The following is a 140,921-nucleotide window of genomic DNA, read 5'->3' as shown; positions in this document are numbered from 1 at the left end:
ATGGTACTGAAGGCTTGCAGATGACACAAATCCATATTCCCAGCCATGCCTGTAGTCAGAACTGTAAACAATACTGGCATCTAGTGTCAATCCTAATGTGAAAGCTATACAACATTTATTAATTATTTCCCAATTATGGCACTTTGAAGCATATTTCTCATGCAGAAAAACAACATGATGAACAAAAACTTGTGTCATGTGCCTTTGTTTTATTGCATAAGACTAAACGGTGATAGCACAACTAAAAGGGCAGGGGGGTGTCACTTTGCCTTTTATTATGAAAGTACAAATAACCAGATTTATTGCAACACAGGATAAACTGGGATACAAAAACACAAGAACATAAACAGAGATGCAGACTGGAGACAAGGCAGGATACTGGATACGCAGAGTGACAGGCTGAACAAGGTTTGATTATTATGAGGCAGTATTCTCAATAGATCAAGGTAACACGTAGAATTTCAAGAAACTCAGTGTAAGACTTTGCAAAGCAACTGTGAAAAAAGCAGTGGTATTTATACTAACTAAAGACCAGAATGGTGAAGGGACTGAACGCGAAAAGGAGGCAGTGACTAAACAATGAAATCAAGACAATAACTGGCCACTAGAGGGGGAGAGTGAGAATCTGGGGTGTTGCGCTACGACAGCCACTACCACAGTACACATATACCATTGCAACGATCAGTCTTACAAGAGATGTCTATCAATACATCAAAAACAATGACAGGTTTTTTTTTGTTTGTTTGTTTTAAAGAACCTGATAATGCATTTGTTTTAGCACAAATGAGTACTATCTCAGAGTAAATGCCAGATAAAAAGCTTTTCTTACATCTATGACAAAGCTGTGAGCATGTTTTATCAACTGGCAAGAAAGCTATTTGTATTGAGCATATTGAGCTTGTTGTACTTACCTGCCCAATTTTAGTGACATTGGCAGCAATGACCATCTTGAAACTCTGCCCTGAAAAGTACCTATCCAGAAAATATACATCATTTTATCTTCAGCTCCCCACACCTGTCTCTCTGATGGTGATTACAGTACTTCAGGTTAAATCTTTTTTATTGATCTTTAATAAAATTTCACCTCAAAGAGGAAAGAAGAACTTTTGAGCACTGATACACTTTGAACAGTGTATATCTGAGAAAATGCTTTTGTTGTTGTTGTTGTTGTTGTTGCTGCTGCTGTATTGTTTGTTTTTGTTTTTGTAAGGGTTTTTTTCCTAGGTTGCCTTTAATTTAAACATCCCATGAAAAAAAGGAATCTACTGACTTTTAAGGTCTTTTAGTTGTCAAAACTGTTTCAGGACAGTGAAACAAACAAAACATTGACAACTTTATCAGTAGGGCACCCAGCTTTCCACACAACATTAGCCATCACTGATTTTAACAGTCAGTCGGGTATTCCAGAAAGCAGGTTTAGTGAAAACTCAGAGTTAGTTAACTCAGAACAAGTAGTACACCTCCTAACAGAAGAGCTCTCTGGCTTTGTTTTACTAGGGGAAGGAAGCCTCAGGGCTCTTCTATTAGGAGGTTTACTACTTGTTCTGAGTTAACAAACTCTGAGTTTTCATTAAACCTCCTTTCTGGAATACCCCCCAGAAACCAAACCCAACTAAGTGACACATTTAAAGACTAATTGTGTCGTTCGCCAAACTGGCCGTTAGGGGGAGTCAGAGGACAACGCCAGACCAACATACTCCAGTTCATCCGTTTAACAGTTAAATGCCCAATTAAAGCAAGATCCAGCTGCATTTATGAATACCGCGCTATATAAATGTATTACAAATACCACTCTGTATTACATGTATGACAAATATAACTTTCATAGTCCTTATTATTTCGCTAATGTCACACCTCCGTCGCTATTTCCCTATCCTCTGGCCAATCACAGTCAAGTTTGTCTGTCTAATTAATCATGTCGTGATCTAATTATTGTTTGCACCTGTCCTCTGTTTGTTTCTCCCATTGTGTCTTTGTGTATATATATACCACAGTGTTTTCTTATGTAGTTGGTAAAGCTTCTCATTAGCTGATTGTGAGCTGTGCAGTCCTGGTCCTTGTTTAGCCTAGTTCTTGTTCCTTTAGATTGAGTTTAGCCTGTTACCTGACATTGGATTTCGCCTAGCTCCAGTGGCCTGTTTTGTGTATTGGACCCTGCCTGTTTTTTGACTTCGTGTTTGGATTACAGCTTATTAAAACTTTTGCCTGCACTTTTACCCAGTCTCACCCAATATGTCACAGGTTTGTTTTTTCTTTTTCTCTTCTTTTTTTTTTTTTTAGGAATATCCTTTCTGAGAGGTTTTGAGCTCCTTTTAAATGGAATTCCTTTAAAGCTTGTGTCATCAAGTTCAAGATACAAAATGTATGTAATGTAGGTGTTCAAGAAGCTGATGACTTCTTTGAAATTTTTATTTACACAAATGCTAGTACTAATTCACTCATTCCTAGACCAACAATTACCCAACGTTTAAGCCAGTTTGTCACAGGTGAGAGTTATGGTGTTAGGCATCATTCAAGAGTGCACAATTAATCAGTTAGGTCAGATCAGTGTACCAGGTAATTGCTCACTCAATAAACTGATGACTACAAAGAAAAAAACTACTTTGGCGTAAGCTTGAAAACAAACTCTATAAAGATGCAGTATCAAAAAGAGCACACATCATTTACAGGCTATTGCAATATATTGGAACTCTGCAATGACAATTTTCAGAATCAAGTATCCCTACTTGTAAAACCTTATTTTATGTATTGCAACATTACTGTAGATCAGTGCATATAGTTATTCTTAATGAGATGTTTAAATTGAGGGTGATTTCATAATAAGTGTTCATAGACAGGGTAAAGGAAAGTATGTTGCTTGAATTATTGATGTTGGGAGTAAGCTTACATAATTGAAAGTTGGTTGACAAGGGTTATATGAAAGTCCTTGTCTGATAAATGGGAAGGTAAATAATTAACTGAATGATTCACTGTCCAATAAATCCCGATTTCATTCTCACTCATTGTTTGGTAGAAAACTATAGGCCAATCATACACTGCTAAATCAGTTTGCATTTGGGGAAACATTAGTGTATGTATGCTTTCATCTGTGGGCAAGCTGGTTATGGTTTCGCAGCTCTTAATAGACTGACTGCATGACATCAAACCCTGTGGGCTTAGATTTATAACAGTGCAATTTTCGCTCCTATCACGCTCCTGTATTGCCAAAGAAAGAGATATTATGAAATATATTCATACTCAGGTGAATTAAAATAAACTAATAGCTTTGGAAAGTGCTGTAATTATGTTGATTAAACACACAAAGGAACAGTTTTAAGCTCAAATGTAAATTCTCTGAATTTTGATTAAAAGTCAGCTGTTTGTAAGGTTCATATTAAAATGGCCAATGAGGTGCCAGTCAAGAATAAAAAAATATATATATTTAGAGAAAGTTTAGAGCACAATGCTGTATGGTGTCTGAGCAATGCTGCAACTGCATTTCTGAAGTTTACAATGTGAAAGCATTTATTGTGGGTGCCATATTTCAGAATGCTCTGGTGTTGAGAACATCATGGAGCATCAGCTGAGCAATGTTGGACCTTAAAAGAACTCCGTCAAAAGTCAAAACTTATCAGTGGTAGTACAGTTTGTTATGTCCCTAACTTTATTATGGCGATCACTTCAAAGAGATTTTAATCAATTGATGACTGAGTATTGAAACAGCTTGCTCTGTTCACAGTGAGTACTCAAAGATACAAATTGTTTTGTCTCCTGATGGCATGTTAAGTTTGGTGATTCTTTAAGGGTTATGCTTTAAGTGAAGACTGCTTCATCCTTGTACTTGAAAATTATTGTCAGTTTACTCGTCCAAAACTGAAATTCTAATTGGGTGTCAGAGAATCACCATACTAGGGAGCAGACTCGGAATCACAACTTGGCAAGAATACACATAGTGTAGACTTTGGGAGAGACAAGTGAAACAGCAAGGAATACAAAGGGGAGTAAATGAGACAACAACATGAAAAACAGGTGAGGGCCTGAATGATGAGGCAGACAATTAGTAGACTGCTGAATGGCTGAAGCTGGCGTGGGAAGGGACGAGGTCGTTACATCAGTATACAAGGATATCACGAGATTTAAAAAAAAACCACTTTACACCGCAGTGGGTAGCGCTGTTGCCTCACAGCAAGAAGGTTTCGGGTTCGGTTCCCGGCCGTGTCCTTTCTGTGTGGAGTTTGCATGTTCTCCCCGTGTCTGCGTGGGTTTCCTCCAGGAGCTCTGGTTTCCTCCCACAGTCCAAAGACATGCAGGTTAGGTGAATTGGAGACACTAAAATTGCCCTTAGGTATGAATGTGAGTGTGTTTGTCTGTGTGTCTGCCCTGCGATGGACTGGTGACCTGTCCAGGGTGTTTCCCTGCCTTTCACCCTATGTGCGCTGGGATAGGCTCCAGCACCCCCGCGACCCTAATCAGGACAAGCGGTTTAGATAATGAATGAATGAATGAACACTTTACACCAAATAATGTACATAAGTGTGGTAGGACTGCACATATAGGAAAACCAAGGGAAGTGACACATTACAAGGATCTTTGGCCTCTGTAACAGGTCATCCATATTTTGAATTGGATTCTGCTGTTCCTTTACTGGCCAGGCAGTGTGCCTGCATCTTGAAAATCATAGTTGTTGGCCTGACAGTGACCATTAATGAAGCTCTATTTTGCAGTTGTGTCAAGGTAAAATTATAATCTTATTTTACCACAGGTTTTAAGATTATGGGAAATCAAATTAATCGATTCATTAATGGAAGATGAGATCCCTTATATATCTTGGGTGTCTAGCTGTAAGTGACTATGTTTGCTTATTACCTTTTGGTAGTTCATGGCAAATTCATCATTGCATTAAGATAGGATGAACAAATAGGCGTAAGGAAAAAGCAGTGCACTCACTTTCAATTTCTTTTGGCCTGACGTAAACGGATTCAGGTGTATACTATAAATAGTGCAGTTAATATTCTCTCAAAAGGTTTTTGTTACTGAGATGCATTTTTCATTCAGTTTTGCATTTTTGACTTGTTACAATTTTTATTCAAATCAACACAATACACACACAACTAGAAATTTACTTTCCTCAGGTTTTAATTTGTGTTTCATTTCTCAGAAATGCAGTTGCTGTGGCTTACGCTTCCATCTATCTATCTATCTATATGTGGACTTTTACAAAAGCACTCACCTTATACAAAAACACTAATTGAAATTTTTTTCAGAACCATTAAATGCCAAATTTGAAGAAGTTTAGGTAATCGTGGACATATCATCTAGATGATTTTCATCATGAGTACACTGCCTGTCAACAATCAATAATGCTGAATAATGGACAGATTGTTCTTGTTTTTTCAACTTTTGCTGTTTGCATTTTTGGTAGTGTGTTGGATGGTGTTGTTACGACACTTGAATTTCCCTCAGGTTTAATTAAGTATTTCGTATTCGTATTTAGATTCGTATAAAGAGATGAGAGTTTCGTTTGTTCGTCTGTCTATCAGCCTATTGTGTATGTCTGTCTGTCTATCTGTCTGTCCATCAGCCTGCTTGTTTTTATTTTGTTTATTTGTTCACCAGGGATATATAAGTAGTGTGAGGGTAAAAGGTAAGGGTTAGGGAAGTATTTAGGCAAAGGATTCAGAGCAACAGGGAGTTTTTGATGTGACCATTGAAAAGGAGCAATGCATGTTTAAATCTGTGCGGTTTGAACTGCTTGGGATTTAAGTTCCATCTTCAAAAGGCTCAGCCAAAAGAGTTCCTTTACAATGAAACTGCTGTGCATAAAATGAGGCATGCTGTGAAGCTGAATGTGTTGGATGTTTTTTCATGGATTGCCAGTGTTTTAAATTATGTCCAAATTGTCTTGTCTTTCCAAAAAAAAAAAACCCTTGAGTTGGAAATTGAAATCAGAATCAGAACTAACCTCAACAGGTAGCCCTTAGTAGTAAGTGTTGACGTTTAAAGCACATTCCAACAATTCAGTATTTACTTTAATTTGGCTGCCTCTGGAAAGTCTTGGCCTGGTGTTGTTTTTCTTTATACCATATTTATAAATTTACTGCCAGTGACAAAGTTGAATAGATCTTATTTATGACAGAGATTTATGAGTTTATGATACAGTATGCTGATACTGAGCACTAGTTAATCATATCTTGAGATTGGGAATTTTCCATGGAACAATGTATTTTCCTATCAGGGCTGGACTTGGCTGCTGGACTATTTGACATTGACTGACTAAGTGACCACCAGCAGTAGGTGACGGTCTCACTTTGTGATAGCACTACGATTATGTTATCTTATAATTGACTTAATTATCCTCATAACATGGCACACAGACTACCTCCCTGTGAGTCCCTGTTAATCATGAAGTTACTCCATGCTTACCACTTCAACTACACTCTCCTCCTGCTCCTGCTCACTCTGTCCCTCCTTGGCTTCCCACGTCTGCTCCTCTGCCTGCTCCTCTGCCTGGCAGTGGCCATGGCCAGCCACCTCTCCTCCTTCAAGTTCCACCTGTTGCTGCACAAGGTCGGGTACTGAAGATGCTGAAGCTGCTGCAACCCTGCAGCAAACATGTCTGTTGTTTTTGCACATTTGGCAGAATTCAATTTCAAGATTTTAAATTTTTTGGCCCGCAACTTCTCCACGCACCCCTTGCGTTTTTGTTTATCCATATGGACACCCTCATCCACCCACAAATTTTTGGCTCTGGGCCACGGCATCTGACACGAGAAACAGAGAGGACAGAGAGGGAGGAGTGGGGCCTAGAAAGAGATGTGATTGGGCCAGACCAGGGTCAGTGTGGAAAATTAAACAATGGGCCGCTGTCCCTGCTTTATAGGCCAGTCGTTGGCCATTTTTTTAATTAAAAATTATAAATATAATTATATCGGCCCCAAGGTGCATCGGCCAACCAGGAAAATGCCAGCTTACCAGTCCACCTCTGTCTCGTATACATACATGGATAACAGCTGAAGCAAAGAGGACTGGGTTAAGCTTGCTGAACTTGACTATGAGGATGATCAATCTAAAGATGTGAAACACAATCAGGAAAAATGAGCTGAGAAAATTTAGCATTTGATTAATTCAGTATAACAACAAAAGATGTTATGTGAATCCCGGGTCCATGTAAATGCTCCGTGTTAGGGGAAGGTTCATCATGCTTTACATATTCATTGTTTTGATTTTGATACATTTTTGTTTTAAACTTTATCTGTAATTATTTATTAATTTCATTATTACCATTGCGCATTAGAACAATCTCTCAGAAATAACATTCAAATTGACCTTGAAAAAATGTAACAGATGCAAAGTGAGACACTGTCAGTTTATAAATTGAAAAAAAATGTGGTCACATACAAATTAATTTGAAAGAAAGCAAATTAAAACATCAGAAACAAACAGCAAAAAACAGCGAAAATCAGATTTTAGAGGTCACTTTTATTTTGGAGGACAAAGTTCTTTTGGTCAGCTCATCTTTTAACTGGCGACGATGTTATAGCTCTGCTCATGCTGATTTCTTGGAACAGTCTGTCTGGCATTTTCAGAGTGCTCATACCCACACTGCCATGCTAAGATGCGATTCTCCCCTAAATCTGGCCTCATGTTGAGAGGTCATTGACATCTGGCCATACTTTGTTGAATTTATTGCTGTATATTTTTAAAAGGTATTATCAAAATTGCTAAAATAAGTCAGATCACTCAGCCCAGAAAAATGTGAGTGATCTCTAACCAATCAAAAAATGATACGTATTGAGATAAGTTGTGGTCTGATTCCAGCGAAAGGTTGAGGTCTTCTACATTACCTTGAACTAGAAATCAGTTGTTGTTATCAGTGTTATGGATACTGCAATCACTATGTTCTGAAGGATGATGCTGTGCAAAAGAATAAGAGTAAAAATTAATCTTGAGAAAAAAGTTCAATATCTGATGCAGGGATAATTAACTGACCTTTATATTTAACTAGGATTGGTATATATAACATCAGGGAAGCAGAGGTTTTCATTGGTCTTCTTATCTCACCATAAAATACCAGAAACCATAAATAGAAATCTTTATCAAAAAATAACCATAAACGTTATCAAGAGCTACTGAGCTGACCCGAGATGAAAGGCAGAAATTTCCAAAGGGCTGAAGGTAATGTCTGCCACTACCAATTTTACTACCGTTTTTCCCTTTTAAACAAATTTACAGATTTTATGCATTGTGCCAGTAGTGATAGCTGAGTTATGATATTCTAAAATTATGCAAATTATAAAAAAAATGGCATCACATTTAGCTTAAGTCAGCGTGAGGAGACAGCTGTCTTGAAATTAAGGTTTATGGCCCATAACACTTCAGAAGCTATAAGACTTGGTCTATTCGGTCTTTTTGAGCCTTACTGACGAGTTAACTGTTTTTCATTTTAATCGTCTACTTTCTAAACCAAACAATTCCATTTCTGTTTGAACACATTAAAAGAGATAAAATATTTTTAAAGTTTGAGTATTGAACTGGAGATTCATAATTTATTGAACTGGATAGCCATAATTTATTGTCTGAAAAGATCTTTCAGATCTTAAATCTTTCAGATCTTTTCAGGCAACGAACATGCTGTACTGATTTTTTAAAACATGTGAACAATGAAAAAACAGCATAATTGCATAATCAAAAATCATAACCATATAATAGAACACAGTTTCTGTCTATACATTAACCAGGGACTTTATTGATCTTCTATTCAATGATCATCCTGCATGTGGTTTAGTCAATAATTACCTTTTATTCTTCATCTCTGGTCTTATAGGGGAGCCTGAGGACCGTTCAATCAGTCCCACAGATGCAGAACAACAGACAGGACCAGCAGGCAAGTTCACATACACCAACTTAAATCATTTGCAGAGCTTTTCGTATCTTTTCATTTAATTGTCTTCTAATATTATTTTGGTCTCTACTTGCTTACCTCTCACAGATTTGAACAGTTTTTGACCATCGAGCATGTCATCCTGACAGAGAATGGAGGATGCTGATACAGACATTGCCATTATTGGTATAGGATGCAATTTCCCTGGAGGTAAAAGATCTCTGGTGGATAAGTAACTAAATGTTTTATTTCTGCTACTTAATATGAAAATGTATCTTGAATATTTGCATGTCACAAAGCATTATGGATTATAACATCATAACTTTAAGATGTGCAAACTTTGAGTGACATGTGTTTTTCTAAATTTAAATAATGATATGTATTATACTGTATGATATATTTCAGGCGAGGGAGTTGACAGTTTCTGGAGGGTGCTACTTCAGGGTAAAAACTGTGCTGTGCAGATACCAGATGAGCGATTTAATCTTTCCCATTGGTATGACCCAGATGATAATAAGCCAGGAAAGTCTCGCACAGCAAAAGCTGCTCTCCTTGATGGGTAAGCTTCATCATCCTCTGTAAATCACACAAATGCACAAATCATTCATAAAGCTTTCTTTTGTGTAATTTGTTATGTAATTTTGAATTAGATATACACATCATAATGCATAATCTCATTATGCGCAGACCGACACACTTTCATGTAAATACAAAATTCACCTGTAACTAAAGCTGTTAAAGGGCCTTTGGAGAGGAGGGACAGTTTTTGTCCTCATAAAACATTTTAAATATCACGCAAATATCAAACAATTTTGTATTGTGTATTGTGTCTTCTCACAGATTTAATGCGTTTGATCACAAGTTCTTTGGCATCACTGATGCTGAGGTGGACCAAATGGACCCTCAACATAAACTTCTGTTGCAGTGTACCTACAGAGCACTGGAGGATGCTGGGATACCAATGGAGAAAGCAAGTGGAACCAAAACAGGGGTGTTTCTAGGTAATACTGAAGTAATGCTGCTCAAGACCAAAGCTTTATCAATATAAGTGATGACAAGACAAATAGAAGACATTGGTCAGTTTCTGTGGTTGTAAATTGTTTTTATAATCTGAATGACAACCTAAATCACTTCACAAAATTTTGTATTACTCTTTCAGGTCTAATGAACAGAGATTATGAGCTCTCCACAATAAATGTACATCCAAATATCATTAACCACTGCACTGGCACTGGTATAGCCATGAGCATTGCAGCTAATCGTATTTCATACACCTACAACTTTACTGGACCCTCATTGTCCATTGACTGTGCCTGTTCCTCTTCACTTGTGGCACTCCACTTTGCATGCCAAGCTATCAGACAAGGTAAGCACTACAGTTACAAATAATATTATTTTATTTCTGTTTCAATTTTGAAAGCAATTGCAAATTAACATCATACATATGTGCCGTATGTGCTGCTATATAAATACTGTGTTTAATGTGTTTATCAGGAGACTGTGAAATGGCTGTATGTGGGGGTGTTAACTGCATCATAGAGCCAAGAGTTTTTGTGGCTCTCAGCAAAGCTAAGATGATTTCCCCTGATGGCACTAGCAAGTCATTTTCTAGCACAGCTGATGGCTATGGCAGAGGAGAGGGCTGTGGAATTGTTCTACTGAAGCCTCTGAAAAAAGTATGAAATTGAATTAAACTACTTTCTCACAAGTTATGTGCACAGCTCATTCTAAAATGTTCAAAAATTTTTTTTAAATGGTTGTGATGTCACACAGGCACTTCAAGATTTTAATCCAATATGGGGCATCATAAGCAAAACTGCTGTAAACCAGGATGGTCACACTGTCACTCCAATCACAAAGCCATCCATGGTACAGCAAGAGGAGCTACTCAGCAGAATTTATTCTACAGAAAACGACCTTGCAAATGTCCAGTATATAGAGGCTCATGGAACTGGGACTCCCATAGGAGATCCAATCGAGGCACAAAGTATCTCTACAGTCATTGCCAAAGCCAGACCTCCAGGATCAGGACCGCTCTACGTTGGCTCTGTCAAGGCTAACATTGGACACACGGAATCTGCAGCAGGAGTTGCAGGACTGATTAAGGTACTGTTGATGATGAAACATGAAACAATTGTCCCTTCAGTTTTCTATTCAGAGGACAATTCCAGTATAGATGCCAAAGCTCTGAATCTGAAAATTCCAACAAAGGCAGAGAAATGGGAAATCAAAGATAGTGCTGGGAGAGTTGCAGGGATCAATAACTTTGGGTTTGGAGGAACAAATGCACATGCAGTTGTAAAACAGCACAAATACACTAACATTCCAAGAACTGAAGTCAGAAAATCACAATATTTTGTACTCTCAGCAGCCTCAGAAAAATCCATTACAATGATGATTGAAGACACAGCAGCACAGATTATTTCAGGCAGCATAGCAGACCTACAATCCCTTGCATATACATCAGCATGTAGGAGAAGCCACTTCAAACACAGATACAGGAAAGCATTCCTAACATCATCTCTGACAGATTTAAAAGAGAAGTTAACTTCTACCCAGAGCAAAAAAATAGTAGCATCTAAGCCAGACCCCAAGTTAGTTTTTGTGTTTTGTGGAAATGGTGTTACCTACAGAGGCATGTGCAGACAGCTTCTGAAGAAGGAGCCTCTTTTCAGAGATAAAGTGAAAGAGATTGAGGCTCTTTTTCAGAACTACAAAAGCACAAACCTACTTGAAAAACTAGAAACTGATTCTGATGAGAGTGATGACTTTTCAAAACCAGAGGTTATCCAACCTCTCCTCTTCACCATTCAGGTTGCTATTACCAGCCTTCTGAATCACTGGGGTGTCAGGCCAGATGCCATTCTCGGGCATTCTGTGGGTGAGGTTGCAGCTGCTCATTGTTCTGGTCTGTTGTCTCTTGAGGATGCAGTAAAAGTGATCTATCACAGGAGTCTTCTGCAGAGCAAGGTCACAGGGGGAAAGATGTTAGTTGTTAGTAACATGGCTGTGTCTGAGGTCTTGAAACTCCTCCCCTCTTACTCAGGAAAGGTCTGCTTAGCTGCTTACAACAGTCCTCAGTCCTGTACCCTTTCAGGAGACGCAGATGCTATTTCTAGTCTGCACAAAAATCTGAGCAACTCAGTCAATAGCCAAAAGCTGTTCCTCCATGTCTTGGATGTTCCTGCAGCCTATCACAGCCATATGATGGATCCCATCCTGTTGAATGTAGAGGAGAGCATAGGCAGCCTACAAGAGAACAATCTGGTAACAGATTTGTTTTCAACCGTCACAGGAAAGAGGTTCTGCCCTCCAGATTTTACTAATGGCAAATATTGGGCAAAAAATATCAGAGATCCAGTTGCATTTGAACAGGCAGTGAAATCAGCAGCTGATGACAAGAAGAATGTGGTTTTTGTAGAGATAGGCCCAAGGAGGGCACTTCAGAGAAACATCATAGAAACACTGGGAAATGGTACGACAGTACTGTGCTCAGTCCAGCCTGATAAAGATTATGAGACAATACTCACACTTATATTGCAGCTATTTGAGTTGGGTGTCAGTGTAGATTGGAACTACCTCTATAAAGGTTGTGAAACTCTGCCAACACCATTACCAAAGTATATGTTTGACAATGTGAAGAAAGATGTCATTATTGCTGCGAAAAACTCTGGCACCACCACTAGCCACCCAGTGATTACACAGACGGGTAAAGATAATTCAACTTTTAGCTGTGATCTTTCCTCTCCGTCACTCTTATACCTACAAGATCACAAGCACAATGGTGTTGCCATCATCCCTGGAGCCTTTTATGTTGAACTTGGCTTAGCAGCTGTTATGGCAAATGCAAAACCCAAGGTACCGCTCAGCACACTGCAGCTAAGCATCAGTTTCCAGAGTCCATTTGTTTTCACCCAAAATGCACCAGACATGAAAGTACAATTAGATCCAATGGAAAATGTGATAAATTTTCAAGTACATTCTCCCTCAGCAACATATGCCTGTGGCACAGTAAAATCAAGCAAAGAGAGATTACCTGAAGTACACTGCATTTCACTGGACTGCATCTACAAGAGATGTAAGTCAGTTGTGAGCTCTGAAGAATTCTATAAGTACCTGTGTCTAGGTGGGTTTCAATACGGCTCTGTTTTCAAACACAAAGGAGATGTTTACTATGGAGAGGAACTCAGAGAGGCCTTTTCAGTCATAACTATTCCAGAGGAATTACTGTCACATTTACATGACTATTGCATTCATCCTGTTGTCTTAGATTACCTAATGCAACTTGTTCCTGTAACAGTGGCACATGGTTTCTTGGCAAGACCAGGTTTTCCTTCACAAATAGGAAGCTTTACCATTTTTGGACCACTGCAGAAGGAAATGGCTGTCTATTTGAGAGCCATATATGTGGGAGTTGATGACTTTGAAGTCTGTGGTTGCTTCGCTGACAAAGAGGGCAGAGTTTTGGTTGAACTCAAGCATGTGATGGTCAAATACCTGGGGAGTCGTTTGCGTGTGGTTGAGGAGTACTTTTACCACAATAGTTACAGCGTCATCTCAGAGAACATCGGCTTGAAGTCACCACCAACAGCACTAGTTTTTGCTGATCAGTTAGGACTCTCTAGAGCTTTGCAGCCACACTTGAGCCCCACATCTAGATACATATCCTTCTCACATGCTGAGTTATTACTCAAACATGGATTTGCAGCTTTGTTGTCTGAACTGAATATCTCAAACATTAAGAAAAATTTTCAGGAAGTTCTGTTCATGTGGGGCACTGACGACTTAACTTCTCAAAACACAGATAATGTCTTGGAAAGTCTGTCAAGTTGCTGTGAGATACTCCGTCAAATAGTTGCAGAGCTGAAGGCAATTAATTTCTTGAACCCTATTAGGACAATAACCTACCGGTCTACAGAAAGCACAGCAGACCACATCAGTCCTGGCTTTGCATTGTCAGGCATGACAAGAGCTTGTGCTGCAGAGCTGTCAGAAATGTCTTTTCAACTGATAGATATCAGCTCTGTTTCTGTAGAGAATATCAAAGCACTGACTGAAGTGCTCAGCTCATACCCCTGCAGCAAATACCCTGAACTGGTGGTGAAAGATGGTCAGGTCCTTAAACCTTACATCATTCACACACCATATCTTTCCATGGACACTTGTAAGAACAGTGTCCATTTTTCAAAGAGTGAAAACTTTATCTTGCAAACTTCTGACCCATACAAAATGACACAGGTTTCAGCCATCCCATCAGACAATTTGGTTGACCACATTCAAGAAAAAAGTGTTGAAGTTCAGCTAAATAAAATTTGTGTTCACAGCTCAGACTACTTTCCAGTCAGTGTCACAGACCTGACATTTGGTTCAACAGTATACTGGAACAATCACACAACTCAGAACCACAAGCTTCTGGCTCTTGACTTCAGCGGCACTGTAACAGCAGTAGGAAAAGCTGTACACAAACTGAGAGTAGGTGATCAGATCATCTCTTGCTATCCTGTTGCTGCTTCTTCCAAGGTTGTTGTTCCAGAGGCTGTTTGCTATAAGACAAAGAGACTCCCATGTTTGGGGGCTGTACCATGTGTCTCATACATCATACTTGCTTGGGAGCTTTTAAACTCTGTGTTGCCTAAAGCAAAACAGCAGAGAAAGTTGGGCATTTTGTCCTGTGTGCCTGATTCAGGTTTGCTCAGGGTCCTCACCGTTACAACAAACAATTCGGGATGGAAGACCAAGGTGGTGACAAATGCTAATCAATTATCCCAGTGTTTTCATGGATTTGAGGCAATACTCCTCTTGCCTCCTTTTGATGATTCCCTCATCTCTGACATTTATTGTATTTCTGGTGTCAGAGACATTGTGCTTGTCAGTGGAACCCCCCTAGATTCTTCTGTGACTCAAAGCATTTTCAGAGGGGAAAATGATGAGATCCACATGCACATTCTCCTCATGTCTAACATTATGCAGAAGTGGTCACTCAAAGCACACATGCCACATATCTACCGGTGGCTGAAGTCCTTACATTTGGACAGAAACTCATTGGCTTTTGAGACAACTGTCTTTCAGAGAATGAAAACCAAAGATATTGATTTGCTGCCAGTAGAGACATCTGGATCATATTTCAGCTGCCAAACCATGCCTGTTGTTCTTCTGAAAAATGGTAACAAAGAACAGCTCTCTAACATTTCACTTTTGCCAACATCTAAAAAGCTTTTCCAGAAGAATTCGGTATATATTGTTACAGGTGGACTGTCTGGGCTTGGTTTTGAGACTGTTAAGTTCGTTTCCCAGAGAGGGGCAGGGAATGTTGTCATTTTTTCAAGAACTAATCCTAACCCTAAAATGAAAGAAGAGATCAGTAATGTACAGAATCAGTGTGGCTCTTTTATTACTACACTGGAATGTGATGTTTCCATCTCTGAACAAGTAAATCAAGCAGTTGCTGAGATTGAGAGAAGGTTTCCCTCTTGCCCTATCAAGGGGGTATTCCATAGTGCTGTTGTCCTTCATGATGGACTAATTGAAAGCCTGAACAAATCTCTCTATGAGAAGGTCATGCGTCCAAAGGTGAATGGAGTGTTGAATCTGCACTATGCCACTCGGCACTGCAAGCTGGATTACTTTGTGTGCTACTCTTCCATTTCGTCTTTCCTTGGCAATGCATCTCAGACAAACTATGCCTCTGCCAATTCATTTATGGACACCTTCTGTCAGTATCGCAGGAATATTGGACTTGTTGGTCAGTCGATAAATTGGGGTGCCCTCAATCTTGGTCTCTTATTGAACAAAGACCATTTTAAAAGATTTCTGGAGGCAAAAGGTATGATGGTGTTAGAAGTAACAGAAATCCATGAGAGCCTTGAGCAATGTCTACTGTTAAATAAACCTCAACAGGCTATATGCAGGTTCAACTTTAGAAACATCAGGTACAATGTCTTGTCTCAAAACACGTCTTTGACTATGCGATTGTCTGCATTAGTAGAGGAGGGACTCAGAAAGGCCAAAATGATAGATTCACACCTTGAGCAAAATACATCAGTCTGCTCACCAAATGAGTATATCAGATCTGTAATCAGTGAAACAGTTGGTGTTGAACAAAATGAGCTGAATGATGAAACCACTTTGTGTGATTTGGGCATAGACTCCATGCTAGCTATGACTCTGCAGAACCTCATTTTCCAAGAAAAAGGAATAAGTGTTCCCCTTGTGAAATTATTGGACCCAAACAGCACTCTATCAACTTTAGTGAAAGTTTTGATGGAAAACACTGAGGAGGAGTTCCTGGATATCAGGGATCAGACCACAGTCCCATTACATGGTACGGATGAATCAACAAGATTGTAGGCTATGAATTTCAATATTATTCTGAGAGATCTAACAGTGAGAGGAATGTAACGGAATGTAACGCTTTGGCTAAAAGCGTCTGCCAAATGCTAAATTGTAAATTGTAATTGTAAATTGTAGCAGAGACAGTACACATGAACTGTCTCTGCAATCTGTTGTCTTATATACTCCTATGTGATATGAATGAAGAACTATGTGTTTTCGCATTTCCTATATGTAGACTTTCAATTCATTTCAAAAGATCAATGTTGGCTTTGAGTGAGACATGTAGAGGCTACTGTTTGTAATATTGTTGTAATAACAATTGGTGTAATCAAACTATGTCTTCATTCTTATATGCTCTGTAATAATAATATTGTCATGTTTGATAACTGCTGTAATATTCCACTGTAACTCACAGGGGTATGGGCATGTGTTAACAGCAGAGGTGGGAAGTAACGAAGAACAAATACTCGGTATCTGTACTTTACTTGAGTATGTATTTTTCTGACAGCTTTTTACTTTTACACCCTACATTTTAACTCAAATATGTGTACTTTCATCTTCTTACATTTTCAAACCAAGCTCATCGCTTTAGTTTTAATGCATCTGAGGGGAATTATCGATTATTTTTATTTTGCATCAAGGACATGGATGAACATTGCCAACGGAGCAGCAAGACGGTCCCCATCCATGGCCTTATTTAAGAGAAATGTTTGAAGTTGTCGGCTCTAAGAATGATTCTTGGCAAATGTGTTGTGTCTTGTGCCAAGAATTCTCCATCAAATTATTGAAAACTGATTTGCACATTGGAGCGAAGTTAATGTTCATTATTTTCATTATATTGTTTTTTATTTTATTTGAAGTTAGAATGGTTTAATAATTATATTAGTATGACGTGAGGTTCATTTAGCTTTGCACAGAAACGGCTGGTAGAATGTCCTTCAAAGGGCTACTTTTTGCTTTTATACTTTGATTTCAGAGCCTGTACTTTTTCACTTTTACTTGAGTAAAGAACTTGAAGTAGTACTTCTACTTTTAGCAGAGTCTTTTTTTGCACAAGTATCTGTATTTCTACTGGAGTAAAGAATGTGTGTACTTTTGCCATGTGATAATGTGGTAATGTTTACAGATAAACCAATTAACTTCTATCACATTACTCTGGCCTAGGCTCACTTGTTTCTATATAGCCCCTACAGGTTTGCCATAGGAGGGTTAAAACACACAGACCAGTGATTGAAATGGAGAAAAGGAAGACACAGCCAGTATTTATTAAAATGATTAATAATACACAAAGGAGAATTGAATATTGAGTCGTAATAACATCAATACAGACAGACAGGCATTAACTCTCTAGTATGAATTCTCAAATATGTGGTGGGTAAATACACTAAGTATGCCTCATAATATAAATATTCAAGGATAAAAGTCAATGAATGACTGAATGAATGACAGAATCAATCAACCAACTGACAAACATGTCTCTTTCATCCAAAAAGGGTTTTGTTTCTCTTTTAGGTTGCAACCATTTCTATTGTTTTCCATTTTGGTCAGAATTAATTTAGCTTTCCTCAATTTGCCACTCCCCAGAAAGCAGATGTAGCGAAATCTCTGAGTTAGGTGATTCATAACAAGTAGTAAACCTTCTAATAGAAGAGCCATAGGGTTTTGTTTTGCTTGGAGAATGAAGCCATAGGGCACTTTTATTAGGAGGTTTACTACTTACTCTGAGTTAACTAACTCTGAGTGTTAACTAAACCCGCTTTCCGGAACACCCCCCAGGTAGACTTAGTTTCAGTTCAATTCTAAGTTCTTACCCAGTAGGCGATTTGTAGGGGGGATGAGGGGGGGTGTCATGCCCCTTGTTAGCAAAATCACCAAAATGCATCCCCCCTTGTTAACCTGCCATCCCCCTATATACTCTATAGAGTAGTGTCAGTGACCATTGGGCCATAGCCCCTGATGGCCACTGGGCCATCCCCCCTGTTAAAAAATGACAAATCACCTGCTGTTCTTACCCCTACCGATGATCTGTAACATTGATATAAACGTCGTGGAGACAACGTAGTCAACCTCGCACAGGGTGCTGGGACGTGTAGTTTTCACTTGGGATTCGTCATCCTAAATTCGGAAGATCTGGAGATCAACAGCGTCTCACACTTACACACGCGCGCGCAGGCACGCACGCACACGCACGCACGCACGCACGCACGCACACACGCACATATTAAGAGAGAGAGAAATGGAATCGGCGGGTAGCAGCGAACCTTAGCCTGTATCGACCAATGGGGCAGTACAATCTATCGCAAACGGAAAACAGCAGAAAAAGTAGCGAGTAGTGAGTAGCGAGAGCAACTCAAAAAACATGCGCACCAAATCCAGTGCCGTCTCCCTGCTTATAAATGATTCAGTGAACGAATGGATATAACGATAAAAAAAAAAGTTATATGACTACTTTGTACAACCGGTTGTTGCTGTCGTTCAGGCTATATTAGATCTGAATTCTAATAGTGAGATACACTTGAACATCCAGAATCTACATTTGTAACCTCTCTTAAACCGTTGCAATGCAAGTTGCTGAATGCTTGTAATTTGTGGATGTAAATCTAACCCAAACAAAAAGTAAACTACCAAGCGTATTGAGTCTGTAGATATTATTCACGTCACTCAATCAACTGTACAATACATTTTGAATCAGTCAGTCATGATCGTGTTGGGTTACAGACATTCCCTAACTATCAAAACCCACTATTTTTAAAATTGAAAATAGTGAGGACAAAAACAGCCATTACATATTTATTGCACTGAGTGTAGTCTGCTGGAAAATAAAGACATTTCTCAACTGAATGTTCAGTTCTCAGCTATATTTTATCAGTCTGCACTTTACTGGATGTAGGCTATATTGAGAGTGAGCAACTGGTATTTAAACAGGGTTCTTGCAGCCTCTACACAATGTTTATCCTAATGTTTTCAGCTGTATTGCATTTTTCTTCATAAGGAATGTTGTTTTTGAAGTCCCAGGAAAGGAGATCCTGTAGATAACATCCTGTAGGTACTAGGAAATATATGACACCTTTTATGACACTGAATGGCAAAAATAACTACTGACTTTAATCTGCCCGGGATGAAGGGGATAGGATAGAATAGGGTCAATTCTGCAGATAGTAATAAATTGACTTTATCAGAATCACTGAATATAATCTTGGGGAATTCATTTTCAGATATGTACCATTTTGTGCACTGACACATTGCGTCCACATTCAGCGGAGTGTTGATTCTGTTTGGGGGACCATTTCAGCCATAAACTCTGATTGTTAGTTGTAATTAAATCACATACTTTGTTGTCATGAATAAAGCACTCGGCTCATTAGTGCTCCAGCATGTCATTCACTGGTCCCATAACTCTAGGTACTGATGGAGCAAAGAGGCCCCAAAACGCATCGTAAGTATACTGTTCCGATCAAGAACTTTTTTTAGTTTGACATCTATGTTAAAAAGTAGCCTACATTGATATTTCGTGTCCACAGTAATGTCTTCCAATGTAAATAAGTGATTTAACAGTGATTTATGAAACATTTATTTTTAGTTATGTTTACAAAATGGAACGTACTTGATACTAGGTATTTATAATAAGCATTCACCATATGATTGGACCCTCTGATAATAATTTCCTGTTCAGTTTAAGATAGTTACGGTCAGTCAGAGCCACTCTCTTTTCAGATTAAAAGGGATGTCGTGTGATATAAAATCTGCATCTAAATTCATCTATAAAATGTTCTAACTTTATGAGGCATAGAATGAATTTTACGACTTTCAGAAGTTTCCGTCAGTGGTCGCTCTAGGTCTCAGTGTAATTATACGCAAGTGCGTCAGGATATGGAAATAACCCGTATGCAATATGTATGCGGAGCTCAACTGTAATCAACTTAAGTCCTTAAATTGAAGGTTTTTTGTAAACAACAATAAACATAGACAGGGCCTTTGTTGACGATTTAGACAGTTTTACAATAGACATTCGCTAAATTTACTCTTTTTTGCTTGTTTTCATTCTCTTGAAAATGCCGGTGAACATGGCTGGGTGCAACACAGATTGTGTTGAAAAGCCGATCTCCATCGGCTTTCAGAAGTTTGGACGACTCGTGGGAACAAACCCATGGTGGTTTTTTGTTGGTCCTCTGTTCATCTCCGCAGTGCTTGGGAGTGGATTTTATTTCTTAGAGGACCGCGAAGCCAATGACATCGAGGACCAGTTTACACCTGTCAACGGTCCTGCGAAACTGGAGAGGCAATTCGTTCAGCAAAACTTCCCACAGAACGATTCTTTATTTTCCAATCAAAGACTTTACACTGACGGAGTGTATGCGTCCTTCATAGCGGTCTCAAGATCACCTAACATTCTAACCGATGCAGCATTCAGAGAAATATTAAGTCTTGATCGAAAAGTAAGAGAGATAAATGTATCCACGGGGAATGAGGTGCTAACTTTTGAAGCTCTTTGTGCGAGAAGGTACAATAAATGTATTCCAAATAAGATACTTGACATTGTAAATTATTACGGTAAAAGGTTTGAAAGGACAGAACTTACTTTTCCTTTCTTCCGTTTTGGATTTTCTCACATTTTTCTGGGATATTCAGTTGGAGGAGTTAATCTTAACTCAACTGTTATTAAAAGTGCAAAGGCAGTAAGACTCTTTTATTTTCTCAAAGAGGGTAACCGTTCCCGAACAGATCTGTGGCTAAACGAATTCCTTAAAGTTTTCCCCTCCAACCTGACACTGAAATTCATTAAGGTACGTATGTGCTTTGTCGCAAGCAACCGTCGAATGTGTTCTTACAAATCGTTGCATTTTTATCATTGTTGTTGTTGTTGTGTTATTATTGATGCTGCTGTTTTTGTTGTTGTTGTGATCAGGCTCTCATTTTGAAGTAGCCTAGGCCTAATAGCAACTATGTTTGACGTGGACATTTGAGCTGTACGTAAATGAGGCCCTGTATTCAGGTTAACCTTAGTTAATACTTGCCACTACCTCTCATTTTACGTTGGTGCACGTGAGCCTCCTGGTATGTTTCATTCGTTACTTTGGACAGACCAAATTTTGCCACAGCTCATCAGCATCATTATCTTAACTACTTTTTATACAGCAATGTTGGGCCCGTGATAGTTCAGTAGTGTGGAGAAATAGTTTTGGATTGCTATGTGCATTGTATAATCCTTGAAAAAAATCTGTGTGATAACTCAAGCACATTCAGAAATTTTGCAATGCAGCACAATGTGAAAATGTCTACTATTTGTTTTGTTTGGTGTTTTATTTTTTCAATTTCAGCAGGATAAGTAAAAAAATAAGGCTCATTGTTGTCATTTTGCATTCTTAGGTTACCCATTCAACATCGCTGTCAAGGCAGGTGGAGTTTGAAGCAAATACAAAGGATGTTATCCCCCTATTTTCTATTACATATGTTATTGCCATAGCATTTTCCATCCTCTCTTGTTTAAGGTATGTACAGTTCAGCCCTTCACACATATGAAAACTGTTGGTATTGGGAAACTTAAAAGACTCACTCGGTCTATATGATTTGTTCACTGAACAGTTATACCCCATGAACCTGTGATATACACTCAGTTTCACTGTTTCAGAATAAATATTAAAATTTTATCAATGATGATTTTAATCGCCAAAATTGCTACTGATACCCCATTAAACTTACATAGCTGTGGTGTGGTGTCCTCAAAAATACATGATATAGTATTTCTGGTTTCTGCTGGTTGCTGTGTCTGTGTCTGCTTTGCATGCTTTTGCCCTATGTGCCATATCACTTATTACAAAGGTTTTATAATCCACACCTTCCACCTTTTTCATTATTTCAGTTGCAGTTTGTTTGTTCATTTGTTTTTTAACTAAATCCTGCTCAAAAGGATGTCATTAAATGTCATTTTTGTGTATGATTTGACAGGTTTGACTGTGTAAGGAACAAAGTGTGGGTAGCTACTTTTGGGGTCCTGTCAGCTGGTCTTGCTGTGCTCTCTTCATTTGGGATGATGCTACACATTGGAGTTCCCTTTGTCATGACAGTGGCTAACTCTCCATTCTTGATTTTGGGTATTTATATTCTAAAAATGCTTTTGCTTAAGTAGAGGATGCAGGAAGACCAATGTGCACTGTGCTGATATCGTTCAGTGACTTCATATACTGATGTAATTTAAAATGGTATAATCTATATGTGATTCAACCTTGTGTTTTTATGCTTTAGGGATTGGTGTGGATGATATGTTCATCCTCATATCCTGTTGGCAACAGACTAATGTCCATGACAAGGTTGAGAACCGCCTCGCAGATACATACAAAGAGGCTGCAATCTCCATCACCATTACCACGCTTACAGATGTGTTGGCTTTCTACATTGGATTGATGACACCTTTCCGCTCAGTGCGGTCCTTCTGTCTGTACACTAGCACATCCATCTTGTTCTGCTACATCTACAGCATTACATTCTTTGGAGCATTCCTGGTACTGAATGGGAGGAGGGAGAACAGCAACAGGCACTGGCTGACATGCAAAGAGGTGCCAGAAGAGTGCCCTGTAGGTCAGACAAAATGGTATGATCTGTGTTGTGTGGGAGGGGCTTATGACCCCCACACAGGCACAGAGGAGATACAGCCCATGAATCACTTCTTCAAAAAATACTACGGTCCCTTCCTGACCAAATCAGGAACTAAACTCTTTGTTATTCTCCTCTACACAATCTACTTGACCATCAGCATTTACGGATGTTTCCAGATACAAGAGGGCATTGATTTGCGCAATTTGGCCGCTGATGATTCCTATGTGGTAAAATATTATGACGATGAAAAAGCATACTTTTCTGTGTATGGTCCAAATATAATGGTCATTATTCAAGGTGAATTTCCATATTGGGATGAAAAAAATATGTCAGACCTGGATGGTTGTGTTGAAGACTTCAAAAATCTGTCTTTCATTGAGAAGGACATATTTACCTCTTGGATAAAATCCTATAAATACTATGGTTATCATACAAATCTGAATCTGAGTGCTGAGAGTGTTTTCAAGGAAAATTTAGGAAAATTTCTGAGATTTTACGCTGATTTCAAGCAAGATGTTAACTTTACAAATAATTCAATCCATGCTTCTCGATTTTTCATACAGACTGTGAATATATCCACTGCTTTAGATGAGATGAATATGTTAAACAAGCTGCGTGATACTGCACGGAGATGTCCAGTGCCTTTACTGGTTTATCACCCCGCGTTTATATATCATGACCAATATGCTGTGATTGTCAGCAATACCATCCAGAATATTGCAGTTACTACAGCAGTAATGTTGCTGATCTCCCTCCTGTTGATCCCAAATCCTCTCTGTTCTCTGTGGGTGACATTTTCCATAGCCTCTGTTATTGTGGGAGTCACTGGGTTCATGGCCTTATGGGATGTTAATTTAGACACCATATCCATGATCATCCTTGTTGTCTGCATTGGCTTTTCAGTTGACTTCTCTGCCCATATCTCCTATGCCTTTGTGTCAAACAAGAAGCCAAGTGCTAATGAAAAGGCTGTGGAGGCACTCTTCAATCTAGGATATCCAATTTTGCAAGGAGCTGTGTCCACTATTCTTGGTGTTGTGGTGCTCTCCGCCTCTAAAAATTATATCTTCAGAACCTTCTTTAAGATCATGTTCCTGGTCATCTTTTTTGGTCTCTTTCATGGAATCACATTCATCCCTGTCTTTCTTACGTTCTTCGACATGTGCAGTGGCAGTCCAGAAAAATCAAATAACCAAGAAAAGCAGGCAGTGGAAGGCCAAACAATGGGAAATTGCCATTCAAACAACAAACACGGCCCCTCAACAGATGACGAGTCTAAAGAGAAACAAATCTATGACAACCACACGTTCCTGCCAGACACCCACCAGACATGTCAGCTTCAGCAACATTGCTCATCCATCTGGACTGTAACTGGTAATAATCAGCAGACCCAAGATAACCAGGTGTGCTTAGCAAGTACTATCCCAATGTTCACTGTGGACAGTGAGACATATGATGTTCACATGTATACAGCCTCAAATCATACGATGTGCGGTGCCTGCTGTGACTCAAACCAGGAGTGTGATGGCAAGAATTGTGTTCTTGGAAATAGTCACCCTCTACCAGGTGGTAACATTCCATCTCTCATTTGCTCTGATGCTGCTGGTCCATGAAATTTTTGGTTTCTGTTATGTATGCATTTGCTAAAGTTGGTAATATTGTTTCTTATGTCACAGAATTGTGGAAATCACACATTTTAGCTGTTTTAAGGTTCATTTATTGTAATGTAGTATTGAGAGTATTGGGCCATTTACTATGAGCGTAAATGAAGACCATCATGTAACACATGTCTGCTGCACATCAGCATGTTATGGTAACATTTATATTTTTTGCCATCAATGAAGTGTAGGTAAAACTGAAGCTGTACAATGCTCTGTATAATCTTTTATGAAAAAGAAATTGTACATTTGTTTAAATTGTACATTTATTTACATATATGTTTGGCCTTACATGCATGCGTGCACACACACACTCACACACACACATTCAATATATGTCTCCAAAAGAAATAACTTTAACTGCTCTTATTATAATATTATTTCTTTATTTTTTTTATTACACTATTTTGATTTTACCTTTAGACTTGTTTTTAGCATAATTATAGGAAAACGCTTAGTAAAATTGAGTGTAAATACAAACCTACATAGCACAACTTCATGAAACACAATAAGACATACTTGTAAAGCTCACCCATTCAGTAGAGTTAGTCTGTATTTAAATGACTGTAGGCTTGAGTCCAGATTTGTACAATACCACTGGAGGGCACTGTGCCTACATTCAGTCTTTAGAAAGCCTAAAATCTTATGTCCCTTTGACTTAAATTCTCAGGCTTGTCTTAACAAGTGTTCACATAGTGGACAGTCAGGTTAATGCCTAAGAATTCATCACTGAATAGCATATTCTTTATTCTTTTCGATAGAAAATTTTCTGAAGAAGGATTAATTGACAACTATGTCGGCGCATTCTAAACATTTTTACACTTTGTGTTGTGCAGTAGTGAATAAAGTTGTCAGTCATCAACAATGACAGCAGACTTCTGTCTTCTATGAGTATTGTGTATTCCTCTGTGTGATTATACTGACCTGCCTCCTGCTTTGCATTCTTTGCATATTTGCCTAAGTAACTCAGGAGGATTTGTGTATTTGGCGCAGTCATACTGAGAAATAAAGAATACTTTGACCTGAGAAAAAAATACACTCTCCAAACATTGAAAGGTCATGGTATTGTACAAAAAAAGGGGAAAAAAACATAAAATTACCATAGGCAGATATTTTATTTTAAAGTTATACATATATGCATATTTTTGGAACAAGTTGCACGAAGAACTACTCAGATATTGGTTTGTTACTTGAGTAACTGAATGATCCTTTGTAACTGTTGAGCAATCACACTCTTTTGGTTCATGAGATTAGAGATCATACAGACAAAGAACGCTACTGAAATATAAATATTAACAAATATGTCAAAGATTTTTCAGTCGTGTCAATATGTACTTGAGAGTAACTCCTTGTATCAGTTATGGATAAAAGGTTTAATGAATCATAAAAATAAATAAGGATGAATGGTTGATACAAAGAATTACAGGATATTTCTATGACATTCCTCAGTATGTTTAAGAATCACTACCAAAGTAGATATGGTGCACTCTGGGTCCAGTAATTTTACCAGGGGAATATTCACACCCCTGTCCTGAAATATTCGGTTCTGTATTGTCATCGCTAACATTGAATCTATCCCCACTGCACTGAGGACAACATCATCACTGAGCTCATCAATGTCCATATCACTAAATTCAGCCAACAAACTGCGCACATATTCATGTGCGGAGGACTGTAGATTAGTTGCAGATATGGTCACATTTGTGTTTTCAAGTTCTCTCTCTACCAGAGCTGAAAGACGTACCTTCAGAGATGTATTCTGGGAGAGCACATGATTTTTCAAGTTTATGAAATTAAACTTGCACACAACCTGTTGTGGGTTGTTTGCCAACAAACAATGATCAAGAGCCTCATGAATTTCTGGCACATTCATAATCATCAGTCCTTTGGCCTCCAAAAATCGTTGGAAGTTTTGCTTATTCCACAGAAGGCCAAGATTTAGAGGTCCCCAGTTGATTGCTTGTCCAGTAAGTCCAAGATTACGCCTATAGTGACAAAAGGTGTCTAGAAACGAGTTGGCTGCTGCGTAATTAGCCTGTGAGGTATTACCAATAAAAGAAGAGATGGATGAGTAGCACACAAAGTAATCCATTTTACTGTTCAGTGTGGCATAGTGGAGATTTAGAGCACCACTTACTTTTGGTCTTAGCACTTTTTCAAAGAGTGATCTGTCAAGTGTCTCAATCAATCCATCATGTAGCACAGCAGCACTGTGGAAAACTCCTTTAATGGAATAAGATGGAAAGTGTTTTCCAATGGTAGAAATAGCTTCTACCACTTGCTCAGACGCAGAAACATCACACTGGAGACTAAAAATTGTCACCTCATATCTCTTTTGAAGGATGTTCATCTCCAGTTGCATCTCCTCTGATGGACCACTCCTTGAGAGTGTTACAATGCCCCCTCCACCCTTGTGAGCTATGTACCTCACTGTTTCAAGTCCCAAACCAGACAGGCCTCCTGACACTATGTACACACCATTCTTTATAAAGAGTGGCTTTGGTTTTGACAGCAAACTGACATCAGAAATGTTGACTTTTAAACCATCATCACTGAGCCCAATTAAAGATATAGTTTTGGCAGTGAAGTAAGACTCAGAATGCTCTACAGAGTCAGCAACCATGGTTTCACCTGGTGTTCTGATTTGAATGATTCTGCTTGGTATGGTTATGGATCTCACATTGAGATACATCGCACTCAGCCATTTGTGTACCTCAGCTCTCTGTGACTTGAGGTAAGCTCTCTGGAGAACTTTAGATATGTGAATAGTATGGAAGCACACATTCTCATTCTCATGCTGAAGCATATTTGAAGCGAAGGGAAATGACTCCTTGTTGTCACAGACAACAATAATGTGCTTAGCAGTGGCACTGGAGCCAAGTCTGCTCACCATGGATTGGTTGTAAGGAGGTAACAAAACAAAGACAGAGCACTGGTGTGTATTTTGGAATAATACATTGGAGTCTGTCTCCACATGAACACACCATCCTGATTTTTTTGCCATGAGTGTCAATACCCTAAGCAGAACGGAGTGAGGAATGGAGGAGAAAATATGCAACTCCCTCAGTATTTTCATTCGGGGTAGCACACGACATAAAATCTCCCAAGCTAGCATAACAAAAGATAAACAGGGAACTTCCTTCAAAAACGGAGCAGTCTCTGATTTGTAGCAAACATCCTCTGGAATGACAACCTTGGTGGAGGCAGCTATGGGGTAACAAGAGATGATATGATCACCAACTGTTAGTTTTCTCACATCCTTCCCTACAGCTGTGACAGTACCACTGAAGTCAAACATCAGAAGCTTATGGTTAAAATTTGTGTGTTTGTTCCAATACACTGTCCTGCCAAACTTAATATCTGTGATACTGACAGGATAGTAGTCTGAAGAATGAACTCCAATTTTATGGAGTTGAATTTCAACAGTTTTCCCATCAAGTGAGTTGGTGGAAACTTCAGAGGGAACAGCTGACAAGCGTGACATTGTATAGGGGTCAGCTGTCTGAAGGGTGAAGCACTGAGGTTTTAAAGAATTCTTACATCGCTCTAGTTGGTCAGTGTTTTTAATAGGAGTGCGTGTTATCACCACTGAATGAGCCCGTCCTTTGCTAATAATGACCTCTGGATATGCATTGCTCTGATATGAGCAAATCACATGAACCAGTATCTCAATGTCCTCATTTGATACAGATGCAAGGTCTATCAGCTGAAAGGAAATACTTGATATCTCTGCTGCACAGGCCCTTGTCATGCCAGATAACACTAAACCAGGACTAATGTAATCAACAGTCATCTCAGATGATCTGTAGGTTATAACACGAAATGTGCATGAGCCCATGTCCTTCCTCAAGGACATAACAACTTGGCGGTACAGCTCACAACTTTCAACCAAACGTTCAAGAACAGTCTCAGTTTTAAGCTTGCCAATATTCTGAATGCCACAAATGAACAGAATCTCTGTCAGATCAGAAATGGCATCAGAAGCACTCTCATGGCACTGCAGCAGCAGATCTGGAACCATGGTTGACCAGTTCGTTAAGTCAGTTAAAGAGACAAAAATTGATTCTGGGTGCAAGTATGGTTTCAACGCTTTGGCCACACCCAGTGTGTCTTCAAAGACCAAAGCCCTGGGTTTGGAGGAGACCCTGAAAGTACTGATGATGGGGAGCAGCTCATTATAAAAGAAGCAAGAATCAGCAATATTCCAGTGTCCTCCCACGAAAGTAATCCTCACATGCTTCAGCTCAATTAACACACATCCCTCTAAATCTGCAAAACAACCACACACCTCAAAATAGTCTGGTGTCTCCTTGGTTATCCTCAGGTACATGACCATTTCCTCACGTAATGGAGCAGATACCACTACACTACTGATTGAAGAAGGGAATCCAGGTCTAATTGTGCTGGTACTAAAGGCCGCAATACACGTCATCTGCAGAAAATAGTCCAGAACCACTGGATGTAGACAGTACTCATGAAGTTGTTTTAGCAACCCATCTGGGATCCTGACCGTGGTCACTGCCTCTTTAAATTCATGACCATAGTTGACATCATTTAGCTGTCTGAAGATTGGCCCATACTCAAATCCTCCCTGGGAAAGGAAGGTATAAACTTGTTCCCTTTTCAGAACCAACTGACATCGTTTCAATACAGCATCCAAGACAATGGATGGTTCTTCAACCTTAACCTGTCCACGATTATAGTCAATGGTGCCAGATGCATGCACTGTTGTGGATGAAAGTATTTGAAAAGTGGTTTTGCCCTCATATGGCTCAAGTACCACTCTAAGTGGAGGAGAATTCTCAGCAATGATGAAAAAGCTCTGAAAGTTAATGCTTAGTTGGAGTGCAGAAAGAGGCCTTTTTGGAATAACACTTGCCATGACAGAGGCCAAACCCAGTTCAACATACAAAGCACCTGGAGCAATAACTAAACCACTGATTTTGTGTTCCCAAATGTATGATATGCAACATGATGAAAGATTGCATTTATATACTTTGTTGTCATGTTGATTTGAACTTATCAGTGGGTGAGAAGACTGACCTAGCAACTCATTACCCCGTCTGACTTCTTCAAAATATACCTTCCTGTTGAGACATTCAAACTGATACCTTGGGAAGGGAGCAAGAGGTGCTTCAAAACCTCTGTAGAACTTATCCCAGTCTACATTAACTCCTAGTTCAAATAGTTTAGCTGCAACTGAAAGCATTGTGGCATGATCTTTATCTGGCTGCACAGATGACAACACTGTTGTGTCATTTCCAAGTGTCTCTATGATGTTCCTCTTAAGAGCACCTCTTGGACCTATCTCAATAAAGAGCACATTTTTCATATTGTTGGCTGCTGCTTTCACTGCTTGTTCAAATGCAACCAGTTTGCGAATATTTCTTGCCCAGTAATCACCAGTTGTAAAATCCCCAGGACAGTATATTTTTCCTGTCACAGTTGAAAAAAGTTCACAGATCATGTCATGCTCACTTAAACACCCTATGTAGTCCTTGACTGGGCCCAGTATAGGATCCATCATGTGACTATGATAGGCAGCAGGGACATCCAGGACATGCAGGAAAAGATTCTTACTTTTGAAGGAAGTGTTTAACTGTTCACGCACACTGTCAATTGCATCACCATCGCCTGACAGTACACAAGACAGAGGGCTGTTTAAAGCTGCTAGACAAACTTTTCCTGCATATGCAGGGAGGATTTTCAAAATATCTGTTACAACGGCATTACCGACAACCAGCATCTTTCCTCCAGTGACCTGGCTCTGTAGGATACTTCGGTAATAAATCACTTTCACTGCATCCTCAAGTGACAACAAACCAGAGCAATGGGCAGCAGCAACTTCACCTACAGAATGTCCAAGGATGGCATCAGGTCTAATTCCCCAGTGATTCAAAAGGCTGGCAATAGCAACCTGAATAGCAAAGATGAGGGGTTGGACAACCTCTGGTTTTGAGTTATCATTGCTATCATAAGTGTTGGCTATTCTCTGCACAATGCTTATGGCAGTGTAATTCTGGAAGAGGCTTTCCACTTCTCTGATTTTTTCTCTGAAAACAGGCTCTTCTTTCAAGAGTTTCTTGCACATACCTCTGTAGGTAACTCCATTACCACAGAACACAAAAACTAACCTCAGGTCAGACTTACATGGCATGAAGATTTTGTTCAAACAAGATTTAAGTTGTGTCCCTAGATCAGAGACAGATGATGTAAGAAAGACTTTCCTGTATTTGTGTCTTATGTGGGTCCTTCTACACGCTGATGTGTACAGCAGAGACTTTAGGTCAACAGGATTCTCCGTGCTAATCTTTTGATATGTGTCAGCAATGCACATTCCAAGGGATTTATTTGTGGCTGCAGACAATACAAACAATCTTTTTGAATCCAGAGTGGCTAATTTAGAAACAGGAGTTTGAATATACTCCTTGATAATTGCATGTGCATTGGTTCCACCAAACCCAAAATTATTTAATCCTGCCACTCTTCTACTTGAAGCTGTACGTTGCCATTTTTCTACTTCTGTTGGAATTTTCAGATTTAGAGCTTCAGTATCTATACTAGAGCTCTCCTCTGAGTAGAAGACTGTGGGGACAAAGGTTTCATGTTTCATCATCAACAGTACCTTAATCAGTCCTGCAATTCCTGCTGCAGATTCTGTGTGTCCAATGTTAGCCTTGACAGAACCAATGTAGAGAGGCCCTGATCCTGGAGGTCTGGATTTGGCAATGACTCGAGAGATACTGCTTGCTTCAACTGGATCTCCGACAGCCGTTCCAGTTCCATGGGCCTCAATATACTGGACATTTGTGCGTTCAGTTTCTGTAAGGTAAACTCTGGTGAGTAGCTCCTCCTGCTGGGTTCTGGATGGCTTTGTGATTGGTGTGACAGTGCGACCATCTTGGTTTACAGCTGTTTTGCTGATGGTTCCCCAAACATGGTCAAAATCCTGTAAAGCCTGAATGAAGAGCAACCATTAAAATCATTAATATCATTAACACTAATCCTTAAAATCTCCCCAAAAAAATGAAAAGGAAAAGAAATCACTCTCAGACATCTCACACCTTACTGGTACACATACTTTTTGGAGAGGTTTCAGTATAACAATTCCACAGCCTTCTCCTCTGCCATAGCCATCTGCTCTGTTGGAGAATGGTTTGCTGGTACCTTCATGTGAAATCATTTTTGCCTTGCTGAGAGCAACAAAGACTCGAGGCTCAAGAATACAGCTGACACCTCCACAAATAGCCATTTCACAGTCTCCTGATACAAAGAGATATGAACGAAGGCAAAAAGTATTGCTTAATTCAATTCTGCTACACTGAAGGGATGGAAAATGTATAAAACAAAAGTATTTGAATGGGCACAGAAATTTACGTTTCAGTCATTTCAGTTTATCTGTCCAAGAGGCATATTTAATGCAAAGATATAGGCCTACATTTATGAAACTTAGAGGATCGGTTCAGCTAGTATATGGTACCTGTGAATTAAGGGTTTTACTGTTTGGTTTGTATGTTTCTGCTTCAGTATTCTAGCTTTAGTGGTGAACTCCAAGCTGTAAAAGTCCTTCTGCACTCATGGTTTTATTAACTACAAACAATTATGAGACAATTTGTGCCTTATGTGAAAATATTTAGGAGGAAACACCCATGCGATTCCATGGGTGTTTCCTCCATTTTCTTAATGCCTCAGATTGAACTTTAAGAGGCCTCCTGTGTAGGTAGGTTTATTGATGCAAAAATGACATTAAACTATGGAAATCCATATTCTAAATTATAAATAGCAATTTAACAACTTACCTTTTACTTTAGGTAGAAGAAAGAAAGAGTAAAATATAATGAATAAAACATGAGCAGTTAAAAGCAAAATGGCTCCTTTACAAATCTCCTCTTTAAAGAACTTTTTTATATATGTCTTTTCATGTATGAGTAATGATTTTTCCAAGGGATTTTTTCATCATGAGAAAAAAATTAAAACAAAATAAAACAATCCAAAACATAAAACAAAAAAGATACCATGGAAATGTTTGAACAGTTTTAACATGGGATAACAGACAAGTGCGGAGTTGTTTTTTTTAAAGCTACGAAACAAGTCACTGTTAAGTCTCATTTACCTTGTCTAATTGCCTGACAGGCCAAGTGGAGAGCCACTAAAGAGGAGGAACAGGCACTGTCAATTGCAAATGAGGGCCCAGTGAGGTTGAAGGTGTAGGATATCCTGTTGGCTGCTAAACTCATGGCTGTCCCTGTGCCATTGTAGTGGGTTATAGTGCTGGGACTGTTGTTTAAAAGCGTCTCATAATCTCTATTCATGAGGCCTATAAATAAATATAAGCAACAGAGCAAAACCAAATCACTGAGAATGCCTAAATAACAAATGAATGAGAAAATTAGAATGTCTATAAAAAATGAAGAGACTTCAGATTAAGAGGAAAAAGTCAAATGACTACCTATGTACACCCCGGTTCTAGTTCCACTTGCTTTCTCCATGGGCATTCCTGCATCCTCTAGTGCCCTGTAGGTACAGTGTAGCAAGAGCTTCTGCTGAGGGTCCATGTAGTTTGCCTCAGTCTCAGTAATGCCAAAGAACTTGTGGTCAAACTCATTGAATCTGAATGAGACCATCAGTTTTAGGTTAACAGATAGTTAGAGGAAAGTGTCTCCTTTTATCAGTCAGATACATTCATAGTTTTAATCATGGATAACTTAAAAACTGATAGCTAAATACTACTGGATATAGAAAGACTAAGTTAAACTCACATTTACGGTTTAGAAAGTAATAATGAAGGATATATGTTTATATCAACGTGTATCTGTTAAAAAAGCTCAGGATTTACCACAAAGTAGATATGGAAAATAAGGTTTATAGTGAAAAATCATTCTTTATTTTCCAGTCTCTTACCCCTCTATCAGAGTAGCTTTAGTAACTTGTGTTTTCCCTGGTTTGCTTTCATCAGAATCATACCAGAATGTTGAGTCAAATCTTTCATCTGGAATCTCCACAGTACAGTTCCTTCCCTCAACTAGAACTTTCCAATAATTTTCGAGACCTTCACCTGAAAGAAAAATTTTATATATATAAAAATAAATAAGTTTGCATTCCATGAACAAATTGCTTTTAACGGTCTTACCTCCAGGAAAGTTGCAGCCAATGCCAACCACAGCAATATCGTCATCAAAATCCATCATATTTGCTTGCCCATGTGCATCATCGCAAGTGGACAAGTAATATCTATACCACAAGCTTTTTTGCACACTTTAGAATACACACAACCTATCCAGCAAACCACTTGTTTAAATGTCATCTACCTATGACAAAAATTAATTTAAAAAAAAAATTGATCATTCAAGGTGACAAAAGCAAGATGACCCTGCTTTAGTCATCCTGGACACTGAAACTTTCATGACCTTCCCTTATGTGGATCTGTGAACTGAATACTACTTCCACATCTCTTTATAAAGCCAGTTGGCAGAAGCCAATGAGAACAGAAACAACAGTCTCATTCAGGAGATTGACTTGGGAGAACCTTTAATTTTTTTGAGAGCTCACAATTTCAGTAATTTGTAACAAAAAACCACAGCAGAGCAAGGAAGCATGGAGGAGTACCTCCTGGAAAAAAAAGAAAAGCAATGAAAACAATGGAACCATTTTCCCTTCTTCTTGTTGACATGGAGCTTGTTCTACCATTAGTGTAGTCAAATTTAGAGGGAATGAAGGAGACAATTCAGAGTAGAGTAATCAAGGACAATTTTCTCATTATTTTGAGTGGGACGATGAAGCAATTGCTCATTATTGTCATCTTTTAAGTAAAAAGTGTTGAACAACCATGCATTGTTTATTTCCAATGCAATTTAAGTATGGTTTGTTGAAAAAGCAAATAATACTCATGGTATTGCTCCTGTAAAATTGTTTAATTTTCAGTAGCTGACAAGCTGCAAATGTAACCCAAGAAGGCCATGATAGATATTTGAATAGACTTTATTCATTTGCGCATCACCCAATTCCATTTCTGAATGTGAGAAACAGATCCAAGCATGGGTTTAATTTAAAAAGAACACACACAGCACAGGTATTATACACACTTATATACAGTGTTTTCCTCACATTGCCTTTTCAATTCACAGAATACAGTAAAGTAGCATATGTGGACCTAAAACTTACAGCAATGGCACACCCATGACATTCTACACAAATAAATAGAGTACTGGATGAACCAAACTGTGGTCAGTTATCCTTGACTGCAGTTTACATGCAGTAATTTTTACTGCATTTAAAAATCAGGACTGTGATGTAAGGACAATGTCCAACTCTACCAGTTGTTTGCGATTCCTGTTTCATAGATTTGACCTTGGCATCAAAGGGAGGTACTTTAAATTCAATCCATACCAGTATCACATTATTTTAAATTGTATAGTAAAATCTGTGTATCTGATTACATTCATCCAATCACATGGAGTTTTCTGTGAGTAGAGGAAAACATTTTAATATACTTACATCATAATTTCAAGAAATATCTGAGGTGACCTAAAAGTTCCTTTGCAACCAAACAATTTTGCCTCTGTTTAAACGATTCATCAGACATTTCATTTTAAAACAGCAAAGAACTGACCCAATAATAAGCCTGGTGAATAGCCATAAAGTACAGCATCTTTGCTTATAGCAGGGCAGCATATTGTACACAATTGGATGGTTTGTGACAACCCTGGAAGTCCATTAACCATTGTCAGGGAATCTACAAATGAGAATTAAATTCAGGGCAAACTTGTTTCTTGATCTCAGGGTAAAAAATTGATTTGATGCAAATATGGCAAAAATATTAGTCTCCTCTGGTACTACGACAGCTTAGACTGACAAAGGCAAGAGGATATTTGTGATATGTGGATTTGAGGAGACCTCTGTGAACATGTTCTATGAATGATAAAAATTATGTGTTGGCTGAAACAATTTTTTTGCCTTGCTTGTATTCAGAGAAAGAGGAAAAACAACGACTTCTTGGTAGAGGCTTCACTGTACAGTTTCATATTTATACAGATGAAATGCACCATCATCTAGGATCCAATGATTTGCCCTCTAGGACCATTTGGATCTCCTTAGCATCCAGAGTCTCATATGTCAAGAGGGCATCTGCAAGTTTCTTATGCTCCTTGCTGTAGGTCTTGAGAAGTTTCTTTGCACGTTCATAGGAATCCTGAGAGAAAAAAAACAGCAAAAGGAATCAAAGTGTTTAGTAAATCCATAAAAGAAAAGAAAAGTGCACAACTGAAAAGAGAGCTAAACCACTCATTACACCTTACTAGGTGTTCAGTAAAGGCATGAGGAGGCTTACCTGTAGCAGCATCCTGACCTCCTGCTCAACAGCAGCCTGCGTCTCTGGGCTTTGTTTGGACAAGTCTGTGTAGGTCATGACTCCCAGCTGGATCAGGACAGCAGAGGAGAGTGTTTAGATGCACTTAAATTTGACCAATCACATTTACATGACAGCATCTACACAGACATTTCAGAGTCTGGAAATGCAATTCGTAGATAACAGGTTTATGAAACATAACAGACCAAATAAACAGCAATAAATCACTGATTTTACTGAGATTTCACTTAGATCTTCTCTTGGGATTTGTTGTAAGTCAAAAGCAGAGTAAGGTATTGGCCCTGAATGGGAGTTACGTTGTTCAAATCAAAGGTCTATGCCTGAACACGGAGCAGATGAAGGGATTAGAACGAAGCCCAGATTTAAGTCTGGAATGTGTGAGCTCACACTAACTGGCTGCAATGCTACTGATCATGTGGAAAACTCAGTCAGGCACTGCTTTTTTTTTTCTCCCCTGAAGACCTTGCTTTACAAAAAAGGTATTCGACTGTCAAAATTCTTATGACATTGCTATCTGTACATAAAATGGCTTTGTCAACTTGGAACTTAGACACCAAACTCAGCGACATGATCTCCTCTATATCATTGCATATAACTACATTTTTTTATTTACTTAACTCAGGTTAGCTGAATAATCTTTTTGGAACAATTTGTCCTGTTGGCTCAGACATTTCGTAAGAACCATTAGGGGTTTCTCCACATTGTTTTTCCCTTGGAGTTACCCTTTAGAGTAGTGCTTTGAACTATTCATACACTGTAGTGCACACACCTTGTCACTCATTCCAAATCGGGTCACCATCATTTTTGCTATTTTAGTTGCCCCATCAAAGTCACTGGATGCTCCTGTGAAAATCACAAAAGAGATGTAGTTATAAATAAGCAGAACTGCTCGGGAATCCACCTGTCTGCTGCAACAAAAACCTTTAGCCTACCAGTGGTGATGTTTTCATCCCCGAATATAAGCTCCTCTGCGACTCTGCCCCCCATGCTGACGTCCATTTGTGCGAGAAGCTGAGCACGAGTTTCGCTCCAGCGGTCATTTTCGGGGAGCATAGACACCTGGGGGCAGATTAGGATCAAGGGCCATTACATAACCAGCCCAAAAGGATTGGTCACACCAGCAAATTGAACGAGATTAATACTACTGATGCAGTTATATCGTTTTACACCATACTCTGCAGTTTAGTGAGTATGTGAAAGGCTGTATTCTGAAATTATGGGTACATCTGTGTAAACAGCTGCTGTGCTTAAGGGAGACTTCTATAGGTTGAAGCAATAACGAGAAATGTAATCTGCTCACATGGCCCAGAGTGGGTCCCCGAGGCATGATGGTGGCTTTATTGATGGGCATGGCATCTTTGGTGTAATATGCCACAATGGCATGCCCAGACTCATGATATGCTGTGATGGTCTTGTTTTTCTTGTCTATCTCAACGCTCCTACGTTCAGGGCCTGTGAGAAATGGTGAGAGGGGAAGTGAGGTTAAGAAAGAATGTAATTTCCTTCACTCTGGGGCTCTCTGGCTCTAATCTCTTTCACATGCTCACCCATGAGGATCTTGTCCTTTGCAAATTCTAGGTCCTTCATAGTAACCATGTCCTTCCCATCCACAGCAGCCTTCAGCGCTGCCTGGTTCACCAGATTCTCCAGCTCTGCCCCAGAGAAGCCCACAGTTCCCCTAGCAATGATCTCTGCATCCACAGCTACAAAACACAAACAGGTTGCACTCTTTTTAATGGACACCTAATTTAAACACACAAGATCTCTGAGCCTAATAATCTAATATTTGAATGTACAGCTCACAAACTTTGAGAGCATAAGGGCATAAGCAGCCTTAAAGCTGCTTGAGTGTATGTCAGTTTCAACCAGATTTACATGAAGTACTCACCAGAATCCACTTTGATTTTCTTCAGATACCATTTAAGAATCTCTGTACGTCCTTTCACATCTGGCCTTGGAACTGTAACTTGCATATCAAACCTTCCTGGTCTCACCAAAGCACTTAAAACAAACAAACACATACACAAAGATCTATAAGCCTAATAGAAAGACCACACACATTAGTGACTGAGGATTACAGGGATTCCACAAAACTAGGATCATTTGATCTAAAGAAAAAAAAAACAACAAAAAAAAAAACCACCTTATTTTTCTTTTGACCATGTGACAGACATTTTGAGTATGCTTTTACATTGTTAAGCTGAAATCCACCAATGTGAAAATGACCCTGGGAACCTTTAAGACTTGGCATACAATCAGAGATATAGTAGCCTATGAGTAAAATCCAGGTCAGAGGGACCTATGGAGCAAGCTTTTCAACACTGAACGTACTTGTCCAAAGCCTCTGCAAAGTTTGTGGCGCCAACCACGATGACCCCCTCATTAGGTTTAAACCTGCAAATATCAAAGCACCATTTGAGCTCGGATAATACATCAAAAAAAAAAACAAGCATCCATGTTCCAAGTTCAACATTAATTGCAACACCACTAACCCATCCATTTCAGCAAGCAGCTGGTTGATAGTCTGTCGTGAGTAGGGGTGCATAGGAGACTCAATTCTCTTTCCACCCACACTGTCCAACTCGTCAATGAAAATGACACAGGGTGCATTGGCTTTTGCCTCCTCTGTGAGACAGATAACAACATACAAAAATCACAGAATGTTTTAGAGCGGCTGCTATAAAAAGGGGAGAATGTAGATTATTCAATGAAACATTCAATCTGTAACAGTTAAAAAAAAAAAAAAATCAATTTTTTTTTAGCAGCTTCAACAGTACATAGAGACAGATGAACTTTAGATCTAATCTAGAAAGGCATTGCCGTGTTCAGTTACTGTTAGGGCAATTTTGCCACACTGCTATGCCATCACAAACGCCCAGTAGACCTGACTACTCACTGAAGAGGTTCCTGATTCGACTCGCTCCTACACCCACAAACATCTCATCAAATTCTGAGCCTGATGCATAGTAAAAGGGTACATCTGCTTCCCCTGCAACAGCTCTGGCAAGGAGAGTCTTTCCTGTTCCAGGAGGACCCACAAGGAGGATACCTGATGGTAAGCAGATAAAAGTTAGAATAAAACCAAAACTGAAACATTATTATAGACCTTAGAATCCATTTTCAACCAGAAGTAAACTATACTGCAGAGACTAATGAAAGATTCACCTTTAGGTAACTTTCCACCAAGAGCTGTGAACTTCTGTGGGTTTCTCAGGAATTCAACAACATCCTGAAGCTCATTTTTCGCTTCTTCAACTCCTTTTACATGTTCAAATGTGACATTCTTCATCTGAATGGGATCCACTGCAGAATCCAGGCCAGAGGTGGTACGGAAGCGAACTGTCATATGATCAAGACATCCATGTTAGATAATCAAAAACAAGACCTCAAGTGAAATGTGATAACCATGGTATAAGCAATAGTAAATGCTTTCACATTTTAATTATTGCTTTTTCTTCTAGTTTTGGAAGTATCTGTCACCTTACAAAGTGTTCCTGGTTGGTAAAATCTGAGAAAATATGGTATCCAGCATCATGATAATTATCTCAAAAGTCTTAATGTGCAGAATTTCAGCAATGTTTATTAAGGTAACATCATTATCCTATTTTTTTCCTCTGTTCTTACAGCATGACATAACTTAGCAGTTGATGAGCGAATGCTATTAATACAAGTGTAGAAAGGGAATAAAACAGGAAACAAACCAGTATCAGAAAAGGAGCCTTTACCCGAGAGGAATGGGGTTCTTGATAGCCCATAAATGCCAACGAGAAGGAGGACAAGTAAAACCAACCTTGTCCTCTTAAGCGAGTCTGTCATAAAAAGATTGAAGACAACATTTTCACATTTTCATCTTAGTGTTCTGAGTCACCTCAACAGCACCACCTTCTGACAATCCAAAGGTGTACACACTCTGTTTTTGCTGTAAAGCCTAACCAGTGAGGCTACTTATTTAAAAACTAAATGTTAAATATTTATGAAATGAGGTAACCCTCAGTTTATACCACTGTGGGTAAGCAGAAGAGAATGGTATCACTATTACCACATGAGAGAAAACTGTTAATGAATGTGTATGTAAATCCAAACTCATGCCTTGTGTTCTTTGTGTCAGTGTTTGGGCTTTCATGAAACCCTCTGTGAAGCCAGCCTTAAAGGCATCCTGCTGAGTGTCTGATAAGTTCCTTTGCTTTATTATCTGATCAAGACTATCCGCCTCTGGTTTATCCTTCAGGAGACCCTGTGCAAGTAAAATCAGTGAGAGAGAGAGAGAGAGAGAGAGAATTTTGTTAGAGAGAAAGAGAGAGAGATTGAAAGAGAGAGAGAAAGAGAGAATATCATGAGACCAATCACACTTAAGAGCAAAGTTCAAACACTGACCCATTCTGCCAGCAGAGGTAAAAGAAAAGTGAAGTCATAGTCAATACTGAAATACAAGTACACATGACTGACCTTCATAAAGGCTGGTGTGTAACCCTCTGGTTCTGCTGGTGCCTCATAACCAGCCTGCAGACGCCTAGTTTTGGACCTTAGAGTTTTAAACCCTCTATTTTGGATCCAGCCTGCAGAACAAGAAAAAAAGTGAAATGAGGAAATAAAAACGTTCTCAATCAATAAATGAACAAATAAACAAATGCTTAGCAGTCACTATTCCATTCTGTTACAACAGGTACACAAAGTCCTATAAAATAACAAGTACACAACTAAACATGTTAAGAGAAACAAGTTATGTGATAGTGGGGCACAGTTTTTCTCATAGTTGTGCATGTGTTAGTGGGTTGTAGTTTTCTTCATTACCTTGCCAGTGCTGAAGATCAGAACAGACCGCCTGGAGAGGACTATGCCTCTGCCTGTGGAGCACTGGAGAACCGAAAAGTCCAGTATTTCTGTGAGAAAACCCTATGAATACCAAACACAGACCCATTACATCCACAATATTCCAGCGAAAGGACAAAGACATCTGTAGTAGTTTGTGTGTACTTTCTGCAACATGCTTGTCCGGTGGTCTAAAGATGTCAATGTAAATTCTCTGGAGCCTTTTTGGGAAACCTCAGCTTGGTGTTGGTTGATTTATGGCATAAGCATTACATTGAAAGTTCTGCTACCCAATTGCAGTAACTTCATTAGTATTGACGTAACTTCACTTTCACACACTTTAACTGAATAAAATTATGGCTTGACTCTGAGGGAAGCAGTGTCCACTGAAACATCAGTCTGCAACTATGTTTATTAAAATGTCCACTCTTTCAATCACACTTCTGCCTCTTTATTACAGTAGGCTGAGGTGCACCAGGAAATGTCCATTACAAATCATTTCTATTCATTGCAAAATATCAAAATTTACTTTTACAATGTGTGAGAATATCCACCTCTACTTCATAAGGTGACCTTGATGAGTAATTTTGCCCTTGTGCAGAACATAATTAAGAACACCCTTACCATGTTTATTATGAAAGAACGAATCTGTAGAAACGTGGGACATCTTCCAATTTGTTGTGACATTCTCAGCATTACAGGCTGGACTCTCGACTGGCAATGATCTAGGCAGCAGCCTGTTCATCAGGTCATCCAGCTGCCCTAATTTCAGATCTGATAGGCCCAGGTCCCTGAGGTTTAGTTTAGGCTGTTGACACACAGTCATAGAGAGGTGATTAAGCTGACTAAAAGCAGTGACAATCTTACAGCTGTACTGGAGAGATGTCACTAAGGCAGTTTTCCGCCAAAGCCAGATGTCTCTGTAAGTGCATTCTTTTTGATTTGGACCCAATAACTGTCCATAGCCCAATAAAAGAAACGGGCATTTTACGGCTGGTTCTGAATGAAAGGGTGAAAAATAACAACCATCAAAAAATTAGGACTCAGCATAAAACAAGTAAAAGCCGCCTATTTGAAAGCTTTCCACACTCTGCTGGATCAGTGTACACACTATTTACATATATCCAACACTGTGTTTGAAGAAATGGTGTGTTTTGGAAGAAAAATACATGCCATTTTTTCTTAACTATAGCTACCTCATGAGGAAGGTCTTGATCTGGTATGCGTTCTCTTTGTAGACTCTGAACTGAGGCAGTGGCGGCAGAACTGGCGGAGCTCTTGAGGGAATGGAGGGCATTGATAAGCTGGCTCAGGGGCACAGTTACCTGTAGCGTATGACACACATAGATATAAAAGGTTATAAAAGGTCTCTAATGAGCGTGAATGCTGTCACCTACAGGACATGTAAATTTTTCATGTTAAATAATGGTTTAAATTTAAAGGAGAAGTTACCCGGACAACAATGGGCTATAGAACTTTATAATAAGTGACCAGATAATGGCCTATAAGTCAGCAACAATATAAGTCGAGTAGCTACTAAATTATAGACAATCAGTTTCAGTGAACTGTATAACAAATTCATCCTGGTGATAAGACTTTTGAGGCTTGGGTCATATGGCAGTCTTGTAGCTAGCGTGCAAGCTGCCACTGGACAGAAAATATAGGTCTAATTAGTTTTTTTTGGCATAATTTTAACTCTCCTGCATACAGCTCTGGAGTTCATAAAGATACCCCATGGTTGTGTAAGCGACCGTGACATGCAGTTGCATAACTGTATCTATCGCTAGCCAAACAGCTAGCCAGCTAGTTAAAGTTTAGCTAATACATAGGTCACTCAAATTAGCTCTAAAATTAGTTCTGCTGTGTGTTGTATCGCTTACATATCGCGAAATCCCTTTCCAATCAACTCAGCATCAAAACTCCGGACAACTATCAAATTATGTCAGCCAGTAAGCTAACGTTTCGTAAGCTAAACTGGCAAAGAATATTCATTTGTTACCATAAGGGTAACAGAGATTACAGGACAGAATAAATTCCATCGATTAGAAGTTATATATCAAGATAGTTTACATATCGACCTATACCAGATTAGCCAAATCACTAATTTACCAGCTCAAAAGATACGTAAATTTACATATTAAGTAAACTGTTAGGTTAGGTTAATCACCAAGCTAGAGACAGCTACAGTCAAGAAGCCTATTAGCCAGCTGTACTCTGTCACTGTAAATTAAACTGGTAAGGTTTTGTTCTCATGTGCCAATAGCAGTCTTGTCTTAATTCTAGACTTGTGTTACATCGGCAGAATTTATCACTGAAGCTTACAAGTTAGCGAACAATCACCAACAGGACAAATGTTAACCTAACTGTGCTAATGCTAACTCACCCACCAAGCGAACAGTTATGTATACATTCAGCCCAAAAATATTCAGTTTACTGGGAATCCCCTAAAAAGACTTAGTTCGGTAAACATCACCAGCAAAGTACACTTAATTTAGCCTTCCTTTCCCAAGTCTCGGTAGAATATGTTATAAAGTTACAGATATCCCGATTCGCTTATCAGTCTCGATTCACATGGATAACGGTATAAAACATTTCCAATTACCTGTGGCTGAAAATACGCCGATAAAGAAAACATTACTCCAGATTACCGAGTGTGCCTTTGTAGGGACAGCTCTGATATACCGCTGTCAAGACTAAATTCACACCACCTCCTATCCTTTTGTTTTCCACTCTTACTTAACTTGACAACTGTACTACAGCTGCGCTTGCCGGCAACCTTAGCTAACAAAAGATGATGCTAGCATGCCAATAAGGGCAAGTTGACAAGCGATCACTACCGGTTGCAAAACTGTTACGTCATATTCAGAACGGACAATTTTCCCTACAAATTTGAACGTATTCTGGGTTTCCAACACATAGCCAGATTTCTAGATTTCGGAGAATAACTGAGGCCAGTTGCTGCTGCAGGAAAGTGTATGTGCATTTTGAAAAACGCTTGCTTTTCACAGTCATTTGAACACTAAGGCCAAATTCTCCTCATGTCGACCTGCGCAGAAATGTTGAGCTAAAGACAAGTGCACACTTTTAAAGACGCATCATTCTACACAAATCACAAGTAATTCAGAGAATTGAGAGAGGTAACCATGTTTTAAGAAAAATAACCAGAAAATACTCAGCAACTGATATAGCTCAAAACCTCTTAATTATCTTGAAAATCAAAGCGATCTTCACCGGATAATTGTTTTCTGACCAGTCAAGTTGTCGGCACTGAAATATTTTTTATTTAATGAATAATTCGTTTTATCAAAACCTTTTCCCCCCTCAGTGGTGAAAGACTATTATTTTAAACACACATTTAGAAAATATTATACTGCACCTCTGTTGGGGTACACAGTGATATCTGATATACAACAAAATTACTTTTACATATATAATTTACATGATGTGTTTTAAGTGACACAGTGCATTTGCAACAGCGAAAAATGCTAATTTGCCCGATATATGTACTAAATTAACATGCGGATATAGCAGTTTGTGTACCCTTTTGATACGCAAAAGGCACTGTCCAGTGACTGGACAGGTGATACGGATCAGGGCCCGATAGTAAAACAGATAATGTGGGGTTGTACAGTATTCCATTACCAAAAAACCCGCAGTTCGACCTACTTGCAAAGTAGGATCTGTGGACGGTAGGCTACTGCGCACCACATATTACCATAGTAGTCCAAAGTTATGCCCGATTTATATTCATGATAAGCATACAGAGATAAAGTATCATGCATAGCCCTCAGTATGCCCGAAAAATAAATAAAATGTATACATCAAAGACGAATCAGAGTTTATTAAAGAGAAAATTTGACCAAAGCTCCTGAAATTCAATCCCCTCATAGATTACCTATTAGTGCGTCACACGTAGGACCCCAAACTGAGAGCGTATTTCAAATTTTCAAAACAACCCCGGTTAGCTGGTTAGCCAACGTTGGCCAAATAGATTCTGTATTGACTTTACTCAGTAGCAACAGTATTTCGATCGAATTTAACAAGTAGTCAGTAATGGAGGTTCAAGAGCAAATAATACAAAGTTCAGCCCCGTGTGGAGTCACTACTGTCGAAGTTCCTAAACCTCCTTCCATAGAAGACTTCGTTGTGGTGAAACCTATAAGTCGTGGTGCATTTGGAAAGGTTTATCTTGCAAGGAAAAAATGCAACTCAAGATTATATGCAATAAAGGTAACGTTAAGTAAATACTATGTAACTATCATTATCATTATCATTAGCATGCTAAAGTGGAATTTAAAAAGAAATATTGTTCATGGAACCGAAGCGACTTAGACACCACCCAAAGCTGGAGTAAAGTTCTTAAACTAAAGTTTTGTTGTTGTGCCTCAGGTATAAATTGCCTCGGTAATAAACACATAATGCTGACTATGTTTATGCATGTCGTTTATTATTGATCTCACGAGTAGAATGTAATGATTCAATTTTAATGGAAATTTCCCAGGTGGTGAAGAAAGCAGACATGGTCGACAAAAATATGACCAGTCAGATGAAGGCAGAAAGAGATGCTTTGGCTCTAAGCAAAAGCCCGTTCATCGTGCACTTGTACTATTCCCTTCAAACAGCGACGAAAGTATATTTGGTAAGCGTAGTTAAAACTTCCTGTTTCAAATTTAATTGTAGGAATTCTTCTAACTATTCATTAATCTTTAATATTTGTCTAAAGGTAATGGAATACCTAATTGGAGGTGATGTAAAGTCACTGCTACACATCTATGGGTATTTTGAGGAAGACATGTCAGTGAAATATATCTCAGAGGTTGCACTCGCTCTGGATTATCTCCATCGACATGGAATAATTCACAGGTATCCCAGATTGAATTCTCAAACCCTAGCAAGCTTGAGATTTTTGTATTATTATTTTTATTGAGTTTTGCGTATTACCAAATTAATTAACACAAAGCTCTTTGCACAGGGACCTGAAACCAGACAACATGCTTATTTCCAATGAGGGCCACATTAAACTGACTGATTTTGGCCTCTCTAAGGTTAAGCTTGACAGAGGTATGTATGTTGTGAAATGTGAGTTATCTTTTACTTTTCGCATTTAAAGTAGTGGTCATTAGTGCATTTTTATTTTGCATATCTCTTAGAGCTGAATCTTGTGGATATTTTGACAACGCCATCTTTGGCAAAACCGAAGAAAGATTATTTCAGAACTCCTGGACAAGTCCTCTCATTGATAAGCTCACTTGGTCTTGTGAGTAAAATAATAACAGCAGTAATCTGCATATTTCTTGTTATCTCACTTAATAAGTTATTCCGCATAAACAATTTACATAGTAATTATCCCTTTGAAATGTCAGATGATGTTCCTGTTTTAAAACAATTGTTTTATTGGTTTGGTTTGGTTTGGTTTGGTTTGGTTGTCAAGAATACTCCAGTGACTGAGAGTAAGCGGCATTGTAGTGCCTCGGCTGTTCTCAGCCCCATGTCCTGTGGGAAAGTGGAGATGCGGAAGAGTTCCCTTTGTTCACCTCTCTTGAGGAAGAAGAAAGAACACTCTTATTCCCCTGCCTGCTGTACCCGAGCTCTTGGTATGTGCTGTTACCACATGAAGTATTGTAGAATTTCAGGTTACACTACATGTCTCAAGAAAGTTCAGTTAGCATTCTTCACACAATGTTGTCTGTTTGGCATTTATTAATATAACATAATATAACTTCAAACTTTTGTATTCGCACATCTCTTCACTTTAAGTGTTGGCATAAGTTAGTTTTTCATTTGAGTTAATTCTGTTTTGATGCCAAGTCATCCTGCTGCCACATTAATATGCGTATGGTTAAAATAAGTCAAATACTCTCTGAGACTTCTAAATTGCAATAAATTTGTTTGCAAAAATGTAATGTTAAGTCTGTTTCAGTATCCAACAGTGTGTTCAGCCCAGAGGTGTTGGCCAAGAACCTAACCCCCAGGCTGATGAAGTCTAGGAAGAGGGTTTTGAACAGTGTAAGCAGCGGTCATTTATGTCTTTTCCCCTCCACTACTGACTCTGAGAGCTGTGTGAGTCCACTATGGGAGGATGAGCAGGTGACAGTTAGTTGTTATATTCCTTAACAGATGTCATGATTCAATGTTATACTCCTCATTAGACAATAACACACTGGTTGCATATTGCATACATTTTTAAATTACCGTGGTCTTTGTGTCCCCTGTGTAGGAAATTAATGACCATGAAAACATTCCATATCAGTGTGGAAAGGGGGGTACTGACAAAACAACGAAAAACAATGCTTCTACAGCGCTGGAAGAGATACACAGAGATGAAATCCAATTTTCAGGCAGGGATACTGCTCTGACATCACTTGATAACTTTGACTTGAGTGCACGCCCTCATAGAAGACATCCTGAGTTCTTTGGAGCTGAATTGTCCAACAGGAAGAAACCAGATGTTTCAGTGGGGAAGAGGCTCCATATAAATGACACTGAAAAAGGTGCAGTCTCACAAACACAGCCTCTTCTCAGTCAGTCAGCTGGGGGTGGTGTTAGAACTGCCCGTTCTGCACGTCTTATGCAAGCTGTGGGGACTGAGTCCATAATAAGGCCAACCCCTTCGGTGAAGAGGGGGTTTGACAAAGTGGATAGAAGTCCAGAGCAAATGGAAGTTCAAGCCAAAAAGAGTGATTCAGACTACAAGAGAAGTTTCGAAATTCCAGAAAATGACTTAAAGTTTCAGACAGGTTTGACAGGCCTGTTTTCCACTGTTGGACTGAACGAACTTAGAGCGAACGAGCGAAATCATTGTGAGGTAGGAGTCCCCAAACAGGCAAGTCCAGTTACTGTAGCAAAGAACCTTCTCTCTGAGTTAGAAGAACCATGTGAAGAGGTGCCTTCAAGGGGCACTGGAGTTTCTGCCAGTCTGAGCTTCTCATCAACAGTGAGTGACAGCCCAGAGCTAAAAAGGAGCCTTAGTTTGGATTCTAATGGCTCAATACATGAAATGTCTGTGATCACAACCACACCTACACCAAAAGGAAGGGACGTTAGTCCTAAAGAGGGACTGTCATCACCCTTTGAGGAACTGGATGAAAATGACATTTCTGCAGGTCCCCCGTTGCCACAATTGGAACCAACTTTCCCTATTAATACTCCACAGCAAGGCATGGTTATAGCCCAGAGGGGTGAGTCTGAATGCTCTCTGTTGGACCGTCACCATCCTCTATCCAGCAGTATGGTCAAATCACCCTCTTTCCTCAAGCCCAGGAATGTGGTCGCTTTTAGGAGCTATTGTAGCTCTATCAACCGGTCCAACATGTCCTGTAGCTCCCGTCGCAGTATTGGTTCAGTGGATCTTATGGACACGTCAGCCTCTTTTCATAGTGATCCTACAGCAATGACGCCAGTACAGAGAAAAATCCCCAGCTTCAACAGCTCTCTATGCCAGGTAGGACAAGAGACTGTTCACTTTGCTGTCAGTGTTTTCTTTTTCTTTGCCAGACAGAAACATGTCAATGAAGGCATACCAGAAAAACCACCACTGCAAGTTAGTGCTGTTGTGCTTACTGCGTTGCAGTTTTGTTTTTGCTGGCAAATACTACCGAGTGGCCATGATTTTCCAGTTATTTGCTCCTTATAACTTTAACTCATGTTTATTTCCTATCCCAGACTCCACAGCCAATGGTCATGTCTCATACTCCTTTTAGGACACCCAAAAGTGTCCGAAGAGGCCCAGAGCCTGTGGAAGGAGCACCCATCCTAGGAACTCCTGACTACCTAGCCCCAGAACTTCTCCTAGGCAAACCTCATGGTAAGAATGTGTCTGACACTGTTGAATGTCTTTTTTTTTTTTAACTTGATATTATTTTTATTGCTTTTCCACACTAAATGATCATCTATATAATATCATGTTTGAGCACTGTGTTTTCATGCTTATTGTCTCATTTCTTTAACAATCATTGTTTTCAGTTTCAGGATTGAAGTGTGGTGAGTTACACATTTGTTCAGGTTAAAAATTCAGCCATGGACATGTGGGTGCATGTGCGAGCTGCTTGTCTATATTGCCTTTTTTGTGATAATGTAGAATAGTATGAGGGAATTAATATAAGTGGATATAAAATAACAGGTGGATCACTTCTTCCCTGATTGGCTGCTGTCACTTTATTTGCCTAAATGAATCCTTTTCAACTGCTGAGTTTATGGGAATTTATGTTGGCAAATGGAACGTAAATAAATGAAGCTGGCACTTTTAAACTGATATTGTAATTCACATTGATGATTTCTGTGAATTATATTATCATGCAATGTTTAATTTTTTTCGCTTATTTAACTGAACACAGTAATTTGCCACTAACTTTAGTTAGTTCTTGGACATTTCACTTTCAATTTTACATTAGGTTTTAAATGTGATATATGCTAGATTTGTATCTTTTCATTGCGTATGGGTATTCAGTGTTTTACACATGTAGAAAAGAATATGTGGAAATTTAGGTGATGGTTCATGCAGTTTTCATCTGGGTTTTAGAATCCTGTCTCTGCCTCCTCCTGTTTTGCTCAGTGAGAGCTTTTGATTTTGAAACACACCACAAAAGTGCAACTACCTTTCAGATATTCATGGGAAAGAAAAAGAAAACTCAAGATTTTGAGGGGATTTGTAGCCACTTGTAATTGCTTGAAATCAGGAGGAAATTATAGTAAAACACTCTCAGCTTAATACTAAGTACAACAACACCTGCATTGAAAGTAAAACGTCAGTCAAATTCATTTTGAACTTGATGTCAGTTTTCACTTAGCATTATTTAGCCTCTTTTATCCCACATAAAGGACACCTTCCAGATGTGATCTGTCACTTAAACATTCTATGTTTCTTTTTTAAACTATACACTTGAAAAAAAAACATTTTTGAAAATAGATATGACATTAAAAGCATAATCCACGTTTAATGAGCATTTGACTTTTGAGTGTTATTATGTATTGATTTTGCAGAAAGCTAAATTATGCAATTTTTGTACAGAATTACCATTAACCTTGGCTTCTTGTCACCATTGTAGAGTAGTTTTGCCAATCTAACACTATGCTGTATCATACTCCACATGACTGGAAAAGTGATGTGTGTTTTTAAAGGTGTTTTCTGTTTGGTTCCAGATTTCATGGTAGATTGGTGGGCACTGGGAGTATGCCTCTTTGAGTTCCTTACAGGAGTTCCACCATTCAATGATGAAACGCCTCATTTGGTCTTCCAAAACATTCTCAATAGAGGTAGGGGTTCTCTCACCACTGAACACCACTCAGATTTCCTTTTTGTAGTGGTGTAAGAAACATAATTTTTGACAGTTTTTGTTTGAGTTCTGCACACTTATGTTTACTACACTTTGAAGTAGGGCTGCACGATCTGGTCAAAATATCTAATCGCAGATAGACGGAAATATTTTGCGATTGTGATTTTAACTACGATTTGATAAACATCTAAGTTAGCATATTTTTGCTTAGTTGTCAAGACTAAAATCAGATAAAGGCTTAGAACTACACTGCAAAAGGATGTTTTGAAATAATTATGTCAACTCAATAAAAACTTTAAAATAACTCAGCTACTCAATGACAAAACGGTACAAATTATATAGAACCTTTCAAAAAAGGATTTCTCACAGAACGTCACATATGTAAAGTCACCAGCAATTGTTTGATTTAGTTCAGGTCAGCTTTCGTCTGTCTTTTTTTTTTTTTCCTTTTATACATAAATTCATCGCAAAGCTCTAAGCTGTCATGAAGTACAGGGTAATGCCAAACAGGGTGTCCAGAAAACGAATGAACGAATTGGAGGCAAAGAACACATGAAGTAGGGTGGCCTACGCCGAATGCAGGTTCACTGATTTAAAATGGTGATTAATCTTTTGACTGGATTTATGACTGAGATGTACAGATATACAAGCTTGACACTTGCCAGCCAATCAGACATGTGTATTTTCTGTTGTCACTTTGTATTATAAATATATTTTATTCAACTGGAGCCATTTGCGGTTTAGCAATCGCACATGACCATATCGCGATTTCAATTTTAATTCGATTAATTGTGCAGCCCTACTTTGAAGTATGATAAATGAGAGTTTAGTTTACACGTTATGTAATTTACTTTTTGATAATAAATGAGCAGATATACCATGGCCTGAGGGTGAAGAAGAGCTTGGGCAGAATGCCAGAAGTACAATAGAAATTCTCCTTACGATGGACATGGCCAAACGGGCAGGGCTGAAAGGTTAGTTTCCTGATACTCCATTTGAGCTTGAAGGTGGAAATCTTTTTCTTCTCTTTTCCCAGAGCTGTTCACTGCCCATTGCTCCATCCTAGATGTTTTATTCATACTGGTTCTTTTCTTTTGTTTTCTTTTCTTTTTTTTACACCAGAGCTAAAAGAGCATCCATTCTTTGCGGGTTTGGAATGGGACAACCTGCAGAACCAGTCCATGCCTTTTATACCTCAGCCTGATAATGAGATGGACACTTCATACTTTGAGGCAAGAAACAAAGCACAACATCTCGCCGTCTCTGACTTCAGTCTTTGAGAAGTCATGTTTTGCCATTACATTCGCTCACCCCTTATTGTATGTGTTAGCTCTTAATCTCACAATATACTACCTTTATATACTTGAAAGGTTGCATTTCCAATTACGCTTTTTAAAATACAATTTTACATTACTGCCATGATTATTGATTTCACCATTTTCTTCAGCAGTTCAAGAAATGATTGTATATACGTGCACCATACAGACATACTCATATTCCAGTGAAACAATGACAGTATTAAAATTCCAGGGTGCGGGGTGATCAAAAAAGGAAAGCATTGACAAAAACAGCAAAAAGGCTCAAAGCTATCATTAGTAGTTCTGTCTGCCCTGCTTTCTGTTCTTTAGGTGATAAACTTGATGGCTGGGTTTTTTCTTTCTTTTTTTTTTCCTTTTTTTAGTTTGTGAAATATTCCTACTTGTGCTGGCTCTGAACAGCTTGATCATATCACATATTTTTTATTTAGAGATTTGATTTGTGAAAAAAGAACCAAGAACAGAGCCTGAAGGCAGATTCATATGTGATAGCTTTAAGAAATCACTAATAACAAAAACCTGCTTTGAAGAGAAATGAGTCTGTTTATATTCACTTATGACAAATGAATCATGACACTTTTCCATAGACTGATTTAAAAGAAAACAGTGATATATCACTGCAACACTTCTGTCAATTACTGCTGCTTGTTTGTAAATATGTTCCTACTGTGTGATATTTAACTGATACCTATGTTCCTACTGTGTGATATTTAACTGATACCAGGAATTTCATGTCCCGTTTCACACTACTTCCTTTGTTAATGAATGTGTTTTGAAATGTTATGTATGTTATGCTATGGTTCTTATGTATTGAAATTGTTGGAAAATTTAAAGAAAGAGTGATTTTTATTAAGACTATATTTGTTTTTTGTATAGTTTGAACGATAAGCATTTTCAAATAAACTACATTTTATGATGTATTTATGACCACATATTTTTACCGTTGTGACATGTCAGATATTGACAAATGTCTTGAGTTTGAGGACTTGCCATATACAATGTTCAGATTCCAAAAACTGATCCATAAGGTTACTGAACCTGTATGCATCAGATAAGCGATAAGAACATGCACAGAGCTTTCTACAGGAGAGTGAAAAGCACAGGTAACTTTGGTTTCATTGCCACTGAAAGATTGTGTTGTTAAAAATCAAATCACTGGCTTTGACTCAAGAAATTAGTTCCATTAGTATAAGTAAAATATTGTATCTTATTTCTACAATACATTCTTACATTTGTAATGTACAGTTATTAACAGTTTGTGATACTTTGTAGTGAGTGAAAACAAACTTGTACAGTTTAACATCCAATTTGACTTGAAGTTAATAAAGTAACATTTAATCACATTTTCCACTGCTATTGCAGAGCCCTCTGCTCTCTCTGAATAAATCACAATGATGATAAATAAGAGAGATATAGACATCGTTCACATGGGTACCATGACATCCCAGTTTAAATTTCTACACAGTATAGTTTTCATACAGTCATTCTTGTCAAATGTATAAAGTATTGTTTATGGTAAATCTGAAAAAATTACCAAGTCTTACTCTTATGTGACTCAAAGACACTTTAATATTGCACCATTTTAACAATAGTACAATTTATATTAGTTCTAGCATACACCCTCTGGTGCTACTTGGACATGTCTTTAGTGATGAACCCAGGGTCACAGGGTGTTTCGGGTCTTTAATCATCAGACACCCTTGCCCAGTGTACCCCTCTTAAAATAGTTTCGCATTTCCCTATCATTTAAATCACAGTAACTTAACAGCAAATTACAACTTAAAATGAAGTATGTTAATGGTAACAAAGTGACCATTTAATTGGAATCCAGGACAAATGACATCAGTGCAGTCAGAGTGCCCTTTGCATTTTAGTGTGAAATAACCCCAAATAAATATTGCAAAAAATATTGTTAGGAGGTGTCCTACTACTTGCATTATATGCACTGAAGCCAAAGAGTGTTATGCCTCTAATGTATCTATTTATGTTAAAATAGATTAAAAAAAAAAAAAGAACAATTCATACATGTACTAATCTGTCTATGAGGGACTGAATTCATACTGCTCACTAACATAGTACCATTAATGCACTGTGACAACAAATGTTAAAAAAGAAAGTGCGCGACCAGAGAGGAATCTTTTCCCCTATCCAAATGGAGTGGCATCCAGCTGTGCCCTGGTAGTATGGAGTAAAAGGTACTTCAGTTCACTTTTCTGCAGGGAAGAAGAAAGCATGATTACATTTTCCTCTGATTTTATTGTTCTGGTTTTGATTTGAGAATAAAATGGGATGAATAAGTAGCACAATTTAGTACTGTTTCCAGTAAACATTCATAGAAAAAAAAGACAAGAACAAGAACAAATATTTTTACCTTCTTCTGCGTTGAAAGTATAACTGAATAAGCCACTGCACCACAAATGGCCAAATGAAAGTGAACGCTACAGTGCCAGAGAACATGTCAAAAGGCCACCATGATGGCTTCTGTTGATAAAATATGAATACAGCATATCATATAATAGAGCTCAATAAAAGCTTAATAAAAGCCTTTCATTGTCTGATTGCTACTCTGTAAACACTTTTTACCAAGCTTCTAATTATGCTACTATTAGTTGGAAGAAGCTGAGCTATGGTAAATGTACATTCCAGAGAAATATAGTTTGTGTAATTCAAGTCACTTTGAAAAAGTGGATCACCATATCAAAACTACCTTTCCTTTTCAGGGAGCCAGAGAAGATATAGTTGGAGAAAAGATGTGGTTGTAGTACCAAATAAAAAAAAGATATGGTTACAAATCAGTTGCCCTGCTAGGTGAGCAAGTCAGACCCTTTTAGCCATGACATATTGCAATTCAGTTCAATAAAACTAGTGAACGTGGTATAATTGTGGTTAGACTCAAAGTGGTTTGAATCACAGCTGTCATGATAGTGATAGGAAAACGGTCCTGCAAAAATGTAACTGTTTCTGAAATATGTATTTCTTTCTTTTCCTTTTCGATGGAAACTTCAGTGGATGGTGCCAGGACGTATCCACACTGCTACATGGTGAATAGTAATTAAATACTGAAAATACTACCAAAAAATTAAAACAGATTGTACATAAGGGAAATTACAAAAAAAAAAAAAAAGATAAATGTTAAGTATTTTATTTACTGCTGTATGCTAGAGCACAATAGCAGCAAACAGAGAGCTTGGGCTGTCTTGAAAATATCAAAGAGCATCTCCCAACAATCTGAAATAAGTTCAGTACAAACAAATAACAGACAACCTCCCTGTAAGCAAATTAAATATCATAAAATCAACCAGATATGTACCTTCTTTGTCTCGTTTGATGGCAGAGTGAGTGATTCTGTCTAAAGGATCAAAGAAAGACTGTGGTAAATAACTGAGACACAATGAAATAGTAAGTTCATTTTTGAAAGCATTTGTCTGAAGCAGAATTTCTGACCTGAGAGTTTTTTAGAGATTGCTGTGTGTGTAGCTGCTCTAGCTCACTCCGCATGTCCTCTTGCAGTCTAGTCAAGGCCAGGACAATCTGCTGATTGAAGTTCCTTCTTGCTATTCCCTTCAACCCCCAGCATTCTTTATCCCCTCCACTGCCCTGCAAGGGCCTTTGGGCCTCTGATCCAGAGGTGGTTGACCTAGAGCCTGACATGGAGAGCCTTTTCATGGGATCACTAACATTGCTCCAGTCATTTTATGCTCTCTAGGCTCACCTCTATTCTAAACACATCATTACTTAAATGTTTTAATGCCATACCTCTTTTTCTTCTGACCAGGGTACTGTCAAATCTATCTGCGTTAAATGTTTGACTCTGCAGTGCACTTCCGCTCATGTTCCCATTCTCTCCTCTATGTTGAACAACTTCCTGACTTCTCAGGAGATTCTTTGAGTCCCTCTCCTGCAGACCACAGTTCCCAGTGGACCACTGTACCTCGGAGCCCTGAGGTTAAACCCAGGAATGTACAAATGAAATAAACAGCATTAGAGCACTAGTAAAATCACATATATTCTTTAGAAATTAGAAGTCACATTTTCCAGATTCATTCTGAGACATATCTTGTGTGTTTCTTACCTCCTCCTCCTGCTCCATAGAGTCGTAGTCCGCTTCACTCTCTGAGTCACTGGTTAGAGCCAGGGGACTGTACATATCTTTGTAATCTTTGAAGACAAGAGGACATAGTAAATTGACAATTTACTCAGGTGCATGTTAAGGAGATCTGGTGAAACGTACACAGTTTTCATCCTAGTGCTGTAATTTCCTTGACATTGAGACATCAAATATCTGCCAGAACAGACAAACTGATGTCTAGACTACCAAGTGGTATCCTTATGTACAATGAAACTATTTACAACTGAATTACAATAAATGATGATACTCATGGAAGCTTTTTTTTTTACAGCTTGTATTCAGTGTTGCTGTAGAAGGTTTCACTTACCGTCTTCGTCATCTTCATCCTGATTAGCAACCCTCTGCTCTTTGATTTTATTCTCTGAAGAGCCTTCTTCAGCAGCATGGCTATTGATGTTTCCATTAATGGTCATAGTCTTAATAATCTTTTATGTGACACTTCTCAAGATTGCACTCATCAGATTCCCACAACCTAAAGACACTGACCATACAGGTAGCTCATTTGTTTTATGTCACTTTCACACAGTAATCTAAAAAGAAAAGCTGTGTCTTACTGATTTGTTTTGTATGCTGCTAAGTCTCCGTGGTCTGGGTTTCCACTGGTATAGCAATCATGCATCTTGCTACTAACATAGCAAATCTTTACAAAACATTTCACTAACCCAAATAAATCTATAACAGAGGACATTTTCAAAAACTCTCCTGATCTGCTGCACTACATAGGACTATTTCAGGTTGAATACATTACTTTATACATTCCTTCAGGACTCCTAGTATATTTTTAAAACCACAAGAAACAGGTTTGGTAATGCAGGTTGGTAAATTACCTAGAGTCAAATCACCAGCTAATGTCTCCAACGGAAGTAAACTGGTTGATTCAACAATGAAAGATGCCGTTTCTATAAGGTTGATTCAAAATCACAGGTGAAGCCCCTTCTCAGTCAGTTGAGTGGTTTAAAAAAATCCGGGTCCTGTTCTATAGACTATTGAGACCCTGTCTGTAATACAGCCGACCCCTTTGACAAACCAAACAGAAGTCTTGAGTGAGTTGAGATCCAAGCCAAGAAGGAGCAATGCAGACTACATGTGACACTTTCAAATTCCAGTAAATGGCTTGCAGTTTCAGATAGGCGTGACAGAACTGTTCTCCACCACTGAACTAAGTGAAGTAAAAGCATCATCAAATTAATATGTAGTTTGTAGTTCCCCAAACAGGCCAGTCCAGTTACTGTGTGAACCATGTGAGTAGGTAACCCTGCAAGGCACAGAAGTTTAATCCAATTTGAGTTTCACATCAGTAATAGCATCATCAAATGAATATGTAGTTTGTAGTTCCCCAAACAGGCCAGTCCAGTTACTGTGTGAACCATGTGAGTAGGTAACTCTGCAAGGCACAGAAGTTTAATCCAATTTGAGTTTCACATCAGCAGTGTGCAATAAACAAGAATTAATAGAGTGCCTTAGTTTTGACTACAATAGCTCAATACATTTTTAACCTGTGCAAGTGATTTTTACACTAAATCACTTGGTATGGTTACCTCTGCCCACAGTCTTTCCTACCACTGCTACGCAGATGACACACAGCACAGTTATTCTTCTCTTTCTCCCTCTCCTACTCTTAGGTCTAACCACGCGTTGCGGCCTGCCTAGCCGACATTGCCTCCTGGATGACCACTAACCATCTCAAACTCTTTTTTCCAGCAAAGAGGTCCCCAACGATCGACGCTCCAATCACCATTGAGGGTTCTGTGTCCCCCTCCCAGTCGGCCAAAAACCTCGGTGTGACCCTGGATGACCAGGTAAACTTCTCAAGCCACATCGCGGCAGTCATCCAGTCCTGCAGATTCTCCCTCTACATCAGGAGGATCCGCCCTTTCCTTACCCAACAAGCAACCCAGCTCCTAGTTCAAGCACTTGTCATCTCCTGCCTTGATTACTGCCACACCTTACTGGCTGGCTTACTGGCCTGCGCTATCAAGTTGCTTTAGCCGGTTCAGAATGCTGCTGCATGCTTGGTATTCAACCTCCAAAAACACTATCACATCACTCTGCTACTCACTGCACTTCACTGGCTTCTGGTAGCAGCCCGGATCCAGTTTGAGGCACTGGTGCTGGCTTACCAGGCCACAAGAGGCTCTGCCCCAGCCTACCTTCAGTCTCCGATCACGCCATACACTCCAACCAGATCTCTCCACTCAACCTCCTCTGGGCAGTTGGTGGCCCCCTCACTTCGGGAACCTGGCAGCTGATCCACTCAACCACCTCTTCTTTCTGCTCTCATTCCACGGTGATGGAATGACCTTCCTTACCCAATCAGAACTGTGGAATCACTCACCATCTTCCACAGGAGACTGAAAACCCACCTTTTCAGAATCCACCTGTCCTGTAATGTATGACCTTTCTTTTATGTTATATATTTTATGGTATAAAATGTAGGGAAAAAAAAAAACTTCTATACTAACCTTGTCTCTATGCTGCAGTTTTTGTTTGCAGATTTGTATACAGCAGCATGGTACTGAAAATAATTCATTTGCATTCCTACTGTGATCCGCCTATAAGGTAGTTAGCTAAACCTGATTGATGGACTAACTGTTAGTCACATTGGTTTAAAAGCATCTGCGAAATACCAAATTGTAAACTGTAAATTGCACATGAAATAGCTGTGATCACAACCACTCATACATCAGGGGAGAGATCACGGGTAGGGATGTCAGTCCTAAAGGGGGACTGTCTTCACAGTTTTAAGAACTGGACAAAACCACTGAAACCATGGACACCACTATTAGAACAAACAGAAATGATTCCTGTAAAGAGATATATGCCCAACTTTAACAGCTCTCTATGTCTGGTATGAGGAAACAGTGTTCACTTTACTGGAAAAAGCCTGCCAAGGTAGGAGTACAAGAAAAACCACCACTGCCAGTTAGTGCAGCCATCATTCATTGCAGTTTGACTTAACTGCTAAATCCTTTGATCCTGACATTCTTTTAGAGCAGCAAGAGGGCCCAGAATTTGTGTTAAGTGTGCTGACTTTCGGAACCTCCTACAACTCTGCACCATAACTTCTCCTCCAGCTCGTCTCTTACATTTACAATGTGTTTAACATCATTGAATGATGTCTGTTTTTTAAACTCTGTATCCTTTTTATTACTGTAACATATCAATCGGTCCTTTGTAGTAATTCTCAGATGAATTGTCATTTTGACAACTCAAACAATACCCCTTCAGCTGCTGAGTTTATAGCACCAATGTAGGGAAATGGAACATTATAATTAAAAGCTGGAGTCATTCAAGTTTAATCAGTGTTTTCTGGTAATAAATGTAATTTGCATAATGTAATGTGCATTACACATTCAAGGTGTACAGATACGTCATTATCTGTATCTGTTTCTGTATGTTCAACCAACAAAATTATTTACCTCTGTATCTGTAGATAGTAGACCAGAAGTGGGCGTGGTTTATACCTGAAGCTATGTTAAATCGGGCAAATGTTGTATTTTCTAACCAAATATTCATTGGCAATGTAATTTTAGTGCCTTCAAAGCATCAGATTGATTTAATGTTGGCCTATAGTTAATTATGAAATATATTTTCACATCCTCGTAGTGTACTTTTCATGTATCTCTCGCTCTCTCTCTTTATTTTTATTTTTTTAACTAAACTAAGTTTTATGAACTGTCTGAACCCCCCCCCCCCCCCTTTAACTGGGGGGCATTGAACAATCAGAAACTGAAAAAAAGGTTTTATAAATCAAAAGATTTTGTCTTGCATTGGAAATAGAAACTATTTATAGTAAAAATGTATAGAAAAATATCCTTGAGTTGGGGGGAATAATCCTGAAATTCCAGTAATACTGTGTTCGCAATTCTTGATGTGATAACATTACTGCAGTTCGCTAGGGAAACATGAATTACATTTTACAACAGTAATTTGCACTGACTCAGTGGGGACGACTACAGAATATGGTGATCACTTTTCAATAACGTGTAGTAAATGAAACGAATTTCGAATGTTTTTTTAATGGAGGAAATTAACACATACTACATACTAAAACTGAAGGCTGCGGTGGTAAACCCACTGCCACATTAGGCTTTTTCCTCGCCAGCTCCCGCACCTGAATCGGTGGGGGCGACTACAGAATATAGCGTTCACTTTTCAACAATGTGTAGTAAATGAAACAACAAGTTAGTGAAATCAAAGTCCTATGTTGGAATCAGAATGGGCATTTTCATCTTGTGGCCCCCGAACAATAACAAGGTTTGTAATACATCTACGATGCCTTTTTACACCCATCTCTAATTGATGTAGCCTTGGCTAGGAGGAGGGGTCATCAGGTGGTGCCCAACTTTCAACCCTTCAAATGTTTCAACCCTTAACCACAACACTCTCCAGTTGGCAGGTCAGCAGTGGTGGCCAAGTCACTGCCCCTCTCCTCCAGGCTTACAGCTAGTGCCCTCGCTCTTATGCCAGAGTATAAAAGAAACTGTTGAGCAGACATTGATAGAAATCCCTTGAATTTGAGGATATGCCATAGATTCTTTTAAGAAAAGACACTGAACTGCAAGTTTATGGAAACTTTATTCGTGCGTCAGATTAGCAATAAGAACATGCACAGAACTTCCCATGGGAGGGTAAAAAGCTTAGGTAGTTTTAGTTTCATTGTCATAGAAAGATAAGAGTTTTTAAAAACAAAACATTAGCTCTAAGTCAACAAATTAGTTCTATTACCAGTCCAGAAGTAATATAATATATGAATTCAAAATGGATTTAAATACTACATTACAGTATAGTACAATTAAAATATTGCACGTTATTGTCACAATATATTCTTACATTTCTAATTTACAGTTATCAACAATAATTAATAATTTACAGTGTGTGGAAATAAAAAGATCTGCTGCTGTAACAAAAAACAAACAACGCCCCCCCCCCCCCCCCCCCCCCCCCCCAAAAAAAACCATTTTACAGTTTAACATCCAATTTACCTTGATATTCATCAAACATCTTTCTGTTTTACCTAAAATCGCCATTGCAAAGCCTTTCACTGCTTCCTCTGAATAAATTATGATGATTGTAAATTATGAGAGATATAGACATTATTCATATGGGTACATTATATCCCAACTACAATTTCTACACAGTATGGTTTTCATACAGTCATTTAATTTTTTCATGTATAAAGTGCGATATTGTTTATTGTGAATTTGAGACATCGTCAAGTGTTATTCTTATGATGCTCCTCTAATAACCTTCATTTGTATCAGTATTTGGTCAACTGTTGCAGTTTACAGGACCTGATTTACCCTTTCAGAGTAAAATGCTCTTCATTGCAGAATAACCCTTCAACTTGTGGGTCAAGTGATCTCTTATCAACACAGATTTTATGACTATGGGACGAATCTTCAAATTAGATAACAACATTTGGTAACCTTGTCACACTAAATAACGCTTATCACGAAACGAACCACGAACTCAATGAAACTTCCAGAAAACACTCTACATAAACCCTAACCACAATGAATTAAAGGCTGAAAACCGACTACGTTTGCCCCATTTGAACAATAGTAATACCTAAATTAAATGTAGTATTCTAAAATGATCCTTCAGCTTACTGTAAGTTTAATTACAATAAGTAAGCAGCTAGTTACATCTCATGATGAAGTCTGTTAATGGTAGCAAAGTAGCCATTATATCTGTATGCCGGACAAATGACATCAGTATTATCTTAATGCCCCTTTGGATTTCAGTGTGGAAAAACCCAAAATAATTCAAAATATTGGAAGTTAGTAAATGCTCTATGATATTTCCATCCAATACTCAAGCCAAATGTTGTTATATCTCTCTGATGTATCTACCGTTATTAAAAAAGTATAAAAGTCTTACATGATTTTAAGATGCAATTTCATACATTCACTAATCTGTCTGTGAAGGACTGAATTCATAGGCTGCCGCTCACTATTCTTAGTGCCATCTATGTAGTGCAAAAGCAAGATTTAGAGAGAAAAGGGCACAAGCAGAGAGGAACCTTTTCCCATTTCCAAATGAAGTGGTATTCCGCTTTGTCTTTAGTAGCCAGGTTTTTCAAATGGTATTTCAGTTGACTTTTCTGGAGGGCAAAAACCAAATATGATTATAATGTCATTCTGGCACAAAACTGCTTTTATCTATGCATATAAGTAGCACAATTATGCATGCTTCCCAATATAGATTAATATAAGCAAAGAACTGTGAAATACAGTTACCTTCTCTTGCGTTGAACATATAGCCAAATAAGCCACTGCACTACAAATGGCCAAATCACAGCGAAGGCCACAGTGCCAGGGGACACATCAAAAGGCCACCATGATGGCTTCTGCCAAAAAATATGAACACAACATATAAAATAATACAGCTCAATACCACTGTTTTCAGTGTTAATGAAGCTACTCTGAAATTATTGTTTACTAAGCTACAGGGTACTACATGAGCAAGCAAGGCCCCCTCGCCCATGATGAATCACAATTGCAGAACAAGAAGATGGTTAAGTTGACATGTTAATGAAAGGGAAACAATCGTGTAATAACTGTACTGTCTCTCGAATTTCCCTCTTTTCTTTTTTAATGGAAAATTCTGTTGGTAGTTCCAATAGTTAGCAACATCGCTACATGATCAAATAAGAACTAAAAACAGAAAATACAATGAAGAACTGAATTTATGAATTTCCACCAAATTACTCCAAAATACTGTTCAATAACAAAGTGAACCGCATGTAGCAGACCTGATCCCTAGCGCTGCAAATAATCTACTAACCATAAGAAATTAAATGATTCTGTTTGTAACCTTTGAACAACAAATGCATACCAGATAGACTATAACTGTGTAAAAAAAAAAAAAAAAAAATATATATATATATATATATATATATATATATATATATATATAAATAAATGTTGAGTATTTTGTCTTCACTGCTGTGTGCTAGAGCACTGAAGCAATGAACTGAGAGCTTGGCCTTTGTATAGAGTATCAAAGGACATCTCCTGCCCTGAAAACTTGAAATTAGTTCAAAACAAACAAATAACGGACAGGTGTCTGGGAAGCAAATTGAACAGCACAAAATAAAGCAGAGAGGTACCTTTTTTGTCTTATTTGTTGCAGATGTTAGGTAATTTGATGGCAGGGCAAGTGACTTTGCCTGAGGGAACAAAACAATGACTATGGTAAATAGCAGAGACACAGAACACCAGTCAGCTGATTTTTGAAAGCATTTGTCTGGCAGAGTTTCTAACCTGAGAGGCTGTTAGAGCCTCTAGCGTGTGTAGCCTCTCTAGCACACTCTGCATGTCCTCTTGCAGTCTAGTCAGGGCCAAAACAATCTGCTCGTTGAGGTTCCCCGCTGCTGCTCTCTCTGATCCCCAGCGTTCTCCATCACCTCCACTGCCCTGCAAAGGCTCCAGGGCCCCTGATCCAGAGGTTGCGGACCTGGAACCTGATACACAAAACTCTCAAAATCTTTTGATAGGATCACACACAAAATCACTTGGCAAATTCATCTCCATTCTGAACACATCATTTTTCATGCTGAACTAGAAGTCAGGCCATACCTCTTCCTCTCCTGACCAGGGAACTGTCAGATCTATCTGTGTTGAGCCTTTGTCTCTGCGATGTACTGCCACTCATCTTCCCATCCTCTCCTCCATGCTGAACACCCTCCTGACTTCTCAGAGGATTGTCAAAGTCCTTTGCCTGTAGACCACGTTCCTCCACAGAAGACAATGCACTGCAGTTCTCTTCACCCACATCAAGGGTGTGGTTTACATGCACCTCAGAGCCCTAGGGTCAGATGCGGAAATGTACAAATACAATAAACAGTATTACAGCATTAGCGACGTCAACTCATGGCGACAGAAATGACCAAAAGGCCATATTTGTAGCGTGAATTGTGATGAGACACTGCTTGTGTATATCTTACCTCCTCCAGGCCAAACTGGTCCACAGAGTCACAGTACACTTCACTGTCTGAGTCACTGGCTACATGCTGTGCACTGGATACATCTTTGTAATCTTTGAAGGCACAGTAAGATAAAAATTCACTCATATTCAGAAGATCTGGTAAAATATAAACCACTGCTGTCCAGTGTCGTAATTCGACTTTAAGACACAAACTTTAAGAACAAACGGAAAGTTATCTGTATTTGATGCGAATTTGTACATCGTGACTGATTTACATATTTTAAGTTGCTTTGGCTAAAAGCGTCTGCTAAATGCCAAATTGGAAATTGCAAAACCACTAAAGATCTAATTACAATGAACAAGACAACACATGTAGGCTTTTAACTGACCAACACAAACAATTCAAATTATGAGCCAGTAGTCTCAGTGCAAACAGCTTCGTTAATCATTATCCATTCAAATACACGTAAGGAAACCAATGTTTTTGTTTATTTCTCACCGCTGATATGACCATTTAGCTCTTGGATCTCCTCAGGCATAGTTGTGCTTTGAGGCACTTCTCCAGAGTTCATGCCATTCAAGAAAGATTTAGAGGCATGTGCTCCATTGGTCAGGGAAGAAACACTGTGCCCAACACTGCCATTATACACTGGCTCTTTAGGTTTTCCATCCATGACTGTTTTCTTGGGTTGCAGTACTGGGGGGAAAAAAAATACACTTTTAGAGTTCTATGCATATTTTACTGTTTTCTTCTATGCTGCTCCAGTGCATTTCACTTTTGTACCTTTTCTCACTTCTTTACTCTCTACCTGTTCCTCTTCCTCTTCTTCGTCATCATCGTCGTCGTCGTCATCATCGTCATCATCTTCTTCGTCATCCTCATCCTCACCTTCATCCTCCTGTTCTTTGATTTTATGTTGTGAAGACTCCACTTTATTGGGATGGCTTTCTAAGGTTCCATTCATAGTCATATTCCTGATAATGCTTTTCGTGACACTTTTCGAAGTTGCGTTCATCACACTCCCAAAACCTAGGGACAGTGTCCACAGACATAGTCTATTAATTTTCTGTCACCTTCATGCTATATTTTGAGAGGAAAGGCCATGTTTAACTGGGTTGATTTGTTACGCCTAAGTGGTTCCAGTTTTCACAACTCACTACTAATATAGCAAGCAGTATCATTAACTAGGATTTAACTAATTTCAGAAAAGCTAAGACAGAAAAGCCATAGACATTTTCAAAAGCCTTACAGATCTACCGCACAACAAACAGCACAAGGAATGTTCTAAGGTGAGTACATTGCTGTGCACTTGCCTTCAAGTTGCCTAGCAAATTTTTCCAATCGGGCTGAGCATAAACCAGAGGGAGAGTCAATGCATTAACAACTCAAGGATGCCACGTAACTGGAAATCACACTGGCAACCTCCACAAGTGATTCTTTCAGCGAGATGTAACTGCAGTATCACTGTTAGTCCACCAACAACAAGTACCTTCACATTCATCCAGAGCACATTTTTACTACTAAAAAGGACTAGGCAAAGAAGTATTCTAGATGTGCTGTTTGACAACACATGATGTTTTTCAGACCTATATGCTGAAAACTTGTCGTGCATGTCGGCAAATTACCTGTTGTTAAATCTGAAACCTGTGTGATTTTCTTCTTCTCATCCACTAGCTCATAGAATGGCCCCAGGACCCGAAGGAGCTCCTCTACTTCATCTGTCACTGGCATACTTTCAAGAATCTGCGGATTAAGAACCACTCATTAAATCTGCAAGCCATTACATCTCATCTGTTCAGCTTAATGCATTAGCAAATTGTATTTATTACTGAAACTGTGAATTTTAGTTACCAGCTTCAGTTCATCAACATATGCAGTCATTGCCTCTTCTTTAGGCATGTTTCCCAGTGCATTCCATGCATCCCTAAATTAAGGAAACAAAAACATGGATTTAGTTTTTTATTATTGCTGCACTGTTTGGTGTTTTAGCAACTGTATCATGAGGGGAAACTTGTTAACAGTAGGTTTCTTTAAAGGGTACTTGGTTTTGTTGTAAGAGGGTTTGAGCAGTCCTCCACAGGAATAGTGCTTAAAAGTTAGAAAAAGAAAAACCCAAATGGCTACAGAGTTCAAAGGACAATTAAACAGCCAGTGTAACTTTTAGGTCAGACAGCAAGTAAGGCATCTGTGTTTAAGGTCATGGTGTTACAACGTTTAGATATTCACAACGATATCCACATGGTCAGTAATTGCCACAGGAACTTTGAGCAAAGGGAAAAATAATTTCTAGGCAGCACCCTTCAAATTCTATCATGAATTCCCACAATAATAAGTAATCTGCTTTCACATTGACCTTTCATCCCAACAACTTAACTCCCAGTAGGTCAAAGGTAACATACAACATTGTATCAAACACACTATGGACTCTTAAGTTTGGGGAAGATGTAAGATGTTAAACTTTAAATAAATAATATTCATTTCTGTTTTACAATGTACTATACTCCAAATCAAAACATCTTTCTAGCCTCAGCCGGTTACACACCATTTGACTTTGCCTACAGGGTCCCAAAAACCTGGCCGAGGGATACTACAGGGGCCTTGTGTGGCTTGCTTGTAGTAACTGTAAAACTTCAGCATCATTTCATTGGACGGTTGAAAAGAACCTGAAAGGAGAATATTTACAGACACAAAACAACAAACAACACAAAGTTTGCATTCACTTGTAATATAATACTATCACACACAGAGTACATTTCTTACACATACACACACACACACACACAAAAATAGCTCAGTTAATATTATCAGCCTCTCTAAACTGGTGACACCAAACTTCGAGTATTCTGATGCTAGCCAAATGAGTTCTTAAAATTCATAACAGCTCTTGCTGCGTACAGACAAGTGTAGAATCCTTGTTGATGCATATAGGGATGATTTGTTATTTTCCTTTATTAGCAACCACTTTCCCAGCATCATTCCCACAGTAAACTAAAAGCTGTTGCCATGGTTGGGCTCTGTAAAACCTAATATAAACTAATCTTGCTTGACGCTCATCTACAGCTTTTTAGTGCAACATTACCTGTTTTAACTGTTTTATCTGTTCACTGGGGTTAATTAAGACATGTATATCGAGTTGAAAGTGACGGAGTCTGTATGCATACTGGACAATATACACAACATCCAACAGTTATTGACCAATTTTTTCCAGACACAGTACCCTGGATGTAGGTTAATAGGCTTAGACAGCCCTGCTGAGCCGACACTCACCGTTCGGAGGTAAACTCTGTATCACTTTGACTGCGGCGTCAAACCTTAACTCGTGGATAGGTTTACCGTCATCAGCCATCGTGACACAAATTTGACCGTGTCAAGAGACCAGCTATCAGTCAAATCCGTTTCTAAAAAGTAAGAAACATGGAAATGAGCTAAAGTATAGACATGCAAATTACGGGAGTAGCAGTTTGTAGATTCCATGGCGCAGTGTAACCATGACACACAGATCACACAGCCTTCATAACAAAAACTAAATAGGATTTATCTTACGTCACTGTCTGCACATACCTTCAATTAACACTGTTTTACTGATGAACTGACTGGTGGTTTGCTGCGTAACTTAGTATCCTCAACCATACATGTTACCACAGGAAACAAACTCAATGACAATCAGCTGTGTTGTTACAAAAATACAGTAATACACTTCGACCAAAAGAATACGCGTGGGACATATTTATCAGTTTCAATTACAGCTGAAGTGCATAAGCATAACACATCCATTTTGTTAGAATTATTAAGAACTTCTTCCCCTTACCATTTGACGATATGCCTGCTGCTAGAACTGCGACCTACGAAATACGTACCTAACTGTAATCATACGCAAGAGGTCTGTTTCGTATTTCTTGGGAGTTGTAGTTTTTATGACGCCATTAACTTGCAATACAAGAGACAACGCCGTAGATGCAGACCTAAGTCAATCGGGACGAGGCACGGGTTAATTTCCTGCAAGTACCACAATGCAATGCTCCGGGTGATGCTTAATGGGATGTGAAGTTTTTCAAACACGTTTACTCACGTAAGACTGTGACCTACAAAATATTCCTGACGAATAAAGTTGGAATGTAACTGAAATCTCTACATGATTAAGCATGACACGCATTTTAAGTATTGATTTATTGAGTTTACTTGACTGTCCAGCTGTAGTGCACCCAGTTTAAGAAAGTTGCAGCGCATTAGCGTTGCTGATAGATAAAAACTACTATTCCCAACATTCCAATCTCATGGTTACAATTGTTTGTTGTTTTCTTTCCTTTTTTTCGAGTTGATAGGTCACAGTGTAATGAAAGCGAGGCCAGGAATCCCACAATACTCTCGGCGAGGGAGCTTCTTTTTCGGGGTTGAGCTTGTGGTTTCAATCAAAGGGAAGACGAGGAAGCTTTGCGTAGAGATGTAAGATGGCAGAGCTGCAAATGTTGTTAGAGGAGGAAATTCCAGCCGGAAAAAGAGCTCTTGTAGAAAGTTATCAGAACCTCACCAGGGTTGCAGACTACTGTGAAAATAATTATGTTCAGGTAAGTGCAGAAACATTTGGAAGTACATTTTATCCTGTGCTGTTTCACCGTATCCTTTGTCGTCACTCTGTGGGAAAACAGGCACAGGAAATATGGTTAAAGAGAGCGAAAGAAGCACAGAATAACTTATCTTGTGTGAAGACTGAATATTTCATTCTTAAAATTGATCAGAAATTTATTTGAATATATGTAGTGCTTATTAACATACCACATTTCTGTTCATTCATTTAACAATTTCTTGATTAGATTTGGTACGTTAACACAGAGGGTGTGTCTTGACATTAATCGGCTGATATCTTCTTCTTCTTCTTCTTCTTCTTCTTCTTCTTCACATGAACTCAAGTATTTCTTTCATTTACCCTATATTAAAAACGTTCGGACAAATTATGCAGCACTGGTAAGCAGTATGAAGCGTAATGCAAACGGAAACATTCAAAAGAAATCTGATTGTAAATGACTCGTTTAAAGTTGACGGGAGTGTATAACTTGTAGGCTAACCTCAGAATGCGCTTAATATTACGACTGTTTTTCAAGATAGCCTTTTCGAATATCAGTTGTAAATTAGTGGTAAAAATTTCCCAGAGTATTTATGATCCCCACTGCTGTATTTTTTTAAAGTTATCTCTTAAGCAGTACATTCAGTACGTCTGTTTAACAAGGCCTACATATTTACGTGGCCGATATAATAAATTAATGATCTGTTGTTATCAGCCTTTACGTCTCGGCGGACACTACCTTTGGTGACCACTGCCAGAATTTTAATTTATCACTTAAACGTGGTTATTCATCTGGATTTGTGCGCTTTATATTTTAAAATGTTTTCGTCACTCTTACTAGGATTGAGTCAGACCTGTGTGATTATTTTATGTGATTACTTTATGTCATTAAAAGCTGTTTACATTCACCATGAAGTAGGTCTATTTTACGACTAAGCATGTAACGGCTCTCAAACGCACATCTGTAATTAACTGTTTGAGCGGAGACTATGGTTTACACATTCATCATGTTTTCCATTTGTAGCAGTTGTTTCTGACCGGTGTTTTGCTTGTAAAAATTTTGTATCCTCAGAGAACTTCGTAGCACGTATTTCTCACACAAGCTTAGCCCTTGCTTTACAGTATGAGGTGCTGTAAGTTGTTGTTTGAAATTAAGTTGACACTTTATTTTCTTGGAAACAAACACACAAACAAAATCAGTGTCTATTTATGGCTGCTTCTGCGGTTTATCTTCTTTTTTTGAAAGATTGTTTCATATTGAAATTGTATAATCATCGTGTAGCTTAAAATTATGATTTAAACATGTGAAGATCAGTGTATTGGTGATATTTATAGTTTCTCGTATTTAAGCTGTCAGATCATGTATTCTTTTCAGGTTAGAGTTACAGTAGTGAATAGGTAGGAGTACTGTGAAATGTTTCTGAGTAGAAATTGCTTGTGTTGGTTTAAAAATTTTGTTGAATGCTTGGTACTAGGTACAGAGATGATTTTGTGTTTCAGACTCTTAGTTAAAAAAAAAAAAACGTATGTGATGTTGATTCATTTGAATGAGTGCTGAAGTTGTTTCCAGTTTTGTTATGCTGCATTTTGCTCTGTCATCTGGAGAGATGTCACTGTTGAGCAGGGGACTGTTTGATTAATACCACAGGACAGGGGCAATGGAGTGGTAAGAGACCTTCTTGGTTGTCATTTGAAGCAGATGTTACAAAGTGTGCAAACGTGGCATACAAGTCCATATCTGATGAATCACATTCTGCTTTGTTTTGATCCTCACTGCTCATGAATTGATTGGTTGTCTAAGAGGACTATGAAAACCTGTTTATTTTGTGTTAGTTTAGCAATGGGTTCTCTGACAATCCTTGGCAAAAAAAAAAAAAAAAAAATCCTCTGTGTTTAAAATGGTGCATTTAAGCCCAAAACCACATGGAAGAGTCTGCCAAGCGCTTAACGCAGTGCAGATTCCTTAAGCAAAAGTTGCTAATCAGGTAGAACCTCTTCTGAGCACAAGTCTCCCAACAGGTTTGTCATTCGGTCTCGATAGAAACCCGCACGTCACGACTGAACATGCTTTTGGGTGGCTCTTTCCTTGTGCCTCTCACTCTTGGGTTCTCCTCTTGGGCTTGTAAGAGGTTGGGAAACAGATGATGAGAGAGAGTCCCACGTGTCTGTTTTCGTGTCTCAACTTGACACAAAGGGTAGTGCGTGGATAACTTGTCTCAGATTTTCTTCCTGCCGTTTCCATTCTACATTCATGTACAGGACCGAACAAGCCCACTGTGTTTGACGTAACTGTAGTGGTGTAGCATGCCATGCTATAGCAGATGGTTAGAGTGGGTCTGTACAGACTGTAAACGAGGACACCCACTGTCCCACTTTCTTAGAGAGAGCTGGAATTGTGTGTGCGCGCGTGCTTGTGTGTGTGTGTGTGCGTGCATGTGTATGTGGAGACACATGTACATATACATGTGCGTATATGCAAATCGCACTCCTCTATTCTGCGGGCTCAAGGAGTCATGACCCTCTTTATTTCTTTTAATGATCAGATACATTGAATGTCTTGTATGCTCTCTGGGATAAACTGCCTCTCAGTGAAGGCATTTAGCCTGTGTGATGGTATGTTTAATACCTACCATCCAGAATGAAGCAGAAATATTGGTCCAGGAGCTAGTGGGTGCAGTGAAATAAAAACATTGAAATGAAAACACTGAAATTCATTTGACAATGTCAGATTTTGACAAGGACTTAATATTGTGGAGAGGGCCACCTGGTTGAGCTGGCATTACACAGACTTGCTGCACTGCTGTTGCTAAACAAATCCAGTGGTCTTGTAGAATTGGAATTGCCTTCATTTCCATATCCCCCTCTTTACGAGCAGGAAAGCATATTTTAAAGGTAGTTCTTACGACAGGTTTGCCATCATTGCCAGGTACACAGGAATGCGCAGTTGTCACACTACAGACTCCATTTATCATTTCTGTCAGTAATGTCTTATCAGTCCAAAAGCCCTTTTTGAAAATGATGTGAATTTCCTGTCAATGGGAGCCAGTGCAACCAGAGGTTGAAGTGTATGTCACTTTGCACAGCTCTGTCTCCAAGGGCTGGAGATATGTTTTCTCTCGCGCTCTCTCTCTCTCTCTTTCTTTTTTCTTTCTTTCTTTCTCTCTCTTCCTCTCTCTCTCTTCTTCTCCCCTAATTCTCTTCGTTCATTCTCTTTCTAACCCTCTATCCCTTTCCGCTTGGCCTGGTTTTTACCTCAGCATGGAAAGCCCGGTGGCATTGGCAGTGCCAGCCATGGCTATTCAACCCTGGTGCCACCTGTCAGCAGTCCCCGTGGCTGCTTGGATTCCTTCTGAGTCGATGACTTCATACCACCTGGTGGGAATCCTTGAAAAAGAACAGTTCACATGGGCACTCAGTAGGAACTGTGTGACAGATCCTTTTTTCCCATTATTTGAAAACATTTTATTGTGAAACTGAATTTTACTTTCAGCTGTGATTCAGCTGTTTATGCAGGGTGTCAGCATTGTACTTCACAGAGGTTTAAATCTGACAGTCCAATCTGTCTTTGCTATGTGTGTGTGTGTGTTTGTATTAATTTGTTTGTTTGTTAAATATATTCAGTGTAGAACAAGTTTTGTTAGAATTCTTTGGTAAAGGTTTTGTACAAAACAAAGAGGAAATGTGTTAGCAGAATACTGAGTAGTCTAGCTGGATTTTGACTGGGAGAAAATGATCCTTTTATTCTACAAACTTTTGCTAAACATTTTTAATAATGCTCAGAATTAGAAAGACATTTTAGTGTCGGATTTGCTGACCGGATGGTGAGATAATTCAAATCAAACCAAATAGCAAAGGCAACTTAAGAGTTGTCCTATTTTATGTAAGTAATATTTAGATCTCAGTGTTGCTCAGAGGCTGTCCTAAGTCATGTCTGGGAGTGGCATGTCTCTCCTGCAGTAGCTCTTACTCCATGCCTAGATAACATTCATGTCAGTTAGGTTTGTTTGGAATGATACAAGCCCTGCTTGAGCTAGCTTCATTTCAGTCACTGTTGAACTTTTGCATGGCTTAGTCAGCTACTTTTAAATGCCTTGCTGAACCCCTACGTCCTATGAAACCACGGACCTCTCGTTTTGCTTTTTATATCCAAAGAAAACCCGCAACTCAAAACCAGACACAGACGCAAATTATTTGTGAACTTGTTGAAAGTCGTCATGTCAAATTAGCAGCTCTTCTGAACTCTGTGTGTTTACATGTGAGAATTACCATGGTGATGAACACAATGGCCTCCCAGATGTCACAGTTGTCATTTGATTGTAGAGGATCCAGGTCAGAAGCTCGACACAGTTTCTGCTGGAGAGCGGTGTGTTTGGTTGGAATAGCTCTTGCTCACATATGTCCCAGGAAGTGGTGTTTGCACAGCCCTTGCCAATGCCAAGATTACTCTTGAGGCCTTTAATCCATTGGCTTTCCATTGCCCTCTCATATCCACTCTCCATGTCTGCCTTTTCAACCCGCATCAATGCAGCCTACAAATCACTACTCTCTCATCATACTGCTGACATTTTAACTTTGTGTATCTTATTTGTCAGAGACTGCAGATTGCTACAATAGATCCTTCACAAGGATTACGCTAGACTGGTTATTTGACTTTATTCTTGTGGGAAAGTGTAGTTTTATGAGTTTAGAGGTTTAATGATTGCTGTAGCTACACTTTGGCCTGAAACTTGAGTTATGAGTTATGTGAGTTATGATCTCACATCTTTTGGTATTAGATGGTCAGCAGTGTTCTCAGGTGAAAATAGTTTTGCAGGGCATTTGTGTTGCATGGTTCATCTGTGAGAGGAAAGAGGAAATGTGTAACGTAGTTTCTTTGAAATGATTCAACCAACCTTTCCCTTGGTGACTTAAGCATGGCATCAGAAATCACTTGCATTTTGGTTGGAATCTGCACTGGTATTGGTTTGTTTTGGACTTTGACATCTGATTATGGTGTTTACTGATATAACTGTTGACAATGATGGAATAGACCTAAGCTGCATATGGCGTTCTGGATGTCCTCTGCCGCTTCCTGCTGTATTTTTAACTGAACTTTAAACGATGTCTGTTAAAAGAGATATGTGCTGTTAACTTGGGACATTCCAGACATTTTTTCTGTCGAATTCTTTCAGAGTGCGTTTCCCCTCAGGGCGTATGTAACTGCATAAGTGAGTTTGGCTGTCAGCATCATAGTAAAGCCAAACATGTGTCCCGCACTGTGCTGTCTTGTTTCAAAGGAAAATGTTCCAACTTGTTCTTCAGAAAAGTTATGTTATTGTTAACCCTGATCTCACTCCAGGACTGGAGGCTCGATGTGCCTCAATGCCTACTTTCTCTCAAAATTTGTAAATCTGAGAGCTTTCACACTCAGGTACTATAAATGCTTACAGCACTGTAAGTTTGTATGTCTGATTGTGAGTGCTGTTTTAATGCAGAAAAGGCTGTCACAGTAAGCAGTTGGAATCTCCCTTGGCTTATGTGTCCAGTTGCAGTGGAGTGTAGGTTAGAGTGGATGTAGTAGGTGGAGCTCTCTGTGACCCTTCAGCTTGTCCCAGAGGAGGAAATCTGGGCTTTCCTTCCTGTGCTCTTAGAACGAAGAGTAGTTTGTCCCGCCCCATCCCCGATCTTCAACTTCTGAGGAGAAGAGCTAGATAAAAGCTAATCTCTACAGATCTGTGCCCTGCCTCTTGAGGATTACCGCTGTCAGATTGTCTCATCTATGCTTTTATCTTCTGATCTACGCTGGTATCATCTGCTGCAGCCCTAACATTTGCAAGATTGCAAATGCAAGAGGTTTTGCATTAGCCCAAGGGTCTGGAAAATTATACTAAATTTGATCGCATTGGTTTCCCGTGATTATTAGCTCGATTGTGTCGCGTTTTGTTGAGTCAAATATGAAAGCAGGTCCTAAAAAATTCAAAGAGGCTTTCTGGGGCTGTAGCTGTGACCTCTGGCAAAATGTGAGTGTTCTAATTGGAGGCCTCAGACATTTCAAGCTGACAGCAGTCATTGTGTTCCCCTCCTCTGCCCTCTACTCCCTCTTATCACACGACATTGTGGCTTTGACTTTTGTGGTCGAGATAAGAGATAAATACCAGGGATTTTTTCTCGGGACGGTGTGAGGGAATTAATCTTGCTCTTGTGGGAGGAATTGTTTCTCTATTTCCGCTGTGTTATTTGACCCTGAATTAGTCAAAAAACCTGTTTTGTTCATTTGAAAGCCATCCCTCAGATGAAACGGTTTTTCCCTTCTAAATATCTCTTGGAGCACATCCCTTGTCTTCAGCATGAAGTGTGCTGTGGTGAGTTGGAGCTCGAAAGTTACTCTGTCGTGGTCTAGGTGCCAGAATTAGAGTTTTGGCCTGAGCTCTACAGGGTTTCACCCATTTCCTGTATTGTTGTAGGCAAGTAAGTGTAAATATAGAGCCATATCAGAACATGTATGAAACTCCCCACCCATTGCTCACTCAGACACATCTGTCTTATCACCTTCTGTAGCCTAGCTTATGACCCCAGTTCTGACCACACCACATCATAACCAACAACTCATTTCTCTTCCAGTAATCTGTGCAAAGCCGAAGCCTCGTATGTCGGCACTTCAGTTGTGTTTCTTCTGTAAAACAGTCGGTTTATTTATTTAATTATTTCAGTTTTGGTTGCTGACGTGATTGAATGTAAAAAAAACTGTTGGTAATAGACAGAAATTGCTCTTCAGCTTTTGGTTAAAAGTACTTTGTTTCATTTTACTACCACGAGGTAGAGCTAGATGTAGGTCAGATATAGGACAATAAGGTTTACAAGTGCTCTTGTGTTAAAGTAAGTGTATCAGTCAAACAATTATTGAGTGGAATTGGTGTGGATTTTGATACGTCATCTTTGCTTTTATACTTTAGGCTTTCAGATAATCCAACTATTCTCGTATTCAGTTGAATATGCGATACTGCCTTCCAATGCTAATTCAGTGCAGTCTTCCCTTTTTAACATTTGTTTAGAGAAAGAAATAGAGGTCATGGTAGGCTACATGATTTATGTGCCTTTAAATGTTTAGCTGGGTGAACTTTAATAACTTTGTATGAAAAGATTTAATTGAGTTTGTTGGTAACTAAAAATGTTGGTGTGTTTCTTAGATCAGTCAGTATGTCCTGTCAAACACATGTGCCCTGAGGGTAGTTATCATGTAGCATATCTGTTACATTTATTCCCATGAGAATCCCAAATCCTCTCACTCCCTCACCTGTTGGCTTACATTGAAGTAGTCACAGAACATCTGTTGCAGTCTCATTTTGAGATGTAATATGCTGTCATGTGATGACAGTGGACTAATGAGTAACTGAGAAATTGATGACAATGGATTAGTGAGTAGTTGAGGAGAAAAAAAAAATTCCTGTATAATTTATATGGATGGATGTCATCATGTTACACAGTTGATTTGGTTGCATGTTTTACCTCTTGTTTGTTTTATCATAGAATTGAACAGGCCACCTAGAGGAGCTGTAAAGTCATGTGCAGCACTGAGTTGTGAAGTGGTTTACCACAGTTAAGGCAGGGTTTACCGCAGTCACTTTCAATGGTCGGCCTAAAGTTGGAACTAACAGAATCTTACCGTCCTGAGAGAAAAACAAATCTACATCCGCGTGGTTGTAGTTTCAGTGTATTCTGCGTTTCGTTCTGAATCTAGAGTTACAAATTCCCAGTTTAAAGCTTTGCTCATAATTTATAATCAGTTTAGCTTTTTGCAATGCAAATATAGGCCATAACCTCGGGCCATCTGTCCAAGTGGTCGTTGCTCTGACAGAGAGGCAGAGACCTTCACCCTGGTGTCCTTTTGAAAGCTGTGATCAGACCTCTTTCAGCCTGTGATATGTTGTGGTGTCAAAAAGGCTTATTTTGAATGGAGATCATGCGTGGCCTGCTTTCGGATCGGGCTCTTTGGCTTTACTTTGTGAGCGGCGGGTGGGTCGGTCCAGACAGTAGTCTTCGCGCTGCAGGAGGTGCTGCTGTATGTGAAGCATATTTAATGAGATGTCATTGATTTAACTCTCTCTTTGCGCAATGGGTATAACCCAAGCTTTCTTACTCCCACAGCTACAAGTAGGCCTGTGACAATTATTTCATAATTGTTTGACCGCGATTTTTTTTTTTACGTGATTGCGGTTTCTTTGTTGTTGTGTTTGTTTTTTTTTGTTTTGTTTTTTTTTAATGAAATGGGTCAAAGCATGGTCACACTTTAGTTTGCACCCATCAAACACATTTCCAATGCTCACGTGCACCCTGTAGCACGACAGAACAGTAGCTATCATATCAGAGGACACCACACCTGCATTGATTTACAGTTGCGAAGTCAAGTTGGCTTTCGAATGTAAAAAAAAATCTAAACAGAATGTCAGGAATTGGGCAGTTTCATGAGAAGTGGTGTTGTACCTTTGAGAGATGCCCATAACATCACTGACTGCATTACATTATCTGGGTCGCTACACTACATTGCCCACTACCCACTACATTACATTATCTGGTTCACATAACAGTGAAATAAACAAAAGATGTAGACTGAGATTCATTCAAAACTTTAATTTGTTTGAAAATAATAAATGAATAAATAAATAAATAAATCTTTTTAAAATTTGACTGAAAGAGACAATTATATTGTTAATCACAATTATTTCTGAGACAATTAATTGTACAGCTACATTTGGAATTGTTACATCTCTAGCTACAAATACAGGTGCTTTCTCAAGCAATGTATTTCCAAATTCTCTCTCTTAAAATATCTTGACTTATAAGTGAAATGACATTTGTTGTCCTTTTGACTTTCAGGCCCAGGACAAGAGGAAAGCCTTGGAGGAGACCAAAGCTTACACCACCCAGTCTTTGGCCAGCGTGGCCTACCAGATCAATGCCTTAGCCAACAATGTACTGCAGCTGCTGGACATACAGGCTTCGCAGCTGCGCAGGATGGAGTCCTCCATCAACCACATATCCCAGGTCAGCCAAACTCACAAATTGTCCTTTATTTCTCTCTCTCTCGCTCTCTCTCTCTCTCTCACTCACTTACTCTGTACATCTTTTAGTTCTTGTCTTTGAATGACTGAATTGCCCTTATTGACAAGCCTCTTTATCTTTTAGACTGAATGTGTTTCTGTCTGAATCGGGATGTGTGTTCAGTGTCTGTACATAAGGGAATAATCTCTCTTTCTTACTCTCTTTCTCTCTTTCTTTTTTCATTTCTCCAAATTGAATTCTTAGTCATTTTTTTCAATCTTCACAAGGTCAGGTTGAACTCAGGCCCCAGCGTCAGATGCTGCCATTTGGAACAGATAAACCATGTCACTGATCCGATGAAGTCATTAAGGACTTAGAACAAACAACAAAAAAACAAAAAACATATAGCTCCCCTCACCAGGGCACCAGCTGTTTCTTCCCTCACTGCTTTGTGAATGGGAATTTGGATGTCAGACTCTGATTTGGCTTCAGACCTTTCTATTAAAGCAGAAGGCCATTTGGGCCTTGGTAACAACGGCATGTTTTTGAGACTACAATGGAAATTTGGATCTGAATGTTTGCCTTCTTTTAAACATTCTGTGTAAGTACTTCCAAACGAGTAACTAAAATCTGGTGGCTTAATTTAAGGTCAGAGCATTGTGGTCAAATTATATAAGCATTTTGTAAATGACAATTGGTATTAATGTCTTTCTGTTACTAAGTTTTGCTTGAGTGGCACAGACACCATATGTCTGACACTGGCTGTGGTTGTGTCTAAATCTCCCTGGCAACACTCCCGAGCACTCTAGACAATCATGAACCTGCAGAGTGAGAGCTTTCAGCAAGCAAACACAATTTCTCTCTGGCTATAATAGTCTGGCTGAGCTGCTTAGAAACTCTCAGACTTCTGACGCAAAACGCTTCTCTCAGACGTTTGCTGTGTGCTAGACTCAAAAGCTAACATAATGAACTCCACAGACTCATCGGACTGCAATGTCATCTGTTGGTCAGTGAGACTAAGGTGGGAGGGGTGTGAAAATGCACGGAAAACATTTGTTCAAGGACTTTGTAAGTCACCTGCATGTAGATAAATTGGATGATTTAAAAAAAAAAAAAAAAAAAGCGAAAAAAAGTTGTAATTGATTAAATTGTGTCTGCTTTTCTTTGACGCTCCGCAGACGTTTTGCAGGACTCTAAAACAGAGGCCCATTTAGACCAACAACAACAGGGACTGTCCTCTCTTTAGCCCTCATGCACATTCTCTGTTTATGACAATTGGTATCCATGGTGATACCCATCTTAAGACAGCTATGGAAATCCCTGGACACTGCTCAGTTTTTATGCCACACTAGATTATGATGTAGCCTGTCACATTGTCACTCTATTTGTTGTTCTCAAAAATGTGTTAAAACCTTTGCTAATTTCTGTAGTTTTCGACCTTAAGTAATGAAGGACTTGTGGCCATATAGGCAAGCCACTCACTGTAAATAACTGACTTCGATTTTCACGAGCGTCAGGATATGATATGTCTTTTATGTTGATGTTTAGAACATTTTAATTGTACCTATTCAGACGAGACCACATGAATGATAAATGGTCTGATTTGCAGTAAAAGTGAACTGGAAAGAAAGCACTCTTATTCGGTGTTAGATTATTAATTCTGTGCAACTTTGCGTGTGGTAAGGAAGGGATAAAGGTGTCTTTTGGAAAGGTGAGCTTGTTCACAGAAGATTTATAACGAGTTGATACAGACAGACGTTAGAAAGTAACCTGTTTCAAACTCTTAAAACCCACCCAACACAGCCTACAGGAATGAAACTCCTGGAGGGAAAAAGGAATGAGATTCTGTGATTTGTTTTAGGTACTGCTGTGTGAGAAAAGGCAGAGAGGGAGGGCTAGGCTAAATGACCAAACAGCTCTGTTCTCTGAGTGTCCCCTCTGAACTGCCCACTGGCCACACACGAGGGTGGTGATCTGTTTTTTCCTATGGGAAAGACACTAAAGACCATAGCAGAGCAGGTCTCCAGAGATTGGCACACCCTGGACTGCCTTTAGAGAATAAACCCACGTTTAGTGCAGGCTGCTCTGTTCTCCCAGTCTCTGTTCTTTTGGCTCTCAAATGTGTGTTTGTGCCCAGTTTTTTTATCGGTTGGACACATTTTGAGTGCAGTTTTATATGTTTGCGCACATGTTGCATGGGGCATCTCTCTCTGTGTTTATATTGACGTGCGACGGAGTGGATGTCCCTGGAGTGTCCCCTCTGTATCTGAGTGGGAGGCAGAGGGGCTGTTACCTTGGGCAGTGCATGAAGAGGCTGTTAAGAGGCTGTGAACAGAAAGTGCTTTGTCTGCTCTGCTGGAGAACCAGGAATATAAGGCAGTGTATCTGTCTTTTTGTCTCTGTTGGTCTCTCTCTCTCTCTCTCTCTCTCTCTCTATTTCTCTTTCTCTTTCTCTCTCTCTCTCTCTGTGGTTATTAGATTAGGGAAGTTCAGACTTTGTGCCATTTTGCTGTGCATGTGAGAGTACCCTTTGCCAAAAGAGTTGACACTAGATCACGCTTCTCTCTGTTTGTATTTTGGCATGGGTACCAAAGAAAGGTACCAGAAAAGAGCTAATTAATCCTGGCTCAGAGTTTCCTCAGAGTGCTGCAAACTTGGTAATAAAGTCCCCCACCAGACACTATCCACCTGTAAAAGCACACTCATATCTATCCAACTAGAACAGATTTAATCTGACTTTGATTACCTGGAATTGTCTTGTATGGAATGCTTGTTGTCACAGTAAGCATGCAGGGAACTACTTCTGTTTTATACTACTTATTCATTTCTGTTGTCAAGTTCAGCACTCATGGCTATTGTATGTTGCGAGTTCATTTGGTGTCACAGTTTTAGCCCATTGTGTTTAGCTTGAAGTTCTCGCCAGGACATGGGCAGGCTTTGGAGGGAGGTGATCTCTCTTGCTTTAGTGAAAGTATTGGGCATTTGGTGGTTGTGTGAGAAGTCCCCCACCCCCGTCCACCCCCCACCTTTGTGCCCTTTTTGCACCACTGTGGGCTCAGAGCAGATGAGTCTCATCTAAACAGGAAATTGAGCTCCAGAATAGAGGGAGTAAGCAGAAGGCCTGACCTCCCCCTTGTTTCCTGATTTGTACTTGCATGCAACTCCCCTCTGTAGTAAATATTCTTTTGCATTCGGTAATGGCAACGCAGGGCTTCTTTTCCCTTTTATCTCCTTAATATTTGTTTTCTCCGTCTAGTTTACAACACCTCTCGTCGGACTGAAACTCATATTTGTTTCACTGGAAAACAGTAACAGGCCACTGAAACCCTTCCCTGTTTTTACTGGGTTATGTCTCAATACACTAAAGTGTCCTTGCCTCTCCGGTTCTCCGTCTCACTGTGCTTTAGTGTGGCATGAGTCCCATTGTGGAGAAAAAAAAGAAATCAGAGAAAAAAAAATTAGGAACCTCAACACTGTGGTTCCATGAACTGTCTTTATGGCCTGTAATGGGCTGCACCACTTTTGCTGCGGAGGTAATGCCATACGTCAATGCTTGATGCTATCTGCTTCCTGCTCAATTAGCTTTCAAATGGAGACAGATGTTTGTTACTGGAGAGAGACCGGGGCAATTAAGTCTGTGCTCTCTGTTTAAATTGCATAAAATTTAAAATAAAACCCCAAACCCTTTATCTTAATCTGGACATTTGGATGTTGTTAGAGATGTCTTATAAGGAATGCCCTGGCTGACTTGGCTGTCTGTGCGTGTATGTACATGAGCCGGACAGTCGGTCAATACAGCTGTCATGTAAAAGGACTGAAAGGAGCGTGTGATGGTTGTTGGCTCTGTCCGGTGGATAAGGCAGTGTTGTGTCTTCTTGCATGTGATGTCTGTCATTGAGTGATTGAGCAAAATGTAGCCGGTCTGCAGACTGAGGAGTGATTATATGCAAAGCTGTCTGTCTGCTCCTCTCTCTTGCACTTTTGGACACTCTCTTGCTGGCTTCTGTGCTCTTTCACTCTCTCTCTCTCTCTCTCTCCCTCTGTCTCTCTTTCTGTATCTCTCTATTTTTCTCTTATCTTACTTTCCTATCATTATGTTGTTCTCCAAATCAGTCTGTATTTTCCCTGGTTAAAATGTTGTGATTTTCCTCGCCCCTGTTGTTCTGAACTTGTCAGAAGAAGCGCTCTGTTTTTCTTCAGTATTGTTTTTTTTGTGTGTGTGTGTGTGTTGAAAGTAGCATGGGGTTGTTATGTCAGATTTATCAGAAGAATTCTGTTTTTCTGACTGTCTGAGTGCCGTGCCAGAGCCTTGCTCCTCAGAGCACTGTCTGACAGCTCCTCTGGGCTGCATGCACACATCCAAACTTTCAGGCTGTCAGATGGTCAGGGTTGCACTGTCCTGAAAGGAGACAGACAGGAGTCAGAAACACTGTATTAAATCCCTCAAGGAGACCCTGTCCTCAGACCCTTAGCTGTGAACACAATGGATTTAGAAATTACTCTGTTTTTTCGCTGGTGGAATTAACGTTAATATCTGAACATTAGCGCGTCTTGCCTTTGCTTGGGCTGGGCAGCTGGGATCATCATTTGTTGATTATCTTTCGTGTTTTAGTACCAAGGCTCCTTATATGAGAGCAGAATGTGGCCTGGCCCATGTGTGACTTAATGCAAGGTTAATAGAGGAGTCTTTTTGAGTGGTGAGACTTATGTGGTATCTAAATACTGGCAGCGTTTAAAGCAGGCACTGTAAAATCAGCTGCTCCAGCATTAGGGCGTGTCCCTTTCTTTTCCTCTATTTCTCGTTACAGAAATAATCATGTGCGGTCGTGCACTTGTACTTCTCGCATGCACATTGGTCACATGGGTTTAACCACACCATAGTAGCATAGAGGATGTGTGGGTTTAAAAAAAAGGCGTGTCCTATTTGCTGCTGTTTCTCGGCCCTCAGCCTAAAGATATGCAGAGCATGTCTGTCTGTTTGTGCATAGCTGGCGTTTCTATGGATGCCACCCCCAGGGTCATGCCGTTAAACTGCTGAAACAGCCCTTTTCCTGTCAGATGCCGAACTGAAACCAGCCACCAGCGATGTATTGAACTCTTTCTTCTCTTTACCCTCCCTTGTTTCCACAGAACTATGTTTTTTGAAGTCAATTTCCAGACCAGGTTGCGAAAGGCATAGAATTTCCGTTCCACTCTTTTGATTTACAGGCCTGTCATAGATTTATGCTGCTTGCTGGTGATGGTGTGTAAAGCCCGTGTGCCAAAGTGGAGCTGTATTCAGTCTGAGGAGGCAGACAGAGCATAAATTAGCTTGGAGAGTGTTGTGGGATCGAAAGACTCGGGGTCAGACTGAGACACACCCTGGCTCAGCCCTCCCAGGAGCCCAAAGATAACACCCTTAAAATAACACTTGTCTAAAGTTTTCTCACACAACATGCCTTGATGTATGTAGACCGGTTGGTTTGTTACAGTGTGTTAAGGTGTGTCTGAAAGGTGTATTAAAAGGCTGGACGTGTTTTGATAAAGTAGTTAAAAATCTCACGAGCCAGCGGATTGAGCCTTACGTCGGTATTTTGCCAGCACAAGCTCTGAGAGAAAGCATGTTATTGATCAGGAATCAATATTGACCTGAGGGAAATCTAGTCGTTAGTAACTCCTGATGAGTCATGATCATCCTCTTTTTTTTTTTTTTGGTTGGCTCTAAATGTTAGTTCCAGTCATCCACAAATAGCAGATGACTCCAGATGAGGTGTATCATGGTTGGGATCAGACTGGGCGGCGAACGGGTTGGGCATCGGGACAAGGCGTGACCAAAGTTCTCCAGCTATGGAACTATTTACGCGGTGAATAAGAGCAAAGTTAGTCACAGGTTCTAAACCTCATTCTCTCACCCTGCACACTGACAATCCCCATCAGTGGTTCCAAAACAGAGTGCCAAAGCCGTTCAGGATTCTGGGAAATGTGGTGTGGGCTGCCGGCATGTGGGTGACAGTGATGGAGAGCATATGTGAATCGTCCTTGTAGCAGGGTGAACGCCTGGGCTCCCCAGAGGACTAATAAAGCAAAACCGACGAGGCGTTGTGTTCAAGCGCTGATCTTTTCCATCTTATCGCTTAGATATGGTCGATGCCAAGTTTAGTGCATTTGCAATTTTTTTAATTTTGATGTATTTCTTTCTTTTTAAATCCTCGTCCCCCCTTTTCAAACTCTCGCTATCACGCTGGTTGGTTGTGTAACTTAAAAAAAAAAAAAAAAAAAGCCAAATTTCAGCACAGCTTTTTTTACACGCACAGGAAGGAGATGAAATCACCCACTGTTGCCTTCTTACTTCCCCTCCCAGTCCAGCTGCAGCGCTGTTTGTGCTGCTCTGTTTACTCTGATAAAGAGTGCCTATTGCAGGCTTGCACAATCAGTCCCTCTCCATCCTTTCCTACAGCTCTACTTTATGTAAAAGAAGTATTCTTCCATTAACTGACTGAAAAGAAGTAGTATATTTTAGTTGTACGCAGGGTGGAGCTCCTTTGTTAGTATACAGTCAAGCTTATCTTTGATCAGATTAGAGCGCTGTCCTGCTGATTCTGTTGAGGGTAACGTTGGGTGAGGTAAGGTGAGGTCAAAAGTGAGACTGCACACAAGTCGCAGTCGTTCTCACAACTGTCTGTGATCATACCCTGTTGACTGAAGCTGTCCTACCCCCCCCACCCCCCTACCACCACCAGGCTGATACTTTGGATGTTTACGACTGTCGCATGCTTTGCTGGACAGGAACACAGTCAGCCCGGCATTGTAATTGTTTTATTTCCCTCTCGTTAAAGGTGCACGTTTTTAATGTAGTCAAACAGGAACAGTCCCAGAGGTGGCTCAGCCAACTGACTCGGCGAACATATTTAAGCTGACCGTGTAGGATGGGAAATAGATTGAGCCTTGTTTTTTTTTCAGTAGAAAGTAGCGCATGAAAGTCCCAGAAACAAAGTGTGCTGCCCCGAGGCTCTTCCTAACTCTGTTAAATAGCTCCCATGGTAACCCAGACTTGGAGCTTTTACCAGAACAAATTTGTTTTGATGTGGAGCTACAGTGAGAAGTAGAGTTCTTCTGAACCTGACTGATGTTAAGTAGGGGACAGTACTGCAGTGAGGAATGAATGGAATCCTCTGTTGGCTCTGACTGAAGGAGCAACCCTCCTTCAGCGCACACTGCTCCTCTTATATCTGTCGCAGGAGGTTCACACAGCATCTGTGCTATTACTCCTCTGTGCTGGAATGCAGTGCATGTGTTATATGAGATTAGGATGTAGATGAAAATATTTTAACATGTTCCTGTTGTGACCAGCTGTGATGTACTCTGGACTTTGTACCTATGTGTTTGTCTGTCTGTGAGTGTATGTGAAATTGGTCGCTCTCAATTGGCAGGTTTCCGTTTCTCTGTGAGCTCAACATTAGCATAGCCCCTTATACAAACTGACATAAGTCCCTCTGAAAATCACACAAAAACGCAATCATGTAAATGCCAATGTGAAGTGTCTTAATAGGGCATTTGAGTGCCGTGAGTCACCAGAGCAGCTTCAGTGCACCTTGGCCTATAGGCTACTGCCTGACTGTTTGGCAGTTTATTTGATGGATCTGGCCTCCTCAGCTGGTGTTACAGGGGATGGGGTTGAAAACGCCATCTCAAAGCATGCCTTTTTGTGTGGTTCTGGAACAGCCTGCCTATGCCCCGGATTGATATTTGCAGTTACCTGACTGAGAGTTGCTTGGATGTCTTACCTTCTTTCTCAAACTAATGAACAGACGCCATGGTCAAGGAGGATTTGCTTTCAGACACGGTCGACCCTCACTGAAGTCTTTTCCTCTGTTCTTTCGAACTCATATCTGGTGTTCGACCCAGTTGCAGCTGTGTCATGCCATTTCCTTAACCTCTGTACTGGTGCCTTCTGCTGCTTAATGAACTGCATGTTAAACAGCAGACCGCCTCAGCATTCGTCGGCTATACCCAGGCTCGCAGTGATGCTGATAACATGTCAAAACCAATCTCTGGAGACAGGACAAAGAGGGGGACATTCAGTGATCCACACACATGGGTTATTATGTTATTAGTCCTGTATTATCCACTGTAATTGATTTTGTTGGTGTGTGTACCAGCTACCTAAAGGGATTAAAAGACTGGCAATGAAAACTGTTGCTTTGTGATTAAATTAAGATGGACTTTGTTTGCTGTATGACGGGCGCGTAATTAAATTATAGCGCTGCACTCTAAGGTAAACTGATGCTTCTTTTGCCCCTTGCATAATGTTCTTTTTCCTCCTTTGTTAACCTCTCCTCAGACCGTGGATATCCATAAGGAGAAGGTTGCTCGGCGAGAGATTGGCATTTTGACCACGAACAAGAACACGTCAAGGACCCACAAGATCATTGCCCCCGCCAACATGGAGCGCCCGGTGCGATACATCAGGAAACCCATCGATTACACGGTGCTGGATGATGTTGGCCATGGAGTCAAGGTAAGAAACCCAGTTCATTTCTGTGTGACTCACCCTCTTTATCTCTCGGTTTCGTCCCCCCCTCTGGGCAGCCTTCTGCTTTTGTCTTCATTTCCCTGTTCTCCAATTTGTCTATGTCCTTTTCATCTAGTCTTCTTTGCCCTCTATGTCTGTTTCTTTGTTCAATCCCTCTTTCCCTTCCCAGACACCTCGCATAGCGATTTCTCCTATGTCCCTCCCTGAATGTCCTTCACCTTTGTGAGTCATCACGCTCAGTTAGAGGAAAATCTTCAACAGGATATTTCAGGGGGAAAAAAAAGTCTGTTCTACTATTTTTAGAGCACTTTACTCAGTCTGTGAAAAAATGTAGAGTAATTGATTGGACTTTTAAAAAGCATTTGTGCTTTCAAAGTCCTTTCTAATTCCCATCTTGAATTTCGTTGAAACTGAACTGGCCCACAATTATTTTAACAGTTCAGTACACATCCCCACCTTTCATTCATCTGGACGTTAGCTGTATATCAAAAGAGTTTTCTACTTTAAAGACTGAAATGAGCTCTCTGCAAAATTAAAATTGTATTCTTTAGACATATTCTCAGGACAAACACTTTGGCGGGCAGGTTTGATCTGATGCATGGAGAAAGAGCTCTTGGTACAGCCAAGCTTATTTTGAGATCTTCATTTCTCCATGTCTCCCATTGTCCAGTCCATCCGGCCGTAGTGTGAATGCCAGTGTATGGTTGAAAGTTGTACAGCTAGGATTGTCAGCTGTCCTTAACGCTGTACCTTTGCTTTGGGAACAGCCTGTTTCAGGAGGCGTTCTGTTTAAATAGGCTGTTTTGACGAGCACACAAAATAGATGTGTATAGTGTTTCACTTTAAGGGTTTTTTTTTTTTTTTTGAAGTCTTTGTTTCAGTGAAAAGCTCCCCCCCTCTGTCTTTAATCTGGATGGATTTTGAGATTTGTCATTGGTGTGAATGGGGATTAGGATTGAGATGATGCCTACATGTGGACAGCTCTCTGTCTGGAAGGCTGGCACAGGCATATACCCTCAGGACTTTTCCCTAGCTGTTCTCTGATGTATCTCTAATTCCAGCCAAGAGCTGATCAATTCTTTACACACAATACTGTAGCTTGATTCTCCTACTACAGGACATCAGGGCCTGAAAGACTCAGGTTTTTTTATGTTAAATAAATCCAACTATACTATTGAGTAAGTTCATTCAAGATTTATTTCTTATTCCTTTGACACAAATGTAAATGAATAAATGAATTCTGAAAATACTCTTAGAGTGTATTTATAGAAAGACCCTTATATACTACAATACAAAAAAAATTCTTACTCGTATTTTTCTATTTTTTTTATACGCACGCACGCAAGAGCGCACTCTGTCTGTGGACTTTTAAAGCATTCCTCTGTATTGTTTCAAAATGTGTACCTTTTAAAGGTCAGACCTAATTCATGCATTTGAAAGGTAGCTTAACTGAAGAGACTACTGTTGCGAAATATCCTGGCCATGTAATTCTCCACAGCACTCATCAGGCAACATGACATGACACAATAAAACCCACTTTTCATCTCTACAGTAAGACTCCAATTTTAACCAAACCGTTGGCATTCCATTGATTATTACAAGAACCTGTGTCAGCTGGAGTCGTTTGACTGAGGGATTAAGCGGTCCTCCTTCATGTTTACCAACGTTACGTTTTCTGTATTGCTGGAAAAGATGAGCTTTATTTTCAGTCAGCTGACACTTAATCTAGTCAGCAGGTTCAGGAGTGCCGAGCAGTGTTCAGAATGTTGGTTTTGAAGGCTTTTATATATTTATTTATTTTTTGCTTCCAGTTCAGCTCCCTCTGTTCTGTACTTCTCTCTTTCATTTTCTCCATGTGTTTGCTATAGCTTAACTACAGCAGTGCCAATATCTGCCCTCTATGTTGTTCCTCTAGACTGAGTAGTAATTAACACTCATCATGACCAAAGCTTATCGTCTTCCCTTTTCTCTGGTTGTCTCTACTGAAGTTATACTAGTCCCTTTTTCGGACAGCACTATGCACTACTGCACTGTGATCAGATGTTTAAAGCATTGTTGTTTTCTGGCTACGAGTCAGTCTGTTCTGAAGATTTCACAAAAATCAGTATCAGTGTCCCACCTTAGGCGTTCGGTCAGTCCTTAGCCAGCGCTGTGTGACATGACTTGAATAGGGTCAGTCGCAGCTGGTTCTCTCCTTCCTGTTTACAGTTAATATTTATGTCACAGGAGTAAGGCACGTATGAAAGGATTGTTGTTGAGTTCTATGTTGTGATCATTTCTGCTACAAATGTGATGAATATCATTATTATTTTTTCTAAACTACGCTGTGTGCAAATGATTATTTTTTCCTTTCATCTTTTACTTGCATACATACCCCACAGGGGATGATGCATAATTGACAAGGCATTTGACTTTCCTCTTGCAGTAGTGCAGAACAGTCACTGTACTAATTCCCTCTGTCTGCTTTCATTGGCGTTGTCCTGTTCCCTCCAGTATGGGTTTTGTCCATATTGCACATTTTAGCTAGGCTTGGAACAAAACAAGTCATGGCCTTTTAAGAAGCAAAGGTAACCACATAACCCGTGAAGCTGCAGTGAACTGGTTGTAATTCCCGTGTGAACAAAAACCAGGATCTCTCCGCTGGATTCTTCTCCTTTTGCAAAATGCTCTCAAAAAATGTTTGCATTTTTGGAGTGATTCTTTTAATCTGTACCTAGGGCTCTTAACTACACAAACTTAGTGATTTTTGACATGTCTGTTTTCTCTCTCTCTCTTTCCTCTCTCTTTTCCTCTTTATGCTCACATTAGTGGCTAAAAGCCAAGGTAAGTCATATTTGTCACGTGACCCATTTTGCCATAGTATAATATTGATCAGCTGCTTCGACCTCTCCCCAACCTTTAATTTTTATAGATTGTTCTCCCCTCATAACCGCTTATTCCTGTTTTAGACATAGCTCCAGCCATGTAGTTCATTACTCACATTATTTATTTCTTTAAGGTTTTTAACAGCTTCCCAAATAGTTGAGGGATCCTTTGAGCTTTAGGGGTATCCCAGATAAATTAGCCTAGTGCACTTTTGAATATTCTGTTTGTTCTTTGTTTTACTTCTGTATATATAACATATTAGTTATATTATAGCACCAGTCAAAAGTTTGGACCCACATACTCACTCATTCAAGGGTTTTTATTTATTTTTGCTATTTTCTACATTGTGCTTTGTTTGTACGTGTTTGCTTACTACATAATTTCGTATGTGTTATTTCATAGTTTTGATGCCCCCAGCATTGTTCTACAGTGTAGAAAATAGAGAAAAACCACTGAATTAGAAGGTGTGTCCAAACTTGTGACTGGTACTGTATATATACAGAGCCTCAACAGTCATGAAAAATTCAGTGATTTCCATGTTAATACAGTATTCTGTTTTACTCCTTTGTCAGTAGTTTCTTATTCGTCTATGATACACTTTTGATGTAAACCACCGTCACAGTCTGGTGCTAGCCACTCTGTCATGTCTTTTGATTTGACATTGAATTCACCCAATCTGGATTTCACAAATTAGACTTGACAAAATCCGCTGTGCCCTTTTATGCATCTGTTCTCAATATGGTCAAGCCTGACCCTTTTATAATGTTAAAATAAAAATAAATAAATAATTAAATAATACAGACTACATGTCTCTGAAAAAACTATAAATAATACAGACGACATGTCTCTAATCAAAGTTTTATTTTTCAAATGATTGTTGACTATCTGGGATACCCCCTTGAGTCCTGCCAGCTCCATCAGTCAGTCTTATGATACTTTTTTTTTTTTTTTTTTTTTTTATTGATCAGACTTTGAGGTACTTGTGTGTTCATTTTGCATCATTTTTTTTTATCCCAACAGCAACATGGGAACAATCAACCAATCAGAGGAGGAACACTATCAAGGACCAATCCGCCGACGCAGAAACCGCCCAGCCCTCCTATGGCAGGCCGTGGCACTCTTGGGTAATCTTTCATCCAAAAAGCCTCAAAAACACGCTGGTATATTTTCAGAGAAATTAGTCTGGGCTTTTGAAGAAAGAATATTTAAACATTTTGACAAGTCACCGTGTGATACTAACTGTACTCAGGAGCTCTGACGCTTTCCTTACCCAAATGGATTCTACAAGCAAGAGTGAGCCGAGAATGAGCCGAAAATGATTTACTATAATGATGCAGAATAAATCAGTGACTGTAATGATTCACAGAGCATATTTATCATTCTATGTATGTCGACGGAGTGAAAGGTTAACTGAATTATCAAAACTGGAAGAATAGAACAAGAATGCTATTTTCATTTGCTTGCTAAAGATAATAATTGTACGCAATGAGATTATTCTGTCAGGCAATTCAGGTCATGCCAAACGGTGAGGTTTTGCCAAGACAGCAAACGGTCAAGGTTATGTCTTAAGTCCCTGTGAGGGTGGAGAGGGGCACACATCCTTTTATCAACAGTGACCTTCATCATTAGAGTCCAAGTAAAAGAACGCAAACAGGAGCAGTGCCAGGGTGTCAGGGGGGAGTGTTAATTGTATCCTTTTTTTTTTCCCCCTTAAGGACCGCTAGTTCAAGGTTAACATTTCTGCTGATCCATAATGGTTCTTGGGAGGGGGCACTTTGCACACATACAAACAGAAACTTCTATCTGTTTGGCTTAATCTGCCTGTGCTGCTTAATGTCTCACACACCACATTAGCAGTGCGAGACATTAATCAGACAGTAATTCTGCTCTTTAGACCTTTCAGTTAAGGTTTTTAACATAAACTGCTACTCTTATATCCAGTGGATGAAAGGTGCACAATGAGTCTGTCTGATTTCTTGATCTCTTTTTCTTTCTCTCTCTCTCTTTTTTTTTCCACTCACACTCTCTCTCTCTTACTGTCTTGCTCTCTCTCACACTCTCTCTCTCTTGATTTCTTACTCACCCCTCTCAGACGCAACACTCCATACAAAACCCTTGAGCCTGTTAAACCTCCCACGGTGCCCAACGACTACATGACCAGCCCTGCTCGACTGGGCAGTCAACATAGTCCTGGTCGTACTGCCTCTCTTAACCAGAGACCGAGGACGCACAGGTGAGACACGGGCACTCATAGAGCACGCTACTCAGACCCCTGTGCTTTCCTAAAAATCCCCCCCCGCTGTCATTGAGTTTAATACATCAAAAAGAAAAGTCCACTTGTGGGGGTTGTATAGGTAGCTGCCAAAATAAGGTAAACTCTTACATAAATTGTTTAAACAGGACATTAAGCCACCATGATCTGCCGGAATAGCTTAAGTTCACTTTTGGCAGAGGTTTCTGCAAGTGTCTGCATCTCTGTTGGTGTGTCTTCTAGGAGAAATTCCATCATTTGGTTGTTTGTTCTGTCTTAGGCGTAACTAAATAATTTCCCGAAGGTTTTTAGCTAGGTAGAAGAGCTGATGACTGAGATGTCCGTGGCTTATAATTTGCACCGTTTTCATACTCATCAACCACTCGGTGACTACTCAGATTCTGTGTGTGGGAGCATTGTCATCATGGAAAAGAGGAGTCCCATCAGGATAAAAATGATTCACCACGAGTCCAATTTTCCTCTGTCTTTATTCATATTTACATTGATATGTTGTGGAATGGATTCTAAATCATTCCAGGAAAATGCAACCCACAGCCTCACCGAGCCACCAGAACCATTCACCATAGGAAATGAGGCCTTTGGGCTGTTGTTTTTTTTGGCAAACACCACACACGCACGCATCAGTCTGTTGACAACTCCGTGAAGGATGAGTCATCTGACCATATGACTGATTTCCATTTCTCAGTAGACCACGTCGCACCACTTTATTTACAGAGTGCTTTTTTAGATATAATAAGGGGTTTATACACTGCAGCTCTCACACAGCACCCCCTCTGTGAAGGCTGCTCTCAGTGAATCTGCCTGCTTATGCCCCTAGCTAAAACACTGGATCAGCAGGCCCGCCCAGCGTTTTTGTATGTGACGCTAGACGTGGTCCCATGATAAGTTCTTGATTATCCCAGGAAGCACACCTGGGTGGAAACACCTGAGTTCAGTCGAATTCAGTATCCCTCATGAACTCAAACGATTCCTTTATTCTTTTTCGGTTGCCTTTGTGTATATCCCCATGTGTGAGATCCATATCTCTTGCACACATCCCTAATGTCTGCTTAGATCATCACTCCTTTGAGCAGCAGTCAGCTTCCCCTCCCCTTCCACACACAAATCTGAGAAGACCTAGGGGTATACAGACCAGAGCAGGCTGTTTCTTTGTGAAAAGAGTGCTTTATTTTTTTTTTAAAAGCATGTGATGTAACCTCTCTGAAAACTCACACAGTCCGAATGCCCCACTAGTACATTAGATGTTAGTAAGACAACTTGAGCTGCTTTCATGGGAGAGATATGACTGATTGAAATTGCCTCATTAGCTAAAAAGGCTTTAATGCTGACTGTGACAGCCATAAATATTACATTGCAAATTTTTTTTTTTTCTTTGCTTTTCTGATGTTGGTGCTGCCTCTGGCCTGGCTTGCCTTCCGATGATTGGCAGGTGTTCACTCAGGAGGTGCCTATGCCTATTTCTGACCAGTCATAGTGTATACTGCTACCATGGAAAAACCTCAGATAGCACAGTGCCAGCTTCAGATGTATTAATGTATGCATATGCTTCAGTTCTCTCAACATTGACATTTGTCCTTGTCGGTGGGAAAAAAAGAGACACAATTTCAGATGATGTTTTTCAATAAACTGAATGACCATGAATCAGGGATGAAGTTATTGTAGTTTAGGGAATGTTCATTCCTTGGTATCAGTATAAGCTTAGTAAACAGTGTACCTGTGCTGTTGTATGTCATCAGTGAGAAGTGTTCTCCTTCATGTCCTTATGTACCATCATCTGCTCTCACATTACTTTTTGATTAGAGTGCTGTCATCTGATTCTGCTAATTCAGCTCATTTGTCCCTGTCCTCTCCATATCAGCTGATTCAATAATAGTTTTCTGCAGCCCGACACAAGTCCACAGTGATTTTGGAGAATGTCAATTTTCTCCTGTCTTCATTTGTCATGGGCACAGGGAATTTTAGTGCTTCAGTATAATCGGTAATTGAATCTCTGGTAAAATCTTTAAAAGAGAAACAAGAGGTTAAGTAGTAGTATTCTTCTCAGAAAACACCTCATGTTACAGTGTGGGATGGGAAAAGCCACTTATTTATTCATTTAAAGTCAAAAAGCAACAGAGAGTTTTGACATTTATACAAAGCGGTAGAGGCTTTTTGTCAGAGCTCATGCACCGGGAATGTGTGTGTCTAGCATGCTCAGAGCGCAGTGTGACCCCCTGCTGTGGGGAGGCTATGATGCTTTATATGCTAGAATGGCAGTGATGAGGAACAGCCGACAGATAAGGGAAAGAGGATCAGGGGGGTGCTAAACCCTTGCCCACGCTTAAGCAGTCGGAGCTGAGTTATGGTGCAGAGTTGTCACTGTCTGCCTCAAGGGAGGTATGTTTACTCTAGGCTGGCCTAAAAAATGATCTATACGTGTGAGCGTTGATATGGAGATGAATTATGCAGTTGTGTATGATGTCATGTGATGGAATGTGTATGTAGGTCGCTGTGCTAGACCGTGACTTTTGACTATAGTCTGCAGGTTACAGCCTTGGCAAGTTTCCAAAGAATGGATGAATGATTGATATTAAACATCCTCTCTCTCTCTCTCTCTCTCTCTCTCTCTCTCCCTCTCTCTCTCTCTCTCTCGCTCTCGCTCTCGCTCTTTCTCTTTCTCTTTCTCTGTCTCTCTGTAGTGGCAGCAGTGGGGGTAGTGGCAGTCGAGAGAACAGTGGCAGCAGCAGTATTGGCATTCCCATTGCCGTGCCTACACCCTCAATCCCCAATTCTGGCCCAGGTGAGCCTCATTGTCCTTTCTTCTCAGTGTCTTCCCTCTCCTTTCATTTACAGAGGCGTTTTTCTTTTTCATTTCTTATAAGAATGACTGAATTAAAAAGAACAAATGATCTTTCTCCATTCATGCAGCTTTAATAATGTAATGTTTGACCCTTACATTGGGATTGTCAGACGTGTCTCTGATCATATGCTGTGCTATATGTGGCCAGATCAGCTCATATGTTATACATAGCCGTATGGAGTTCATCCCCTCAAAGAGAACATCACTGAGAGTGAGCAGAGATTAGACCAACTCTTTCCATGCAGAGCATTAGCTTGGAAGAGCCCTCAGCTGATCTCTTTCTCTCTCATTCAGTCACACATTGCACCATGTGGTAGTAAAATTGTCAATCCGGCAGTGGACCAAATAGACAAAATAGGAGCAGGTGAAAATTTGGGAGCATGCTTTGGGGTGAGAACAAAGCAAATGTTTACCAGACGCAGATTATTGAGCTTGTGTGTTTTAACCCCTTTCTCTGTCTCTCTGCACTGAGACTGTCAATCAGCCAATCTCAGACCACCCAGGAGCCAGAGCCCAAATTGTTGTATGTGGCGCCAGTCGCCTCTTTTAAAGTAACACAGTTTTATGATATACATTACATGTGTGTATGCATTTACATCACATGATATACAATGCATGCCCTACTTTTGCAGTCTGGCGCAGATTAAGACTAATTTGGGCCATTGCTCAGTGCAGTGAAGAACAGAGACACACACTGGCTGGTGAAAAAGGTAGTTTAAAGTAAGTGACTTTCAGGAGAGAAAAATGTAAAAAAAAAAAAAAGGACAGAGAGAGATGTCTTTCTGCATGTGCGGAGAGATAGCTTACGCTCTCCTGAGCTGCAAACCACAGACTAAAAGAAGACTACAACACAAATAATCTCCTACATCATGTTCGGTCACCATGGCAACATGGTTAACTAGCAGATGCATCTGCCTGTTTGTGTGTGCATTTCTGCAGGAAGTATTTTGCTTGTTTATAAGTATGTATCAACTATTTGAAGTATGTATCAGCTTAGTTTTTATGCTTGTGTGTGTTGGAAGTGTCTACTTGAGATGAGGTTCATTCTGTGTCAAACCAAGTTCCAAGCTAATGCAATAAATGTTCTTTGCCTTCAGCAGGACCTGATTTCTGAGCATTGAGAAACAACCATTCATAACACTTTGTTTTAAGGTGACAGTTGTGGGTACAGGTCTGCGTGCGCCTGTGTTTGTGTGTTCATCGGAAAAATTGTGTGTAACGTTTGTTCTCTAACGTGGGGGTTCTGACCCGCTCTTTCAGTCCCGCCCATGTCCGCTCCTCCCCCGGGAGCTCCACCACCTCCCCCACCCCCTCCTCCTCCTCCTCCTCCACCCCCGCTCCCGGGACAGGGCCCTCCTATGCCTGCGACAACTATAGGTGAGCCACCCCATCCACCACCTCCACCTGCACGTGGACCTCTGCGGGCGATCATCCTCCGCTCTGGCTTTGCCTGTCTGCCTGTCCATCTATGTGTGTGTGTGTGTGTGTGTGTGTGTGTGTGTGTGTGTGTGGTTGGGGGGGGGGGGGGGTATTCAGTGGATGTGTGAATCATGACTTGCTGAGGAAGACAAGACGATTGGGGTGCTGGTGGTGGTTCCTAATCTGCTTTCACATATCCAAATTTTTATCCTCGTGACAAGAAGAAGTCTCTAAACAGCCCCTCAGTACAAATCTCTGTGGATGATCTAAAACAGGTTAAGGAGAAAGATGAGTTTAGAGAATGCTGTTATGTCTAGAGTTTAACTACAGGGTAATGTTTTAGAGCTTAAGTAGTCTTTATTCAAAAAAAAAAAAAAAAGGCTGAGGAGGCTTCTTCTAAACAGTTGCTTTGAAAGAATGCCAGTCAGTCCAACACGCAGGTCAGGTGTCGTGCGTTTGGCCTGCTTCATGACTGTACTGATTTTTTTCGATTCTGTCCATATAAGATCAACCCATGTGTGTCTCACATGTCAATCATAATAGGGTTCTATCATTGTGGCGGGCAGCAGCATGGTATTGTGGGATTACAGGTTTAACAGCCCATCATTCTGAATGGCGTGTATGTGTGTGTGTGTGTGTGTGTGTGTGTGTGTATGTGTATGTGTATGTGTATGTGTATGTGTATGTGTATGTGTGTGTGTGTGTGTGTGTGTGTGTGTGTGTGTGTGTGTGTGTGTGTGTGTGTGTGTGTGTGTGTTATCTGTGTCTAATGGAAGGTGACAGTTCTGAGGGCAATTGTTTTCAGGTAGATGCAAAAAATGTTTTGTGTGTATTTTTTTTTTTTTTTTTTGTCTTGTTTCACTGAGGGTTTTTTTTTTTTTTGGTTCCTTTCATTCCACTCAATTCTATCTATGGAGGAGAAGATATTACTGCTTGCGTTATAAATACAGACTGTAGTGGAGTCAGTGAACACATGCATACACATTTTTAGATGCTCAAAGGCTGTGCAGCACAATCACAAAGTGAAATTGATATTTCTCTGAGGCGAAGAAAAACACAACCAGCAGGGACGGGAAAAGATTGCGCTTCAGGCTTTATTTTGAGTTTCGCTCGCAGTATTGCTGAACTAGAAATACCAGGCTCATCCTTCAAAAGCTGACTTATCTCCACAAGGTATTTGCATCTCAAATCGTTTCCCATGGCTGTCGGTGAATGAGTGTTGTAGCCACAGCGTAAACAAAATCGCGTTGGAAAGGCCGGGGACGAGGTGCTCTGCCCTGTCTCAACTTACCTTCGTGCCTAGCCACCGTTCCGACATCCTGTTTCAAGGGGCTGTGTTCATTTTCACAATGACTTATGACTCGCTGGTGTCCTGCACACACCCTTGTAATTTTGGGCTTTGGGTACTGGCTGGGCCCGCAAAGGAACCGTTAAAGATGCAGCAAATAAAACAAAGCTAGCCCTCTGTTGTCTGTACTGTCTATAATTTTGATCACTGGGATAACACTAAGCTCTTCTATCTTTGTATCTTCTGTCTCTAACTAGGTGGATGGGTTTCTGGGTAAAAGCACATGAGAGATATATGTTATTCATACTTATTGGTCATCTTTCAGAATCCGGGGGATTAGGACTGAATTAAAGAGAACTCTCTGAACTCCTTATTTCATTGTGGTATTTGTGTAATATGATGCCATCTTTACAGCATTTATTCAGATTGGAGGCGCTTTCCTGCATTTTCATTGGTTGTGGTGTTTTTCAGGTGTCCTTTCTCCTTCACCTCTCATTATTCTCTTGACTGTCCACAGTTTTTCTGCTTGGTTCTAATACTTATATCTTTTTTTATTTTTTGTCTTAATTGAGTGCTTTTGATGCTAAATAAACTTTGGGATTCGTTGTGGTCTTTTCTGTATCAGACCGAAATTTACCGGTGTTCTCTGGGTTCCTTTCTTCTCTGCTCTCTCGCTTTCTCTCTTTCTTCCGGTGCTAGCGGCAGTAGCTCCAGGGCCTGGACTTGGGCCGATCCCCATGTCCCAGTTTGGCACAATATCTCGGCAGATCTCCCGGCACAACTCTACCACTTCCTCTGTCTCTACGGTTTCGGCCACGGGCACGTATCGCAGGGCGCCCTCCGTCACATCCCAGTTCTCTCTGCAGCAGCCTCACATTAATGGAGGCACACCCGCATTCTCCCAAAACTCAAGTAAGAGGTCTTCTGTACACATAAACACTGAACACAGTGTATCACACTTTTTCTGTTATTACTGTCAGTGTATTGCACTCTCCCTGATACCAGCCAACCACCTCTTATATGATTTCAAGTAGTTTCGCCCCATAAACTGAATTGGGAAAGAATTCAAATAATAATCAACTCAGTCACTCTGAACTAAAGCAACCCAGTTTTACATTCTGTGACTCAAAGGTTGCAGGATCAAACCTGCAGTCTTCTGCATTTGAAGGGCAAGGGTTTTTTCATTGAAGTAATATTGAATCACTGCTCCCTGAAAGTGCTGTTAAAGGCTGTTCTATTCTCTGGGGTGCTTCTCTTTGCTGTCTCTAAACATTGATGTAGTATGTCCTTGGGTTCCTTTCCAGAGACAAAACATGCAGTCAATATCAGCTGCGGATAAAGTAGAACTGTAGCCGACATCCACCGTCTACAGATGAGTTGGTTGTAATTATCGCAAAGAGTTTCTCTTAGGAATGTTTAAGTGTCAGCCTTGACATGTTCAGTAGGTGATTAACACAAAGTGTAACAGCCAGCCATGGTAAGATTCAAGCATCTGCCGATTTAAGCACATTGTTATTTTTAGGCATGTCCTGTCTGCGTTGGCATATTAGTCTACGGGGAGCAGCCTGCGTCTGGTTGCTGGCTCAAATCTCTTCTGTTTTGCAGGTGTGCCGGACTCCGTAATGTCATTAAGTCCCTCAAAATCCGGAGATAGATTTTATGATTAGTGAAGTACAAATGGAGCCGGCGGACAGCCACCTGTTTTCTTTTTTGAACCGAGATTTGCCGTCATTTCCAGAGCATTAGCGCCGCGAGCCTTTCGCATTAAATCAAACTGTCAGATGCTAATGGGCATTACAGTGAAGAGTGCCTATGTTTGTCATCCGCATGTTCGGTGCCGTCACTAACCAAACAAGATGGGATGAGGGATGGCAGGATCGCAGTAATGAGTCGCAGCCCAGCCCCACGGCCCTCGTCTTTCACGAAGTGCGGAGACACATAAAGCTCAATCTAATTAACTCTGTCAGAGGTCCCCCTTGACTTTCTCTGCTCTCGCTAGCTCGGGATCATTTGGAGGCTCAAAATATGTGAAGTTATGGAGCATTATTTTGGCGTCACAGTGCTGTGATTAAAGATAAATTGAGGCTTTTGATGGGCAAGATTATGTCGGGGAAGCCACTTCCTTGCTAAACGCGACTTGCCTCAGAGATGCATATGTACACTAATAGAGATTTGCTACAGTCTGCATTTTTCTAATATACTTAACTTAGTTACTGGAGTCACACCAGCGTAAATAATGACTGAATAACATGCCTGTCTTTGGATGATGTAACAATCAGTTTAATGTATTCGTTGACCATAAATGGAACAGCTAACATAGAGCTGGAAGAGGCAGATGCCAGATGACAGAAAACCCTTCTTTAGAGGCTAGAATTGCCCATGTTACACGTCACCTATTAAAATAGAATCTTTTTTACCATTTATGATTTTTATGATAGATTGACTTGTACACCAGGTTGTATTCATAGCATGTTTCAGTTAAGGATTTTAGGGTTCTCCTTGTTTAGTTTAATACAAATCAGAGCTCTAATTTTTCAAATCCCGATTGTATTTTGGATCAGTGGAGCACCAGCACTGGACTAGTTTTAAACTCTCCCCTGAATCTCAGTCTCCTTTGAGAAGTCTGGAATAATCTGCCCCTGACCGAAACTTTCAATAAGCACATGTGTCAGATTTGTAATCTCATGCCGAGATTCCACACTTTACTCCGTGTGTGTGTGCTGCCTTGAATGTGGGCATACTACTGGCATAGGGTTCACTCTTTCCGTGACTTGACTTCATTTGGGGTGTCTTCTGCTCTGTTAATGATATATCTGCTTCTGTCTGTTTTTTTTCCCTCTCTTCCTCACTCTCCCTCTTTCTCTCTCTCTCTCTCTCTCTTTTTTTTTTCTTTAATTTCTGTGCCTCTGTGTGGCGACATCCAGTGTCTATCGCTCCCCCTCCTCCCCCTATGCCTCAGCTCACCCCACAGATCCCACTCATGGGCTTTGTGGCCAGGGTTCAGGAGAACAGTAAGTGCAGACACCCTGAGCACTGTGTCTGACTCTAGGACGTGTCTGTCATTTATGTCCTGCATGCCGCACTGTTTCTTTTATGCCCCACCTGCCCCCCCCCCCCCCCCCCCCCCCCCCCTCGTTTTTTGTTCTGTGTGTTTCAGTCTATGCGTCATGCCATACGAGTAGCCTTCAAACACCCATCTCATTATCTTACATCAGTAGTTGCAGCATCTTTGGATGAATACCTATTGCCAATGCTTGTCAATACTTTCAAGATGCATAGGGAGAGGAGGAAAAGTTTGGCGTAATCACGCTTGATGAGAAAGAATGCCAAACTGTGTCTTATATTTACACAAGTGTGAAAGCGTTTATGTAACCTTGAAAGAGGCTTACTCCTCTAAAGAGATTTTTGTTATTATTTACAAGCAGATCTGAAAGACTCTTATTGTTTCTCTAAAGCTCAAACACATGTGAGTTCAGTAAAGTATCTCAGCTAAAACATGCAGCACAATGTTCATTGGCAATATGGCATGTGTAATAGATTTTATTATGCATCAAAATGCATCGGCCCCTCCATGAGCCCACTGTGTAGCATTTGAAAATTAATTAATATTCATTTATTCCAGCCAAGTCTCAGGTCAGGCTCTCTGTATACTAATGCTATGGAAACAGCTCTGTCCACATGTTTAGACAGCCACCTGCTGTTAGTTCTGGGCACATGCTGGTTCTTGTGTGGTTAATACAGAGACGGCCTTGAAGATAATAGGGGACAACCTCCTAGTACTTGCTGTAAGGTTTAATATTGACAGGGATTTGAATTTAAGACATTCTTAATATGACAGAGAGAATTCCATGTGGAGAATGTACGGTGAGGTTTGTATGCTGCCCTGTTTCTACTGCCCTCTACTGACACCTTGTGATATCACAAGTAAAGTTCAGTGTAGGAGGAAGGGCAGTCCTACTTGTAGGAGATGAGGGCTGGTCAGGATGATGAGAGAAGTTCAGTCCAACACAACCGAATATTCTCATTCATCTTTTAGAGAATGATCTAAACGATGCTACTGCGGGAGACACGTAGATATGCTTACGGAACAGGAAACATACTTACTGATTAATTCCCGGTTGGATGTGTGTGGGGTAATGCACCATGCATATTGTTGTCGAAGAACATTAAGGAACCTGAAACACAGTGGGGGAACCGTTTATGCATGTTCAGCAGACTCGAGTGAAAATGTGAGTGACGTATTTGAATGACGGGGTCCTGTCCTAATACTCTCAGAGAATACTTTTGGTGCTTTTCTACTGAAGTCACTAAAATTCTCACAGGGCTGAATGTGTTGTAGCAATACCAAAGCAGCATCACGTCGTCTCATGGAGAGACTTTGTCATGACTCTTCTCATACTGTAAAGTAAGAGTAGCGGCGAACAGAGCAAGGTCAAAAGGTGCACTGACCGGTACTAGCACAGGACCATATATTCAAATACTGCAAATCCATTTTCCTCCCAGGTCTGTCACTCACTGTCTTGCATGGGATGGTAAATCCACTGACCAGTCTGCTGTAACACTTGCATGGCTGTCGTATAGATTGGCTGGTTAGCATGTGCAGTGAGTGTTTCGCAGCAAATCTTCGATAAACAGATTTCATGCTTTGCTCTCCATTCCTTTTGGTGGTGTTGCAGTTGCAGACACCCCAACTCCCCCACCTCCACCACCCCCCGATGACATGCCCATGTTTGATGACTCTCCACCTCCACCACCTCCTCCGCCGGTGGACTACGAGGATGAGGAGGCAGCCGTAGTCCACTACAACGACCCATATGCAGACGGGGACCCCGAGTGGGCCCCCAAATCTTACATTGAAAAAGGTAATCACTAAAGAAAAAAAAAAAAGTCAAATTTGAGTTTTCTGAGAAAGACACACTAAACTTTGCAGTAAGTATTCTGGAACGCGAGGTGCTGCTCTTATAGATCCTTCTGTTTCCTCCTCAGTGGTGGCTATCTACGACTATACAAAAGACAAAGACGATGAGCTGACCTTTATGGAGGGAGCGATCATCTACATCATAAAGAAGAATGACGATGGCTGGTTTGAGGGAGTGTGCAATGGGGTTACAGGATTGTTCCCTGGCAACTACGTGGAGTCTATCATGCACTATGCTGACTGAAGGGACCTTGTTTATATTCAGTCACATCTCAACAAATCATACAAAACAAAACAAAAAAAAAATCTGAATTTGACCCTACACAGTATAGATAAGCGCATAAGGATATGACAGAATCTTTCCTACAAATCACAAATTAATAGAAAAAAAAGGATTTATTTACTTTATTTTGTTGTAAAGGGTGACTGGGGTGAAGATGAGGACTAATTCATTAATTATAAGGCTGAAAATGTGCTCACTGGTTAGTGGGTCTGGTGACGGACCCATCTGAGGACTTTACTGTACATAGTGTGAGCAGTAAGCCTGTTGGGTGTCTGTAGTGTTAATGCAATGAATGTTGATCACAGTATCTTGAGCAGTCAGGACCACATATGAACAGGTAAATGATTGTCTTCTCATAAATCACAGGCCCATCTCAAGTTCTAATACTCTCATCCTCTTCAAGACTCTCCACACACACACACACACACACACACACTGCAAGGCTGATGCATTCCGAATGCTGAATGGAAATTTAATGTTGCTCATCTTAAAAAAAAACAAAAAAAAAAACAACAGATTATTTTTGTTAAACACCAGGACATCCTGAAATGTACCTAAATCTTGACGTAAAGCATGCACACAAAATTTAAGAAGATATGTAATGTAACCTCTATGTTTAATTCAAATTTGCTTCCATTATGTTATAATATTTACAGTGAGCGCTCTGTTTTTTGGGTTTTTTTTAAATCATGGACTCAAAATCATTTGTGACGGTCTTATTTTCTTGATGGTGTAATTTGTATTTAAACATTTTGATATAATTTTTAACATACAGTCAGGTTAGTTTATGTAAAGTTGAGGTAATTCTTTAATACATTTCCACAAACGCTGGACTGCAGTTCACCAACCATTTTTTTTTTTCCAATTAGTCTTTTTTTGTTCCTTTGGTCACAAGCCACAATGATCAATATGTTTTTACAAATCTAAACAGAAAGTATTTGTAGATAGCTTTAATCTCTAGGCAGTAAAATATGTAGTGGTAAATCTCTATCAAAAATGGTTATTCCAAATTGTTGTTCATGCAGTGCTGGACTCATTTATACTTCTGCTTCATCGTCAACCAACTGCCACATTATAATTATGGAGACCAATATAACAACTCATATACCTCCTTGAATAGAACAATGAACTACATTATGATATTGTTTGTCATTAATTTGACCTGGAATGGTCTGGTTTTGTAACTCAGGTCTAGGTCAGGTTACCTTCTCTAATCAACATTGTATCCCCCCCCCCCCCCATTTTTTTTTTTTTTTACGATATGTATTCTTTTTCCTCCTTTTGCTTTTCAGTTTTGACTTAAACCCATAAACCATCTTAGGACCAATCAAATTTCTGAAATTAATGCTATACCACTAAAATTCTGTTGGAACTCCCACCTAAATGGAATTAACTGCTTGTCACCATCAGTCATTCTAGAGTATTGCAGCTCATGCCTACATGTTTTGCTTTGTTTTATTAAACCATCGGAATCGTTCCAGCTGAATTTGAATGGATAGAAACATCACCACCTATCTCCCTGCCCTAAATTTCTATTTATAATATGTTAATTGAAAAATTAAATGTACAGTCTTTTATAATAAATCATTCTGCTATGAAGATGTCGTGTATAATGACTTAAAACACAAGAGGCATATTTAAAAAATGCTTTTTTATTAGAATACATAGCCATTGAATATTTAAGGCCTTAGTTATTACTGAGCACTTGATGTAAAAGTACATTAATAACCACAACCTATACTTTACATGTGCTGATGTCAACCCATTGGGCCTTCGCAATGTGGACGGATTTTCAGGCGATGTACACAAGTCCACAGACACACACGAGACAATGGCACACCTGCTTGCACCACATCTGGAATTACAATGATTGAGCAGATTCATCCCTGTATCTTAAAACCATTTGCTCTGATGAGACATGAGGAGAGACAAAGAGGGAAATCTGCATTTACAGTACGAGTATACAGTGAATCTTTTGAGTAAATAATTGCATTCTCTGTGCTCCGTGAACCCTGAAGTGTTATAAGTTGAGAAGGGGGACTATCAGTAGCGTAACCATCCCCCTTTCGCTGGGATCTTCTACACACCCTCAGGGCTCTCCAGAGGTGTAGCTGCCTCAAGTGAAACCAAGGTCCGGGCTCATTTGTCTCGGGCAAGGACCAGCTCGGTCAGCCTGATCAGTGCGTCGCGCTCGGCGGAGGGACGCAACCTGCTGATCTGACGGATGGCCTCTTTGCAGTAGCGCCGAGCGAGGTAGTTGGTCTGCTCCACGCCGTCACTCTGACAGGAAAGGAACGTTCTGATATTTAGGCCTTGTATCTGCGCGCATCTTCAGTTACAGTTAAAACTGTGCGTACCGCTACCGTCATTCACCACCCAGTGCACATTTTCACTTAAGTTTCAAATAATTCAACTTTCCGAATGGCTCATATTGGCTCTTACCTCCAGCACGTATTGCCAGGCGCGATCCACATCTCCATCAAAGCTGAAACGCCTCATGATCATGGCGTGCAACTCAGGAAACTAGACAGAGTGAAGCATTAAAATAACAAGTCATGCACACTTGCTTATCTGTCAATATTGACCAATCACTTTTCTACTGCAGACATATTATGAAACAAAAATCGTACAGGCAGAAATGCTGTTTCTTCTCATGACAGGCAAGGTTTTAAGAAAATGTAAAACATTCGTTTTTATCACAAGTGCATCAAATGAGAAACTTTGCAAAGCTCTGAATAAACTCATTTGAAATGGCTCCAGCATTGTGAGCAGAGCCAAATTTAAATTGGCAGAAGCCCTCTGCCAATTCAAGAGGGACGTAACTCTTTCTTTCAGTTTCAGTCGAGCAGTGTTGCTGCTGCTTCAGGAAAATGTTAGGAGAATACAAAGTGGTGCCCCGCTGACATACTTGCTGGCAGGCAAACAGTACTGGTCCGGTAGCCAAGCCCAAGCGCAGGTCCGCCGCCGAGGGCTTGCCCAAATGATTGGCACATGATGTGAAGTCCAGTACATCATCAACCAACTGAAACAAAAAGGCCAACAGATCAAGCTGAGCTCTGAAGACCTCAAACACCTTTTAACAGATCATATCGGGCTGTTCTGAAAACGGAGAAAAACTGACCTGAAAGGCTATGCCAACATTCTTCCCGTACTGATACGCTATTTCGTGTATTTCAGGGTCTGAGTTCACCAGGATTGATACCTTGAATTGAAGCAGAGTTAAAAGTAAATAAGCCTTTCATACTGCACTGCTACGTTAGACTTCATCTCATTGATGTAAAGACTGAACGTACATACTGCTTTACAACTGTTTGCTATAAGACTTGCTGTCTTCTTGAAGGTTTTCTCAAGGTAGTGTTTGAATCTCTCGTTCTCATTTTCTTTGGATCCCAGCTGCATGAATTCACCTGTAAAATGAACAGTAATCGAAATAAGGACAACGGCTTTGGCAGGTTGTTCCGATAAAGTCCTTGAGTAATGTTTCCAAATTTAAGAGCAATTCCTACAAGAAAATGTTTGTTACACATGACCGTTTACAAAAAGAAGAAAAAACAACCCATTAAAAAAAAAAAAAAAAGACAAAATCCGCCATCAGCAGAAAAGTATCAGTTAACTGATGTCGGAAACACGGCGAAAGCTACTGGGTATCTTTCGCCTTTGTACGTTTAACATGAACAGTCTTACACGAACTGTCTTTACCTCTTACCAGATCCTCTATGACCTGGGAGAGCACAGAAACCACAGTAGTATTTCCAATACGAGCAAGTGCCATAGAGGCAGCAGAGAGGATGAAGTCTCCAGCCAAGATAGCCTTGAAAGAAGAGAAAAACACAGTTTAACTTTAATTTAACCTTGTGTTAATAATATGAACACGCAAGGCATAACACAGGGAGCTGTTCCATGAGCAATAAATTTAGTAAATCACATGATGGGGCAGAATAAAGAACAAAATGATTTTGCGCTGTTTTCTGCCTGTCAGTCAGTCAGACTTCCCCCATCTCAATCCTAGGTCACCAATCATATGTATTATACCATGCCATGCTGTGATGTAATACATCATTCATCACTCCCTGCAAGATATGCTATCGTAAAACACACACATAACTGACATAAACGCAGACCTTTCTCTCTCCCCACATTTCATTGATTGTGGTTTTCCCTCGTCGCGTGTCAGCTCCGTCGATGACGTCATCATGTACCAGGCTGGCTGTGTGGATCATCTCTGAGATCATGGCTATTGATCGCTGAGCTGGCAAAAGATTCCTGTTGAGGGAAGAAAAAAAAAAAGTTCGTTATCCCAGACTGCTGTTTATCATTTAACAGGCAAGAGGAAAACCTGCTTTGCTGAGCAAATCCAAACTGGACCACATTAAAAACTTGCCCCTCTTTGTTGCTGTGAATATTGCAGGCTCTGGCCATTAGTACAACTATCATTGGTCGAAAGGCTTTTCCCTTCCCATCAAAGTAGTAATCACAAAGAGCTTTCAGCTCTGCTTTGGGCACCAACAGCTCCTATAACACATAAAATGAAACAGGGTAATTTAATAGGTACACTGATGTGATAATCAACTGTATATGCTGGTATAACTTAAACATAAGTAAGACATTAAAACATATGCAGGCATAATTCCATAATGTCAAAAAACTGCTTCAAGAAATTATTGAGGAAACCACAGGCAAGTTCTTAATCATTTCCCAGTTTCCTGAGTGTAATCTGACACACAATCAGTATTTGGCATAGCATTTTGTTGTTGAATAAAACTTACTGACCTTTTTGATATCTTCATACAAATTTTTCAAGTCATTTTGTACAAGTGTGAAAGGGTCTTTCAGTTTTGCATCGCTGTGTATCCTGCAACAACAAACTCTTGGGGTGTGGTAGAGAAACCTACTCCTATGCCTGAAAGACAACCATGAATAAGAAAACACTGGCAAAACTTGACCAGAGTTCATACATACACATATTTCCGTGTATGACTCACAGATTTACCTTGTAACAGGGCTTGACACTGTGTTCAACGGCACAGCTCTACCTATGACAGGGATCTGGCGGGGAAAAAAAACAGAGAGAGAGAGAGAGAGAGAGAGAGAGAGAGAGAGAGAGAAAGAAAAGACACTACTGAAAGCAGCAATGAATTAACTTGGAATCAAACCATAAACATGACTTGCAAATAATTCTTCACAAACAGGAAAACAGATTCTGGAAATAAACTTGAACTTTTCTGTATGGGAATGTAAGTACAGTGGTTATTATTATATTGTCACCATCTTAGAGTCACACTTTGAGATATTAATCTATGCTGTTCTTAGGTCTGGAACTTTGCCGTGGATGGCTGAAAGTGTCTTGACCTTTACATTGAGTTTGCAAATCAGGGTGCTAGAGTAAGGGTGTGAGAAAATTGCCAGAGCCTTACATCACAGAAAAAAAACTCTCTTTCAATCAAAATGATCATGCCGACAAATTGTGCTTAAACGCTGGATGAAAACTTCATACGTAACCATATTTTGTCATTCATTCAGAATTACTCGCTCGCGTGCTAGTTGACTCTAACTAGGCACCAGTTGACCTTCTAAGGATTGACAGCACGTCCTATGGCTAGCTAAATCTTCAAGCTAAATCTCACTATGTATTATAGCTACCTTGTATTCTAAACATGCTTTGGCGCCCGGTCTTCTCAAATATGCAGCCGCAATAAAGATCGGTCTTCCAGAGACTCCTGTCAGAGTTTCAATGAAGCCGGTAACACTTGCTCTCCACCTCCAGCAGTACCTTGAAGGTAGCGCCATGTCTTCCAGCACGCTTCACACATTCCATACGGTTACAAAATGTTCCGCTAGACCCGGAAGTGGTCAAATGACGCTGTCATGTCACAGATTGTAGAAGCCCAGATAGCACGCTGCTTTGTATTTAGAAAGAGAAATGCGCGAATAGCAAAATCGAAAAATGGGTCGACCCGAAACATATCAACGATTGAAGTCCTCATACTTTAGATTTGCACAATAAAAACAGATGAGACATTATAGGGAATACTCTTCCAAAGTTTTTTTTAAACAAGGGTCTGTACAGGAATTGTAGATTATTTTTAGAGTGTTCATAATAGTTTTGAGTTTACAGATCCTTTTTTATACCCCTCCCCTCACATATTAGCTGTGTAAATTTAGGAATCTCACAATCTCCAATTACCGCGAGACGAAACGAAAGAGACTTCCTCTCACCATCACCTAATATGGTCACAATTCTCGTTATTAACAGTAGTCTTTGTCATGCATCTCGTCAGAAGGATGACCTGGGGAGTCAGAGGGGGTAGCTATGCAGGATGTTGTATCAGTCTTGAACTGTAGACTAGTAAGTAGTCGGCTGCATTCGTCAACAGAGCTACAGATATTAATTTAATTTCATTTAATTTCAGCGCACTGTCTCCAACGGAAATGTATACAGAGTCGTATACAAGGAGGGTTTACCGAGTTGCGTCTACACTGATCCGAATCGTTGGCGTGCAATAGTTCATTGGTTGATAATAGACTGACTGCAATAGTTCATAGCTGCCATAATGTTGGGCAGCACAACCACACTGGTAATTTTCACACTAACGATGACGTTCCAAGCAAATTCAGAGAACGCTTTGGATTTTTGTGAAAGATCTGAAAGTTGCCTTCATCAACAATATCATAGTCTCTCTTCGAGCAACCGAACTCATTTCCCTCTGAGTTTATCATGCCGCAAGCTGATCGGTAAACCATTATTCTTAAAACCATTATTCTTTAAATTGAACATGGTATGTCTAATCCATATAATTTGCTATTGGAGAAAAGGAGCCCAAATATGTATGACGATTAATATTTCACTCTCCAGATGCCCTCCCCCTTGATGAGATTGATGGCAACTTTGTTCGCACAGTGAAAAGATGTATATTTTCAAAGTCACAGCCTACAAAACTCTTGGGCCCCCTTACATTAGCTGCAGTATCAAGGGTAGGTATTCTCTCGGCCTGCAAGCAGAGCTAACTTGTTAAAGTAGCCTAAGGCATAGGTTGCAATTCATGTAAGTTTGTTATTGGAAATCACATATTTTGTAGCCCTTAGAAAACTGTCTCAGGGCTAATTAGATCAGTCTTTTGTCTTGTTATTTGGTTACTTCAGGATGTGTTGGAACATATATTGGATTTACATCTTTCCGTAACGCAGTCTGAAGACTTTGTCCATTACATGAGTGGCGGTAAACTGTTGCCTGGGTCTGTCCCTCTTGCCCACAGATACGGAGGCCATCAGGTAACTTCTATACCTTCAGTATTTTAAGATTTGGTTGAGATAAAAATATGAGACAGCCAAGTTCCAGTGTAGCCTAAAATATTAACCATCCGACATATCTTTGTTCTGTTAGTTTGGCTACTGGGCTGGACAGTTAGGAGATGGCCGTGCACATTTACTTGGTGCATATGTGAACAAGTAAGTGTTGGATCACTTTCACACTTGGATTTCAACACACAGATATCATCTTATTTTGTAATCTTATTTTTTATTCACAATTCAATGTTATGGATGCATTATCTTTCAGAAAAGGGGAGAGATGGGAACTTCAGCTAAAAGGTTCTGGAAAGACTCCTTACTCAAGGTGAATTTCCCTTGTTCCTGTTTTTTTGTTTTAGGACAAGAGTCTTATGTCATGTTTGGAATACCTTTTGTTTGAGTGATGTTTTGTTTAGTATTTACTCAAGTGTTTTGTTTTTCTCTCTCACAATGATACTTAGTTATTATTATGTGCTGAGAGAGGCTCTTTCTCGATGTGTTTGTTTTCGGTCACGCGTGTTGATGGCGTTTCAGATCAGGAGATGGACGAGCTGTGATACGATCCTCTGTCAGGGAGTTTCTGTGTAGTGAGGCAATGCACTTCCTTGGTATTCCCACTAGCCGAGCCCTCAGGTAAAAAGGCACAACTAAAAATTAGCATGATCACCACAGAAACACTTTTACTATATACTGCAGTAAACTCATGAGAAGTGTAGTGAATGGTTTGGACACAGTTACAACCAGAAGCTGACCTGTCCATTGATTGCTTTCAGAAATATTCAAGAAATGTTCAGAAATATTTTTGAAAGAATCCAAATGTTATACACATTGTTGGAAGATCATTACACACTGTTTAAGAATTACTGTGTTTGTAATGTGTTTTCTGTTTGTTGTTTTGTGAAAGCCTAATAGTAAGTGAGGAGCCTGTTTGGAGGGACCAGTTTTATAATGGAAACATGAAAAAAGAAAGAGGTAAGAAACAATTTTCAAGAATGTCCCACAAAATCATACAAAAATCTTTACCTGTAAATTTTTTTTTTCCTTTATGCCAAATGTCAGCCTGCATCTTTTGGGTTCCTTGAATCACAAGACAAAAGAAGTACCACCAATTACCTAGTCTTTGGCTTGCATAGTATTTTCCTCTTCAGCTTTGGGCTCAAGTTAATTTTATTACAGGTGCAGTTGTCCTTCGACTGGCAGAATCATGGTTCCGTATCGGATCGCTGGAGATTTTGGCCAAAACAGGAGAGGAAGACTTGCTGAGGTGCTTCCTGTGAAATTTCACCTGTCACATACTTTTATTTCAAAGTGGAACAGCAATGCAGAAGAAATTTTGATCTCCCTTACATTTTCAGGCAGTTGTTGGACTTCATAATTGAGGAACATTTTGCATTCATAAGAACAGATGACCCAAACAAGTATGTGGTAGGTGCCGAAAGGTATTTGTCAGTTCTAAAAGTAAAATTGTTTTATGGAGCAAAAGCATCAAAATAATAATGAGAATATTGTTGAGTATACATCAATATGTTTGAATTCTCAGTGATCAATTGATTGAAATTACATATGGTGTGTCTTTTTGTATGTTAAAGGTTTTCTTCTCTGTTGTGGTAAATGAAACCGCTCACTTGCTAGCACAGTGGATGTCTGTAGGGTTTGCACATGGTGAGTGAATTTGTCAGAAATCACAACCGCATCCTTTGAAGTATTTTGGTTTAATATTGGGTGATGTGTCGTCTTTTTAGGGGTTTGCAACACAGACAATTTTAGCCTTCTGTCTGTCACCATTGATTATGGGCCATTTGGATTTATGGAGTCATACAACCCAAGTAAGTTTCTTCATTTTTTGAATTCCGTATCCATACATAGATATTTTTACTATGGTTTATTAGTCACAGTGATTTGGATTGAATTTTGTTAACATAATACAAACCTCACTTTAGTCTTTTAGTTCGTCAGGCTTTTGCCATAGTGAATTTTTTTATCACTGCGTTTTGATGTAAGTTTTTTTTGGATACAGATTTTGTGCCCAACATGTCTGATGACGAGGGGAGATACAGCATAGGAGCACAGGCTAATGTTGGCCTTTTCAATCTTGAGAAGCTTTTTGAAGCTCTCATTCCATTGCTGACGTCAGATCAGCTGCACCGGTGAGTGTACTACTTCATTTCCATCCAATGTGTCCTATGTGTACCTCATAAATAAAAGAATCAAAAATGAAAATGTCAGTTTGGCTCCTTCTTCTTTTGTGCAGAGCGCAACAAGTACTGAAACATTACCCACAAATATACCACAGAAGGTAAGTGTTTCTGTGTGTGTGTATGTGTGTTGGTTTGGCTTTTTCTATTGTGCATTTTGACTTATATCCACATTGTATATTTAAAGTTGCACCTCCTATGCATGGTGTTTTGGGTAGTTCTAATGTCTGTCATCCTTTCTGTCCTCAATCCTTGTCACAGATTTCACGATCTATTTAAGGCAAAATTGGGTTTGCTTGGGGATGAAAAGAATGATTCTTATCTAATTGCATTCCTTTTGAAGGTAAATTATTTTAAACTGATTTGAACTAAGTTTACCATCCTTACTGATTGACAGCTCTTGATGTGTTCACTGATGTGAAGTGCTGTTTCTGCTGTCATCCCTCATAACTCCCGGTCTGTAACTTTATATTGTTTGATTGAGCTAATCACTTTGTCCCTTTCTATCCATGGGCTTGGTGTGTTGGATTGTCTCTGTTAGCTGATGGAGGACACTGGATCTGACTTTACCATGACCTTCAGACAGCTCAGTGAAGTGAGTGTCATGCAACTGCAAAAAGGGACCATCCCACAGGTACATACCTCCAGTAGTAAAACATAATACTATATAACTTTTTTTTCGGTTATATCTTCAGTGATGAACTAGTGCAGTAAACCACCTCTCATGAAATGCATTTGGATATTCTAATTAAATGTGCTTTTCAGATGTGTTTTGATTGCTACAGCTTATTTCTTTTTAGAGAGACAGCTTGTTACACTTTTTTTTTTAAAAGATGAATTAATGTATGGATCTATGAACGCACATGCTGCTAATGAGCCGTGTATGTACTGTGAGATGAATCCAGGTTTTTTCCGCTGCTCTTTTCTCACAGGCGATGTGGGCTCTTCAGGACCTTGCCTCCCATGTCTTTTTCTCAGACTGGGTCAACTTATACCTGCTGAGACTCAGAAGGTAAAGTCTGTCACAGAACCTATTGTTGTGCTTGATATTTATTATCGGTACAGTAATCTGCAGCAGTTCTTTAACACTGGTAACCTAACTCTCTTGTAGGCAGATGGGTGATTCAGATGAAGATCGGTGGTCCAGAATGAGAAGTATGTAATCACTGTAGTTATTTATTTGTTAAAAAAATGTTGTTATGGTGTAGAGGAGTAGGAATGATGGCAAACATTTGCTGTTAATGCAGTTTCTGATCTTTTTATGGTCTTTTTCACCCTTTTATTGTCCATATCAAATCCGCCCAGTATAAGCAGACTGTTGTCTTTTTTGTTGCGTTTTGTAGTATCACATATTTGAATATTTTGTGAAATCCAGAGGTTAATCCGAGGTATATTTTGAGGAACTGGATGGCAGAGTCTGCAATCAGAAAAGCGGAGAAAAATGATTTCTCAGAGGCAAGTTATTTTCATATTCTCCTCTGTGTCTATTTTAAAGATTTATGACCAGTGTTGTTATTTAGCTCTTTGATTGAATTCTTTCCGTGTTGATCTGTAATTGTTCATCAGGTGGAACTGCTCCAGCAGATTCTAACACACCCATTTAAGGAGCAGGATGTGGCAGAGAAAGCTGGGTATGCCAACCGCCCCCCACCATGGGCAGCGCAGCTGATGGTCAGCTGCTCCTCTTGACAGATTCCTCTTCAACTAGTATATGACTGGATCTTTATAATAGGTTTAGATTTAACTGAGATCTTTGAAAGGATTTCAGAAATTGTACACTGTCAGATTTTGTTCCCATTTCTCAGGGTTGTTATGCTCTGTTGCAATGGCAGTTCTGAACCCTTTGATGAACTGGAATAAACATCATTTATTCAGCCAGAGAGTAAATAGCAAAGAATTGGTGTGATTATGTGTGTTCTACATGAATTTATTTCTGAATTTTTCTGTAATTTATGTATTAATCTTTTTGTTCTGGGCTTGCTGCTAGAAACCCAAAGCCTATGTGGAGTTTTGTCTAATTACATTAATTAGCTTGTGTTCAGAGTATATACAGTATTCCAATATACATAAAAAAATATACAAATCTGTGAAATTTGTTACTAATTTGCACTAACAAATTTCCCAAAATAGTAAAATGGAAACTCTCTACCCCTCCACTCCGCTTTGAGATATCGTCTTTTAAGGATTTAGTATAGAAAGGATTTAGTAATGAAATTTGAGTTCATTGTGACAGTTTGTGGCAGCACAGGTTTTCCAGTTTTCCATGCTGAATCACATTTATTGATCACTGCGTTTTTTCTGCATGGCCGACATCAGTTCTGACATGAAATCCCCACCAGATGGTGCTGATTGCACAGGTGTAGTTCTCTTTGGTGGTGGTGGTGCAGATTTCTTCACAGAAGGGGTAGGACGCACTGCTGGAGCAGATGGGGGAGGTGGGGGAGGAGGAGCAGGTGGTGGAGGCACACCACCAGCTGCATATGGAGATGGTGGAGGTGGAGGTAGAGAGTCAGTCGTGGATGTTCTAGCACTGTATTGAGGGTCTGGTGGAGGAGGAGGTAAAGTGGCTCCAAAATTGCCAGAACCTCCCATGACTGGAGGGGGTGGGGGCAGAAAGTCTGGTGGCAGTTCGGTCTCATCATCTGGAGGAGGAGGTGGGAGGTCATCCATGGGAGGTGGAGGGAAATTCCCTGGGAAGCCAGAGGATGACATTGTGGCGCTCTTTCCAGTCATTGGAGGCATAGGTGGAGGGGGAGGTAACTCAGGGTCTGGGGGCGGAGGTGGTAAGCTGTCATTCAGAAGTGACGGCGGTGGTGGTGGCAGTTGAGCCTGGTTGCCCTGGACCTACAGAAAACAAATTAATGAACGACCAGTTAATACGTCACAGACGAATTATGGTAAACTGTTCCTTACTTTTACTGCTAGAAGTTCAAAATGAAATTTTTCCATCAGATGGGTATGCCAGCAGAGAGCTAAGAGCTGAAGAGCAGATGTTTTTCTTCACAGGCTAATGTAACATCATAGTGGATATATATATATTGAAATACAATGATATTTTGCATGACTTCAGATCACATGATGGCAAGGTGTGGGCTGTACCTTGGGCAAAGATTCTGCAGGAGGCTGTGGAGCATGCCCATTGGCAGCTTTGGCTGTAAAAGAAAGAGAGAGAGAGAATTTTTATAATTTCCTGCAAGTATTTGTTACAATATTTAACTTACAACATAGAAGACTACACTGTGGTTCAAAAGTTCACTACCAAGAGCTGGGGTTTTTTTTGTAATTTATCAAAAACTAATACAACATTTTTGTCAAATGTTATTTTTAAGTAAGATTATATCATGTTTTTGTTAATGTAAGTCAAACAAAAATAGTGTTGGTGTTTCCCAAAAGTTAAATTCTCTCAATATTTGTATGTCCAGTGTTTGCCCTATCCACAGCAGAATACTTCCACTACTATGTTTGACTGTGGATTTTATTCATTGTTTGCTCGGCGTCTCATGAGGCCATGCTCTCACATAAGCTCTCTGACTGCTACTGTAAGCTTCAAGCTTTGTCTCCAGACAAGACTCTTTTCCAGTTTTCAGCAGTGAAGTTTTGATGTTCTCCGACCCATGCCAAATGTTTACACTTGGTTTGTTGTCGAAGAAGTGCTTGATACTGCCACAGTTTGCCAGTTGACTTTTGACTGCACTTTTACTAACTGGCGTGGGGTGTTCTTTGTTCAGCTGGCTTTGAGTCTTAGATTCAGATGCAGTTTTATCTCCTAACAATGTTAGCTTGATGTACTGGTCTTCAGATGGTGTGGTCACTTTAAGGCTGCCTGTTTATGCTTTGGATGAAAATGACTTTTTGTAAAAATTTGTCAAAATCTTTCTAACATGCATCGCACTGCTCCCTTAGAACCTTGCAGTTTATTTGCAGTTTGGTGCAGAGATAGTTTTCAGCACTCAGGAGAATCATTTTCCCTGAAACAGCTTCACTAAGCTCCTTTAACTTTGTTACTAACAGATGGAAAGAAGTTTTAAACAGTCCCTTTTCAATGTAAAAGCACTAGCAATAACGAAAATAGCACATAGAGAGCCATATTAATCGAATCCGTATCTGGTATTAGTTGTTGAAAGACTTAAACAATTCACTCTGTGTATGAGGAGCATATGTGTGTTACCATTTGAATACAATAAATAGCATCATAACTAAAACCAAAAACCTTCAGCACATGGTGTGCGAAGAAGATATTCATACACATTTTAGTTTTATATGAGCATTTCTCAGAGGGCTAAAAATTTTGATTTGTATCTATTCTGAATGCTGTATTGTTGAACAATAAATATAAACTAAAAAGTTATATTAGATTTTGATTAATGATGAGATAAAAACAGCTCTTGGTAGAGGACTCAGACTTCTGAGCCCTACTGTATAAAGACAATGTTTGTTGTCAGTGAAAAAGCTATTTTCAGTGATGCATTTAAATGCACCTTTAGGAGTAGCAGAGGGGGTGGGTTGACTGGAAATATTCCGGTTCGTCCAAATCGAGGATCCTGAGGCTTTCTTCTGCGCAGTCTTGTAGTTATCATATAAAAGTTTTCCATACTAAAAATACAAATCAGGTAATATAAGACAACTCATTCAGTATATGATTGGTTTATTATGTATGCGTGAAATAATTCCGTTTGCAAAAATAGGGAGTTCTCATGAATCTCACAAGGACATTGCTCACCTTTGCAATGCGAATCCCTGTCACCCACAGAGTCAAAGTCCAGGCATCTTCACAACACAGGTACTTTATATACTGAGACTCTTTCTGGATCTGAGGGTGCTGGAGACAACAGAAGACAAGACAAAAAACAACTAAGGTGAATGTCTTTATTAAATCTCTCTCTCTCTCTCTCTCTCTCTCTCTCTCACTCTCACTCTCACTCTCAGTCACACACACACACACACACATACATACACAGTATGTATTGAGGACTGTCTCACTGAGGTGGTTCATTTATAAAGAGTCCTGATCATTTCCTGCCTGTACTGGCTCTGTCATGGAAGGCTGGTGTTGATCAGTCAGTGCCTTGCTGTCTCCATGAAAACTTGAGTTCTTGCCAATCTTATTTAATGCTTGCCTTGTTGATAGATCTATGGCAAGGCATGAAGGGGGTAAAGAAGGAGTATAATTTTAAGGTTGGATATTGCTCTAGCTTTTAATTAGCATTATACCATTGATATCACTTTCCATCAGTCAAGCCTGTATTTGAGTTTATAGCAGAGGCAGAGTAACATCCTTAAGCTATTATAGACTAACTGGACTGATTTAAGGCAGAGTTTCTGAGCTCTAACTGCAGATCTTAGGTTTTAACACCTGAGCAAGAAAGCTAGTCATGATAAAGATACTGCAGTCTCAATACACTTAAGGTTTTTCAAATTTGACATCAAAACACCTTTGAAATGCATTATTGCCTCCATGTTAACATTTGTTAAATACATTTACTGTGAATACGTGGTAGTGTTGGTGGAAGTTCAGATGCAACTACTCTGTTTGGTCTTTGAAGGCAGTCATTTGGGTAATTACAGCACACAGGGTTTACAGGCGTGGACGAAACGCACACCTTGAAATAATCATCTAACAAAGTTGTGTTTAGCTGGACTTTGACTGAAGTTTGACTAATGTTCTGTAAATGAATGGTTGTGAGGAGGAACAAAGTTAACATGTGGTGGTGTCATTCTAGTGTGTTAATAATATCTGAATAACATCCCACATAGAGTCTGTGCCTCTTGCTTTGAGACAGAGCCCTTGTGATTAGCAAGAGTTGAACAGCCTTGAGAAATGATTCTTCCAACCTTTCTAAGGTCTGAGGGGAAGCCATCTTGCCTCTCACCTTTGGCTGGGTTACACTCTCCCTGTAATCCTTCATTCTTCCCCCCAGGGGGAATATTTTTTTCAGCAATAATCTTTCAAAAATAATCATTTATTCTTCTTGCTTCTCTAAGATCCCTCACTTCAATTTTGTTTTAGCTTACGTTTGTGGACATTGCTGTGTTCAAGTGTTTCCAAGAAGAAAGGAATAACGTTAGTTTCAGATCTCTAAAAAATCATGAGCAACACCCACTATTCAAATTTCTCGCAGTCAGTAAATTTCACTCTCTGCAAATTTACTTTGGAGGCCAAGTATAACAAAAATGTAAGATTGCAAGCTACAAGTTTAAAATTATTTATGAAGCTAGGTCCATTTTTCGTACCAAGTCACTGCCAAAATGCTAAATAGCTGACGACCGTGGATCGGCCCAGAGCAATCAAGACTTTACAAATGGATTTCAACTTGAGGCCCGGCCATGCCTTTACCTTCATCAGATAAAATGCAAATAGAAGAAGAAGTACTTTATTTGTCACACACACTGAGCACTGAAATGGAGCCTCTGCGTTTAACCCATCCTAACACCAGTGAGCACACACACACGCTATGAGCTAGGAGCAGTGGGTAGCCGCCAGCGCCCGGGGACCAACTCCAGGTCTCTTTGCCAGTGCCTTGGTCAAGGTTGCTGACAGGAGTACTAATCCTAGCATGCATGTCTTTGTGGTGGGAGGAAACCAGAGCACCCGGAGCCACTGTGCTAACCACTGAGCCACTGTGAAGTCCAGCCAACATGAAGCCCATATGCAAATAAGGAGAGTGTGGCCAATAATGCCCGCAAATCCAAAACCAACTGTTTTTCAACTTATTGTTCTTACTAAGACAGCTATAAATTAAAGTAGGGAAGAGTGTGCCATAAGAAAAGATATCAGTAGGTACTATTTAATAGCGACATTTGGAAAGGCTACAGAAACCTCTCTATGTCTACCTAGCTGCTTCATCTCATAACTATGATCACTTTATTGATTGTAATGGCTACAAGTGTGACTGTAAATGACGCTTGCATATTTTCAAAACAAAAAGTCATATCAGCATCATCAGAATAATAAAGGTCAGGCTGTTGTTGTACTCGAAAGCCACTGTGCTGTTCTCCAGTAAATGTTCTCCTAAGACTGTAACGCTTAAATGCTGTACAAAATTACTCACAGCCGTCTTGAGACTTCAGCTTGTAATAGTTAAGCTGTTACTGCTGGGATTCATGCGTACAGTGGCCACCCATCAGCTCAGTGCCTTGAACAGCAGACTTACCTTGAGAATGAAGCAGAAGTCAGTAGGGGCTTTATATTTCTGCTTGTACTCTTTTCCATAGTAGACGTTCACATTGTCAAATTGCACCAGACACACCAAGTCCCGCGATGTCTGAGAAAAAAAACGGTAGCATATCAAGAAGACATGGCCTAAAATTCATTGCTCAGTTCAACTGCTAATTTCTCTTTTTCTCGATCCTGACATGCAATATGTCTAAAGGCAATAGGAAGAGATAGCAATCTCAAGTACAAATATTACCCAGAATATGGATTATATTATCATCTGCCAAGTTTCTTTTAGATGAAATGCGGAAATGATTATAGGTAACCAGTGGGGTGCTAACAGTAAAGCAGTATTTTTAGAAGGCTTCAGGAGTGGAGGTTAGATTTAGAGCAGAGGGTAAACACTGGTACATTTTTAGTCTCAGAAAACAGACACTCCTGGCCATTCCTGTATAGTACGACTTGATACTGAGCCAATATTTACTTTAGTCTTTTTTCTTCTTTTTCTTCATTTTTCAAAAGAAGCTACATTTGAACATGAACTAAAAGTTAAACTTAAAGGTAGAGCTTTAAGTCTCTGTGTCTGTACTGGACTCAATTAGTGAAGCCATGCACCATGTGCAGGTATTTTCACCACCTGGGTTGACTTTAAATGTCAGAGAGGACATCATTGCTGACCTTTGTCTTCCCTTTGGGTACATAATACATTCCAGAAGCCCTCAGCAGGAAGAAGCGTGGTTTCCAGGACTTCTTCCCATCCTCTTTCAGATGCAGAACCCCCTCGAGGTCAGGTACAATGATGGAGGTCCCACAGAAGTTCTCCTGTGTTTCGGGGTGAACGAACAGTCTAGAGTGACACGCTCAGAAAACCAATCACTGATATTGGATTGAGTTTGGTAAAATTGAAAAAAAAAAATCCAAATATTTAAGTACAGATTTTGTAGTTACATAAAGTAAAACTGTCAGCCAGACCAAAATGAGTTTAATGTCTGAGTTTTCTGTGAAAAAGTGAACTTCCTCTACTGTAATCTCTCTTTGTAATTTTGTATGCATGAGAGAGTAGGAAACGAAAGCTTACCTCCAGAAGCAACTCCTTGTCTTTTTCCTTCGTGTCCATGAGTGATTTCTTATCCTTTTTCCATAGATAAAAGTTCTGCAGAAGGAAATTCATAATAATAAACACAGTATATCTGTATGTCTCAGTTGTCTATAGAAACTAATGGCTTTTGATAACCAAACATAACCTTTTGTGATTTTAACCAATGTTGACATGAAAGTCTAGTCTAACATTATCATGAGTCTTTAGTACGTTATCAGGAGTCTGTATGAAAAATAAGATCTTCCTCCACATTTTCCATCAACATCAGAAAAGTATCTGAGGTTCTTGCTGCCAAAACTAAAAAAAGGCCCCATCAACAATCAAAGATTATGAAAGTCAGAATTATAACAACATACACGAAAAATTTGCCATATCTATCGGTACTTGTGTTTGATCCTTCACTATGAAGATATGGGGACCAGTGCCTGGACTTAAGAAACTCTCACAATCAGGCAAAAGTAAAACAATGAGCAGATGGCAGTAATGGAAAGAGATTTTCACAAACAGAAGAGAGGCCAAGACAAATGGACTGCTTCTTTTTTTCTAAACTGTTGGCATATAACAAACTGCTACTTCAGCTCAACTGAATGACAGTGGTCAGAGCTGATCTTTACTTCAGTTTCCCCTTCGTGGATGATAAGGGTGCAAAAGAACATTTCCCATCCAAATTTATTTTTCACAGATACACATCTTCTTCATAGAATGGCAACCTAAAATAACATTATTTTTGCAGCAAGAACTGCAATTGCAGACTTGAATGCAGATGAATGCAGAAGTGGGGTTTATCGTAAAGTATATTTGACTCAGGGAAAGCACGCATTGATAAAAAAAAAAAAAACAGAAGTAAATGTGTGTAGAATTTCATATGAATTTTTAGTGTTTTCAACCAATTCAACACTGGAACCATTTAGCAATCTCTATTGTCTCTTTTTGTTGTATGAAAAACAAATATTGTAGACAGACAGACACTGCCTACCATTTATAACCAAAAGTTACAAAATGCCCTTATAGTAATTGTAGTATTAAAGTATAATATTCCACAAGCCAAGTATTTATTATTATCTCAAGCAGAGCAAAGTTATTTATGTTGCACTCAATGGACAGGCATATATCTGTGTATATATTTATATATATAAAAAAAACTTGCCTGAGGGTTTTTGAAGACTTCGTATTTGTCCTCTCGCTCCTGAAAAAGTACTTTGTTTTCACTGTCTCGTGTCCATGCAGACAGAGGTTCCACCAGATTTTCATGGTCTTCAAAGCCTCTCTCTATCAAAAGTTCACACTGAAGTCAGATCATAGATGAATATACAATAATATTTGTTCAAAAACAATCTCTCTATATATCTAAACCAAAGTAAACCATTGTCCTCACAAACTTGATATGGATTTGTGGGTTGCACTTGATTATCTGTAAACATGGTGTGAACCAGTTGCAAACAATTACCCTTGGAAAAGAAATTCAAGATATTTGTATTTCGATGTAACAAGTGTTTATTCCCCCAGAAAATAAACAATGTTGGTATACAGCAATCAAAAACAGTCTGTACGTACATATGCAATGTTTTTGCAAAGCTCTCTGAAGTTGCCTTTAAGATATTGCTGTAGTGTTTTTCATTAAACTGAGGGCATGCACAGCTCAGATTTAGGGAAGGTTTGATCAGAACGCATGCCTATAAAGGTCTTCACATCTTTGAAATTGTGACTTAACAGTAGTAGTCAGCTTAGATCTGTAGTTAGTATGGTCTCGTGAAACTCGTCTAAGTAATTGGGAGATTCTCAGATTGTTTAACTCCATGACTCTTATCAAACCATTGCCCACCCAGACATTGTGGTTGTGAAAACCATACCAGAATGCTGCCTGCTGCACTTTTGGTTCTCATTTAAAGCTCAGATGCTATGATTAAACACAGGGACAGCAGAAGCTTACTGGTGGCCTGTGGCTTTCCCTGTTATAGCATTTAATGCAGGGTGTGAATCTGCAGTTAGTGCAGGCTCTCTGAGGCGTATGCTTTCAAGCATGCAGAGCTTAGGACCCTGTGTATGGTGTACATCTGCATGTAAACAAACGTGTGATGAATTAATATATTCATCTGCATAGGAACAAACAGTGTCTTGTGAACGTAAGCATTCACTGCACCTTTGGAGATGTTTAAAAGATCCTTCAGCACCCTAGCCCTCATTGTCACACACCATTTGTCTCACACTGAGAAGTACTATTAGTTGGAGAATTCTAGACTTTACACCAACTTTTTGGAGGGAAAGTCATTACTCTATATGGCTATTAATCTAATAACCTTCTTAATGGGTCCATAATCATAACAAAGTATCTTTTGGTTAAAATAGATATCCAACTGCAAGAAATGGTTGATTTCTGGGGTATGTCTGATGACCCAAGCTTAATGTTTTACTAGAATAGGATCTTTCTGTTTGACTCTATAAATCAAAGTCAGCCTAAAATTAGACATCTGCAAAGCAAACAGATGGTAATGACTCGTATAAAAGCCCCTGTGTGCAGGCTGGGGAAAGAGAAGTTATGGATTTAGATCATAAGGACTGGATTTCCTCATGACCGGGCAGATGACTGACAGTGTCTGATCCAGCAAATTGAAGCCACGTGCAGACCTGCTGTGTGTGTGTGTGAGAGAGAGAGAGAGAGGCAAGCGGAGTGAGAGAGAGAGAGAAGAAGGGAGGAAGGGAAAGAGTGCACAAGGATGTAAGTCAGGGCATTGTTGTGCACACTCCCTAACCAGGCTGTCATCAAGCCTGTAAAACCACACTTCATCATCTTAGCCAAATCCCGATTGGACGATAAACCTGCTTGAAAGCGTGGAAACAGTTGGAACTGACATGTGTGTCAGCGCACACATTTTGTTTCGAACACTCACCGGTTTGCAGTTCAGGGTTGGTCTCATAAAGGCACCAGTTCACATTGCAGTCACAGTGGGTCTTCTCAAACAGGTTATCCAAAACATCTCTCACCTCTTGCCTTTCATCCACCATCAGTGTCTTTGAGCTACCGTCAGTCATCTCCACTTTTACAACCAACTGTAAAAGCAAACAACAAACAAAACCAGCTAATAATGTTATCTTGAGATCCTTAATCATTATAGGTAAGAAAAAATAAATAGTCTTAATGTCCATCCAATACAAAGTGCATAGCTTTACGTACTTATATTTTGAAGAGGAAAAGAGGCTTTCAGCTCAGTTTTCAGGCAGTCATTAAATAGGAATACAATGCCAGCTGCATGCATCATAAATGCTGTCAGTGGTAAAACGAAAACAGTGGCCTATTGGGAACCACTGCTCCTACTAATGGCTCATTAACTCAGCTCCAACGGAAGTTAAAGACATACCCCATCACCAGGGAACACTTGTTCCCCCATCTATCGAAAAGATGATACATTTAATTTTAACTCACGTAGCAGTCAGCGACATTTTACTTCAGCGTGATACGCCTGTGAGGGAAGTAGATATAAAAACACCTGAAACCTTCCCTCATTTCAAAGGATGTCCACTAACTAATTCTCAAAATAGTGTGACCACTGAGAGTCATACCACTAACCACACTTTTGCTCAGGTGCCCCTGTGAAACAAAGTGACGAGATCAGTTTCCTCCGCATTTAAATCTACCAAAGCGGGGGGGGGGGGGGGGGGGGGGGGGTGTAAATTCCCAATAGCACCAAAGAAAACATTACATTAACTCCACGGTAAATTGTGAAAGAACTTCATTCTTTTAAAAAAAAATCTATAGATGCGGCTTTGTATCTTCACAAAGGCAATTTGTGTACTGTTCTAGAACTGTGTGCAGAGCATCATCTGACTTGAGAGGCATGAGTCATCCTCTCACAGACAGCTCCACCCACTGAGATAGGTTGATGAGTGATTTGGGCTCCTCTCTTAGTGGTGGGGTCTGGATCTTGGTCATATTCTCCAGTGGTTTCCAACACACATCTTTGAGGATGACATACTGTCCACTCAGTGCTGTGGAGAGGAAACTCATACATCCTCCTCCGTGACTTTGCCGGATGGTGGCAGACATCAGTTATTGTGATTAATGGATCTCAGAAAAAGAATAGAAAAGAATGAGAGAAAGAAAAAAAGAATGGAACTTCACCGCTGTGGCTTAAGGAGTAATGAACTCTAGCATGAATCATGGTGGAGAAAGCCACCATAAAACTATTGATGGATGTTTTCCTTAAACCCCTGACTGGAGAGTTGTAAAAAAAAAAAAAACAGAGAAATTTTGGACCATCACTCACCTTTTTCACTTTGGCCTCTTTCAGCTTCTCCAATGCAAGCTTGATTTTATCTGCTTTGATCTGTGCTTCTATTTCCTCCTAAGTGAATGAATTATATGAGTAAGCTGACAGATGATAAAAAAACATGTCGTTTGATTCAGTAGCAGCCTCCACATGATTTAACAAGCTAGTCATCACCAAATCAACAGATCTATCGACTTTTGTGGAACTTTATTTAAAATGAAGACATCTTATTTGATATATGAAGGTTTGTACAGCTGTGGGTCTTGGATAAAGGAGCAGATTTAATTGAATGTCTATGTTTTTCATATCTTGAATGTTGCACCTGTTTTTTTTGTTGTTTGCATTTATGATAATAATCCTATAAGAGAAAAGCAAATCATTTGGCATAAAGGCAAACAACATTTTGGCTCAGCAGCACATAAACCACTTGGGTTTGTCAAAGCAGTGAGCTAAATTAAACTTTGTTTTTCTCTTTGTCATTCACATAGATTTTACCTCAGTCTGCAGTGAATGATTGGTGTTACATGGCAGAGAAGTGGTTGGGGGATACACAAAGGAGACTTGCCTTTGATGGCTTGGTACTCTGAGGAGGTGGAGGGGGAGAGATTGAGCTTGAATGACTGCTGGAACTCGTGGTGCTGCTGCTGGAGGGACTGGGCTGGCTAAGGTCACTCTGAAGCTGAGGTGTTGGCAAGGCAGCTGGGGCAAGAGGGGGAACAGAATGGGGTGTTTTCACTCCCTCTCTCTCTGCAGCCATCTTCTGCTCAGTTGCACTCAGGTCTGCTACCAGGTCAGCCATCAGTGCATCCAAATCATTATCCTCCAGCTCATGCAAAGTTTCCGCTGAAAGTAGGAGAGATGAGGCATTAAAAGCAACACGAAAGTGTACGTTGTTGATATTAATCAAGACTCCATTTGAAGGACAGAGTGTTTCTGGATAAAGCCTGCTACTTTCTGGGCCTCCATGCTAGTGTTAAATCGAAAATACGTATGCATATGCGGATCTGATTTTAGTTGGAGTCCACAATGGCTAAAGAAACAGTTATGGAAGCTGACAGCAATGTCTGTATGTCATTCATACTATATTCCAACATCATTTATCTATTATTGGGAAATGTCCTCATCAAACTGATAAACATACTGAATAGGTCTCAGTAGGTGTATCAAAAATTAAAAGCATATTCTGTCATGTTAGAGATACATTTGACAGGTCAATCTCCTGCTTTAGAAATCTAACACTCTGACAGTATCATAAGCTTCAGAGTGATTACCATTCAAATCTGTAAAACCAGCAGAGAAATTCATTGGTGGTGTTTCTTTTTGTGAAGTGGGAGGTGCCTCGGGGGGTAAAGAGTCAACTCCAAGGCTCTGTTGAGATAGAAAGGAGGAACAAGTGAACCTAAATAGACAAACAATTTGCTTATGTAGCTATTTGAAGTCTCAATAACAGTCTAGAAGAACAGGAACAAAGTTTTTTTTCTTCTACAATAGCCCAAGGTACAGTTCATAGATTCAGCTGTGCCGTGCTCCTATTTGTATTCTAGAACAACACTTCAGTGAGCACAATAATCTAAATAATGCTCTGTCCAATGTGATGGACTTCATAAGAGGGCTCAATGTTACAATGCTACTTCGATACTAAGTCCTGATGATTTCGTTGTGATGCTGTTAAGTTCAAAATAATACGCTGTGCATTTTCAGAAATATATAAGAATTATCATAATGATTGAGAGGTGATGTATCTGCTCTTCAATTATGATTAAAAAAGTCTTGAAGAGACAGCATTCTCTGACATTTCTATGGCCATGCTGCTGCAACCACTTAACCTCTTTTCACGAATTTTTTTTTTTTTTTTTACATCTCTTTTAAAGTGTCTGAAAGCGCATACACAGTTGTGAGGCATCAAATGTCTGTCTCTTCAGGGGGCCATTATTCAAATCTGTGATAAGATCCAGGTCCCGATGGCATAGAGAGTTATTGTATCTCGTATTTGTGAGTGTATCATGAACACTGGTCATACTAGGCTCATATTTTGCCCAATGGGGTGGCTGCTAAAGCTGTAAACTGCAGGTCAAATTAAGGTCAACAGCAATATTACTTGAAAAGGATGTGAAAAGAGTTCAAGCAACTTCCCAGGAGGCCATTCACCATAGACTTTCATAAGAATGTACAACTGAAAGTTAGGTGAAGTGGAGTATAAGTCATGTCAATTGAAATAAATGTCTTTACCTGTTGAAGCTAAAATACTTTAGAGTAAATGGACATATGCCTGAATGATTAATCTCTGTGTACAGAGAGGGCACAGAGACTGACCAATAAAGCACGCATACCTGTGTTAGGAGGTCCATCTCCCCCAGGAGGTCACTGAACATAGCGTCAATGTCATCCATCTACAAAGAGGATTGGACATGTTATTTAAATTTCAGCCAGCACGTAATGTAAAATTTTGGGTGTAAGCCAGTTAAGGTACGCAATTCATTACACACTCATGTTGTAGTCAAATATATGAAACTCAAAAGAAGCCTTAGAGACCGTGACAGAGATAAACAACTTGCCAAAACTTGACATACATGTAGTCTATGTCTACAATGAATTGCAGTAGTTCAGAGGAATTGTACTCATAACCACAGAACATGTTTTGAAATGGGCATTGTGACGTACCAGCTCAATGGACTTCTGAAAGTGAACTTGATGTGCTTGATTGATTTATTAATTAACAAAAGCGCCCCCCCCCAAAAAAAAAAGAAAAGTGAAGAAGGAGACCCTACAGAGCAACAAAGGTATAGTTCTTTCTTACACCACATGTGGATAAATATATCTAGCCCAGGGCTATGACTTATTGCACAACATCCATGGCACAGAGCAAAGATAAAAGTGTGGTCTACAGAACTGTTTCAGGAATTTACTCTCTGTCAAGACACGTTGCCCTTGCAAAATCTTGCTCCAAATGCCAACACAGCATATTTCATCAGGCTGAAACGAAACGGCACCAGGAAACATGAAAACTAAAACTAAAAGGAGAATTTAATGCAAAATAAGAAATTCTTGAACAATGTCTCTGAACAGCTGTGACCACTTGAAAAAAATGGTGGAGGAGAGTAAAGATTCTCCACCAGTCTTATACAGTAGTTTTCCACATCCAGAGTGTCAGCGTGCTGTTCGAGCTGTCAGCTGGGGCTGGGGAAACTCCTAAATTTCAGCATGCCCCACCCCCAAAACCTGGCGCACATTCATCACAAAACTAAAAAACATGAGGTTCTATGCAGTCACATATAACTGAATTTCAATGTTTCAGTTCAATTACAAACATAATTACAAGATATTTCTTTCATTCCTTTATACTGATGAAGCAGTTGAGCAAAAACAAAAAAAAAAAGGACCTTGTCACCACTGACGTTTTTGTCCTGGCCTCAGCCTCATTACCTACTCAAGTGTGGGCTAACCACATTTCCTGACGTGTAAACTGGAATGGGCACCAACATTAATTCTTCAGTTTCAGGGTCTACACTTTCCATTCTGTGTTTCCGTTCACTTAATTTTAGCCTATGCCAATTATACATCTTTAGTGAAAGTTGTAACCAAATGTCAGATGTCATTTGTTTGAATTCATTTTGAGTGATAAAAAATAAAGGTAATGTAGGTTACATTGCAGAGTTAAATTGTGTTTAGCAAACAACAACTTTCATAAAGCAACATGAAAAACAATATCAAATCACAGCTTGTTTCTGAAGGGCCAATGACATCCCTTCTGAGATTCTTCACATAGACCAATTTTAAACCTTTCTTTCTCTCTCTCTCTCTCTCTCTCTCTCTCTCTCTCTCTCTCTCTCTCTCTGTCTACATTTCCACATCTCTCCACATTTCCACATCTCTACATTTCTCTCAACCAGTTAATTAAGCAGCATAACATTTAGCGAGATAAAGCAGAGAAAGTAACATCTGCAAAGAATGAACCTAATATATGATCATCAAAATATGTATTTCACTTATAACCTTCAAACAACATACATCATCCCAGTGAGACCTTAGCATGTACAGAAATATCTGTACGTTACGTATTCCAAATTTGGAACACGCAACATTCAACTGAAACTAAACAGTTGTGCTTTTGTGTATCACCAGCACCTGCGTGTCATAAGTGTCGTTTTGCTCGAACGTTTAAGCAATGTTCACTTTACAGCTGCATTGTATTGCATTGTGAGCTCTCACATGGGGAAGTGGTTAAAACAGCTTCCTCTCTTGATGTTGTAAAATTCAGAGAAGTTTCTGACAGGAAATAGCAAATATTTTTGCAAGTTTTGTGATACATTTTTTTGCTTCAGTATTTGCACCTCATTTATAATCCATTTATTTATACTCACTTATGTATAAATATGATCAAAAAATAGCCACATAATGATTCAGAGGTGGTTAAAGAACAGTATAGAAAGGTACAGTATAATGTTGGAGAGATCAGGGTTGGTTGTCTAATGTTTGTCACATTGCCTGTTGCAACCAAATTAGTGGACGCCCTGCAATGAATTGCATATGAAATGTGTACTCTTTTAACTGACTCATATTTTGGCAGGTATTTGCACAAAGATACAACACAAAAGTGCAAACATGATCGGAATGTTTGTACTTTTATTTGTAAATGCTCATGAGGGTAAACCTATATACTCATTGAAAAGAGAACAGGAAAAGATGAGGCCTTTTGAACAGATTGATTAATCCATATGATACCTGTTTAGAAAATGCTTGCAAAAGTAGCTCACAGATGGGGATACTTCTCTACATTAGGCCCAAAGGCTGCCAGTTTAATTCTGTTACCAATATCATATATTTGTTCTTATATTAGTAGTGAGTCATGATAAAATTCCTTAAGATTTTGTTATTGTCATCTATGATGAAAATTAACATTGCATGCGAACCCTTAAGGATTTTAATTTCACAGATTATAAACCATGAATAAAACTAGCATCAAAAAGCCTTTGATAAGTACAACAGAAAGAACTATTTTGTACTTTTAAAAAAACTGATTGCTGTGTCAAATGCAAAAAAAGTTCAAAATGTTCAACACTCTTTTATTTATTTATTTATTTTTTAAATATATGTAGACAACCAACCTTATACCGTTGGACAAACAACCCCACGATGTGGACAGAAACTGACAGTGTCTTTGTAGTGTGATATGAGGATAAAAGTCATACCAATATCTAGCCAAGGCTTCCACTTTTCTGCTAATGTTGAAATGAATCTAATATTGAAATGCACATAAGAGCAAGAAGCGCGACAAGCAATTCTCCCCTAATTTATTCCACTCTAGACTTTTATATCATACAACAGCATAGCACAATAATAGATGAAGTAACCATGAATACCATCATAACAAATCTGCCATTAGAGCAATGGGAGGCACAGAGCATTAGACCACAAATAAGTAACCGAATACACGATGTTGTTAATACATGTCTGTAGCAACAGGAAGAAAGAGTGAAGCAGTCGACAGACATCTTGGTTAATGTGACACCGAGTAAACAGAACAACTGCCTGTGTTTTTCGAGCGTGCAATTCATTGGTTAGGGACAAACCTAAAAACGTTATATCTCATCTAACATATAAGATATATAACTTTGTCAACCCCTCTCTCTGTGACCCAGAACTCAACACATTCTTGATGATATCTCAAGGATTTGAATTTAGGAGCAGAAATCTTGGCGTCACTGTAATTCAAATCAGTGTCTTTAGATCAAGTATGTAACTGTGACAAGGTGCTTCAAAATGCAGACAGCTGGTGAACAACATTTGTAGTCTGAAACATGCTTATTGTAGACCTTAGTAAATGTACTTATTAAAGATCGTACTGGACATATGCTTGTGGAACTGGTGTGACTGAGGTTAGCACAATGGCAAACTTTTCTCATCTGGTCTTAACGTTTGCTATTCTTTAAAGGCATTAGCTGCTGTTATGGAAGAAGGGAACTCACCATGAGACAGTCAAGAACAGAATGTATTGCACATTGGAGCTTAAATTCTGTTGTACACTGTATGCCACACCCTTTATACCGCATAGATTGAGCCTCCACCTCAAAGAGACCGGAAATAAACACACAGATACAGAGGGATGTGCTGATTGCTGTTAGAGGCATGTAACTGCTAAAACATAGTTGTGTTGCTTTTTGCACCTTTATTTGAGCCCAACACAACATGAACCAGCATAAAAAGTTCTGACAAATTTTGTGACTCATCTCAGATCAAGTGATTTATTACCCACATCCACTTTGTGGGCTATTGCTAGTTGTACTTCAGAACGTTAATAATAAATAAATAGCAGCTCACGTTAGGAGATCTGAGCAAATATAAAACAACATTTACGTCAGGATGTTCAGGGCTTTCATCACTCCAGAAGATTCTAGTTTATGATAATCTTATCTCTGACAAACAGAAATTCAAGACAGAAGTGTATCATTTCTAAATATACAGTGCAAGAGCCATGTTTGGAAGAACTAGACTGCTTTATCGGCGACGGATAAAGACTGAGACGCTGAGCTCTTCCCGGTTGAGTTTGGAGAGCCAGCATGACCAAAGCTCTGTTTACATAGGAGGTCATTTCCACAGAGACTCGACTCTGAAGCAGGATCAGTTTTCCATGTAGATTGGACATGGTTGTCAAACAGACCAACAGGGAGCCATTACTAGACCCTAAAGAAGGTACTTTAATCAACTGCATATTAGCAGCATCAAAATGCTTCAACAGCATTGCTTCTTAGGCCTGAGTTATACTGATATGTTTTCATTCTGTTTCCTTTCAACGCATCTTTCCTCTTGCAGTACAATGAAGTGTTTGAACACAAACGTCATTTAAAGCTCACTTCTCAAAAATTGATCTATTAGGATATACCATTACTCAACTCAATAGCATAGGTGAATTCCCTGGCTGAACACCATAACGCTGACTCAGTTTCACACGGTTACTATGAACATACATACAGAAGAAGTATAATTTCATGTAATGTCAAATACTGCATGAACACAGGAAGGGCACCCATGGATGTTGTGTGCGATGTTTCTAAATGAGATTAGATTGATAATTAACGGAGGAAAAGGATAGCTGACGTGATAATTCATTTTAAGGAGACATTAAGAACTCATAAAGCTCCATCGGGGGAATGTGAAACAGATGGTGACTCCAACTTGGTTGGAATGTGCAAGGCTAAGATTACAGGACCTGTCTCTTATCATAAACATTTTTAATTAACTCACCCCTTTGCTTATTTCATAACACCACATTGAAGCTTCAAGTGCATCTATTCAGGCAGAACTTCAAAGTACATCAATGCTTGGGTCTAACATGTACAGTACAGCTGTTAAAGTTCAAACATGTGGTGTTTGTGACCTAAAATACATAAGAAAATTTAGAAACTAAACCATGTCGAGACCAGTCACCTGTGGTGACATGTCACAATTTTTTAACTTAATTTCAATCAACTGGTTGTATTACCATCTCTTTGATAAAAACTGTACAGTCCACAATAAAACATTTACTAGCTTTCTAAAGAGTTTTGCTGATGTCACTTTAATCAGTGCACTGGCACAATGCCGGAAAATTCTCCCCTTAAATTTGGACCCATCGTTACAAGACACGCACTCAGAGACTCAAACCCTCATTAAGCTTATGTGTCAACCTTTATGCCAGGTCAGCTCATTCTTACCAGCCTCTACACTATTAGTCACACATCGGTTTTTTCTTTCACGCAGTGGTCTGTAACCTCACCCAAATAATCATTATTCCTTTGTTTGTCACATATACGGTAACAAGTGTAAGTGTGTTTGTTATTTATTGACTAGTCTGGTTATCTTGTGCTTTCTACATACTCTACCAAATTAAAATGAAATTGTGGAGTCTTGTGAATCTGTGCCCCTCTCTCTTTACGATGAACTTCGTTAAAGGTATACAACAAAAATCCAAGTATAATGTGTAAATTAAACTACAGGATCTACGTAGCTGAAGATAACAACGGTTAACTTTCTCTGATCCTTTACTAATGACTACACTGACATTAGTGATGTTGCAGAGGTAAAGTTAATGATTTTTTTCTTTTCAGACGACTTATGAAAATTACTTATGAAAATGGAAATGGAAACATATCGACATGAAAATAATAAATCAAGTATGCTATGCTGTTACTGACACAATGTATCAGTTAGCAAAATGTAACGGTTCAATGTAATGGTTCAGTGCATGTACTGTTTTTGAACAAACAGATTCACAGCTTGTTTGTTTCAGTTTTCATACTCGTTCAAGTAAAGTTAGCCAAAAGATAGTTTGTCTTACCTTTGATATAATCCACTTAGCCTATTTAATAAATAATAGATTCATGAATTATGAAACTTCTCTCTGCAAGTTCCTTTTTCCCCACTGAAACAATTCTGGACACCACCCCACACACGTAGAATGGCTGTGCTGGTATGTTTGTGAGTCACTGACAGTTAGTTTCCTGTCTTATACGGAAGTTCAGGTCTAGACCTGTTTTCTGCATTCCAACTGAGGCTCACATCAACCAGTATTATAGGGCAGCTCGTAGACACCACCTTAGACACCACCATGTGTTTGTATTAATGACTCTTTTAATGCCCTTGATGAACACCAAAAGAATTCTTTACATTTGCTGAGAATTTGTAATTGCTGACCACTTAATTGTGCTGCTCTGACTTAAAGAGTGTAGCTCTATTGCTGTGGCATGTGAAAGTCATTAACCGTGATGAGACTGTCAAGGGCCAGAGCCATTGGTGTTTGGTTACAGACATCACTGAGTAATCTAAAGGTGATTTCTTATGCTGCAAAGAAAAGCAAGTGTGAGTCATGAGAAATCTGAAGCTGATCTGAGTCTTAGCCGCATGATGTCCATGCAGACTATATGGCCAAAGTATGCCATAGATAACTAAAGAAGAAAGAAAGAAAGAAAGTAAGAAAGAAAATAATTTGCCCCTTTAAATGAGATCGGGATAATATTTCACAATTACTTCTTTTATTAACGCAAAAATCCATGAAAATACTCCAACTCCTTTTAGCTGGTGTAGATGCACGTTTTTACCAACAATGAAATGCTGTGGTTACTTGTTTATCTTGTTTTGTTTTACTTTACTTCTTAGAATTTCTGCTGAAATCCTTTTAGAATTTTTTTTCCAACAGTAACTGTTGCTCATTTTCTAATTCTGAATATTCTTAATGGATACTCATTTTTAAGTCCTGTGATCAGAAGAAAACTCATTAACCTACTGAAAACTGTACCTACTGGGAACTTATATTACCAATTAGCAATTTTTAAAAACATTTGTCGCCTGTGAAACAGCTATTGCTATCGCTTTAGCATTTCATTTTCAGCCATTTCATCTGTTCTGAAATGCCTGTGGTTCCTTTGGGAAAAGCAGACCACCCTCCTTGTGCAAGAGGATGTAAACATGGTGTGCCAGACATCCACAAGAACAAATCAGACCTATGAATGAGGCTGATGAGCTTTGATGACATGTGATACATTAAATAAACACTGACATAAGGAACACGCCCACCTCACTGTGCATTGCCCTATATGCGTTTACTTACAAGAGACTTACCAATTGAAATCTTTTATTTGTGAAATGGTCATTAGAAAAAATGTTAAAAGCCTAACTGAAAATGGTTCTAGTAATTGGTAGACCATCACTATGTTGTTTTGTATTGTCCTCCAATATTAACCAGACATTAAGTTGATATTTCAAATTTTACTCTGATTGAAATGTTATGAATTGGGTGTGTGTGTGTGGGGGGGGGGGGGGGGGGGGGTATATATTTGTCACCCTGTCAGAGGTATGGTCTTTCTCAGTTGTCAGGCTCAAACATTTAGCACTGATGTTAAATTTTGTGTTATCAGAACTCTCCAGATGAGCCCCATCATGCTATGCCCATTTTGGGAATCCAAAGACAGTGTAATCCAAAACAATTTTGTCCTTAGCTGTCACATAGCTAATGGAATACAAAGAAAAAATACAGAAAAGTGACCAACAAAAGATGATCATCTTGTATGGTTCATATAATATCTGTATATATGTTCAGTTAACCTCATACATTCAGGTACAGGGGATGGGAGGTTAAATACAGGGACACATAATGGTTTGACTGTGACCAGACATACTTGAACATTTACACAGGAAAGTACTATTGGTTTCAAATAACTACAAAGCCCATATGGTAAGGTGTGAGGGATATGGTAAGCATTAAATGAAAGATACCTTTAAAAACCATTAGTCGAGGTCATGATATTCTAGCCTGGATTTAAACATTGGTCTGCACCTCACAATGTAGTCAAAGAGGCACAGCTTTCATGGCAGCTGTGGTAATAGCAAAAACAGCTTCATGCCACTAAAACCCATCATTCTAACCTAATCAAAATGTCAGAAGTATTCTAACCTTATATCAAAAACTTGTTGCTGTCCACTTGAATTCTATTCAATATTTATCTGAGAATGCAACAGCACCATCTACTGAAAACCTTATTATACAAATAAATATACACTCAATACATGGGTGTAGAGTTAGCTTTGCTTTACTATTATGTAGCGATTTGGTTCATCACATAGTGAAGAAAAAGTACAAATTCAACAGTTAAGTAGCAGTTCTCAGAGTTATTATATATTTAACACAGCATGAAATGGTTTAAAATGTCTCCACCTTTGAGTATGAAAAGCCACGTTTTAATAATTTTGTTATGACAACCTAATGGCAAGACAGTTACATAAAAACTTGGCTTTATTCAGTAATTCTATTAAATCTGAAAGTTATCTGCAATAAAATTAAGACACTTGAAAATGTCTGGAATATGACATGACATTTCTGCTTTTCCGAAGAAATTTTTTCTTTTTTAATCCTTAATTTAACTAGACAACAGTGCAAACCCTGCCAATGACTATAGGTATTCATTTTGACCAGTACACATCTTAGAGATATGCATTGTCAAACACTGGCCTAGCCTCTAAAAACAGCACTTCACTTATCTACTACTGAGTGGTTCAAATTCCTGACTTTCTCCCATGGACTCTTCAACAAAAGGTATGTCTTGCTGAACTATGACAAACAAACTTTGACCCAAGTTGACTTGACTTCTTCTGCATGACAGCTTCTGAATAAAAGACAACAGCTGTCTCAACAACAGACACCTCAGTCAAAAATCATTTGACATGCCCCAAAACACTGATGACAAGCAAGCCTTGCCTTTACAAACTGAGATTAGTTTTCCACCCATAGTTATATAGAGGACAACTATGTAACTGGGCTGATTTTTTTAGACTGTCTACTTCACTAAACTGAGGGATAAATCTAACTTTCAAAGAGGACTTCAAGAGAGGGGTTGGCACAAGTCCCAGACAAAGTGTCTTTTTGTCTGAGTAGTGGTATTCTCAAATAGTCCCTAACTTGTAACAAGATCCTTCCCCTTGAATTCTAAAATACAAAACAAAGTGTTAAAAATTGGTCTGGAACAACATTGGACAGTCAGCCCAAAAACATCAAAGGAGGCAAAACAGATGCAAGAGAGTGTGGAAAGGCAGGGGTTAAACTCAGGCTGGGGGAAACCTGATGCTAATTAAGTCTTTGGAATGCCACATACTGACATTCTCCTCCAGTACCGCTTAGAGTGGGTCAGACACGGCCATCGGAGGAGAGATGCTTACTTCTCGCTGTTTATATTTTTACTGACATTCCAACAAGGAACTGGCCATATTGAACTGAGCTGCAGGTAATGTGCTGTCCCCCTTTGATGTGTTTTGCGATTTAATAGAATTTAAACTAGGACAGCAATTTGAGAAGTGGAGATAATTCAAAAAGTGAATGTCGAACAACTACAATCAAAATTCGCTGAAACTTTACAATGTTTGGTGTTAAAGAGTTATAATGATCTATTTTTTTTCGGTTGTAAACAGCTCCGAACAAAAAATAATTGTTTATGGTTCATGTTCGAGCAATAGACGAGCGTATCCTATACTGCAAGAAATTACAATGCATAATCAAATGTCTTTTTTCACGTTATTCAGGCCGATAAATGCCAAGATAATGTCATCATCCGTAACAACGCTGTTGTTCCTGTGGTGCTCCCTATCCCTGTATTTGACTGTGAGAAGTGTCGCAGAGATATGCAAGGGGACGCACTGTTATGGTGCGGAAACGGCAGACCCCATACCGTGTTCTGGACGGCACTGCCCAGGTGGAAGATCGTCCAGACCTTCACGTCAATACAATCCAACAACACACGGCAGGTCAGCACAAATCGCCCCTAATCATCACCATGCATTCCCCAGCTCACCATCAGGTACCCATATGGATCCGAAAATAGTTCAAGCTCAACGTGGGCAGTTAAACGACAGTGGAAGAGAAAGTGTCAAGATGCGCGTCGCTGAAGTTTTAAGCCCCGAATGCAGTGGAACAGATTGCATTACTCCTCAAAGGCCACTTCAACCCATTAACGATACCAGAGAATGCAAAGGACTAGAATGTAAACTACCGCTGAGGATACGGCCAAAGCCGCATATTAGACCCTGTTTGAGAGAGGGTTGTTCCACTGGTTCCGAGGATGCCCCCGGCAGTCAGCCCAGTCTGATCCACATGCCGGACAGAGCCGCTCAGTTTCTGGGGGAATTTCCGGACATCGGATATCCTGCATCGGAGCTTGGCGGTGCTCCTCTGGGGGTGCAGCTTACTTGTGACATCAAACCAGGTGAATTAGAACAGCGTTTCCCCATTTTTTTTTGTTTTAAGTGTGCCTCATCTGCCTGAGAATTATGCTCCACTGCTGCTGTTAGAAAAAAAAAAGACGACCTTGAAATGAATCTATTTTAAACAATTTTAAACTCTTGCATGTAATTGTAGATGTTCTATCTAGATAAACATTGTTTAATTCAGGTCCTTCCAGGAAACACTAAAAGGCACACCTAGAGCAGTGGTAGCCAACCCTTGTCCGGTCAATCCACTCTCATGTTGGATTTTATTCTGTGCTCAACCTAACACACCTGATGCAGCTAATCCAAGTCTTTAATATTGTTTAAGTACAGGAGGCACATGTGTCAAATGAACGCTGTTACAAATTGTCCATAGATAAATATGGAGGACTTATTGGGCATTTACAGAAAGATTATAGGTTTGATTAGTTTGATCCACTGATTTGTAGTTGTTGAAAAGAACACACTGTATGGTTACTAAATAAGCACGTCTCATTTAAAGGAACAATTGTAATACAACTATCTCTTTTGTCTACATTTCTGTGACCTCAGCATTTGTGCAAAAATGTATGCCCCAGCACTTTGTATAGATATGAGTGTGGTTAGGTATCACTGGAGCCAGACTCTAATCTCAGAAAACAATTCTAACTTTATTTGGTATTCATTGCAATACTAAAATGTCAGAATGTGCCAAACAATGGGAAGATTATTTGACAGTTGGCCCAAAACTTATTATTGCAGAATTACACATCTGCTCTGCTGCATAGATGATTGTAGAATGACAGAACCAGAGAAAATTCTGGCAGTCGACTCACTAGAAAATGTAGACTACTTTGATGTCTGTCCATACATGGGAAAGTTTCATTATCCTAAAATGTAGCTAAAGAAATGAACATAGCACAGTCGTTTGGTTTGGAGAATCAGAGACAAAACACACTACAGCACTCAAACATCAGATTGTTTTATATCAACAAGTTAGAATAATGCTTTCGCAAACTGTTCCGTACCAGCAGCAGCAACAACAACAGGTAACTGCTGAAGTAAATGTTTTTGAAATAGAAGCTTTCAATTTTTATACAAAAGCTCAACTAACAGAACATTCAGAGAAATATTTTTGGTGAAATATTTTTTAACTGACTAAAATGGTGGAAACAAAAAAAGAAAACAACAGTTGTTGCAAATGAACATCTCCAAATTCTGCTTAGGATATATGTAATAAAAATATTCCCTCACTGAAATACTGTAAGATGTATCCAAGTGTATTCAAGAGAAATGTGAACGAAGCGGGTATTTGTTTTGTGTCATGCTGAATTTTTCTTTCACTGCCCTTGAATCGATGAGTTCATGAATGTCGTTCCATGCTGATCCGGTCTAACAGGAGAGAATGAAGTGCCCTCAGAGGATGCTCTCATCCTGCATCTGCAGCTGGCAAAGGGGCAGGAGAAGCTGGTGGAGGCTTTACGCGGGCAGCAGTTAGTGATCCGTGAGCTGCAGCAGAGGCTGGTAGAGCAGCAGGGGGCGCTACTGGCACAGCAGCAGGAAATTATAGAGCAACAACGCCGCATGTATGAGCAGATGGACGTGGTCAAAGCACAGTATGGCCTGCTCTCTGAAACTGTCAAACAAGTGTCCTTCCAGGGACTGCAGGACGAACTGCAGAGTTACTTTGAGAGCCATCTTGCCGGCCTGCAGAACCAGGCACGCAGCCATCTGCAGAAGTCTTACGCTGTTCACAAAGTAGACGTGAATGCCAATGTGATGGATGTGAATGGGGATGCCCATCACCCACTGCTGGAGTGCCGAAGTGCTTGTGGACCTGAGGAGTACTGCGATTTTCAGAGGGAACCGCCTCAGTGTGAGAAATGCACCATGTGCCCCCCAGGATTCTTCCTGGTATCCCAGTGCTCACCCACCACAGACAGGATATGCCAGGTAACTGGGAACATGATGTACATCTGTAGCATATAGATTTTTCTTGTTCTCTGACATAACAAATTACAATGTTATCTACAGGACAGGGATGAATGCCTCGAGTTACCAAACCTCTGTGGAGAAAGAGTGAAATGTCTCAATACACCAGGTAAGCAAAGGAAAAACCTTTCATAGAATGAATGAATGTATGAATGAATGAATGAATTAATGAAGGAATGGATGAATGAATGAGTGAATCAATGAGTGAATAAGTTTAAATTAGTTCAAGAGAACACATTTAAGACTGAAAGTCTCACATTCAGTTGCTTGAAAATATCAAGTTTGAAAGTGAAAGCACGTGTTTTATCATGTTATCTTAAAGAAACTGATCTATGATGTCTTTTGCTGTGCAGGTGGATTCAGATGTCTGGGAGTGTCAGAGAGGGAAGCTTCAGCCGGGCTGTGTGGACACGAGTACTTCTATAACCAGGAACTGCAGGAGTGTCAGGCATGTTCAGACTGTGAAGGCGAGCCGGTGGCTTTTCCCTGCACTGCTAGTAGTGATGCTGTGTGTGGCTCATTTTCAGAAAACAGACTGTCCCAGCCCTGGACTGCTTTAGTCTCTGTGCCCCAGGCTAAGTTCAGGACTGGCGGTATCTTCCCGGGCCTGCAGCTTAACATCCGCAACAAGGAGGGTGGCGAAATCGTGACGAACCATGCAGATCACCTTAGCCTCATGCAGCATGGCCTGATTTGGATGGATTTGAACTTTGCCCTGAAACACAGCTGCAGGAATTTTCTCCAGGTGGGTGTGCGGGTGAATAGCAGTGAAGAGGAGGGTTTTGACATTAGCGGCGTCCGTATGGAGCAACCAGAGAGAAAATATTTTCAGGGTGTGAGTGTGAGTGGAGCAGTGGAAGTGGAACCCAACCACACTCTGACACTTCTCCTGAAGAGCCCCAACCAGTACTGCAATCAGAGCAAAGACCTACAGGTATATGAACTCAGTGGACCTTCGTTCAGTTTGCTCTGGCTCTCACATGATACTGGTGCTGTTGCCATGACAGCACAAATGTCCATGGCACCACATTACCAAAGCAATTACCGCCCAGCCTTCCGCATTGTCACAGTCTCGGATCCCTACATGGTGGGTTTAACCCATGACAGCCGTGGGGTGCGCTTCACGGAAAGTGGCGTAGTGAAATTTGTCCTTCAGCAGGCCTTGTACTCCATGGGCCACACCTGTGTACGTGAGGGTTTTTCCCTTATTGCTTACAACAGTCACAATGGGACCAGCCAAGAGGTGATGCGCTCGTTCAAGTCTGGGGTCAACTACAGAGACACATCCATCACCCTATCTGGGGCAACTAGAGTGAGTGCGGGAGACTGGCTTAGTTTTGAGATCCTTACCCCATCCCAATGCAACATTCGCTACTTCGGTGACAGCTCAGGGATAAGCATGCTCAGTCTGATTTGGATCCCTTCGGCTGTTTCCTCTGCCTTCACAGCCACTGTTTCCAGGTCAGGTCTGCCTTCTGGGGCAGTGAGGAACAAGGCACTGCTTTTCCGTCAGTTGAGCCCAAATACAGAGCAGGTGCACCTGGCTGCCACTGGGGAGCCGCATCCCCGGAGGAACTTTGTCTTCCATGAGGCTGGGACAGCCAATGTGGCACTCAACCTGAAGCTGATCCACTCTTGCAGTGTGGTGAAGCTCAGTTTACATCAACAGGGTGGGGATAGAAGCCACACGACCACCCTGGCTCAGCAAGTGGGGGGCCACATGCCTGATGGCAGTGAATGGGCCAGTGTGGGGCTTAGGGCTTCCTTTGAAGTCCAGAATGGCACAGCTATATATGTGACACTGGACTGTTTACGAGGTCGTGTCAACCAGATCACTCCAGAGGGAGGTACTAATATCTCAATTCTCTGGGTGGCTTTGTGAACACTACAAAGATCAGTACAGAGTTGTTGGTGCAGCAGTGAGAAATGATGGAAACCCTTGCAGCCCATATCTGTTATTTGGTAACTGGTTTTGCACAAAATATAAAGTGTTTCGTTGGCTGAGTATTTGTAAAAGATTTTAGTGTGATATCTGCTCTACACAGGTGCTATATAAAGGAATATTTTGATTCTATTCGGTTTTATATTGATTATTTCTGTATTGATTTGTGTTTATTGGAACTGTAGTATTATGGGACTCTTTTAATGATGCTCCATTTGTAGAAATATGCATTTGGACCAATATTTAACATTTTTTGTTGGATCAGTAGAATTATATATATAGCCATTCAAATAAGTACTGATTTGTCTCCTAGTACTTCGGCTGGTTGAGAAGTGACCAATTTTTCTCTAGGGATTAAATTGAATGTTCTCTGTGTTTGTTTCCTTTGGTGCCAATACAAGTATGTGTGACATGTGTATTTGTTTGTCTGTTGGCTTGCATGTATGTAACTGCTGTGCACTTTTTCATTTATCACTTACAAATGCACACAAAAATGTGCCGAATCCTCTCTCTCTCTCTCTCTATATATATATGTATTTGTGAAAAATATTTTCATCAGTTCTCAAAATTCACTTTAGGACAACTGGCTTGAATGATGTTTTCTCAATTAGTTTCTGATATCATACTTCCTATTTTTGCAAATACAGACATAGATACTCATGGATACTAAAAATTCCAATTTTCTCAGATTTTTTAATTATCGCCTCCACAACATGATGTAAATCTGTTGTGTAGGTAAAGAACTCTAGAAAAGAAATCAAATGTCTGTTCAGTGTATTTATGCAACATAAGCAGTTGTAAAATATGCACAGTTTACTTTTTTACTCAATATTATTTATATGGAAGAAAGTACAAACAGGATGTGGGGTTTGTTTATTCATTTTAAATCATCTTGTGTTACTTTAATCTAGTGTGATATGTGTTAACTGTACACTGCATATGGTTTATATTACCTGAAATATTGTTTCTCTGTAGAGGAGCTGCCTTCGCATTCCATATTGAATTGCTTCTGTATGTGCTCTGTTCTCCAGAACAATTAT

General features: G+C 39.7%; 10 protein-coding genes and 1 pseudogene across 34 annotated transcripts; 6 read left to right on the top strand and 5 right to left on the bottom strand.

Moving 5' to 3' along the window:
- The first annotated feature begins 9,012 nt into the window (after positions 1-9,012).
- fasn2 (fatty acid synthase 2) lies at positions 9,013-16,207 on the top strand. Its single transcript, XM_030767586.1, has 6 exons — positions 9,013-9,070; positions 9,266-9,419; positions 9,701-9,861; positions 10,020-10,226; positions 10,355-10,536; positions 10,634-16,207. Exons 1-6 carry the CDS (start codon positions 9,013-9,015, stop codon positions 16,205-16,207), a joined length of 6,336 nt encoding a protein of 2,111 aa, XP_030623446.1.
- Positions 16,208-20,244: 4,037 nt separating this feature from the next.
- On the top strand, positions 20,245-24,399 carry LOC115806719 (patched domain-containing protein 3-like). Its single transcript, XM_030767585.1, has 4 exons — positions 20,245-20,976; positions 21,560-21,681; positions 22,139-22,284; positions 22,436-24,399. The coding sequence occupies exons 1-4, from the start codon at positions 20,245-20,247 to the stop codon at positions 24,397-24,399; spliced, it is 2,964 nt and encodes a 987-aa protein (XP_030623445.1).
- Positions 24,400-25,864: 1,465 nt separating this feature from the next.
- Positions 25,865-33,632, bottom strand: LOC115806718 (phthiocerol/phenolphthiocerol synthesis polyketide synthase type I PpsD-like). The gene is made up of 6 exons (XM_030767584.1): positions 33,575-33,632; positions 33,346-33,499; positions 32,894-33,054; positions 32,558-32,761; positions 31,526-31,707; positions 25,865-31,402 (listed from the first exon to the last, which is right to left on the bottom strand). Exons 1-6 carry the CDS (start codon positions 33,630-33,632, stop codon positions 25,865-25,867), a joined length of 6,297 nt encoding a protein of 2,098 aa, XP_030623444.1.
- Positions 33,633-34,406: 774 nt separating this feature from the next.
- On the bottom strand, positions 34,407-43,392 carry LOC115807320 (ATP-dependent zinc metalloprotease YME1L1). Of its 3 annotated transcripts, none has more exons than XM_030768236.1 (18): positions 43,221-43,392; positions 41,815-41,943; positions 41,243-41,426; positions 40,601-40,702; positions 40,256-40,365; positions 39,899-40,043; positions 39,511-39,618; positions 38,975-39,148; positions 38,706-38,858; positions 38,302-38,434; positions 38,141-38,203; positions 37,698-37,810; positions 37,357-37,512; positions 37,110-37,261; positions 36,742-36,868; positions 36,579-36,652; positions 35,771-35,857; positions 34,407-35,632 (listed from the first exon to the last, which is right to left on the bottom strand). In XM_030768236.1, exons 1-18 carry the CDS (start codon positions 43,251-43,253, stop codon positions 35,489-35,491), a joined length of 2,187 nt encoding a protein of 728 aa, XP_030624096.1. In that variant the 5' UTR covers positions 43,254-43,392; the 3' UTR covers positions 34,407-35,488. The 3 variants fall into 3 exon arrangements, with proteins under 3 accessions (XP_030624096.1, XP_030624097.1, XP_030624098.1); XM_030768237.1 differs by having other exon boundaries at positions 39,535-39,618; XM_030768238.1 differs by lacking the exon at positions 40,601-40,702 and having other exon boundaries at positions 39,535-39,618.
- A 1,989-nt stretch (positions 43,393-45,381) lies between these two features.
- mastl (microtubule associated serine/threonine kinase-like) lies at positions 45,382-51,170 on the top strand. The gene is made up of 11 exons (XM_030769651.1): positions 45,382-45,481; positions 45,591-45,679; positions 45,769-45,875; positions 46,050-46,212; positions 46,539-46,705; positions 46,836-48,059; positions 48,281-48,422; positions 48,581-48,598; positions 49,757-49,870; positions 50,763-50,864; positions 51,013-51,170. The coding sequence occupies exons 1-11, from the start codon at positions 45,411-45,413 to the stop codon at positions 51,168-51,170; spliced, it is 2,355 nt and encodes a 784-aa protein (XP_030625511.1). The 5' UTR covers positions 45,382-45,410.
- Positions 51,171-56,963: 5,793 nt separating this feature from the next.
- LOC115806717 (uncharacterized) lies at positions 56,964-57,731 on the top strand (annotated as a pseudogene).
- A 2,560-nt stretch (positions 57,732-60,291) lies between these two features.
- acbd5a (acyl-CoA binding domain containing 5a) lies at positions 60,292-67,118 on the bottom strand. Of its 2 annotated transcripts, none has more exons than XM_030768617.1 (13): positions 67,077-67,118; positions 66,536-66,666; positions 65,811-65,931; positions 65,120-65,192; positions 64,894-65,011; positions 64,052-64,297; positions 63,767-63,964; positions 63,287-63,378; positions 62,919-63,147; positions 62,604-62,803; positions 62,450-62,509; positions 61,578-61,687; positions 60,292-61,441 (listed from the first exon to the last, which is right to left on the bottom strand). In XM_030768617.1, the coding sequence occupies exons 2-13, from the start codon at positions 66,612-66,614 to the stop codon at positions 61,429-61,431; spliced, it is 1,539 nt and encodes a 512-aa protein (XP_030624477.1). In that variant the 5' UTR covers positions 66,615-66,666; positions 67,077-67,118; the 3' UTR covers positions 60,292-61,428. The 2 variants fall into 2 exon arrangements, with proteins under 2 accessions (XP_030624477.1, XP_030624478.1); XM_030768618.1 differs by lacking the exon at positions 60,292-61,441 and adding an exon at positions 64,582-64,614 and having other exon boundaries at positions 61,574-61,687.
- Positions 67,119-67,692: 574 nt separating this feature from the next.
- On the top strand, positions 67,693-102,461 carry abi1a (abl-interactor 1a). Of its 22 annotated transcripts, none has more exons than XM_030767280.1 (12): positions 67,693-67,833; positions 76,683-76,850; positions 85,168-85,344; positions 88,168-88,182; positions 89,245-89,348; positions 90,317-90,457; positions 93,175-93,275; positions 94,626-94,712; positions 96,751-96,954; positions 98,967-99,053; positions 100,719-100,904; positions 101,029-102,461. In XM_030767280.1, the coding sequence occupies exons 1-12, from the start codon at positions 67,717-67,719 to the stop codon at positions 101,202-101,204; spliced, it is 1,563 nt and encodes a 520-aa protein (XP_030623140.1). In that variant the 5' UTR covers positions 67,693-67,716; the 3' UTR covers positions 101,205-102,461. The 22 variants fall into 22 exon arrangements, with proteins under 22 accessions (XP_030623140.1, XP_030623139.1, XP_030623143.1 ...); XM_030767279.1 differs by having other exon boundaries at positions 94,596-94,712; positions 96,742-96,954; XM_030767283.1 differs by having other exon boundaries at positions 93,175-93,287; positions 94,626-94,679; positions 96,760-96,954.
- Positions 102,462-102,977: 516 nt separating this feature from the next.
- pdss1 (prenyl (decaprenyl) diphosphate synthase, subunit 1) lies at positions 102,978-107,031 on the bottom strand. Its single transcript, XM_030769394.1, has 11 exons — positions 106,884-107,031; positions 106,234-106,289; positions 106,014-106,143; positions 105,625-105,755; positions 105,365-105,506; positions 104,943-105,054; positions 104,541-104,650; positions 104,365-104,445; positions 104,152-104,265; positions 103,686-103,766; positions 102,978-103,523 (listed from the first exon to the last, which is right to left on the bottom strand). Exons 1-11 carry the CDS (start codon positions 107,028-107,030, stop codon positions 103,383-103,385), a joined length of 1,245 nt encoding a protein of 414 aa, XP_030625254.1. The 5' UTR covers position 107,031; the 3' UTR covers positions 102,978-103,382.
- Positions 107,032-107,676: 645 nt separating this feature from the next.
- LOC115808117 (protein adenylyltransferase SelO-like) lies at positions 107,677-112,620 on the top strand. Its single transcript, XM_030769391.1, has 19 exons — positions 107,677-107,975; positions 108,097-108,215; positions 108,384-108,512; positions 108,625-108,689; positions 108,799-108,855; positions 109,065-109,163; positions 109,435-109,502; positions 109,707-109,794; positions 109,886-109,955; positions 110,120-110,192; positions 110,273-110,356; positions 110,548-110,677; positions 110,782-110,826; positions 110,987-111,068; positions 111,267-111,359; positions 111,658-111,737; positions 111,837-111,880; positions 112,101-112,180; positions 112,292-112,620. Exons 1-19 carry the CDS (start codon positions 107,795-107,797, stop codon positions 112,412-112,414), a joined length of 1,710 nt encoding a protein of 569 aa, XP_030625251.1. The 5' UTR covers positions 107,677-107,794; the 3' UTR covers positions 112,415-112,620.
- Positions 112,621-112,881: 261 nt separating this feature from the next.
- Positions 112,882-125,632, bottom strand: apbb1ip (amyloid beta (A4) precursor protein-binding, family B, member 1 interacting protein). The gene is made up of 13 exons (XM_030769901.1): positions 125,573-125,632; positions 124,514-124,610; positions 123,808-124,085; positions 123,240-123,317; positions 121,866-122,025; positions 120,125-120,246; positions 118,957-119,031; positions 118,557-118,700; positions 117,877-117,987; positions 115,446-115,544; positions 115,204-115,318; positions 113,825-113,877; positions 112,882-113,569 (listed from the first exon to the last, which is right to left on the bottom strand). The coding sequence occupies exons 1-13, from the start codon at positions 125,630-125,632 to the stop codon at positions 113,003-113,005; spliced, it is 1,959 nt and encodes a 652-aa protein (XP_030625761.1). The 3' UTR covers positions 112,882-113,002.
- Between the last annotated feature and the right edge of the window lie 15,289 nt (positions 125,633-140,921).

The sequence above is a fragment of the Chanos chanos genome, chromosome 3 (assembly GCF_902362185.1).
Source record: "Chanos chanos chromosome 3, fChaCha1.1, whole genome shotgun sequence".
Lineage (NCBI taxonomy): Eukaryota > Metazoa > Chordata > Actinopteri > Gonorynchiformes > Chanidae > Chanos > Chanos chanos.
The sequence above is the reverse complement of the archived record's forward strand: the minus strand, read 5'-3'. Positions and strand labels throughout refer to the sequence as shown.

What these genes read in the sequence shown, in the direction of transcription:
- apbb1ip (XM_030769901.1), bottom strand. Translation starts at nt 125,632, where the DNA reads ATGGATGACATTGACGCTATGTTCAGTGACCTCCTGGGGGAGATGGAC. An exon ending in TACCCAAAGGGAAGACAAAG is followed by an intron (nt 117,988 to 118,556) that starts GTCAGCAATGAT and finishes TTTTTTTCTCAG; the next exon opens with ACATCGCGGGACTTGGTGTG. An exon ending in ACTTCTGCTTCATTCTCAAG is followed by an intron (nt 115,545 to 117,876) that starts GTAAGTCTGCTG and finishes TGTTGTCTCCAG; the next exon opens with CACCCTCAGATCCAGAAAGA.
- LOC115806719 (XM_030767585.1), top strand. Translation starts at nt 20,245, where the DNA reads ATGCCGGTGAACATGGCTGGGTGCAACACAGATTGTGTTGAAAAGCCG. An exon ending in TGACACTGAAATTCATTAAG is followed by an intron (nt 20,977 to 21,559) that starts GTACGTATGTGC and finishes TTGCATTCTTAG; the next exon opens with GTTACCCATTCAACATCGCT. An exon ending in TCCATCCTCTCTTGTTTAAG is followed by an intron (nt 21,682 to 22,138) that starts GTATGTACAGTT and finishes ATGATTTGACAG; the next exon opens with GTTTGACTGTGTAAGGAACA.
- acbd5a (XM_030768618.1), bottom strand. Translation starts at nt 66,614, where the DNA reads ATGGCTGATGACGGTAAACCTATCCACGAGTTAAGGTTTGACGCCGCA. An exon ending in ACAGAGTTTACCTCCGAACG is followed by an intron (nt 65,932 to 66,535) that starts GTGAGTGTCGGC and finishes TTCTCCTTTCAG; the next exon opens with GTTCTTTTCAACCGTCCAAT. An exon ending in CCTGTAGGCAAAGTCAAATG is followed by an intron (nt 65,193 to 65,810) that starts GTGTGTAACCGG and finishes TCCTTAATTTAG; the next exon opens with GGATGCATGGAATGCACTGG.
- abi1a (XM_030767279.1), top strand. Translation starts at nt 67,717, where the DNA reads ATGGCAGAGCTGCAAATGTTGTTAGAGGAGGAAATTCCAGCCGGAAAA. An exon ending in CAGAGACCGAGGACGCACAG is followed by an intron (nt 90,458 to 93,174) that starts GTGAGACACGGG and finishes GTCTCTCTGTAG; the next exon opens with TGGCAGCAGTGGGGGTAGTG. An exon ending in GGCCAGGGTTCAGGAGAACA is followed by an intron (nt 99,054 to 100,718) that starts GTAAGTGCAGAC and finishes GTGGTGTTGCAG; the next exon opens with TTGCAGACACCCCAACTCCC.
- mastl (XM_030769651.1), top strand. Translation starts at nt 45,411, where the DNA reads ATGTCAGTGAAATATATCTCAGAGGTTGCACTCGCTCTGGATTATCTC. An exon ending in TGATAAGCTCACTTGGTCTT is followed by an intron (nt 45,876 to 46,049) that starts GTGAGTAAAATA and finishes TTGGTTGTCAAG; the next exon opens with AATACTCCAGTGACTGAGAG. An exon ending in CTGCTGTACCCGAGCTCTTG is followed by an intron (nt 46,213 to 46,538) that starts GTATGTGCTGTT and finishes AGTCTGTTTCAG; the next exon opens with TATCCAACAGTGTGTTCAGC.
- LOC115807320 (XM_030768236.1), bottom strand. Translation starts at nt 43,253, where the DNA reads ATGTTTTCTTTATCGGCGTATTTTCAGCCACAG. An exon ending in GGGGACCCACTCTGGGCCAT is followed by an intron (nt 36,869 to 37,109) that starts GTGAGCAGATTA and finishes ATCTGCCCCCAG; the next exon opens with GTGTCTATGCTCCCCGAAAA. An exon ending in GGATGAAAACATCACCACTG is followed by an intron (nt 36,653 to 36,741) that starts GTAGGCTAAAGG and finishes TGATTTTCACAG; the next exon opens with GAGCATCCAGTGACTTTGAT.
- LOC115808117 (XM_030769391.1), top strand. Translation starts at nt 107,795, where the DNA reads ATGTTGGGCAGCACAACCACACTGGTAATTTTCACACTAACGATGACG. An exon ending in TAATTGCATTCCTTTTGAAG is followed by an intron (nt 111,069 to 111,266) that starts GTAAATTATTTT and finishes TGTCTCTGTTAG; the next exon opens with CTGATGGAGGACACTGGATC. An exon ending in TCGGTGGTCCAGAATGAGAA is followed by an intron (nt 111,881 to 112,100) that starts GTATGTAATCAC and finishes TGTGAAATCCAG; the next exon opens with AGGTTAATCCGAGGTATATT.
- pdss1 (XM_030769394.1), bottom strand. Translation starts at nt 107,030, where the DNA reads ATGGCGCTACCTTCAAGGTACTGCTGGAGGTGGAGAGCAAGTGTTACC. An exon ending in TAGCAAACAGTTGTAAAGCA is followed by an intron (nt 104,446 to 104,540) that starts GTATGTACGTTC and finishes CTTCAATTCAAG; the next exon opens with GTATCAATCCTGGTGAACTC. An exon ending in TACTGTTTGCCTGCCAGCAA is followed by an intron (nt 103,767 to 104,151) that starts GTATGTCAGCGG and finishes CACTCTGTCTAG; the next exon opens with TTTCCTGAGTTGCACGCCAT.
- LOC115806718 (XM_030767584.1), bottom strand. Translation starts at nt 33,632, where the DNA reads ATGATGGATTTTGATGACGATATTGCTGTGGTTGGCATTGGCTGCAAC. An exon ending in TGGCTGCAACTTTCCTGGAG is followed by an intron (nt 33,500 to 33,574) that starts GTAAGACCGTTA and finishes TTTTTCTTTCAG; the next exon opens with GTGAAGGTCTCGAAAATTAT. An exon ending in TACTGAAACCTCTCCAAAAA is followed by an intron (nt 31,403 to 31,525) that starts GTATGTGTACCA and finishes CTCTTCATTCAG; the next exon opens with GCTTTACAGGATTTTGACCA.
- fasn2 (XM_030767586.1), top strand. Translation starts at nt 9,013, where the DNA reads ATGGAGGATGCTGATACAGACATTGCCATTATTGGTATAGGATGCAAT. An exon ending in AGGATGCAATTTCCCTGGAG is followed by an intron (nt 9,071 to 9,265) that starts GTAAAAGATCTC and finishes GATATATTTCAG; the next exon opens with GCGAGGGAGTTGACAGTTTC. An exon ending in TACTGAAGCCTCTGAAAAAA is followed by an intron (nt 10,537 to 10,633) that starts GTATGAAATTGA and finishes GATGTCACACAG; the next exon opens with GCACTTCAAGATTTTAATCC.